This window comes from Taudactylus pleione, unplaced genomic scaffold (assembly GCF_031769625.1).
Source record: "Taudactylus pleione unplaced genomic scaffold, aTauple2 ptg000905l, whole genome shotgun sequence".
NCBI classification, from domain to species: Eukaryota; Metazoa; Chordata; class Amphibia; order Anura; family Myobatrachidae; genus Taudactylus; species Taudactylus pleione.
The window spans coordinates 599,348-743,264 of record NW_028285306.1 but is presented as its reverse complement, the minus strand read 5'-3'; the positions used below and the strand labels follow the sequence as shown (position 1 = coordinate 743,264).

General features: G+C 45.4%; 2 protein-coding genes across 2 annotated transcripts; both read right to left on the bottom strand.

Moving 5' to 3' along the window:
• Positions 1 to 74,285: 74,285 nt before the first annotated feature.
• Positions 74,286 to 91,933, bottom strand: ERP27 (endoplasmic reticulum protein 27). The gene is made up of 9 exons (XM_088459324.1): positions 91,804 to 91,933; positions 91,577 to 91,653; positions 89,250 to 89,331; positions 87,165 to 87,256; positions 82,485 to 82,622; positions 81,989 to 82,105; positions 81,052 to 81,177; positions 78,885 to 79,082; positions 74,286 to 74,324 (listed from the first exon to the last, which is right to left on the bottom strand). Exons 1-9 carry the CDS (start codon positions 91,931 to 91,933, stop codon positions 74,286 to 74,288), a joined length of 999 nt encoding a protein of 332 aa, XP_088315450.1.
• A 2,490-nt stretch (positions 91,934 to 94,423) lies between these two features.
• Positions 94,424 to 135,844, bottom strand: ARHGDIB (Rho GDP dissociation inhibitor beta). The gene is made up of 6 exons (XM_088459315.1): positions 135,726 to 135,844; positions 101,505 to 101,688; positions 98,889 to 98,972; positions 98,137 to 98,213; positions 96,341 to 96,404; positions 94,424 to 95,482 (listed from the first exon to the last, which is right to left on the bottom strand). The coding sequence occupies exons 2-6, from the start codon at positions 101,680 to 101,682 to the stop codon at positions 95,283 to 95,285; spliced, it is 603 nt and encodes a 200-aa protein (XP_088315441.1). The 5' UTR covers positions 101,683 to 101,688; positions 135,726 to 135,844; the 3' UTR covers positions 94,424 to 95,282.
• Between the last annotated feature and the right edge of the window lie 8,073 nt (positions 135,845 to 143,917).

Below are 143,917 nucleotides of genomic sequence, written 5' to 3'. Positions count from 1 at the left end.
AAGACCCAAGCATTAAAGACTTTGGGCCTGATTCAGAGCTGAACGCTCTGACCAGAGCGCTCGCTCTGAATCAGGGCCCTCCTCCATGAAAATGGAGCGGCCTCCCGGCCACTCGCATAGCTGTGGGTGACCACCCACAGCATATGCGAGCGGCCAAAAAGATGGTCGCGACCATAGGGTCTCCCTGCCACAAGCCCTGGAGTGATTTTGGCTCTATCAGAGCCAAAATCACTCCCACTGACATCACTAGTGATGTCAGTGGGGCCGGCTTCAGACGGTAGGCGTTCCCATGGGAACGCCTCCGTCTGGCAGGCACGCACCCGGCACGCCCACCAAAGGGGGCGTGCTGTCAATCAACATCGACAGCACGCCCCCTTTGGTGCGAGACCCGGAGCGATGGAAAGCCCGTCACTCCCCGGGTCTCGCACATGAGCACGACGGAGCTCCCTCCGTCGTGCGCATGCGCAGTGGGGAACATCGACCCGCTTGCGAGCGTACTGCGGCTCGCGAGCGGGTCTGAATGACCCCCTTTGAGGTTGATGTACACAACAAAAATAATTGCAGATGCACTATGCGATCATTACAGTTTAAATTTAATATATTTTGTGATTATATATAATTTTAGAGGTAGGTAGCATATCAGTGGCCAATGAGACGGGCCAGCCCACCAGCATCCAGGTCACCTCGTCGAGCAGGTGCCTAGCGAATGGTGTAATGGTAAGGGAGCTGTTTATTAAAAAAAAATAAAACATATCACATTCATATTCCCTATTTCTCCCCACAATCCAAAAACAGTCTTGTAGGTTAATTGGACAATGACAAAAATGAACCCTACTGTCTGTGGGCCTGATTCTGACCCGCTCACGAGTGCTGAGCGCTCGCAAGCGGGTCGATGGTGCACAAGTGCGCAAGCGCACGACGGAGGGAGCTCCGTCGTGCGCATGCGCGAGATCTGGCGATTCCCCGACGCTCGGGGTCTCGCACCAAAGGGGGAGTGCTGTCGATGGTGAGTGACAGCATGCCCCCTTTGGTGGGCGTGCCAGGGGTGTGGCTGCCAGACGGAGGCGTTCCCATGGGAACGCCTACCGTCTGGGTCTGGCCCCACTGACATCACTAGTGATGTCAGTGGGAGTGATTTTGGCTCTGATAGGGCCAAAATCACTCCTGGGCTCGCGGCAGCGAGACCCTACTGCAGGGTCTCGTCGCAAGCCCGATGGTTGCGATGGTCTTGACCATCGCGACCATCTTTTTGGCTGCTCGCATAAGCTGTGGGTGGTCACCCACAGCTATGCGAGCGGCCAGGAGGCCACTCCAAGTTTAGGTAGGAGGGCCCTGATTCAGAGCGAGCACTCTGGTCAGAGCGTCCGGCTCTGAATCAGGCCCTGTGTGCGTCCATTTGGTAGGGAATATAAATTGCAAACTTAATTAACATTGTAAGATTTAAATATACACAATAAAATTCTGCATAGTCTTTAGGCGATATATAAAAATCAGTTAATAACAAATAATATTATTATCCAGTTAATATTAGCCAGGCATCCTACAATTATTTCAATCATTTGTAAATACGAGCCTTCTGAATGTTTTGCGTTGTGCTCCACCGCCATAATACAGCCGAGGAGGTCTGGGAAGTTGGAAGGGGGACCCACTTGCTGGCATAAGGCAAGTATACTCGTGCTGCAGGGAGTGCATTGCTGGGCCCCCATGGACCCAGGGGCCCGTCTGCATGGCACACCCTGCACCTTTTATAAATATGCCTAGGGTTGTGCAATAATTTTGAGTGATAAATTGTTCAGACTAAGGCACTGTTGGGATCGATTAGTTGCCACGTTTTCTGCAAGAACACCAATTATGCAAAAATTGACCCCTCAACCAAGTTACCAGATGCCACATTTACACCTCTCAAATTAAAGTCTAAATGGACTGAAAGAGGCTGCAGCTCCTCCCAAGGTGCATTGTCACTCAGTGGAGGTTGGTATAAGAAAACTGGAAGGGGGGTGGGATGTTCTTGTGGTGGATGAACCAAAGCGCTATAATGGGTAGATGTGCTGCATTTTTTATACTGTGCCCCTGATCTCTGACTGTTCTCACTTTTGTGAGCCTGTGCTCGTGACTCTGAATATTGTCTTGTCTGACTGAGCTCCTGTTTTCTGATTTGGCAATACATTTCCACGCTCCTTCCGCAAATCCCAGCTAGCCTCATTAGGCCAGATAGATGGTCATGATCTGCAGGCTCCCAGGAGCCACAAAGCACTGTAGTGCTTTGTGGCAGCCCTGGTAAAGAATGGGTAGTTGGTTAGACTCTGTGCCTTGACTTTGCTAGAACGGACTTTAGCTGGTGACTGAATCATCCACATAAGCTTGAAGTGTGACAGAGAGTGAAGATGATGATGAGGGTGGGGAAGATTATCATGAGGGTGGTGATAATGATGATGATGAGAGTGGTGATGTTGATGGTGAAGATGGTACAAATGATGATGAGGGTGGTGATAATGTCGCTGAGGGTGGTGTGGTGATGATGGTGAAGAGTGTAATGAGGGTGATGATGGTAAAAATAATAATGAGGGTGAAGATTATGATGAGGGTGATGACAATGATAAAGGTGGTGATGATGATGAGTGTGATAATTTTGATGAGTAAGAGAGTGATGGTGATGATGATGAAGAGGGTGGTGATAATGAGGATAATGAGAGTGGGGATGTTGATGGTGAAGATGATGATTATGATGATGAGGGTGAAGAGGGTAATGATGAGGGTGGTAATAATGATGATGATAGTGGTGATGTTGATGGTGAAGATGGTAATATTGGTGATGATGGTGAAGAGTGTAATGAAGGTGATGATGGTAAAAATAATAATGAGGATGAAGTTTATGATGAGGGTGATGATGATAAAGGTGATGACGATGATGAGTGTGATAATGGTGATGATGATGATGATGATGATGACGTTGTTGATCAGTATGATGATGTAGGTGATGATGATGGTGAAGAGGGTGGTGAGCATGATGAGGGTGGTGATAATGATGATGAGAGTGGTGATGTTGATGGTGAAGATTGTAATATTGATATTGATGATGATGATGAGGGTGGTGATGATGATGATTTCTATGACTATGATGATGATGAGAATGGAGATGTTGATGGTGAAGATTGTAATATTGATGATGAGGGTGGTGATGATGATGATGATGATGATGATGATGATGATGATGATGATGATGATGATGACTATGACTATTATGATGATGATGAGAGTGGAGATGCTGATGGTGAAGATGGTAATATTGATGATGGTGAAGAGGGTGGTGATAATGATGATGATGATGATGATGAGAGTGTTTTACTTAATTTTTGTAATAAATCAACAGTAATATTCCGATCAAGCCACAGCTATTGCTGTAAATACTATAGGATAGAAATACAGCAGGACACAGAGCACTTTCCCTAAACATGACCAATACTATAGGGTTATATAATATGCCTTTCACCTTTGTTGCAGTTGCACCATGTTGGTAATCAATGGGAAGAACTAATATTTGCTAATAACTGTAACTGCTCCATGCGATGACATGGAGACAATGTAGACATAGAGATTGTAGACATCTGACCGGTAAGTGAGCAGAGAGACTGAGCACAGAGCTCAATGGATTGCACTTTGGAAGCAAAACTTATCAATTGGATTTCACAGCGATTTACAAAGTTCTTCACTTTTGTGAGTGTTCAATAATGAATCTAAGAAACTCAGAGACTAGAAAGTAAAGAGGGAAAGGAATTCATTGATTGTCTCTCAAATAAACAGGTAAAACAAAATAAAACTGATTGGCAGCTCACGTGGCTGAAAACTTGGCACTTTTCCTCACAATATTGTGCAACCGTCGGTCCTGTGCATTTTATTTCCTGATGTCGTGTCTCTCTGCTACATGGAAATAACCACATTAAAGGGATCACTGCTGGCATTTTGTTCCACTCTCTGAACGCTTGAGAGAAGGAATTTACTGTACTAATGTTCCATGAAGGAGCGATTGGGCAGAGGCCAAGATTAAGAATATGTTATGTTATAAAACCGGAGAATTAGTCCCAGGTTATTCCGCAGATCCTGATATGTTGTAAGCCGTTGTGCAATCACAGACATAACTAAATATTTTCCAATGACTTTACTTCCATTGTAGCAACTAATAATCAGGTTGTTTTCCACAGAGCTTGCCCACACTTGGACCATACCAAACTGAATCAGATATAAACAGGGGCATAACTAGACACTTGTGTGTTAAATAGCAAATAATTTAAGGGGCTCCCATCAGGAGCAAAACCTTACCTTGCAAAATTTGTAAGGGGTCTCAGGGATGCCAGCCAGTCATTGCCCCCACTCTGCTCTTCTTAGCATCGGTGGGGGATGTGCAGATAAACCCTGTGTTGGCATAACATCACCAGGCTCTTGCGCCATTGGCGTGCAGCGGCGGCATGACCCTACTAACCTCCGGGCTTTGTTGTCACAGCTCCTCCTGCAGTGGTGGTAGTTCTAATGGCCTCTGTGTAGATGAAGCAATTTCTCATCTCCTTCAGCTTGCTGAAGCTCCCTCAGGACATGACTGTGATTACAGTAACCAATATTAAGCAGACCACACTGTAAGCCAATCAGAGTCATGACCTGGCCACGAAAGGGAGCTTCAGTAAGTGACACAAACTTACAAATTGTCTGTAGTCCCCTTACTTCTGCATGAGAGGAACACAACCAGCTGTGGACCCAGGTAACATGGAAATTCTGCCCCAGGCTGTGAGTCTACCGGAGAGTAATTATGACTGGAAAGCTTCAGCTGTCTAGGTGCACAGCAAATAAATAAGGGACGATGGATGAAAGGCGCCTGTAACACTTTATGCACACATTTACGTTTGTCTTTTCTCTCCATGCAGACAGCGTACACGCCATGGGAGAGGGTAATACAATCCCTGCTGGCGGATTCGTACAGACAGCGATCACCATTATTCAGCTCTCAGCCTGCATGCAATGAGTATATCAGTCCTTCTGTCATCTGAATATAGTGTAATGTGCTGTATTACACATTATATATCTTGAAATATAGAACTTTATGGGCCTGACCCTGACTCATTCGCGGGCGCTTTTTGCGTCCGGCCATGCCAAACTAATTCCTAGTTTATGCTAATGTGAGTCTTGGCCCCTCAATGTCATAATCTGTGTGCCTACATGTGTGTGAGTCACTCCGCCCACTGTTTTTCCATTGTCATCATTAGTATTGGCACTTACACCTACCCCTGGGTGCAAAGGATCCGTCTGAAACAGGCACCGCACACCTTAAACAAGCACTGACTCGACCTATCCATCCACGTCACCCTATGACACTCCCACGAGGCTGCTATGACACTCCCACGAGGCTCCTATGAAGCTCCTATGACACTCCCACGAAACTCCAATGACACTCCTACGAGGCTGCTATGACACTCCCACAAGGCTCCTATGTCACTCCCATGAGGCTCCTATAGCACTCCACAAGGCTCCAATGACACTCCACAAGGCTCCTATGACACTCCTACGAGGCTCCTATGACACTCCACAAGGCTCCTATGACACTCCCATGAGGCTCCTACGGCACTCCACAAGGCTCCTATGACACTCCACAAGGCTCCTATGACACTCCCATGAGGCTCCTATGGCACTCCACATCACTCCTATGACACTCCCACGAGGCTGCTATGACACCCCCACGAGGCTCCTATGAAGCTCCTATGACACTCCCACAAAACTCCAATGACACTCCTACGAGGCTGCTATGACACTCCCACAAGGCTCCTATGTCACTCCCATGAGGCTCCTATAGCACTCCACAAGGCTCCAATGACACTCCACAAGGCTCCTATGACACTCCTACGAGGCTCCTATGACACTCCACAAGGCTCCTATGACACTCCCATGAGGCTCCTATGGCACTCCACAAGGCTCCTATGACACTCCACAAGGCTCCTATGACACTCCCATGAGGCTCCTATGTCACTCCCATGAGGCTCCTATAGCACTCCACAAGGCTCCAATGACACTCCACAAGGCTCCTATGACACTCCTACGAGGCTCCTATGACACTCCACAAGGCTCCTATGACACTCCCATGAGGCTCCTATGGCACTCCACAAGGCTCATATGGCACTCCACAAGGCTCCTATGACACTCCACAAGGCTCATATGGCACTCCACAAGGCTCCTATGACACTCCACAAGGCTCCTATGGCACTCCACAAGGCTCCTATGACACTCCTATGAGGCACAGCTGCTCCATTTATCCAAATGGTCGATGCCCAGTTGCTGTCAGAAAGGCTGCGTCTACACGAGAAACAGCCTGAAAGGAGTTACTTGCTACTGCTGATGGTGTATGGTGTGATGCTTGCACAGACCCATTTGCAGTTTTTGACGCATGTGCAGTCTACGGAAAATCAGGGCTCAGAGTCAGGTCCTATGTGTGGGTTCTACTGCTCCCCTGTACGTTCCATCGTTATATTATGCGTGGTTTCTTCGTGGACAGTTTTTTTTCCTGCTTGCTGCTGACTCTGGTACTCTATATACAGAATGGCATGACGCCATATGGCAGCGCATGTATTACAGAGCAATATAGAGGGGCAGTAATTGTATCATAGAACAATATATAATACCTGGGGTTACAGCTTCCGCTCAGTCTGGCCATCTTTGCAGCCCCATGTCTGCTACCTCCACATCCAGCCCAGACCTGTTGTGCTTATGCTTTTCTGTTAATACCAAAATAGCAATTTACTTAACGGCAGAGCGGACACAACTAATAAAAACGCCCTCATGACACCATCAGACATTGCGTTTTGCCCTTATTCTGCCAATGGTCCATCCTCTGCATTAACCAGCCCCTAAGGCACAAACCACTATTCTATGGTCAATGTCACTTGGGGGCCTATTTACTACTTATCTGTTTTTTCCCGATACTTATAATTTCTTTTCACCACTTATCAGGCAATATAAAATCATGTATCGCTGGGAAAGGGCCTCCGATACGGTCTGATGACTGTACGTGTGCGAGCGGGTAGGGATCCTGCGGAACCCACTACCAGTAATATTTGCGAACAGTAGTCCATAGGCTGAAAATGGCGTTAGCTCCAAGGGCCAAGCTAGTGGTTTTGGAATTGAAAGTGGACGATCTCTGCTGTGGTCCACCGTCCCCCATAGATACAGTACATTCAGTGGATTCTTAATACGACCGTTTTCGGGGGTTATCCCGCAAATATTCCTTGATAAATATGCCCCTTAGACTCACGGACTATTAGTGAAAATGTTAAACTTGATTGAAATTTGATTGCGTTTTACCCCTATAATAGCCATGAACATATTGGCGGCACAATCACCATAGATACAAATAAAAATTTTTGGTTCACAGTCAAAAAGCAAATTATTAAATTTTTTGTAAATATTCAACAAACCTGTTGGAGAACAGTAATCAAAATATTACAAAAATATGAATATATTTTAATGGATACACAAACGGCGAATCTCAAACGCCAACTGCGAGATGCAAATTTCTAACGGCAAAAATCAAATTGGGATTTATTAAGCATTGTTACAACAGTAATGAACCCTTACGCATGTGCTATGCGACTTAGACACGTGCACAGTTTACTGGTAATCGCTGGTGAAAGCTTCGATGGTGCAACCAATGGTGGTATATATGAACGCACCAATCATTATTACGGCGTCCACGGGCGCTAAAAGTGGGCGTCTCAGTCTTGCACATTGGCTGAATAGATGTACACAAGGGGAGGAGTTTGTACGGCATTTGCATATAGTGGCAGACGGACTCAGAATCAGGGCCTGTACGTGGAGAGAATGGGGGTGTTATGGAGATTGGGCCGCGCTTCTCCTGTCCCCCATGTGGACAATGAGCTCTTTGGGGTCTATGTACTAAGCAGCGATAAGAGACAGTGGGCCTGATTCAGACCCGGTCGCAAGCGCTGAGCGCTCGCAACCGGGTCGATGGTGGCCCACAGTGCATGCGCACGACGGAGCCGGCTCCGTCGTGCGCATGCACGAGACCCAGCTAGCTCCGGGTCTCGCACTAAAGGGGGCGAGCTGTCGATGTTGAGTGACAGCTCGCCCCTTTTGGTGGGCGGGCCAGGGGGGTGGCTGCCCAAACGGAGGCGTTCCCATGAGAACGCCTACCGTTTGGGGGCGGCCGCACTGACATCACAAGTGATGTCAGTGGGAGAGCTTCCGGCTCAATTTGCGCCAGAAGCTCTCTGGGGCTTGCGGCCACGAGACCCTACCACAAGGGTCTCGTCGCAAGCCGGACGGTCGCGATGGTCTTGTCCATCGCGACCATCATCGTGGCCGCTCGCTATAGAGGCCAAGAGGCCGTTCCAAAAAAAAATAAAAATCGTCCCTGATTCAGAGCGAGCGCTCTGTCAGAGCGAGCGGCTCTGAATCAGGCCCAGAGTGAAAAGTGATAAGGTGCCAGCCAGTCAGCTCCCAACTGTCATTATTCATACACAGCCTGTGAGATGACAGTTAGGAGCTGATTGGCTGGCACCTTATCACAGACTTATCACTTTTCACTCTGTCTCTTATCACTGCTTAGTACATAGACCCCTTTGTGTCTGTGTTATGCTGTCTGCATATTTATCTTTGCAGGTAACAATCTGATTTATGTGCACAGTTTGTATGTATAAGTTTCCTTTTCATGGAGCTGCACTATGTTCCTGATGTGTCTGAGCTCTTGGCTACACCCCGGGTGACCTCACGTTGTTTGTGGACTCGCAGTATAAGAGCCGCTCTTGTTTCTATTTCCAAATCAGTGTGTCAGTCTTCCTGACCAGAATAACACTCAGTTATGATATTAGAGGAACAAAGTGCTGGTAAATAGCACCACACCTTCTATACCCACCTAGTAAAAGCATGTGTGGGTTTTATTACACTGCCATGAAATATTATAGTATAGAATATAAATAGTACAAGATATTGGGGAAAGTTATGAACCAGATAATAGGCCCCGGAATACATTTGTTTATTACACATGGGATGACCCCTTCTGGGACTGCAGATGGAAATGAGCAGCAAAAAACAGCTCCTCAATGTACTGAATAGCCCTTATTTCCCCTCCTAACTCTGAACTTCAGCTTCAGTATGCATTCTCAAGAGCTTAGATTGCAGGACTCATGGTGGTCTCCTCTCCCTGTAATCGGTCAGCACCTGGCAGAGGAGACTCTCCCTATCATCTGTCAGTGCCCAGCAGAGGAGACTCTCCCTGTATTTTGTCAGCCACAGCAGAGGAGTCAGTCAGCGCCCAGCAGTTGTGACTCTCCCTGTCATTGGTCAGCGCCCGGCAGAGGAGACTCTCCCTGTCGTCTGTTAGTGCCTGGCAGAGGAGACTCTCCGTATCATCTGTCAGTGTTGGCGGAGGAGACTCTCCCTGTCATCTGTCAGTGCCTGGCAGAGGAGACTCTCCCTGTCATCTGTCAGTGCCCGGCAGAGGAGACTCTCCTTATCATCTGTCAGTGCCCGGCAGAGGAGACTCTCCTTATCATCTGTCAGTGTCTGGCAGAGGAGACTCTCCTTATCATCTGTCAGTGCCCGGCAGAGGAGACTCTCCTTATCATCTGTCAGTGTTTGGCAGAGGAGACTCCTTATCATCTGTCAGCGCCTGGCAGAGGAGACTCTCCTTATCATCTGTCAGTGTCTCGCAGAGGAGGAGACTCTCCTTATCATCTGTTAGTGCCTGGCAGAGGAGACTCTCCTTATCATCTGTCAGGGTTTGGCAGAGGAGACTCTCCTTATCATCTGTCAGTGTTGGCAGAGGAGACTCTCCCTGTCATCTGTCAGTGCCTGGCAGAGGAGACTCTCCTTATCATCTGTCAGTTCCCGGCAGAGGAGACTCTCCTTATCAACTGTCAGTGTTGGCAGAGGAGACTCTCCCTGTCATCTGTCAGTGCCTGGCAGAGGAGACTCTCCTTATCATCTGTCAGTGTCTGGCAGAGGAGACTCTCCTTATCATCTGTCAGTGCCCGGCAGAGGAGACTCTCCTTATCATCTGTCAGTGCCCGGCAGAGGAGACTCTCCTTATCATCTGTCAGTGTCTGGCAGAGGAGACTCTCCTTATCATCTGTCAGTGTCTGGCAGAGGAGACTCTCCTTATCATCTGTCAGTGCCCGGCAGAGGAGACTCTCCTTATCATCTGTCAGTGTCTAGCAGAGGAGACTCTCCTTATCATCTGTTAGTGCCTGGCAGAGGAGACTCTCCTTATCATCTGTCAGTGTTGGCAGAGGTGACTCTCCTTATCATCTGTCAGTGTTGGCAGAGGAGACTCTCCTTATCATCTGTTAGTGCCTGGCAGAGGAGACTCTCCCTGTCATCTGTCAGTGTCTAGCAGAGGAGACTCCTTATCATCTGTCAGCGCCTGGCAGAGGAGACTCTCCTTATCATCTGTCAGTGTCTGGCAGAGGAGGAGACTCTCCTTATCATTTGTTAGTGCCTGGCAGAGGAGACTCTCCTTATCATCTGTCAGTGTCTGGCAGAGGAGACTCCTTATCATCTGTCAGTGTCTAGCAGAGGAGACTCTCCCTGTCATCTGTTTGTGCCTGGCAGAGGAGACTCTCCCTGTCATCTGTCAGCCCCAGCAGAGGAGTCTTTCCCTGTCATTTGTCAGCGCCTGGCAGTGGTGACTCTCCCTATCATCTGTCAGCACCCGGCAGAGGAGACTCCCTGTCATCTGTTAGTGCCTGGCAGAGGAGACTCTCCTTATCATCTGTCAGTGTCTGGCAGAGGAGACTCCTTATCATCTGTCAGTGTCTAGCAGAGGAGACTCTCCCTGTCATCTGTTTGTGCCTGGCAGAGGAGACTCTCCCTGTCATCTGTCAGTGCCTGGCAGAGGAGACTCTCCCTGTCATCTGTTAGTGCCTGGCAGAGGAGACTCTCCCTGTCATCTGTCAGTGTCTGGCAGAGGAGACTCCTTATCATCTGTTAGTGCCTGGCAGAGGAGACTCTCCCTGTCATCTGTTTGTGCCTGGCAGAGGAGACTCTCCCTGTCATCTGTTAGTGCCTGGCAGAGGAGACTCTCCCTGTCATCTGTTAGTGCCGGGCAGAGGAGACTCTCCCTGTCATCTGTTAGTGCCTGGCAGAGGAGACTCTCCCTGTAATTTGTCAGCCCCAGCAGAGGAGTCTTTCCCTGTCATTTGTCAGCGCCTGGCAGTGGTGACTCTCCCTATCATCTGTCAGCACCCGGCAGAGGAGTCTTTCCCTGTCATCTGTCAGCACCCAGCAGAGGAGTCTTTCCCTGTCATCTGTCAGCACCCAGCAGAGGAGACTCTCCCTGTGTCAGTGCCTCCCTGTCATCTGTCAGTGCCTGGCAGTGGAGACTCTCCCTGTCATCTGTCAGTGCCTGGCAGAGGTGAGTCTCCCTCTCATTTGTCAGTGCCCAGCAGTGGAGACTCTCCCTGTCATCTGCCAGTGCCTGGCAGAGGACACTCTCCCTATCATTTGTTAGCAAGCAGCCACATCCGGCTTCGCAAAACAGAAAGTTGGCAATCTTGTGCTGAAGTGGCACCGTGTCCTTGATAGCTCTCTAAAGGTCTGTATTAATCACTCGGTGGCTGGATGGTGAACCCAAGTAAACTGTTTAATTTTTTGAAATGGTCACCCCCTGATCAGATGGCAAAGTTATCCTGGATATTTGTCAGGGGATATTGCATTGTGTGCAAAACTGGATTTATTGTCATCTGGAAATCTCCACAGATTCGTGATTTGCCCTTTTTTAGAACTTTTACTATGGGCTTCACCCACTCTCCAGTCTACCGGAGATATCACCCAGGTGTTTACTAACTTACGTAATTCTTCCTTTAACACTGGCTGGATGACATCTGGAACGGTGCGTGCCTTGCAGAATTTTGCATCGCTACAATGCGGGCTTTGATGTCTATTACAGCAGCTAAGTTCTTATCAAAGACAGGTTGGACACTTCCTAGCAACTGTTGTAACCTATTAACAGTGTTCATGTGCCCCTGGGAAGACTGTAGCTTGTGGATTGATTTAAATAGAATTTGATTTTCCTGAGCCACCCCCGACCCAATAATGCCGGCAGAGCCGTAACTAGACTTTTTGGTGCCCTGTGCCAGAAAGACCATTGGCGCCCCCCTCATTTTTCAAAGAGACATAATGCACCCGAAAAAGGGCCATGGCTTCATGGGGAAGAGCCAGGGAAGAGATAGGAGAGGCCAGGAGATGCTGGGGATAAATAGGGACATAATACAGTACACCTGAGAGAGGGCCATGGCCTCATGGGGAAGGGCCAGGGAAGAGATAGGGGAGGCCAGGAGATGCTGGGGATAAATAGGGACATAATATAGTGCACCTGAGAGAGGGCCATGGCCTCATGGGGAAGGGCCAGGGAAGAGATAGGAGAGGCCAGGGGATGCTGGGGATAAATAGGGACATAATATAGTGCACCTGAGAGAGGGCCATGGCCTCATGGGGAAGGGCCAGGGAAGAGATAGGGGAGGCCAGGAGATGCTGGGGATAAATAGGGGCATAATATAGTGCACCTGAGAGAGGGCCATGACCTCATGGGGAAGGGCCAGGGAAGAGATAGGAGAGGCCAGGAGATGCTGGGGATAAATAGGGACATAATATAGTGCACCTGAGAGAGGGCCATGGCCTCATGGGGAAGGGCCAGGGAAGAGATAGGGGAGGCTAGGAGATGCTGGGGATAAATAGGGACATAATATAGTGCACCTGAGAGAGGGCCATGGCCTCATGGGGAAGGGCCACGGAAGAGATAGGGGAGGCAAGGAGATGCTGGGGATAAACAGGGACATAATATAGTACACCTGAGAGAGGGCCATGGCCTCATGGGGAAGGGCCAGGGAAGAGATAGGGGAGGCCAGGAGATGCTGGGGATAAATAGGGACATAATATAGTGCACCTGAGAGAGGGCCATGGCCTCATGGGGAAGGGCCAGGGAAGAGATAGGGAAGGCCAGGAGATGCTGGGGATAAATAGGGACATAATATAGTGCACCTGAGAGAGGGCCATGGTCTCATGGGGAAGGGCCAGGGGAGAGATGGGGGAGGCCAGGAGATGCTAGGAATAAATAGGGACATAATATAGTGCACCTGAGAGAGGGCCATGGTCTCATGGGGAAGGGCCAGGGGAGAGATGGGGGAGGCCAGGAGATGCTGGGGATAAATAGGGACATAATATAGTGCACCTGAGAGAGGGCCATGGTCTCATGGGGAAGGGCCAAGGGAGAGATGGGGGAGGCCAGGAGATGCTGGGGATAAATAGGGACATAATATAGTGCACCTGAGAGAGGGCCATGGCCTCATGGGGAAGGGCCAGGGGAGAGATGGGGGAGGCCAGGAGATGCTGGGGATAAATAGGGACATAATATAGTGCACCTGAGAGAGGGCCATGGCTTCATGGGGAAGAGCCAGGGAAGAGATAGGAGAGGCCAGGAGATGCTGGGGATAAATATTGACATAATATAGTGCACCTGAGAGAGGGCCATGGCCTCATGGGGAAGGGCCAGGGGAGAGATGGGGGAGGCCAGGAGATGCTGGGGATAAATAGGGACATAATATAGTGCACCTGAGAGAGGGCCATGGCTTCATGGGGAAGGGCCAGGGAAGAGATAGGGGAGGCCAGGAGATGCTGGGGATAAATAGGGGCATAATATAGTGCACCTGAGAGAGGGCCATGACCTCATGGGGAAGGGCCAGGGAAGAGATAGGAGAGGCCAGGAGATGCTGGGGATAAATAGGGACATAATATAGTGCACCTGAGAGAGGGCCATGGCCTCATGGGGAAGGGCCAGGGAAGAGATAGGGGAGGCTAGGAGATGCTGGGGATAAATAGGGACATAATATAGTGCACCTGAGAGAGGGCCATGGCCTCATGGGGAAGGGCCACGGAAGAGATAGGGGAGGCAAGGAGATGCTGGGGATAAACAGGGACATAATATAGTACACCTGAGAGAGGGCCATGGCCTCATGGGGAAGGGCCAGGGAAGAGATAGGGGAGGCCAGGAGATGCTGGGGATAAATAGGGACATAATATAGTGCACCTGAGAGAGGGCCATGGCCTCATGGGGAAGGGCCAGGGAAGAGATAGGGAAGGCCAGGAGATGCTGGGGATAAATAGGGACATAATATAGTGCACCTGAGAGAGGGCCATGGTCTCATGGGGAAGGGCCAGGGGAGAGATGGGGGAGGCCAGGAGATGCTAGGAATAAATAGGGACATAATATAGTGCACCTGAGAGAGGGCCATGGTCTCATGGGGAAGGGCCAGGGGAGAGATGGGGGAGGCCAGGAGATGCTGGGGATAAATAGGGACATAATATAGTGCACCTGAGAGAGGGCCATGGTCTCATGGGGAAGGGCCAAGGGAGAGATGGGGGAGGCCAGGAGATGCTGGGGATAAATAGGGACATAATATAGTGCACCTGAGAGAGGGCCATGGCCTCATGGGGAAGGGCCAGGGGAGAGATGGGGGAGGCCAGGAGATGCTGGGGATAAATAGGGACATAATATAGTGCACCTGAGAGAGGGCCATGGCTTCATGGGGAAGAGCCAGGGAAGAGATAAGAGAGGCCAGGAGATGCTGGGGATAAATATTGACATAATATAGTGCACCTGAGAGAGGGCCATGGCCTCATGGGGAAGGGCCAGGGGAGAGATGGGGGAGGCCAGGAGATGCTGGGGATAAATAGGGACATAATATAGTGCACCTGAGAGAGGGCCATGGCTTCATGGGGAAGAGCCAGGGAAGAGATAGGAGAGGCCAGGAGATGCTGGGGATAAATATTGACATAATATAGTGCACCTGAGAGAGGGCCATGGCCTCATGGGGAAGGGCCAGGGAAGAGATAGGGGAGGCCAGGAGATGCTGGGGATAAATAGGGACATAATACAGTACACCTGAGAGAGGGCCATGGCCTCATGGGGAAGGGCCAGGGAAGAGATAGGGGAGGCCAGGAGATGCTGGGGATAAATAGGGACATAATACAGTACACCTGAGAAAGGGCCATGGTCTCATGGGGAAGGGCCAGGGAAGAGATAGGGGAGGCCAGGAGATGCTGGGGATAAATAGGGATTTAATATAGTGCACCTGAGAAAGGGCCATGGCCTCATGGGGAAGGGCCAGGGAAGAGATAGGGGAGGCCAGGAGATGCTGGGGATAAATAGGGACATAATATAGTGCACCTGAGAGAGGGCCATGGCCTCATGGGGAAGGGCCAGGGAAGAGATAGGGGAGGCCAGGAGATGCTGGGGATAAATAGGGACATAATATAGTGCACCTGAGAGAGGGCCATGGCCTCATGGGGAAGGGCCAGGGAAGAGATAGGGGAGGCCAGGAGATGCTGGGGATAAATAGGGACATAATATAGTGCACCTGAGAGAGGGCCACGGCCTCATGGGGAAGGGCCAGGGAAGGGATAGGGGAGGCCTGGAGATGCTGGGGATAAATAGGGACATAATATAATGCACCTGAGAGAGGGCCATGGCCTCATGGGGAAGGGCCAGGGAAGAGATAGGAGAGGCCAGGAGATGCTGGGGATGAAATAAGAGGAAGCTACAAGCAAGAATGATAATAAACAGAAATTTGACAGGCCCAAACAGCGCCCCCTGACCTGTGGTGCCCTGTGCGATGGCACCGGCCGCACTACCCTAGCTACGGCCCTGAATGCCGGGCACTGTTATTCTGCACATATACAAGTCTGTGTAGTTGTTTTTTATTTATTTAACATTCACTTTTATCTTCCCCCACTGGCAAAACAACTTCATCTGCATATGTGCAGAGGTCAACTGATGTTATTCCTAATTGGATATGCACGAACGACCGATCATAATCAGCTGTATTATATATGGACAATGCTAAACCAGTGCCTACCTGTATTTTCAGTTGCATTCCTCCACCTCAGGGGAAACCCAGATCATATCGTGGTCTTTGCTTTAATGCTATTCAGTCACAGACAACAATAGTCCTTTTCAGTGTCATACGTGATCAGTGGAGTCCATTTTGTTGTGGACCACATAGTGTACACCAGGCTTTATAAATCTGTCCCTGGTCAGTCTCCTTTTCCAACGTGACCCCTCTTCTAGGGTCTTAAACTGACCTGGTCACAGAACCAGCAATGACTTGGCATAGTGGTGGATTTACCACAGCAAAAACATCGTAAACATGGACGTCTCCAGCCAGAAATCATGTTATGTGTGATGCACTCTTGCTGTTTCGGCTGTTGTTCAGCTGTATCCCTTCCATAGATATAGCGTCGGGCCGGGGCCCCGTCTAGAGTTAGTTCAGGATTGGACAGTAGGCTTTTCTGAATGCTTTAGCTAATCATGCCACATACAGTACAAACTGGTCTCTAAGGGCGTCTGTAGGTGCTCCAAACTGGCAGTGCTCCGATAATTTCCTTTATTCAGCCACGTCTTCTGGTATAAATTGGCCCTGCTGCAAGTGTCTATGGAACCGGAATCTCTCAACAATCACTGATGGCTTTGGATTTAAGTGTCAAATATCCACAATATCCACAATATCCTTAACCAATGGAGCCAATATAGATTGCATAAAAACTATAAGTCAAAACTGGATCTAAATCCAATATATGGCACCATCTCTTTATTTTAACAAATGTTCTTGCTGATTAGAAGTTGCAGTACTGTAAGCCTCAAACCAGCGGCGGAACTAGCGGCGGTGCAGCCGGTAGCTTGCACCGAGGCTCGCTGTGGTGCAGGGGGCCATAGCCGCCAGCATCCAGCAGCGCAGTTGCCCCCGCCGCCAATGCCCCCCAGGCCCCACAGTATTTAAGTGTAGTGCAGACCACAGTGAGAGCGGTCCGCACTACACAGTAACAAACACACCGCCACCACCGGCGGCTGTGTGTTTGTTATATCAGCCAGTGAGAGTCAGACAGACTCTCATTGGCTGCCGAGTCCATGGAGGGAGCCGGCTGGAGCTCACTCATGAGCTCCGCCTTTCTGCTCCCCCCGGAGCAGGTGATGGGAGAGATGTCATGACGTCTCCCCCATAGTGCAGAAGAGCGGGCGGACGTCGGTGGTCGCGGCATGTAAGGGGCATGGGCACTGACACTGGCACTACATAGGGGGAGGGGCACTACTGGGGGCACTTCATAGGGGGGCCCAAAGCATATTGTTGCACCTGGGCCCACCACTCTCTAGTTCCGCTACTGCCTATAACCATCTTTTCCAAGGTCTATGTAATATACAGTAAGCTTCCCTTACTGACATCCATAGTTTCTGGAAGCAGATACAATAATGTATTTATCCATGAGGGGATGCTTGTCTATGTGACACCACTCAGATCACAGCTAGCATAGTATATAGCAACTATGTATCCATGAGGGGATGCTTGTCTATGTGACACCACTCAGATCACAGCTAGCATAGTATATAGCAACTATGTATCCATGAGGGGATGCTTGTCTATGTGACACCACTCAGATCACAGCTAGCATAGTATATAGCAACTATGTATCCATGAGGGGATGCTTGTATATGTGACACCACTCAGATCACAGCAAGCACAGCATATAGCAACTATGTATCTATGAGGGGATGCGTGTATATGTGACACCACTCAGATCACAGCAAGCACAGCATATAGCAACTATGTATCTATGAGGGGATGCTTGTATATGTGACACCACTCAGATCACAGCAAGCACAGTATATAGCAACTATGTATCTATGAGGGGATGCTTGTATATGTGACACCACTCAGATCACAGCAAGCACAGCATATAGCAACTATGTATCTATGAGGAGATGCTTGTATATGTGACACCACTCAGATCACAGCTAGCATAGTATATAGCAACTATGTATCTATGAGGGGATGCTTGTATATGTGACACCACTCAGATCACAGCAAGCATAGTATATAGCAACTATGTATCTATGGGGGGATGCTTGTATATGTGACACCTCTCAGATCACAGCAAGCACAGTATATAGCAACTATGTATCTATGAGGGGATGCTTGTATATGTGACACCACTCAGATCACAGCAAGCACAGCATATAGCAACTATGTATCTATGAGGGGATGCTTGTATATGTGACACCACTCAGATCACAGCAAGCACAGTATATAGCAACTATGTATCTATGAGGGGATGCTTGTATATGTGACACCACTCAGATCACAGCAAGCACAGCATATAGCAACTATGTATCCATGAGGGGATGCTTGTATATGTGACACCACTCAGATCACAGCTAGCATAGTATATAGCAACTATGTATCTATGAGGGGATGCTTGTATATGTGACACCACTCAGATCACAGCTAGCATAGTATATAGCAACTATGTATCTATGAGGGGATGCTTGTATATGTGACACCACTCAGATCACAGCTAGCATAGTATATAGCAACTATGTATCTATGAGGAGATGCTTGTATATGTGACACCACTCAGATCACAGCAATCATAGTATATAGCAACTATGTATCTATGAGGGGATGCTTGTATATGTGACACCACTCAGATCACAGCAAGCACAGCATATAGCAACTATGTATCTATGAGGGGATGCTTGTATATGTGACACCACTCAGATCACAGCAAGCACAGTATATAGCAACTATGTATCTATGAGGAGATGCTTGTATATGTGACACCACTCAGATCACAGCAATCATAGTATATAGCAACTATGTATCTATGAGGAGATGCTTGTATATGTGACACCACTCAGATCACAGCAAGCACAGCATATAGCAACTATGTATCTATGAGGGGATGCTTGTATATGTGACACCTCTCAGATCATAGCAAGCACAGTATATAGCAACTATGTATCTATGAGGAGATGCTTGTATATGTGACACCACTCAGATCACAGCAAGCACAGTATATAGCAACTATGTATCTATGAGGGGATGCTTGTATATGTGACACCACTCAGATAACAGCAAGCACAGCATATAGCAACTATGTATCTATGAGGGGATGCTTGTATATGTGACACCACTCAGATCACAGCAATCATAGTATATAGCAACTATGTATCTATGAGGGGATGCTTGTATATGTGACACCACTCAGATCACAGCAAGCACAGCATATAGCAACTATGTATCTATGAGGGGATGCTTGTATATGTGACACCACTCAGATCACAGCAAGCACAGTATATAGCAACTATGTATCTATGAGGAGATGCTTGTATATGTGACACCACTCAGATCACAGCAATCATAGTATATAGCAACTATGTATCTATGAGGAGATGCTTGTATATGTGACACCACTCAGATCACAGCAAGCACAGCATATAGCAACTATGTATCTATGAGGGGATGCTTGTATATGTGACACCTCTCAGATCATAGCTAGCACAGCATATAGCAACTATGTATCTATGAGGGGATGCTTGTCTATGTGACACCACTCAGATCACAGCTAGCACAGCCTATAGCAACTATGTATCTATGAGGGGATGCTTGTATATGTGACACCACTCAGATCACAGCTAGCATAGTATATAGCAACTATGTATCTATGAGGGGATGCTTGTATATGTGACACCACTCAGATCACAGCAAGCACAGTATATAGCAACTATGTATCTATGAGGGGATGCTTGTATATGTGACACCACTCAGATCACAGCAAGCACAGCATATAGCAACTATGTATCTATGAGGAGATGCTTGTATATGTGACACCACTCAGATCACAGCAAGCATAGTATATAGCAACTATGTATCTATGAGGGGATGCTTGTATATGTGACACCACTCAGATCACAGCAAGCACAGCATATAGCAACTATGTATCTATGAGGGGATGCTTGTATATGTGACACCACTCAGATCACAGCAAGCACAGCATATAGCAACTATGTATCTATGAGGGGATGCTTGTATATGTGACACCACTCAGATCACAGCTAGCACAGCAAATAGCAACTATGTATCTATGAGGGGATGCTTGTATATGTGACACCACTCAGATCACAGCTAGCACAGCAAATAGCAACTATGTATCTATGAGGGGATGCTTGTATATGTGACACCACTCAGATCACAGCTAGCATAGTATATAGCAACTATGTATCTATGAGGAGATGCTTGTATATGTGACACCACTCAGATCACAGCAAGCATAGTATATAGCAACTATGTATCTATGGGGGGATGCTTGTATATGTGACACCACTCAGATCACAGCTAGCTCAGCATATAGCAACTATGTATCTATGAGGGGATGCTTGTATATGTGACACCACTCAGATCACAGCAAGCATAGTATATAGCAACTATGTATCTATGGGGGGATGCTTGTATATGTGACACCACTCAGATCACAGCAAGCACAGCATATAGCAACTATGAATCTATGAGGGGATGCTTGTATATGTGACACCACTCAGATCACAGCAAGCACAGCATATAGCAACTATGTATCTATGGGGGGATGCTTGTATATGTGACACCACTCAGATCACAGCAAGCACAGCCTATAGCAACTATGTATCTATGAGGGGATGCTTGTATATGTGACACCACTCAGATCACAGCAAGCACAGTATATAGCAACTATGTATCTATGAGGGGATGCTTGTATATGTGACACCACTCAGATCACAGCAAGCACAGTATATAGCAACTATGTATCTATGAGGGGATGCTTGTCTATGTGACACCACTCAGATCACAGCTAGCACAGCATATAGCAACTATGTATCTATGATGGGATGCTTGTATATGTGACACCACTCAGATCACAGCAAGCACAGTATATAGCAACTATGTATCTATGAGGGGATGCTTGTATATGTGACACCACTCAGATCACAGCAAGCACAGTATATAGCAACTATGTATCTATGAGGGGATGCTTGTATATGTGACACCTCTCAGATCACAGCAAGCACAGCCTATAGCAACTATGTATCTATGAGGGGATGCTTGTATATGTGACACCACTCAGATCACAGCTAGCATAGTATATAGCAACTATGTATCTATGAGGGGATGCTTGTATATGTGACACCACTCAGATCACAGCAAGCACAGCCTATAGCAACTATGTATCTATGAGGGGATGCTTGTATATGTGACACCACTCAGATCACAGCTAGCATAGTATATAGCAACTATGTATCTATGAGGGGATGCTTGTATATGTGACACCACTCAGATCACAGCTAGCACAGCAAATAGCAACTATGTTTCTATGAGGAGATGCTTGTATATGTGACACCACTCAGATCACAGCAATCATAGTATATAGCAACTATGTATCTATGAGGGGATGCTTGTCTATGTGACACCACTCAGATCACAGCTAGCACAGCATATAGCAACTATGTATCTATGAGGGGATGCTTGTATATGTGACACCACTCAGATCACAGCTAGCACAGTATATAGCAACTATGTATCTATGAGGAGATGCTTGTATATGTGACACCACTCAGATCACAGCTAGCACAGTATATAGCAACTATGTATCTATGAGGGGATGCTTGTATATGTGACACCACTCAGATCACAGCAAGCACAGCATATAGCAACTATGTATCTATGAGGGGATGCTTGTATATGTGACACCACTCAGATCACAGCAAGCACAGTATATAGCAACTATGTATCTATGAGGAGATGCTTGTATATGTGACACCACTCAGATCACAGCAATCATAGTATATAGCAACTATGTATCTATGAGGAGATGCTTGTATATGTGACACCACTCAGATCACAGCAAGCACAGCATATAGCAACTATGTATCTATGAGGGGATGCTTGTATATGTGACACCTCTCAGATCATAGCTAGCACAGCATATAGCAACTATGTATCTATGAGGGGATGCTTGTATATGTGACACCACTCAGATCACAGCTAGCACAGCATATAGCAACTATGTATCTATGAGGGGATGCTTGTATATGTGACACCACTCAGATCACAGCTAGCACAGCCTATAGCAACTATGTATCTATGAGGGGATGCTTGTATATGTGACACCACTCAGATCACAGCAAGCACAGTATATAGCAACTATGTATCTATGAGGGGATGCTTGTATATGTGACACCACTCAGATCACAGCAAGCACAGCATATAGCAACTATGTATCTATGAGGAGATGCTTGTATATGTGACACCACTCAGATCACAGCTAGCATAGTATATAGCAACTATGTATCTATGAGGGGATGCTTGTATATGTGACACCACTCAGATCACAGCAAGCACAGTATATAGCAACTATGTATCTATGAGGGGATGCTTGTATATGTGACACCACTCAGATCACAGCAAGCACAGCATATAGCAACTATGTATCTATGAGGAGATGCTTGTATATGTGACACCACTCAGATCACAGCAAGCATAGTATATAGCAACTATGTATCTATGAGGGGATGCTTGTATATGTGACACCACTCAGATCACAGCAAGCATAGTATATAGCAACTATGTATCTATGAGGGGATGCTTGTATATGTGACACCACTCAGATCACAGCAAGCACAGCATATAGCAACTATGTATCTATGAGGGGATGCTTGTATATGTGACACCACTCAGATCACAGCAAGCACAGCATATAGCAACTATGTATCTATGAGGGGATGCTTGTATATGTGACACCACTCAGATCACAGCTAGCACAGCAAATAGCAACTATGTATCTATGAGGGGATGCTTGTATATGTGACACCACTCAGATCACAGCAAGCTCAGCATATAGCAACTATGTATCTATGAGGGGATGCTTGTATATGTGACACCACTCAGATCACAGCTAGCATAGTATATAGCAACTATGTATCTATGAGGAGATGCTTGTATATGTGACACCACTCAGATCACAGCAAGCATAGTATATAGCAACTATGTATCTATGGGGGGATGCTTGTATATGTGACACCACTCAGATCACAGCTAGCTCAGCCTATAGCAACTATGTATCTATGAGGGGATGCTTGTATATGTGACACCACTCAGATCACAGCAAGCACAGCATATAGCAACTATGAATCTATGAGGGGATGCTTGTATATGTGACACCACTCAGATCACAGCAAGCACAGCATATAGCAACTATGTATCTATGGGGGGATGCTTGTATATGTGACACCACTCAGATCACAGCAAGCACAGCCTATAGCAACTATGTATCTATGAGGGGATGCTTGTATATGTGACACCACTCAGATCACAGCAAGCACAGTATATAGCAACTATGTATCTATGAGGGGATGCTTGTCTATGTGACACCACTCAGATCACAGCTAGCACAGCATATAGCAACTATGTATCTATGAGGGGATGCTTGTATATGTGACACCACTCAGATCACAGCAAGCATAGTATATAGCAACTATGTATCTATGAGGAGATGCTTGTATATGTGACACCACTCAGATCACAGCTAGCACAGTATATAGCAACTATGTATCTATGAGGAGATGCTTGTATATGTGACACCACTCAGATCACAGCTAGCACAGTATATAGCAACTATGTATCTATGAGGAGATGCTTGTCTATGTGACACCACTCAGATCACAGCAAGCACAGTATATAGCAACTATGTATCTATGAGGGGATGCTTGTATATGTGACACCACTCAGATCACAGCAAGCACAGTATATAGCAACTATGTATCTATGAGGGGATGCTTGTATATGTGACACCACTCAGATCACAGCAAGCTCAGCATATAGCAACTATGTATCTATGAGGGGATGCTTGTATATGTGACACCACTCAGATCACAGCAAGCATAGTATATAGCAACTATGTATCTATGAGGGGATGCTTGTATATGTGACACCACTCAGATCACAGCAAGCATAGTATATAGCAACTATGTATCTATGAGGGGATGCTTGTATATGTGACACCTCTCAGATCACAGCAAGTATAGTATATAGCAACTATGTATCTATGAGGGGATGCTTGTATATGTGACACCACTCAGATCACAGCTAGCACAGCCTATAGCAACTATGTATCTATGAGGGGATGCTTGTATATATGACACCACTCAGATCACAGCTAGCACAGTATATAGCAACTATGTATCTATGAGGGGATGCTTGTATATGTGACACCACTCAGATCACAGCAAGCATAGTATATAGCAACTATGTATCTATGAGGGGATGCTTGTATATGTGACACCACTCAGATCACAGCAAGCACAGCATATAGCAACTATGTATCTATGAGGGGATGCTTGTCTATGTGACACCACTCAGATCACAGCAAGCATAGTATATAGCAACTATGTATCTATGAGGGGATGCTTGTATATGTGACACCACTCAGATCACAGCAAGCACAGCAAATAGCAACTATGTATCTATGAGGGGATGCTTGTATATGTGACACCACTCAGATCACAGCAAGCACAGCATATAGCAACTATGTATCTATGAGGGGATGCTTGTATATATGACACCACTCAGATCACAGCTAGCACAGCAAATAGCAACTATGTATCTATGAGGGGATGCTTGTATATGTGACACCACTCAGATCACAGCAAGCATAGTATATAGCAACTATGTATCTATGAGGGGATGCTTGTATATGTGACACCACTCAGATCACAGCAAGCACAGTATATAGCAACTATGTATCTATGAGGGGATGCTTGTCTATGTGACACCACTCAGATCACAGCTAGCACAGCATATAGCAACTATGTATCTATGAGGGGATGCTTGTATATGTGACACCACTCAGATCACAGCTAGCATAGTATATAGCAACTATGTATCTATGAGGGGATGCTTGTATATGTGACACCACTCAGATCACAGCAAGCATAGTATATAGCAACTATGTATCTATGAGGGGATGCTTGTATATGTGACACCACTCAGATCACAGCAAGCACAGTATATAGCAACTATGTATCTATGAGGGGATGCTTGTATATGTGACACCACTCAGATCACAGCTAGCACAACATACAGCAACTATGTATCCATGAGGGGATGCTTGTATATGTGACACCACTCAGATCACAGCAAGCACAGCATATAGCAACTATGTATCTATGAGGGGATGCTTGTATATGTGACACCACTCAGATCACAGCAAGCACAGCATATAGCAACTATGTATCTATGAGGGGATGCTTGTATATGTGACACCACTCAGATCACAGCTAGCACAGCCTATAGCAACTATGTATCTATGAGGGGATGCTTGTATATGTGACACCACTCAGATCACAGCAAGCACAGCATATAGCAACTATGTATCTATGAGGGGATGCTTGTATATGTGACACCACTCAGATCACAGCTAGCACAGCAAATAGCAACTATGTATCTATGAGGGGATGCTTGTATATGTGACACCACTCAGATCACAGCAATCATAGTATATAGCAACTATGTATCTATGAGGAGATGCTTGTATATGTGACACCACTCAGATCACAGCAAGCATAGTATATAGCAACTATGTATCCATGAGGGGATGCTTGTATATGTGACACCACTCAGATCACAGCTAGCACAGCATATAGCAACTATGTATCTATGAGGGGATGCTTGTATATGTGACACCACTCAGATCACAGCAAGCATAGTATATAGCAACTATGTATCTATGAGGAGATGCTTGTATATGTGACACCACTCAGATCACAGCAAGCATAGTATATAGCAACTATGTATCTATGATGGGATGCTTGTATATGTGACACCACTCAGATCACAGCAAGCACAGTATATAGCAACTATGTATCTATGAGGGGATGCTTGTATATGTGACACCACTCAGATCACAGCAAGCACAGCATATAGCAACTATGTATCTATGAGGGGATGCTCTTATATGTGACACCACTCAGATCACAGCAAGCACAGCATATAGCAACTATGTATCTATGAGGGGATGCTTGTATATGTGACACCACTCAGATCACAGCAAGCACAGTATATAGCAACTATGTATCTATGAGGGGATGCTTGTATATGTGACACCACTCAGATCACAGCAAGCACAGCATATAGCAACTATGTATCTATGAGGGGATGCTTGTATATGTGACACCACTCAGATCACAGCAAGCACAGTATATAGCAACTATGTATCTATGAGGGGATGCTTGTATATGTGACACCACTCAGATCACAGCAAGCATAGTATATAGCAACTATGTATCTATGAGGGGATGCTTGTATATGTGACACCACTCAGATCACAGCTAGCACAGCAAATAGCAACTATGTATCTATGAGGGGATGCGTGTATATGTGACACCACTCAGATCACAGCAAGCACAGCATATAGCAACTATGTATCTATGAGGGGATGCTTGTATATGTGACACCACTCAGATCACAGCAAGCACAGTATATAGCAACTATGTATCTATGAGGGGATGCTTGTATATGTGACACCACTCAGATCACAGCAAGCACAGCATATAGCAACTATGTATCTATGAGGGGATGCTTGTATATGTGACACCTCTCAGATCACAGCAAGCACAGCATATATCAACTATGTATCTATGAGGGGATGCTTGTATATGTGACACCACTCAGATCACAGCAAGCACAGCATATATCAACTATGTATCTATGAGGGGATGCTTGTATATGTGACACCACTCAGATCACAGCAAGCACAGCCTATAGCAACTATGTATCTATGAGGGGATGCTTGTATATGTGACACCACTCAGATCACAGCTAGCACAGCCTATAGCAACTATGTATCTATGAGGGGATGCTTGTATATGTGACACCACTCAGATCACAGCAAGCATAGTATATAGCAACTATGTATCTATGATGGGATGCTTGTATATGTGACACCACTCAGATCACAGCTAGCATAGTATATAGCAACTATGTATCTATGAGGGGATGCTTGTATATGTGACACCACTCAGATCACAGCTAGCACAGCATATAGCAACTATGTATCTATGAGGGGATGCTTGTATATGTGACACCACTCAGATCACAGCTAGCACAGCATATAGCAACTATGTATCTATGAGGGGATGCTTGTATATGTGACACCACTCAGATCACAGCTAGCACAGTATATAGCAACTATGTATCTATGAGGGGATGCTTGTATATGTGACACCACTCAGATCACAGCAAGTATAGTATATAGCAACTATGTATCTATGAGGGGATGCTTGTATATGTGACACCACTCAGATCACAGCAAGCATAGTATATAGCAACTATGTATCTATGATGGGATGCTTGTCTATGTGACACCACTCAGATCACAGCAAGCACAGTATATAGCAACTATGTATCTATGAGGGGATGCTTGTATATGTGACACCACTCAGATCACAGCAAGCACAGTATATAGCAACTATGTATCTATGAGGGGATGCTTGTATATGTGACACCACTCAGATCACAGCAAGCATAGTATATAGCAACTATGTATCTATGATGGGATGCTTGTCTATGTGACACCACTCAGATCACAGCAAGCACAGTATATAGCAACTATGTATCTATGAGGGGATGCTTGTATATGTGACACCACTCAGATCACAGCAAGCACAGTATATAGCAACTATGTATCTATGAGGGGATGCTTGTATATGTGACACCACTCAGATCACAGCTAGCACAGTATATAGCAACTATGTATCTATGAGGGGATGCTTGTATATGTGACACCACTCAGATCACAGCAAGCACAGCATATAGCAACTATGTATCTATGAGGAGATGCTTGTATATGTGACACCACTCAGATCACAGCAAGCACAGCATATAGCAACTATGTATCTATGAGGGGATGCTTGTATATGTGACACCACTCAGATCACAGCTAGCACAGCATATAGCAACTATGTATCTATGATGGGATGCTTGTATATGTGACACCACTCAGATCACAGCAAGCATAGTATATAGCAACTATGTATCTATGAGGGGATGCTTGTATATGTGACACCACTCAGATCACAGCTAGCACAGCCTATAGCAACTATGTATCTATGATGGGATGCTTGTATATGTGACACCACTCAGATCACAGCAAGCATAGTATATAGCAACTATGTATCTATGAGGGGATGCGTGTATATGTGACACCACTCAGATCACAGCAAGCATAGTATATAGCAACTATGTATCTATGAGGGGATGCTTGTATATGTGACACCACTCAGATCACAGCAAGCACAGTATATAGCAACTATGTATCTATGAGGAGATGCTTGTATATGTGACACCACTCAGATCACAGCAATCACAGTATATAGCAACTATGTATCTATGAGGAGATGCTTGTATATGTGACACCACTCAGATCACAGCTAGCACAGTATATAGCAACTATGTATCTATGAGGGGATGCTTGTATATGTGACACCACTCAGATCACAGCAAGCACAGCATATAGCAACTATGTATCTATGAGGAGATGCTTGTCTATGTGACACCACTCAGATCACAGCTAGCACAGCATATAGCAACTATGTATCCATGAGGGGATGCTTGTATATGTGACACCACTCAGATCACAGCAAGCACAGCATATAGCAACTATGTATCTATGATGGGATGCTTGTATATGTGACACCACTCAGATCACAGCAAGCACAGTATATAGCAACTATGTATCTATGAGGGGATGCTTGTATATATGACACCACTCAGATCACAGCAAGCATAGTATATAGCAACTATGTATCTATGAGGGGATGCTTGTATATGTGACACCACTCAGATCACAGCAAGCACAGTATATAGCAACTATGTATCTATGAGGGGATGCTTGTATATGTGACACCACTCAGATCACAGCTAGCACAGTATATAGCAACTATGTATCTATGAGGGGATGCTTGTATATGTGACACCACTCAGATCACAGCAATCATAGTATATAGCAACTATGTATCTATGAGGGGATGCTTGTATATGTGACACCACTCAGATCACAGCTAGCACAGTATATAGCAACTATGTATCTATGAGGGGATGCTTGTATATGTGACACCACTCAGATCACAGCAAGCATAGTATATAGCAACTATGTATCTATGAGGGGATGCTTGTATATGTGACACCACTCAGATCACAGCAAGCACAGTATATAGCAACTATGTATCTATGAGGGGATGCTTGTATATGTGACACCACTCAGATCACAGCTAGCACAGTATATAGCAACTATGTATCTATGAGGGGATGCTTGTATATGTGACACCTCTCAGATCACAGCAAGCACAGCATATAGCAACTATGTATCTATGAGGGGATGCTTGTATATGTGACACCACTCAGATCACAGCTAGCACAGTATATAGCAACTATGTATCTATGAGGGGATGCTTGTATATGTGACACCTCTCAGATCACAGCTAGCACAGTATATAGCAACTATGTATCTATGAGGGGATGCTTGTATATGTGACACCACTCAGATCACAGCAATCATAGTATATAGCAACTATGTATCTATGAGGAGATGCTTGTATATGTGACACCACTCAGATCACAGCAAGCACAGCATATAGCAACTATGTATCTATGAGGGGATGCTTGTATATGTGACACCTCTCAGATCATAGCAAGCACAGCATATAGCAACTATGTATCTATGAGGGGATGCTTGTATATGTGACACCTCTCAGATCACAGCAAGCACAGTATATAGCAACTATGTATCTATGAGGGGATGCTTGTATATGTGACACCTCTCAGATCACAGCAAGCACAGCCTATAGCAACTATGTATCTATGAGGGGATGCTTGTATATGTGACACCACTCAGATCACAGCAATCATAGTATATAGCAACTATGTATCTATGAGGGGATGCTTGTATATGTGACACCACTCAGATCACAGCAAGCACAGCATATAGCAACTATGTATCTATGAGGGGATGCTTGTATATGTGACACCACTCAGATCACAGCAAGCACAGCATATAGCAACTATGTATCTATGTGGGGATGCTTGTATATGTGACACCACTCAGATCACAGCAAGCACAGCATATAGCAACTATGTATCTATGAGGGGATGCTTGTATATGTGACACCACTCAGATCACAGCTAGCACAGCATATAGCAACTATGTATCTATGAGGGGATGCTTGTATATGTGACACCACTCAGATCACAGCTAGCACAGCCTATAGCAACTATGTATCTATGAGGGGATGCTTGTATATGTGACACCACTCAGATCACAGCAAGCACAGCATATAGCAACTATGTATCTATGAGGAGATGCTTGTCTATGTGACACCACTCAGATCACAGCAAGCTCAGCATATAGCAACTATGTATCTATGAGGGGATGCTTGTATATGTGACACCACTCAGATCACAGCAAGCACAGTATATAGCAACTATGTATCTATGGGGGGATGCTTGTATATGTGACACCACTCAGATCACAGCAAGCACAGTATATAGCAACTATGTATCTATGAGGGGATGCTTGTATATGTGACACCACTCAGATCACAGCAAGCACAGTATATAGCAACTATGTATCTATGAGGGGATGCTTGTATATGTGACACCACTCAGATCACAGCTAGCACAGTATATAGCAACTATGTATCTATGAGGGGATGCTTGTATATGTGACACCACTCAGATCACAGCAAGCACAGTATATAGCAACTATGTATCTATGATGGGATGCTTGTATATGTGACACCACTCAGATCACAGCAAGCACAGCATATAGCAACTATGTATCTATGAGGGGATGCTTGTATATGTGACACCACTCAGATCACAGCAAGCACAGTATATAGCAACTATGTATCTATGAGGGGATGCTTGTATATGTGACACCACTCAGATCACAGCAAGCACAGTATATAGCAACTATGTATCTATGAGGAGATGCTTGTATATGTGACACCACTCAGATCACAGCAAGCACAGCATATAGCAACTATGTATCTATGAGGAGATGCTTGTATATGTGACACCACTCAGATCACAGCAATCATAGTATATAGCAACTATGTATCTATGAGGAGATGCTTGTATATGTGACACCACTCAGATCACAGCTAGCACAGCCTATAGCAACTATGTATCTATGATGGGATGCTTGTATATGTGACACCACTCAGATCACAGCAAGCACAGCATATAGCAACTATGTATCTATGAGGGGATGCTTGTATATGTGACACCACTCAGATCACAGCTAGCACAGCAAATAGCAACTATGTATCTATGAGGGGATGCTTGTCTATGTGACACCACTCAGATCACAGCAAGCTCAGCATATAGCAACTATGTATCTATGAGGGGATGCTTGTATATGTGACACCACTCAGATCACAGCAAGCTCAGCATATAGCAACTATGTATCTATGAGGGGATGCTTGTATATGTGACACCACTCAGATCACAGCAAGTATAGTATATAGCAACTATGTATCTATGAGGGGATGCTTGTATATGTGACACCACTCAGATCACAGCTAGCATAGTATATAGCAACTATGTATCTATGAGGGGATGCTTGTATATGTGACACCACTCAGATCACAGCAAGTATAGTATATAGCAACTATGTATCTATGAGGGGATGCTTGTATATGTGACACCACTCAGATCACAGCAAGCTCAGCATATAGCAACTATGTATCTATGAGGGGATGCTTGTATATGTGACACCACTCAGATCACAGCAAGTATAGTATATAGCAACTATGTATCTATGAGGGGATGCTTGTATATGTGACACCACTCAGATCACAGCTAGCACAGTATATAGCAACTATGTATCTATGAGGGGATGCTTGTATATGTGACACCACTCAGATCACAGCAAGTATAGTATATAGCAACTATGTATCTATGAGGGGATGCTTGTATATGTGACACCACTCAGATCACAGCTAGCATAGTATATAGCAACTATGTATCTATGAGGGGATGCTTGTATATGTGACACCACTCAGATCACAGCAAGCATAGTATATAGCAACTATGTATCTATGATGGGATGCTTGTCTATGTGACACCACTCAGATCACAGCAAGCACAGTATATAGCAACTATGTATCTATGAGGGGATGCTTGTATATGTGACACCACTCAGATCACAGCAAGCACAGTATATAGCAACTATGTATCTATGAGGGGATGCTTGTATATGTGACACCACTCAGATCACAGCAAGCATAGTATATAGCAACTATGTATCTATGGGGGGATGCTTGTATATATGACACCACTCAGATCACAGCAAGCATAGTATATAGCAACTATGTATCTATGATGGGATGCTTGTATATGTGACACCACTCAGATCACAGCAAGCACAGCATATAGCAACTATGTATCTATGAGGGGATGCTCTTATATGTGACACCACTCAGATCACAGCAAGCACAGCATATAGCAACTATGTATCTATGAGGGGATGCTTGTATATGTGACACCACTCAGATCACAGCAAGCACAGTATATAGCAACTATGTATCTATGAGGGGATGCTTGTATATGTGACACCACTCAGATCACAGCAAGCACAGCATATAGCAACTATGTATCTATGAGGGGATGCTTGTATATGTGACACCACTCAGATCACAGCAAGCACAGTATATAGCAACTATGTATCTATGAGGGGATGCTTGTATATGTGACACCACTCAGATCACAGCAAGCATAGTATATAGCAACTATGTATCTATGAGGGGATGCTTGTATATGTGACACCACTCAGATCACAGCTAGCACAGCAAATAGCAACTATGTATCTATGAGGGGATGCGTGTATATGTGACACCACTCAGATCACAGCAAGCACAGCATATAGCAACTATGTATCTATGAGGGGATGCTTGTATATGTGACACCACTCAGATCACAGCAAGCACAGTATATAGCAACTATGTATCTATGAGGGGATGCTTGTATATGTGACACCACTCAGATCACAGCAAGCACAGCATATAGCAACTATGTATCTATGAGGGGATGCTTGTATATGTGACACCTCTCAGATCACAGCAAGCACAGCATATATCAACTATGTATCTATGAGGGGATGCTTGTATATGTGACACCACTCAGATCACAGCAAGCACAGCATATATCAACTATGTATCTATGAGGGGATGCTTGTATATGTGACACCACTCAGATCACAGCAAGCACAGCCTATAGCAACTATGTATCTATGAGGGGATGCTTGTATATGTGACACCACTCAGATCACAGCTAGCACAGCCTATAGCAACTATGTATCTATGAGGGGATGCTTGTATATGTGACACCACTCAGATCACAGCAAGCATAGTATATAGCAACTATGTATCTATGATGGGATGCTTGTATATGTGACACCACTCAGATCACAGCTAGCATAGTATATAGCAACTATGTATCTATGAGGGGATGCTTGTATATGTGACACCACTCAGATCACAGCAAGCACAGCATATAGCAACTATGTATCTATGAGGAGATGCTTGTATATGTGACACCACTCAGATCACAGCTAGCACAGCATATAGCAACTATGTATCTATGAGGGGATGCTTGTATATGTGACACCACTCAGATCACAGCTAGCACAGTATATAGCAACTATGTATCTATGAGGGGATGCTTGTATATGTGACACCACTCAGATCACAGCAAGTATAGTATATAGCAACTATGTATCTATGAGGGGATGCTTGTATATGTGACACCACTCAGATCACAGCTAGCATAGTATATAGCAACTATGTATCTATGAGGGGATGCTTGTATATGTGACACCACTCAGATCACAGCAAGCATAGTATATAGCAACTATGTATCTATGATGGGATGCTTGTCTATGTGACACCACTCAGATCACAGCAAGCACAGTATATAGCAACTATGTATCTATGAGGGGATGCTTGTATATGTGACACCACTCAGATCACAGCAAGCACAGTATATAGCAACTATGTATCTATGAGGGGATGCTTGTATATGTGACACCACTCAGATCACAGCAAGCATAGTATATAGCAACTATGTATCTATGATGGGATGCTTGTCTATGTGACACCACTCAGATCACAGCAAGCACAGTATATAGCAACTATGTATCTATGAGGGGATGCTTGTATATGTGACACCACTCAGATCACAGCAAGCACAGTATATAGCAACTATGTATCTATGAGGGGATGCTTGTATATGTGACACCACTCAGATCACAGCTAGCACAGTATATAGCAACTATGTATCTATGAGGGGATGCTTGTATATGTGACACCACTCAGATCACAGCTAGCACAGTATATAGCAACTATGTATCTATGAGGGGATGCTTGTATATGTGACACCTCTCAGATCACAGCAAGCACAGCCTATAGCAACTATGTATCTATGAGGGGATGCTTGTATATGTGACACCTCTCAGATCACAGCAAGCACAGTATATAGCAACTATGTATCTATGAGGGGATGCTTGTATATGTGACACCACTCAGATCACAGCAAGCACAGCATATAGCAACTATGTATCCATGAGGGGATGCTTGTATATGTGACACCACTCAGATCACAGCAAGCACAGTATATAGCAACTATGTATCTATGAGGGGATGCTTGTATATGTGACACCACTCAGATCACAGCAAGCACAGTATATAGCAACTATGTATCTATGAGGGGATGCTTGTATATGTGACACCACTCAGATCACAGCTAGCACAGTATATAGCAACTATGTATCTATGAGGGGATGCTTGTATATGTGACACCACTCAGATCACAGCAAGCATAGTATATAGCAACTATGTATCTATGAGGGGATGCTTGTCTATGTGACACCACTCAGATCACAGCAAGCACAGTATATAGCAACTATGTATCTATGAGGGGATGCTTGTATATGTGACACCTCTCAGATCACAGCTAGCACAGCATATAGCAACTATGTATCTATGAGGGGATGCTTGTATATGTGACACCACTCAGATCACAGCAATCACAGCATATAGCAACTATGTATCTATGAGGGGATGCTTGTATATGTGACACCTCTCAGATCACAGCAAGCACAGCCTATAGCAACTATGTATCTATGAGGGGATGCTTGTATATGTGACACCTCTCAGATCACAGCAAGCACAGCATATAGCAACTATGTATCTATGAGGGGATGCTTGTATATGTGACACCACTCAGATCACAGCAAGCACAGTATATAGCAACTATGTATCTATGAGGGGATGCTTGTATATGTGACACCACTCAGATCACAGCTAGCACAGTATATAGCAACTATGTATCTATGAGGGGATGCTTGTATATGTGACACCACTCAGATCACAGCAAGCATAGTATATAGCAACTATGTATCTATGAGGGGATGCTTGTCTATGTGACACCACTCAGATCACAGCAAGCACAGTATATAGCAACTATGTATCTATGAGGGGATGCTTGTATATGTGACACCTCTCAGATCACAGCTAGCACAGCATATAGCAACTATGTATCTATGAGGGGATGCTTGTATATGTGACACCACTCAGATCACAGCAAGCACAGCATATAGCAACTATGTATCTATGAGGAGATGCTTGTATATGTGACACCACTCAGATCACAGCAATCACAGCATATAGCAACTATGTATCTATGAGGGGATGCTTGTATATGTGACACCACTCAGATCACAGCAAGCACAGCATATAGCAACTATGTATCTATGAGGAGATGCTTGTATATGTGACACCACTCAGATCACAGCAAGCACAGTATATAGCAACTATGTATCTATGAGGGGATGCTTGTATATGTGACACCACTCAGATCACAGCAAGCACAGTATATAGCAACTATGTATCTATGAGGGGATGCTTGTATATGTGACACCACTCAGATCACAGCTAGCACAGTATATAGCAACTATGTATCTATGAGGGGATGCTTGTATATGTGACACCACTCAGATCACAGCAAGCACAGTATATAGCAACTATGTATCTATGAGGGGATGCTTGTATATGTGACACCACTCAGATCACAGCAAGCACAGCATATAGCAACTATGTATCTATGAGGGGATGCTTGTATATGTGACACCACTCAGATCACAGCAAGCACAGTATATAGCAACTATGTATCTATGAGGGGATGCTTGTATATGTGACACCACTCAGATCACAGCAAGCACAGTATATAGCAACTATGTATCTATGAGGAGATGCTTGTATATGTGACACCACTCAGATCACAGCAAGCACAGCATATAGCAACTATGTATCTATGAGGAGATGCTTGTATATGTGACACCACTCAGATCACAGCAATCATAGTATATAGCAACTATGTATCTATGAGGAGATGCTTGTATATGTGACACCACTCAGATCACAGCTAGCACAGCCTATAGCAACTATGTATCTATGATGGGATGCTTGTATATGTGACACCACTCAGATCACAGCAAGCACAGCATATAGCAACTATGTATCTATGAGGGGATGCTTGTATATGTGACACCACTCAGATCACAGCTAGCACAGCAAATAGCAACTATGTATCTATGAGGGGATGCTTGTCTATGTGACACCACTCAGATCACAGCAAGCTCAGCATATAGCAACTATGTATCTATGAGGGGATGCTTGTATATGTGACACCACTCAGATCACAGCAAGCTCAGCATATAGCAACTATGTATCTATGAGGGGATGCTTGTCTATGTGACACCACTCAGATCACAGCAAGCACAGCATATAGCAACTATGTATCTATGAGGGGATGCTTGTATATGTGACACCACTCAGATCACAGCAAGCACAGCATATAGCAACTATGTATCTATGAGGGGATGCTTGTATATGTGACACCACTCAGATCACAGCTAGCACAGCAAATAGCAACTATGTATCTATGAGGGGATGCTTGTATATGTGACACCACTCAGATCACAGCAAGCACAGCCTATAGCAACTATGTATCTATGAGGGGATGCTTCTATATGTGACACCACTCAGATAACAGCAAGCATAGTATATAGCAACTATGTATCTATGAGGGGATGCTTGTATATGTGACACCACTCAGATCACAGCAAGCACAGCATATAGCAACTATGTATCTATGAGGGGATGCTTGTATATGTGACACCACTCAGATCACAGCAAGCATAGTATATAGCAACTATGTATCTATGAGGGGATGCTTCTATATGTGACACCACTCAGATCACAGCAAGCATAGTATATAGCAACTATGTATCTATGAGGGGATGCTTGTATATGTGACACCACTCAGATCACAGCAAGCATAGTATATAGCAACTATGTATCTATGAGGGGATGCTTGTATATGTGACACCACTCAGATCACAGCTAGCACAGCATATAGCAACTATGTATCTATGAGGGGATGCTTGTATATGTGACACCACTCAGATCACAGCAAGCATAGTATATAGCAACTATGTATCTATGAGGGGATGCTTGTATATGTGACACCACTCAGATCACAGCTAGCTCAGCATATAGCAACTATGTATCTATGAGGGGATGCTTGTATATGTGACACCACTCAGATCACAGCAAGCACAGTATATAGCAACTATGTATCTATGAGGAGATGCTTGTATATGTGACACCACTCAGATCACAGCAAGCACAGTATATAGCAACTATGTATCTATGAGGGGATGCTTGTATATGTGACACCACTCAGATCACAGCAAGCACAGTATATAGCAACTATGTATCTATGAGGAGATGCTTGTATATGTGACACCACTCAGATCACAGCAAGCACAGTATATAGCAACTATGTATCTATGAGGAGATGCTTGTATATGTGACACCACTCAGATCACAGCTAGCTCAGCATATAGCAACTATGTATCTATGAGGGGATGCTTGTATATGTGACACCACTCAGATCACAGCAAGCACAGCATATAGCAACTATGTATCTATGAGGGGATGCTTGTATATGTGACACCACTCAGATCACAGCAAGCACAGTATATAGCAACTATGTATCTATGAGGAGATGCTTGTATATGTGACACCACTCAGATCACAGCTAGCTCAGCATATAGCAACTATGTATCTATGAGGGGATGCTTGTATATGTGACACCACTCAGATCACAGCAAGCACAGTATATAGCAACTATGTATCTATGAGGAGATGCTTGTATATGTGACACCTCTCAGATCACAGCAAGCACAGTATATAGCAACTATGTATCTATGAGGGGATGCTTGTATATGTGACACCACTCAGATCACAGCTAGCTCAGCATATAGCAACTATGTATCTATGAGGGGATGCTTGTATATGTGACACCACTCAGATCACAGCAAGCACAGTATATAGCAACTATGTATCTATGAGGAGATGCTTGTATATGTGACACCTCTCAGATCACAGCAAGCACAGTATATAGCAACTATGTATCTATGAGGGGATGCTTGTATATGTGACACCACTCAGATCACAGCTAGCTCAGCATATAGCAACTATGTATCTATGAGGGGATGCTTGTATATGTGACACCACTCAGATCACAGCAAGCACAGTATATAGCAACTATGTATCTATGAGGAGATGCTTGTATATGTGACACCTCTCAGATCACAGCAAGCACAGTATATAGCAACTATGTATCTATGAGGGGATGCTTGTATATGTGACACCACTCAGATCACAGCTAGCTCAGCATATAGCAACTATGTATCTATGAGGGGATGCTTGTATATGTGACACCTCTCAGATCATAGCTAGCACAGCATATAGCAACTATGTATCTATGAGGAGATGCTTGTATATGTGACACCACTCAGATCACAGCAAGCACAGTATATAGCAACTATGTATCTATGAGGGGATGCTTGTATATGTGACACCACTCAGATCACAGCAAGCATAGTATATAGCAACTATGTATCTATGAGGGGATGCTTGTATATGTGACACCACTCAGATCACAGCAAGCATAGCATATAGCAACTATGTATCTATGAGGGGATGCTTGTATATGTGACACCACTCAGATCACAGCAAGCACAGTATATAGCAACTATGTATCTATGAGGGGATGCTTGTATATGTGACACCACTCAGATCACAGCAAGCATAGTATATAGCAACTATGTATCTATGAGGAGATGCTTGTATATGTGACACCACTCAGATCACAGCAAGCACAGTATATAGCAACTATGTATCTATGAGGGGATGCTTGTATATGTGACACCTCTCAGATCACAGCAAGCACAGCATATAGCAACTATGTATCTATGAGGGGATGCTTGTATATGTGACACCACTCAGATCACAGCTAGCACAGTATATAGCAACTATGTATCTATGAGGGGATGCTTGTATATGTGACACCACTCAGATCACAGCAAGCACAGTATATAGCAACTATGTATCTATGAGGGGATGCTTGTATATGTGACACCACTCAGATCACAGCTAGCACAGCATATAGCAACTATGTATCTATGAGGGGATGCTTGTATATGTGACACCACTCAGATCACAGCAAGCACAGTATATAGCAACTATGTATCTATGAGGAGATGCTTGTATATGTGACACCACTCAGATCACAGCAAGCACAGTATATAGCAACTATGTATCCATGAGGGGATGCTTGTATATGTGACACCACTCAGATCACAGCTAGCTCAGCATATAGCAACTATGTATCTATGAGGGGATGCTTGTATATGTGACACCTCTCAGATCACAGCAAGCACAGCATATAGCAACTATGTATCTATGAGGAGATGCTTGTATATGTGACACCACTCAGATCACAGCAAGCACAGTATATAGCAACTATGTATCTATGAGGGGATGCTTGTATATGTGACACCACTCAGATCACAGCAAGCACAGCATATAGCAACTATGTATCTATGAGGGGATGCTTGTATATGTGACACCACTCAGATCACAGCAAGCACAGCATATATCAACTATGTATCTATGAGGGGATGCTTGTATATGTGACACCACTCAGATAACAGCTAGCATAGTATATAGCAACTATGTATCTATGAGGGGATGCGTGTATATGTAACACCACTCAGATCACAGCAATCATAGTATATAGCAACTATGTATCTATGAGGGGATGCGTGTATATGTGACACCACTCAGATCACAGCTAGCACAGCAAATAGCAACTATGTATCTATGAGGGGATGCTTGTATATATGACACCACTCAGATCACAGCAATCATAGTATATAGCAACTATGTATCTATGAGGAGATGCTTGTATATGTGACACCACTCAGATCACAGCAAGCATAGTATATAGCAACTATGTATCTATGAGGGGATGCTTGTATATGTGACACCACTCAGATCACAGCTAGCACAGCCTATAGCAACTATGTATCTATGAGGGGATGCTTGTATATGTGACACCACTCAGATCACAGCAAGCACAGCCTATAGCAACTATGTATCTATGAGGAGATGCTTGTATATGTGACACCACTCAGATCACAGCAAGCATAGTATATAGCAACTATGTATCTTGGAGGAGATGCTTCTATATGTGACACCACTCAGATCACAGCTAGCACAGTATATAGCAACTATGTATCTATGAGGGGATGCTTGTATATGTGACACCTCTCAGATCACAGCAAGCATAGTATATAGCAACTATGTATCTATGAGGTGATGCTTGTATATGTGACACCACTCAGATCACAGCTAGCACAGTATATAGCAACTATGTATCTATGAGGGGATGCTTGTATATGTGACACCTCTCAGATCACAGCAAGCACAGCATATAGCAACTATGTATCTATGAGGGGATGCTTGTATATGTGACACCACTCAGATCACAGCAAGCACAGCATATAGCAACTATGTATCTATGAGGGGATGCTTGTATATGTGACACCACTCAGATCACAGCTAGCATAGTATATAGCAACTATGTATCTATGAGGGGATGCTTGTATATGTGACACCACTCAGATCACAGCAAGCATAGTATATAGCAACTATGTATCTATGAGGGGATGCTTGTATATGTGACACCACTCAGATCACAGCTAGCATAGTATATAGCAACTATGTATCTATGAGGAGATGCTTGTATATGTGACACCACTCAGATCACAGCAAGCACAGCCTATAGCAACTATGTATCTATGAGGGGATGCTTGTATATGTGACACCACTCAGATCACAGCAAGCACAGCCTATAGCAACTATGTATCTATGAGGGGATGCTTGTATATGTGACACCACTCAGATCACAGCAAGCACAGCCTATAGCAACTATGTATCTATGAGGGGATGCTTGTATATGTGACACCTCTCAGATCACAGCAAGCACAGCCTATAGCAACTATGTATCTATGAGGGGATGCTTGTATATGTGACACCACTCAGATCACAGCAAGCACAGTATATAGCAACTATGTATCTATGAGGAGATGCTTGTATATGTGACACCACTCAGATCACAGCTAGCACAGCCTATAGCAACTATGTATCTATGAGGGGATGCTTGTATATGTGACACCACTCAGATCACAGCAAGCACAGTATATAGCAACTATGTATCTATGAGGGGATGCTTGTATATGTGACACCACTCAGATCACAGCTAGCACAGTATATAGCAACTATGTATCTATGAGGGGATGCTTGTCTATGTGACACCACTCAGATCACAGCAAGCACAGCCTATAGCAACTATGTATCTATGTGGGGATGCTTGTATATGTGACACCTCTCAGATCACAGCAAGCACAGTATATAGCAACTATGTATCTATGAGGGGATGCTTGTATATGTGACACCACTCAGATCACAGCAAGCACAGTATATAGCAACTATGTATCTATGAGGAGATGCTTGTATATGTGACACCACTCAGATCACAGCAAGCACAGCCTATAGCAACTATGTATCTATGAGGGGATGCTTGTATATGTGACACCACTCAGATCACAGCAAGCACAGTATATAGCAACTATGTATCTATGAGGAGATGCTTCTATATGTGACACCACTCAGATCACAGCTAGCACAGCCTATAGCAACTATGTATCTATGAGGGGATGCTTGTATATGTGACACCACTCAGATCACAGCTAGCACAGTATATAGCAACTATGTATCTATGAGGGGATGCTTGTCTATGTGACACCTCTCAGATCACAGCAAGCACAGTATATAGCAACTATGTATCTATGAGGGGATGCTTGTATATGTGACACCTCTCAGATCACAGCAAGCATAGTATATAGCAACTATGTATCTATGAGGAGATGCTTGTATATGTGACACCACTCAGATCACAGCAAGCACAGCCTATAGCAACTATGTATCTATGAGGGGATGCTTGTATATGTGACACCTCTCAGATCACAGCAAGCATAGTATATAGCAACTATGTATCTATGAGGGGATGCTTGTATATGTGACACCTCTCAGATCACAGCAAGCATAGTATATAGCAACTATGTATCTATGAGGGGATGCTTGTATATGTGACACCACTCAGATCACAGCAAGCACAGCCTATAGCAACTATGTATCTATGAGGGGATGCTTGTATATGTGACACCTCTCAGATCACAGCAAGCATAGTATATAGCAACTATGTATCTATGAGGGGATGCTTGTATATGTGACACCTCTCAGATCACAGCAAGCATAGTATATAGCAACTATGTATCTATGAGGGGATGCTTGTATATGTGACACCACTCAGATCACAGCAAGCACAGCATATAGCAACTATGTATCTATGAGGGGATGCTTGTATATGTGACACCACTCAGATCACAGCAAGCACAGTATATAGCAACTATGTATCTATGAGGAGATGCTTGTATATGTGACACCACTCAGATCACAGCTAGCTCAGCATATAGCAACTATGTATCTATGAGGGGATGCTTGTATATGTGACACCACTCAGATCACAGCAAGCACAGTATATAGCAACTATGTATCTATGAGGAGATGCTTGTATATGTGACACCTCTCAGATCACAGCAAGCACAGTATATAGCAACTATGTATCTATGAGGGGATGCTTGTATATGTGACACCACTCAGATCACAGCTAGCTCAGCATATAGCAACTATGTATCTATGAGGGGATGCTTGTATATGTGACACCACTCAGATCACAGCAAGCACAGTATATAGCAACTATGTATCTATGAGGAGATGCTTGTATATGTGACACCTCTCAGATCACAGCAAGCACAGTATATAGCAACTATGTATCTATGAGGGGATGCTTGTATATGTGACACCACTCAGATCACAGCTAGCTCAGCATATAGCAACTATGTATCTATGAGGGGATGCTTGTATATGTGACACCACTCAGATCACAGCAAGCACAGTATATAGCAACTATGTATCTATGAGGAGATGCTTGTATATGTGACACCTCTCAGATCACAGCAAGCACAGTATATAGCAACTATGTATCTATGAGGGGATGCTTGTATATGTGACACCACTCAGATCACAGCTAGCTCAGCATATAGCAACTATGTATCTATGAGGGGATGCTTGTATATGTGACACCTCTCAGATCATAGCTAGCACAGCATATAGCAACTATGTATCTATGAGGAGATGCTTGTATATGTGACACCACTCAGATCACAGCAAGCACAGTATATAGCAACTATGTATCTATGAGGGGATGCTTGTATATGTGACACCACTCAGATCACAGCAAGCATAGTATATAGCAACTATGTATCTATGAGGGGATGCTTGTATATGTGACACCACTCAGATCACAGCAAGCATAGCATATAGCAACTATGTATCTATGAGGGGATGCTTGTATATGTGACACCACTCAGATCACAGCAAGCACAGTATATAGCAACTATGTATCTATGAGGGGATGCTTGTATATGTGACACCACTCAGATCACAGCAAGCATAGTATATAGCAACTATGTATCTATGAGGAGATGCTTGTATATGTGACACCACTCAGATCACAGCAAGCACAGTATATAGCAACTATGTATCTATGAGGGGATGCTTGTATATGTGACACCTCTCAGATCACAGCAAGCACAGCATATAGCAACTATGTATCTATGAGGGGATGCTTGTATATGTGACACCACTCAGATCACAGCTAGCACAGTATATAGCAACTATGTATCTATGAGGGGATGCTTGTATATGTGACACCACTCAGATCACAGCTAGCTCAGCATATAGCAACTATGTATCTATGAGGGGATGCTTGTATATGTGACACCACTCAGATCACAGCTAGCTCAGTATATAGCAACTATGTATCTATGAGGGGATGCTTGTATATGTGACACCACTCAGATCACAGCTAGCATAGCATATAGCAACTATGTATCTATGAGGGGATGCTTGTATATGTGACACCTCTCAGATCACAGCAAGCACAGTATATAGCAACTATGTATCCATGAGGGGATGCTTGTATATGTGACACCACTCAGATCACAGCTAGCTCAGTATATAGCAACTATGTATCTATGAGGGGATGCTTGTATATGTGACACCACTCAGATCACAGCTAGCATAGCATATAGCAACTATGTATCTATGAGGGGATGCTTGTATATGTGACACCTCTCAGATCACAGCAAGCACAGCATATAGCAACTATGTATCTATGAGGAGATGCTTGTATATGTGACACCACTCAGATCACAGCAAGCACAGTATATAGCAACTATGTATCTATGAGGGGATGCTTGTATATGTGACACCACTCAGATCACAGCAAGCACAGCATATATCAACTATGTATCTATGAGGGGATGCTTGTATATGTGACACCACTCAGATAACAGCTAGCATAGTATATAGCAACTATGTATCTATGAGGGGATGCGTGTATATGTAACACCACTCAGATCACAGCAATCATAGTATATAGCAACTATGTATCTATGAGGGGATGCGTGTATATGTGACACCACTCAGATCACAGCTAGCACAGCAAATAGCAACTATGTATCTATGAGGGGATGCTTGTATATATGACACCACTCAGATCACAGCAATCATAGTATATAGCAACTATGTATCTATGAGGAGATGCTTGTATATGTGACACCACTCAGATCACAGCAAGCATAGTATATAGCAACTATGTATCTATGAGGGGATGCTTGTATATGTGACACCACTCAGATCACAGCTAGCACAGTATATAGCAACTATGTATCTATGAGGGGATGCTTGTATATGTGACACCACTCAGATCACAGCAAGCACAGCATATAGCAACTATGTATCTATGAGGGGATGCTTGTATATGTGACACCACTCAGATCACAGCAAGCACAGTATATAGCAACTATGTATCTATGAGGGGATGCTTGTATATGTGACACCACTCAGATCACAGCAAGCACAGCATATAGCAACTATGTATCTATGAGGGGATGCTTGTATATGTGACACCTCTCAGATCACAGCAAGCACAGCCTATAGCAACTATGTATCTATGAGGAGATGCTTGTATATGTGACACCACTCAGATCACAGCAAGCACAGCATATAGCAACTATGTATCTATGAGGGGATGCTTGTATATGTGACACCACTCAGATCACAGCAAGCATAGTATATAGCAACTATGTATCTATGAGGAGATGCTTGTATATGTGACACCACTCAGATCACAGCAAGCACAGTATATAGCAACTATGTATCTATGAGGGGATGCTTGTATATGTGACACCACTCAGATCACAGCTAGCACAGTATATAGCAACTATGTATCTATGAGGGGATGCTTGTATATGTGACACCACTCAGATCACAGCTAGCACAGTATATAGCAACTATGTATCTATGAGGGGATGCTTGTATATGTGACACCACTCAGATCACAGCTAGCACAGTATATAGCAACTATGTATCTATGAGGGGATGCTTGTATATGTGACACCACTCAGATCACAGCTAGCACAGCATATATCAACTATGTATCTATGAGGAGATGCTTGTATATGTGACACCACTCAGATCACAGCAATCATAGTATATAGCAACTATGTATCTATGATGGGATGCTTGTATATGTGACACCACTCAGATCACAGCAAGCACAGCATATAGCAACTATGTATCTATGAGGGGATGCTTGTATATGTGACACCACTCAGATCACAGCTAGCATAGTATATAGCAACTATGTATCTATGAGGGGATGCTTGTATATGTGACACCACTCAGATCACAGCTAGCTCAGCATATAGCAACTATGTATCTATGAGGGGATGCTTGTATATGTGACACCACTCAGATCACAGCTAGCACAGCCTATAGCAACTATGTATCTATGAGGGGATGCTTGTATATGTGACACCACTCAGATCACAGCAAGCACAGTATATAGCAACTATGTATCTATGAGGAGATGCTTGTATATGTGACACCACTCAGATCACAGCTAGCACAGTATATAGCAACTATGTATCTATGAGGGGATGCTTGTATATGTGACACCACTCAGATCACAGCTAGCACAGTATATAGCAACTATGTATCTATGAGGGGATGCTTGTCTATGTGACACCACTCAGATCACAGCAAGCACAGCCTATAGCAACTATGTATCTATGAGGGGATGCTTGTATATGTGACACCACTCAGATCACAGCAAGCACAGTATATAGCAACTATGTATCTATGAGGGGATGCTTGTATATGTGACACCACTCAGATCACAGCTAGCACAGCATATAGCAACTATGTATCTATGAGGGGATGCTTGTCTATGTGACACCACTCAGATCACAGCAAGCACAGCCTATAGCAACTATGTATCTATGTGGGGATGCTTGTATATGTGACACCACTCAGATCACAGCTAGCATAGTATATAGCAACTATGTATCTATGTGGGGATGCTTGTATATGTGACACCTCTCAGATCACAGCAAGCACAGTATATAGCAACTATGTATCTATGAGGGGATGCTTGTATATGTGACACCACTCAGATCACAGCAAGCACAGTATATAGCAACTATGTATCTATGAGGAGATGCTTGTATATGTGACACCACTCAGATCACAGCAAGCACAGCCTATAGCAACTATGTATCTATGAGGGGATGCTTGTATATGTGACACCACTCAGATCACAGCAAGCACAGTATATAGCAACTATGTATCTATGAGGAGATGCTTCTATATGTGACACCACTCAGATCACAGCTAGCACAGCCTATAGCAACTATGTATCTATGAGGGGATGCTTGTATATGTGACACCACTCAGATCACAGCTAGCACAGTATATAGCAACTATGTATCTATGAGGGGATGCTTGTCTATGTGACACCTCTCAGATCACAGCAAGCACAGTATATAGCAACTATGTATCTATGAGGAGATGCTTGTATATGTGACACCACTCAGATCACAGCAAGCACAGCCTATAGCAACTATGTATCTATGAGGGGATGCTTGTATATGTGACACCTCTCAGATCACAGCAAGCATAGTATATAGCAACTATGTATCTATGAGGGGATGCTTGTATATGTGACACCTCTCAGATCACAGCAAGCATAGTATATAGCAACTATGTATCTATGAGGAGATGCTTGTATATGTGACACCACTCAGATCACAGCAAGCACAGCCTATAGCAACTATGTATCTATGAGGGGATGCTTGTATATGTGACACCTCTCAGATCACAGCAAGCATAGTATATAGCAACTATGTATCTATGAGGGGATGCTTGTATATGTGACACCTCTCAGATCACAGCAAGCATAGTATATAGCAACTATGTATCTATGAGGAGATGCTTGTATATGTGACACCACTCAGATCACAGCAAGCACAGCCTATAGCAACTATGTATCTATGAGGGGATGCTTGTATATGTGACACCTCTCAGATCACAGCAAGCATAGTATATAGCAACTATGTATCTATGAGGGGATGCTTGTATATGTGACACCTCTCAGATCACAGCAAGCATAGTATATAGCAACTATGTATCTATGAGGAGATGCTTGTATATGTGACACCACTCAGATCACAGCAAGCACAGCCTATAGCAACTATGTATCTATGAGGGGATGCTTGTATATGTGACACCTCTCAGATCACAGCAAGCATAGTATATAGCAACTATGTATCTATGAGGGGATGCTTGTATATGTGACACCTCTCAGATCACAGCAAGCATAGTATATAGCAACTATGTATCTATGGGGGGATGCTTGTATATGTGACACCACTCAGATCACAGCAAGCACAGCCTATAGCAACTATGTATCTATGAGGGGATGCTTGTATATGTGACACCACTCAGATCACAGCAAGCATAGTATATAGCAACTATGTATCTATGAGGGGATGCTTGTATATGTGACACCACTCAGATCACAGCTAGCACAGTATATAGCAACTATGTATCCATGAGGGGATGCTTGTATATGTGACACCACTCAGATCACAGCTAGCACAGTATATAGCAACTATGTATCTATGAGGGGATGCTTGTATATGTGACACCACTCAGATCACAGCAAGCACAGCATATAGCAACTATGTATCTATGAGGAGATGCTTGTATATGTGACACCACTCAGATCACAGCAAGCACAGCATATAGCAACTATGTATCTATGAGGAGATGCTTGTATATGTGACACCACTCAGATCACAGCTAGCACAGCATATAGCAACTATGTATCTATGAGGAGATGCTTGTATATGTGACACCACTCAGATCACAGCAAGCACAGCATATAGCAACTATGTATCTATGAGGGGATGCTTGTATATGTGACACCACTCAGATCACAGCTAGCACAGTATATAGCAACTATGTATCTATGAGGGGATGCTTGTATATGTGACACCTCTCAGATCACAGCAAGCATAGTATATAGCAACTATGTATCTATGATGGGATGCTTGTATATGTGACACCACTCAGATCACAGCAAGCATAGTATATAGCAACTATGTATCTATGAGGGGATGCTTGTATATGTGACACCACTCAGATCACAGCAAGCACAGTATATAGCAACTATGTATCTATGAGGAGATGCTTGTATATGTGACACCACTCAGATCACAGCAAGCACAGCATATAGCAACTATGTATCTATGAGGAGATGCTTGTATATGTGACACCACTCAGATCACAGCAAGCACAGTATATAGCAACTATGTATCTATGAGGGGATGCTTCTATATGTGACACCACTCAGATCACAGCTAGCACAGCATATAGCAACTATGTATCTATGAGGGGATGCTTGTATATGTGACACCTCTCAGATCACAGCAAGCACAGCATATAGCAACTATGTATCTATGAGGGGATGCTTGTATATGTGACACCTCTCAGATCACAGCAAGCATAGTATATAGCAACTATGTATCTATGATGGGATGCTTGTATATGTGACACCACTCAGATCACAGCAAGCATAGTATATAGCAACTATGTATCTATGAGGGGATGCTTGTATATGTGACACCACTCAGATCACAGCAAGCACAGCATATAGCAACTATGTATCTATGAGGGGATGCTTGTATATGTGACACCTCTCAGATCACAGCTAGCACAGTATATAGCAACTATGTATCTATGATGGGATGCTTGTATATGTGACACCACTCAGATCACAGCAAGCATAGTATATAGCAACTATGTATCTATGAGGGGATGCTTGTATATGTGACACCTCTCAGATCACAGCAAGCATAGTATATAGCAACTATGTATCTATGAGGGGATGCTTGTATATGTGACACCACTCAGATCACAGCAAGCACAGTATATAGCAACTATGTATCTATGAGGGGATGCTTGTATATGTGACACCACTCAGATCACAGCTAGCTCAGCATATAGCAACTATGTATCTATGAGGAGATGCTTGTCTATGTGACACCACTCAGATCACAGCAAGCATAGTATATAGCAACTATGTATCTATGAGGGGATGCTTGTATATGTGACACCACTCAGATCACAGCAAGCACAGCATATAGCAACTATGTATCTATGAGGGGATGCTTGTATATGTGACACCACTCAGATCACAGCAAGCACAGCATATAGCAACTATGTATCTATGAGGAGATGCTTGTATATGTGACACCACTCAGATCACAGCAAGCACAGCATATAGCAACTATGTATCTATGAGGGGATGCTTGTATATGTGACACCACTCAGATCACAGCTAGCACAGCCTATAGCAACTATGTATCTATGAGGGGATGCTTGTATATGTGACACCACTCAGATCACAGCAAGCACAGCATATAGCAACTATGTATCTATGAGGGGATGCTTGTATATGTGACACCACTCAGATCACAGCTAGCACAGTATATAGCAACTATGTATCTATGAGGGGATGCTTGTATATGTGACACCTCTCAGATCACAGCAAGCACAGTATATAGCAACTATGTATCTATGAGGGGATGCTTGTATATGTGACACCTCTCAGATCACAGCAAGCACAGTATATAGCAACTATGTATCTATGAGGGGATGCTTGTATATGTGACACCACTCAGATCACAGCAAGCATAGTATATAGCAACTATGTATCTATGAGGGGATGCTTGTATATGTGACACCACTCAGATCACAGCAAGCACAGCATATAGCAACTATGTATCTATGAGGGGATGCTTGTATATGTGACACCTCTCAGATCACAGCAAGCACAGCATATAGCAACTATGTATCTATGAGGGGATGCTTGTATATGTGACACCACTCAGATCACAGCAAGCACAGTATATAGCAACTATGTATCTATGAGGGGATGCTTGTATATGTGACACCACTCAGATCACAGCAAGCACAGCCTATAGCAACTATGTATCTATGAGGGGATGCTTGTATATGTGACACCACTCAGATCACAGCAAGCACAGTATATAGCAACTATGTATCTATGAGGGGATGCTTGTATATGTGACACCACTCAGATCACAGCTAGCACAGCAAATAGCAACTATGTATCTATGAGGGGATGCTTGTATATGTGACACCACTCAGATCACAGCTAGCACAGCCTATAGCAACTATGTATCTATGAGGGGATGCTTGTATATGTGACACCACTCAGATCACAGCAAGCACAGCCTATAGCAACTATGTATCTATGAGGGGATGCTTGTATATGTGACACCACTCAGATCACAGCAAGCACAGTATATAGCAACTATGTATCTATGAGGGGATGCTTGTATATGTGACACCACTCAGATCACAGCTAGCACAGCAAATAGCAACTATGTATCTATGAGGGGATGCTTGTATATGTGACACCACTCAGATCACAGCTAGCACAGCAAATAGCAACTATGTATCTATGAGGGGATGCTTGTATATGTGACACCACTCAGATCACAGCAAGCATAGTATATAGCAACTATGTATCTATGATGGGATGCTTGTATATGTGACACCACTCAGATCACAGCAAGCACAGTATATAGCAACTATGTATCTATGAGGGGATGCTTGTATATGTGACACCTCTCAGATCACAGCAAGCTCAGCATATAGCAACTATGTATCTATGATGGGATGCTTGTATATGTGACACCACTCAGATCACAGCAAGCACAGTATATAGCAACTATGTATCCATGAGGGGATGCTTGTATATGTGACACCACTCAGATCACAGCAAGCACAGTATATAGCAACTATGTATCCATGAGGGGATGCTTGTATATGTGACACCACTCAGATCACAGCAAGCACAGTATATAGCAACTATGTATCTATGAGGGGATGCTTGTATATGTGACACCTCTCAGATCACAGCTAGCACAGCAAATAGCAACTATGTATCTATGAGGGGATGCTTGTATATGTGACACCACTCAGATCACAGCAAGCACAGTATATAGCAACTATGTATCTATGATGGGATGCTTGTATATGTGACACCACTCAGATCACAGCAAGCACAGTATATAGCAACTATGTATCCATGAGGGGATGCTTGTATATGTGACACCACTCAGATCACAGCAAGCACAGTATATAGCAACTATGTATCTATGAGGGGATGCTTGTATATGTGACACCTCTCAGATCACAGCTAGCACAGCAAATAGCAACTATGTATCTATGAGGGGATGCTTGTATATGTGACACCACTCAGATCACAGCAAGCACAGCCTATAGCAACTATGTATCTATGAGGGGATGCCTGTATATGTGACACCACTCAGATCACAGCAAGCACAGTATATAGCAACTATGTATCTATGAGGGGATGCTTGTATATGTGACACCACTCAGATCACAGCTAGCACAGCATATATCAACTATGTATCTATGAGGAGATGCTTGTATATGTGACACCACTCAGATCACAGCAATCATAGTATATAGCAACTATGTATCTATGAGGGGATGCTTGTATATGTGACACCTCTCAGATCACAGCTAGCACAGCAAATAGCAACTATGTATCTATGAGGGGATGCTTGTATATGTGACACCACTCAGATCACAGCAAGCACAGTATATAGCAACTATGTATCTATGAGGGGATGCTTGTATATGTGACACCACTCAGATCACAGCAAGCACAGTATATAGCAACTATGTATCTATGTGGGGATGCTTGTATATGTGACACCACTCAGATCACAGCAAGCACAGTATATAGCAACTATGTATCTATGAGGAGATGCTTGTATATGTGACACCACTCAGATCACAGCAAGCACAGCATATAGCAACTATGTATCTATGAGGGGATGCTTGTATATGTGACACCACTCAGATCACAGCAAGCACAGCATATAGCAACTATGTATCTATGAGGGGATGCTTGTATATGTGACACCACTCAGATCACAGCTAGCACAGCAAATAGCAACTATGTATCTATGAGGGGATGCTTGTATATGTGACACCACTCAGATCACAGCAAGCACAGCCTATAGCAACTATGTATCTATGAGGGGATGCTTGTATATGTGACACCACTCAGATCACAGCAAGCATAGTATATAGCAACTATGTATCTATGAGGGGATGCTTGTATATGTGACACCACTCAGATCACAGCTAGCACAGCAAATAGCAACTATGTATCTATGAGGGGATGCTTGTATATGTGACACCACTCAGATCACAGCAAGCACAGCCTATAGCAACTATGTATCTATGAGGGGATGCTTGTATATGTGACACCACTCAGATCACAGCAAGCATAGTATATAGCAACTATGTATCTATGAGGGGATGCTTGTATATGTGACACCACTCAGATCACAGCAAGCATAGTATATAGCAACTATGTATCTATGAGGGGATGCTTGTATATGTGACACCACTCAGATCACAGCTAGCACAGCAAATAGCAACTATGTATCTATGAGGGGATGCTTGTATATGTGACACCACTCAGATCACAGCAAGCACAGTATATAGCAACTATGTATCTATGAGGGGATGCTTGTATATGTGACACCACTCAGATCACAGCAAGCATAGTATATAGCAACTATGTATCTATGATGGGATGCTTGTATATGTGACACCACTCAGATCACAGCTAGCACAGCATATAGCAACTATGTATCCATGAGGGGATGCTTGTATATGTGACACCACTCAGATCACAGCAAGCACAGTATATAGCAACTATGTATCTATGAGGGGATGCGTGTATATGTGACACCTCTCAGATCACAGCAAGCACAGCATATAGCAACTATGTATCTATGAGGGGATGCTTGTATATGTGACACCACTCAGATCACAGCTAGCTCAGCATATAGCAACTATGTATCTATGAGGGGATGCTTGTATATGTGACACCACTCAGATCACAGCAAGCACAGCATATAGCTATAGTTACCACCCACAGCATATGCGAGCGTCCATGATGATGGTCGCGATGGTCAAAGACCATCGTGACCATCGGGCTTGCGACGAGACCCTGCGGTAGGATCTCGCTGCCGCAAGCCCAGGAGTGATTTTGGCTCTATCTGAGCCAAAATCACTCCCACTGACATCATTACTGATGTCAGTGGGGCCGGACTCAGATGGTAGGCGTTCCAATAGGAACGCCTCCGCCTGGCAGCCATGCCCCTGGCACGCCCACCAAAGGGGGCGTGCTGTCACTCACCATCGACAGCACGCCCCCTTTGGTGCGAGACCCCGAGTGACGTATTTCTCGTCGCTCGCCGGGTCTCGCGCATGCGCCAAACATCGACCCACTTGCGAGCGAACTTCCCTCGCGAGCGGGTCTGAATGACCCCCTTAGATGTAAGTTTTTTATGTGTGCTGTAATTAAAGAGAATTTTACTATACTGACTGTGGTGCGCACCGTTCTTCTCCTTCTTTGACCATATATATATATATATATATATAAAATTATCTATGAAATTATTAGGATCATAGAAGCTATTTTTCTGTAAGTAAATGAACCTTAATTTTAAGTTCTCTTTTTCTTTTTTTGAGGTTTCTGCTCACTTCAGCCCGTACAGCCACAGAGTTGGGTTATTTCAGTTCATGTAAATACTCTTTTCAGGTTTGCGGCCTGAAGTAGTGGGATACTCTCCATAAAATCTCAGGTGCTGTGAGCCCCCTGACTGGAAATAGGGGGGGCGGACAGATAGACCAATAATATGCAAACGTGGGAGGGGTTTATAACACAACAGGAAAGGGGAAACTTATTTTTAGCTTTTCCTATTTTCACCAACGCTTGTGGCCGGGTGAACTAATAATTGCCAAACTGGTTACAGATGTTAGAAAATAATGGCATTTATATACATTCCCAATATGTCCAAGGTCATGGTAAGAAAAGTCAGTGATCCCGTAGAATACACATAGCAGTGAGCAGAGGGCCTGATTCAGAGCCGGACGCTATTTGCGGACGGTCGTTCTGAAAAAGGGGCCGGATATTTAAATAGAGCGCTCGCTCTTTGCGATCTGTTGACGCCTCTATGTCTGAACGAGCGAATGAAACATGCGCTCGCTATTTTGTAAAGACGCCCCCTGGCCGCTCGCATCATACGTCATCTCTGCTATTTATTAGATTAATCGAGTACATCGAAAGGCGTATGAACTGCTCGCTATTCTTGTGGTAGCATTTTCCTACTGCAATCATGCGAGCAGTTCTGGCTAAAAGACAACCAAGTGACGTGGTCGATGACGCTGCTTTAGTAATTATGCACACCCTTAAAACGCCCGTTTTGACCGTTTGGCATGCCTGCGTTTCGGATCTCCACTCCCCGTTTTCAAGCACCTTCCCCTGTTACCATCCACAAATGTCTCATCCTGTCACTCAAATTAGCAGGCATTCGCTATTTTGCGAGCACACGATTTCCGACCGCAATGACTGGTTGGCGCATGCGCATTACAACCCAAACGCATGCGCAGATGTGCGAACATCACTCTGAGCGAACGGCCGCTTACGAGCGGCTCTGGATCAGGCCCAGAGTTCTATGTCACCATTTGTCTCTGTAGAGGGATGGGATTAGAGGACGTTACTGCCATGTATCACAGGGAGGAAGATGCTTTTACTGCTCAGAGATAATAGAACAGATTGTAGCAGAAATAGAATGTAACGCTCAGGTCTGGAGGAGGCGGCCGCATTGTTCTGTAATGTGCTCATGTGGGCAGATGAAACGCACATGTAGATTAGCTGCGGGGAATGAAATAGGACTCAGACTGTGAAGGAAAAAGTTCCTTAATAATTCTGGGCCTGATTCAGCATTGTGCGCAAGTGCACTGCTGAGTGCAGATTCACGATTATCGGGAATCTACAAGCGTGGAGGACCCATTCTACAAGTGTGCAGAATGGGTGCTGCGTAGTCGCACGCAGACCCTTCTATACCTCTGCCTGATTGACTGGCAGAGGCATTTAAGTTGTGGTGCAAGGACGGTGTTGGACCGTCGTTCCTAGAAACGGGGGTGTCCACCCCGATTTCCGGGAGTGGCAAGCTCAGGGACTGCGTTGACCGGTGCAGTGTCCTGGGCTTGCAAGCCGGCCAGCCTGAGTAAGCTGAGGATTACTCAGTTGGCTGGTGGCCTGGGGCTGTCCACCAAGCCGACCACCGATGGTGGCGATGGTGATCTCAGTCGCAGTGCTGGGATCGCAAATGCAGCAGGGGGTGTCATACACCTCCTCCTGCAATTGCATAATAGCAGGGATCGCAATTGCAGCGCTGCCTACGTGTATAAAGCAATAGCCTGGGTGCAGCTTTGCAATTACGATCCTCGCTGAATCACCCCATCAATACAAAAAAACAGTTTATCTTGAATATAATGTGCCATGGTACAAAAATTAGTTTTGGTCTGATAAACTTGATGCCTATTTCAGAGTTGTACACAAACCCAATGATTTGCGTCCCATGGTTTGCGCACAACTCCAATGTTAGAAGATCTGCGCATGGGCAGATCTCCTTCTGCGGGTTCGCTTGCAGTTATCAAATGCCGCAGCCTGATTGACAATCTGCGACCATTTTGGGGGAACGTCAGGCAGTGTATCAAAAATCGGGGGGCGTGATGGACCCGTTTTCTGTCCTTGTAACCAGAAGTTTTCTCAGATGACCGATGGTCACGCAGAGCGATCCGATGGCTGAGTCCTCGGATGCAGCAGCGGTTCACAGGAGCTGGCAGGAGATATCTATTTATATAAAACGCCTCCTGCGACTTTAGCGTATTATTGCACAGTAGCGCACAATTCCAAATTAGGCCTTTAATGAATACACTGATCGGTAGCTAAAGCCTAGAACGCGTTGCCTAAGGGTGTATGCTCACAGGCTTTTACAATTTTGCTACACACAGAACTTTAAAAAGTTATTATTGGATTCTAGGAGAGCCGCTCACACAGGGGGTCTACGGTGGTGTGTGACGCACAGCGCCTGCATTACACCTATTTTGTAGTGGTGTTTAGATGCATAACAGCCACTGAGTGGAAAACAGCTGCAGAGAGGCAATGTGGGGTATATAATATTCCTATGTGCGTGCGTTACTATATTACCTAATGTCACTGTTAGTATAGTAAGAACTCTCATGCTGTTATGTGTGTTGCTGTGCTAGGTATCATTAGGAGCTGCGTACATAGAGATACTGCCCCCCTGCAGCACTGAGCTCTCCCCCTTCATCAAAGCACTACTGGGACAGACTGTCAGATGCTGTGAGAGGCACCTAACGTAGCTCTGGTGTGCAGCACCCGTAACTTAAGTTTTTTTAAATTGGTACAATACTAAAAACAAAGGACCACCTGGGCCTGATGCTGAATTAGAACGCATTTGCGTCCACATTTAAAAGCATTAAGCGTCTGTATATCAGGCATACATCGGGTACACTCCATTTTATTAAACAATTAATTTGATAGAGAAATGCACATATTAGGATTAAATTGAATATATATAAAAAAATATTCTCTTATATAGAAGGTATAATTCTTCTCTTGTGCAATGAAAATATAGATCCTTGCTTTGTATTATGCTGGTGGCACCAGATTTCGGATGATACTTTCAGGTGGTGCCAAAGACTCTGGCACTGAGCATTGTGACATCGTCCCAAAAATATGACACCACCAGCACAAGGTATTGGGGGGGAAATAGAGTGCTGCACAGACTTGGTGCAAACCTCGGAAAACCCCCCTGCACACTTGGGACAGTCCCCCAAAGGTAAACTGCATCATAAAAAGTAAAAAAGAAATACTTTAGATCACCCCAAAAAAGTACTTTCATTTTTGGGGCGAAAAAGTCCAAAGTTGGGGGACAAACTTAAAAACTAGCAAAATAGACTCCAGTATTACCCAGGTATTTTTAAGATTGCAGGTGGTTGCGGCAGGTGGATTTTTTAAGTTTTCTAAAACTTCACTTTAGCAACTTTAAAATATGCTAGCCCCCATTTTCAGGTACCCCAAATTTGCTGGGAATAGTTATTTTCACAAAAAAAATGCTAAATGCTATTCTTCACCACTTATGCAAAGACGCTAATTAGCAGCGATTGAGATCATTTAAGTACCCCAAATACCTTCAGCAGGGCTATTCGGGGGTATCTATAGTGATCCCCAATGTCAGTGCATCTTTTGGGGGGTGTCAGGCTGATTTCCCCAAATCTGACAGGACTTTTCGCCTGTTAGAGTTTCGCCGGGTTCCGTTTTCGCTGATTTCTAATTGAATGCGGGAATAAGCTGGGTCACGTGCGATACTTTTTCAGACTGAAAACCAGCGATGTCGGCGAAAAGTCCGGCATGCGAAAAGTACGGGACTTTTTGCACCTAATTGAATATGCCCTAAGACTCACATTGGACTAATATTTGAGTAAAAAAGTTGTGTGGAAGAGCGATGGGTTTGCAGAATTTGAGATGGTGGCATTTGCGGGGTAGCACAATTTTGGAATGTCCAATGGCAGGAGCAGGGCGAGGTGAGAACATCTATTGCTAAGAGCAGGCACAGGGGGGCACCTAGTTTTGAGTAGTGAGAGTTCTCAGGTGATGTTGTGTACAGGGGGTTCCTCGTTGTTTGGAAGAAACAATTGCACTTTGTAGCAGCTCTGAGCTGGCAGATATCAGGATCATTGTATCATTTTATTGGGATAAATTTTGCCCCCTGCAGTTGCATTCTACTAGGCACAAGGTAAAACAAAGGTTCAAACACACAATAGTGTTTATTTTATTTATTACCAGTTACTTATACAGCACACACAGAGAATATCTGGCCATTCACATCATTCCCTGCCCCAGAGGAGCTTACAATCTATGGACCTCATTCAGAGCCGCTCCCTAGATGCGATCGTTCGCATCCAGCATATGCAAATTTGTCAAAGTGACGCCATGGGAAGCTTTGGCTGTGCGAGCGATCGCTCTGTGTATACAGACACCCACTAGCGTATGTAGAGACGCCCACCAGCAACACGTCATCTCCAGGAAGTGTATTAAAACATTGGTACATCGAGCGCCATCGGTTGCGATCGCAGCGCGTGTGGTTGCCTTACCCTGCCGCAAGAACTGCGAGGACTTCAGTGAAAATAACAGGCATGTGACGTGTACTATGACGCTGCCTGTTAATTATGCATGCCTTAAAAACGGCGTTGAAACACTCAGGCACGCCTGCGTTCGCACTTCCACACCCCTGTTATTAGTGTTCTGTCCCCGTTACCACCCACAAACGACCTCTCCTGTCACTCATTTCACTGGGCTGTCTTTGCTGGCGAGCGAACGGGCTGCAATCGCACAGAGTAGTTTGCGCACATGCAGAACAAAGCATGCGCATCTGTGTACGCAAACCATCGGGCCGCTTGCGAGCGCACAGCGCTTGTGAGCGGCTCTGAATGAGGTCCTATATTCCCTACCACATGCTCACACATGGGTAGGGAATCGATTGGGCCCTCAGTGCTGGGAGGCAGTGATACTAATCAGTACTCTATCCCTACAAATGTTTGTCCATCATCTTTAATCCCCTCTCTATGCCATAGCTAGCAGGCATGACATTATGTAGTGATGTTTGTGTGCCAGGCTCAGGTCAGGTGAGAACAGGGCACAGAGGGCATGAGAACATATGCAGAACATCGTTTCTCGGACGCGTCTTCAGTCAAACCTTCCCTCCGCGGTGACCACTCTGGTAAGTGCTGTATAATTATCAGGCATCTGAGCACACGGGGTCAGCGGGGAGAAATTACATTTCAGCCTCACTCTGTGGTCACCAAATTTCCTGTTTTGATAATAAATCTACTGACTTAACAGGGTGAACTGGGACAGGTAAGTTTTAACACAGATACTCCAGTGACTTTGGGATATTATTGAAAAATATTTATGATCTAGGTAACAAATATAGAATAATTGTTGGGTTATTAGAAGAGTTAAGAACCAGAATCACACAGAAGATGGCTGCCATCCAGCATAACTCACCTGACAAAGAAACAGGCCCATGTCAGCAAAATGAGGTATGTGGGCCCTTATATCACATGTGCAATGCCTTATAACATGGGGGACCATCAGTTTAGTATAGGATCTTGTGACACGCGAAGGTTAGGCGTCTATGTACATCATGCAAGGTATTGTCTACACTGAGCTTAAAGTAGCGATAAAATAGCATTTAATAAACTTTGTTATAATGAATTTTTTTACTTTCATTGTAATTTGATTAAATAAATAATCTCTTGTAAATGCCAGATACTAAGAATGGGATGTAGACATCAAGTCGAAAATAACAATGTTGACATTCAAACCACAATTGTTAAAATGCCGACAGGCAACATGTTGATATGATCAGAAGTCGACATGTGAAATGCCGACATTGTCAGAATGTCAACATTAGAGTTAGGCTGCGGGACAGGAGGATTAGGATTAGGTTACGTGGTAGGGTGCTAGGGTTAGGCACTAGGGGGAGGTTAGGGTTAGGCTACGTGGGAGGGGGTTAGAGGATGGTTTGGCAGACTGGGGAGATGTTATATTGGGCTACGGGGGAATAAGGTTAGGCACATGGGGGGTGTTAGGTTTAGGTACCAGGGGAATGGTTAGGTAGATTAGGGGGGTGGCGTTAGGGTTAGGTTATGGAGAAATTAGGGTTAAGTTATGGGGGGTGTGGGTTAGGCACCAAGAAACAGGTAGGGTTAGGCTATGTGGGTGGGGTTAGGGTTAGGCTACATGGGGGTGTTAGGTTTCGGCACCAGGGAAAGGTTAGATAATCTGGGGGGGGGGTTAGGGTTAGGCTAGGGAGAAATTAGGGTTAGGCTACGGGGGGTGTGGGTTAGGCACTAAAGAACAGTTAGGGTTGGGCTAGGGGGGGCCAGGTTATGGTTAGGCTACATGGGGGGTGTTAGGTTTAGGCACCAGGGGAATGGTTAGGTAGACTAGGGGGGATTAGGGTAAGGCACTAGGAGTAGGGTTAGGCAGAAGAGTGGGAGGTTAGGGTTAGGCTACATGGGGGTGTTAGAGTAAGGCACTAGGAGTAGGGTTAGGCAGACTAAGGAGATGTTATATTAGGGTATGGGGGATTAAGGTTATGCTACATGGGAGGTGTTAGGTTTAGGCACCAGGGGAATGGTTAGGTAGATTAGGGGGGTGAGGTTAGAGTTAGGTTATGGAGAAATTAGGGTTAAATTATGGTGGGTGTGGGTTAGGCACCAAGAAACAGTTAGAGTTAGGCTATGGGGGGTGGGTTTAGGGTTAGGCTACATGGGGGTGTTAGGTTTAGGCACCAGGGGAAAGGTTAGATAGACTAGGGGGGTTAGGGTTAGGCTACGGAGAAATTAGGGTTAGGCTACGGGGGGAGGGGGTTAGGCACTAAGGAACAGTTAGGGTTAGGCTACGGGGGATCAGGTTAGGGATGAGCTACATGGGGGGTGTTAGGTGTAGGCACCAGGGGAATGGTTAGGTAGACTAGGTGGGATTAGGGTGCACTAGGAGTAGGGTTAGGCAGTAGAGAGGGAGGTTAGGGTTAGGCTACATGGGGAGTGTTTGGTTTAGGCAACAGGGGAATGGTTAGGTAGGCCAGGGGGGGTTAGGGTTAGGCTACGTTGGGGGGTTAGGGTTAGGCACTAGGAGTAGGGTTAGGCAGAACAGCGGGAGGTTAGGGTTAGGCTACATGGGGGGTGTTAGGTTTAGGCACCAGAGGAATGGTTAGGTATACTAGGGGGGGTTATGGTTAGGCTACGTTGGGGGGTTAGGGTTAGGCATTAGGAATAGGGTTAGGCAGAAGAGGTTAGGTTTAGGCACCAGGAGAATGGTTAGGTAGACTGGGGGGGAGTTAGGTTTAGGCTACGGGAGGTGTGATTTAGGCACTAAGGAACATTTAGGGTGAGGCTATGGGGGTGGGATTAGGGTTAGACAATAGATGGATGGTAAGGGACAGGGCCAGTATTGTCCACAGAATGACAATTTTGGACCCGGAAGACTTTGCTGGAGACGCTGCAGCCGTGAGAGCAGGGAAGTCACCGCTGGGCAACCAGGGACAATACCGTATGTCAAGGTTCTATCATGTTGATATTTCATCAGTGTTTACATGATGAGCGTTGACATTATGACCATGTTGACACTTTCATGTCAACTTATTAATGTCGACATATCATATTTAACTCATAGGAGTTTGTATGTTCTCCCTGAGCTTGAGTGGGTTTCCTCCAGGTGCTCCAGTTTCCTCCCAAACGCCAAAAACTTTCTGTTGGGTTAATTGGCTTCTAACAAAAATTAACCCTAGTGTGTATGTCTGTGAGCATGTGATAGGGAATATAGATTGTAAGCTCCACTGGGGCAGGGACTGATGGGAATATTCTCTGTACAGTGCTGCAGAATATGGGCCTGATTCAGACCCGCTGACTCCCAGTGTATGCAAATTCAGCTAAGTGATGACAAGGCAGGCGCTAGGCCACTAGCGAACATCATCTCCAGGAAGTATATACAACCATCGGTACATCGGGTTCCATCAGATCTGACTGCAGCGCTTGCAGTTGACTGTACCCTACCGCACTATGAGCACTTCAGTGTATAATTCAACCAGGTGACGCTGCCTGTTAATTACACACGCCTCTGAAACAGCGTGAAAACACTCTGGCGTGCCTGCTTCCGCAACTCCACTCCCCCGTTACTACTGCCCTGCCCCTGTTACCACCCACAAATGGCCTCTCCTGTCACCCTTTCCACTGGGCTGTCTCTGCTGGGTGAGCAAGTGCTTCCCGATCACTCGGACAAGTTCACGCATGCGCAATTGCATAACATCGGCCAGGAATGAGCGAGCGGCTGCTTGCGAATGGGTCTGAATCAGGCCCTATGTTTGAACTGTATAAAAAAACTGGTAATATATAAATAAATATGATTGCCTTATTGATTTTCATAGACCTGCATAGCCAGGATCCAAGGTACCTGAGGAAGCTGCTGATTCCTTACTGCCCCGCTCGCTTACTGCCATCTTTAGATGAAGGACCATTACCAGTACCTACAATCTCCCTTCATATGGGGGGTGAGCCGTTAGCTTTGCGGCTCTGACTCTCTGGATATAGCTGCCTCGCACAATATGAGAGACTTTCACTCTAGTAACCTTCAAAAATAGGCGCAAGACTGGCCTGCTACTTCAAGTGTTTCACTAGTGCCACTTTAGTCTATCTAAATATAAAATAAAGTTCCTCATTTAGGGGGTCTGCCTGTTCATTCGGGCTAGTCTCTTGAACCACCAGATGGATTTTGATGGGGATTTTACTATTCTATACAGCTTTAGTCGAGGAACGTTTAGGTGTATGAACCATTCACCTGTGACAAAAGGGAGCCGAGCAGTGACGATTTTAGTGAAGCAAAGTCACAGAAAAAAAACTTGCACCAAGCTGCTGGCCGGGGTGCTGAATCAGCAAGAGGCAGTGAGAGCCAATCAGAGATAGCAATGTGCCTTGTTGCTTAGCAGTAGCCTAGAGAGGGGAGGGAGTATGGGCCTGAGCAGGGTCACGTCTGAGGCAGACAGAGAGTGAGAGACAGCCTCCAACAAACCCATGAAGATGCCATGATGCAGACACAGGAGCCAGGAAGAAGCCAGGGGAGGCATAGCTATCAGGAATTTAATAAAAACAAACAACCATCGGAACACCATCCAATGATTTCCATTTGAGGTGGCAAACATTGGACCTCCACCATAAAATGGTAAAAACACTACCATCAGATCACAAACATTGATGTTTAGTAACCATCGGCTTTCAATGTCCATCCCTACTCTGAACCTGCAGGTGGACTCCTGCCACATGCCCTCTGTGAATAGGAGGCACCTCCCATGAAAGTCAGCGCTGTTCTCAGACGGGCACCACGGCGAGGAAGCTCAACAGGAAGCCCAAGAAATACAGGGTACATTGTGCAAAGCAGTACACGTCCACTTTACCGCCATGCTCATAGGTGGTGCTTTCACAATCTCCCTGAAAAGCTTTTTAAAAAGTAGGCAAATGTGCTACTACTGTCTAGTGTAATGTGTATAAGGGACACTACTAAGACCACAACCGTTTTTGGCCCGTGTGCACCAGCGGTGAGCACTGTCCCTGTTTACACTATGGGGGGGGTACCAATGCTGTTCTGCCACAGGGCATTAAAATGTCTACTTACAGCTCTGGTCTGTAGTCTAGTAATACTTAAGTTGCGTTTTCCTGTACATATAGTGAATAATGAAAAATAGGCACATTTTCAGGGACAACATTTCCCGGAGACAAATCTTTAAACCTGCTGCTGTCCCTTTATATTAAGGACTGTTGTTGAGTATATAATTTTTGTACCCATTATTATTATATTACCCAGTGACTAGTCAGTTAGTAATTCCTACCAGGGATGTAACGTGGCCTGATGGCTGCCTATGTGCAATGACATGTTGGGTCTGAAGCTAGCAGTACAGTAATTGCAGAAGCTATCGCTACACTTTTATGCCTTCACCGTGACAGTATTGCCTCGGCTGTGGGTTCTTGGTAAATTGCCCCAAAGCCTCATCTCTCATTGCTGTGAATAGCTGTGATAACAAATGACCTCTAATGGGTCTAATATGCCTAAACTGATATAGATGTTCTTTAATCATATTTCGGCTCCAGTGCCCCATTCCAAGTGTGGCCAGCATCTAATGGTGTTTATTTTTATCGTACCACAAATATGACGGGTTACACAGCAACAACCATTTATTTCAAACATACAGATATCTCCTCCTCATACACTATTGCTCAAGTCGCGGCAAATAGCCCCTCTGGGTGCGCTAGGTCCCGTGCGACTCTGCTTCCACTGAGCGTCTCTGTTGCATCATTTTCAGCTAAAAATGCGTCTAAGTTGCAATGTGATGTGGCCAGGAGGATGCACCAGGAGACTGCGCCAGGGACGGATTGGCCATTATACTTACCGGAAAGATGTGCTGGTATCACAGGGCAGAGGGCAGAAAGAAGCAGAAGCATCTCTGAGTACACTACAAGGGGATAGGAGGGTCTGCCCTAATGAGGAGTCCAAGCTATAACCGGCCCACTGTGTACCCGGGTGTGAGGGCCACGTATATTAGGATCTCCTTATAGTGATCACTGATGAGACATCAGCCAGACTCAGGGCCTGATTCAGCAAGGAACGCACAGGAGAGAACGCACGCACTCAGCCGATGTTTTTGAACTGCGCACTCTAGGGGAAGGGTTAGGTTTAGGGTGCAGTGAGGGCAGGGTCTGGCTGGCAACTTTTAGCCTGGGGGCAAATGCATGCAGGTGACCCTGGCAGAGGAGTAGCGCGTGTGCCCGGAGCACGTGCGTGCTTAGGCGACCCCCCCTCAAGTGTTCCAGGGAGGAGGCGGCTCCATATGGAATTAATGTAAAGTAAAAATAAAAATATGGGGCATCCCCCTGTAGGGGCGGTACACCTGTCAAACCGTTACGCAGGTGTCCTAAGGCGAGCTCAGGGAGGACAGAAACCTCTCGTGGAGCAGAAGGGCAAACTCCGTCCGGTCAGCGCTACATGTGCGGTGCAGTCTGTGTCACAGTGACACAGACTGCCCACGGCCGGCATGGCGCTGCGGCCTGGGGGGCACATGGCATCCTGCCCCCCGGCCCAGCCCGCCACTGAGTGAGGGGGAGGTTAGGTTTAGGCACCAGGGAGGGAGGGTTAGTAGTAGGGAGAGATGCTGGTGTCTGGATTCTGACTGTAGGGATCCCGAGCGCCTGCAACCTGTACCCAGCCCATGTGTGGCACTGCACAACCCAGCATGCCTTTCCACAGATGTAGGTTGTTCTAGTAGGAAAACTGTTGTGTGGCATGCTGGGATGTGTAGTACCACTGCAGCTGGCGTGCCCGAAGTTGCCTCCAACTGTCCTATAACCCCATGATCTACACAATGCTGCAGTCTGTGCGTGGTCTGCCAAGTGTTTTTGCTGGTGCTATATGTCCTGTAATAGGGCGCGGTGCAAGTTTACTGCGTCGGTGGGATCCGAATGTGTCCCGGAATTTAATTTTTGAAATATAGCAAAAAAATGTACCCTGCCATTTTTGTACTGCTCTGTACTTGCAAAATGAGCTGCAGCGACCTGTACCAGGAATAGCACTCCCCCCATACTGCCCTTCCAGTCCTCCAGCATCTCATTGTACCATGCTCTTCTCCATGTCTCCCCCCATACTCACCTTCCAGTCCTCCAGCATCTCATTGTACCCCACTCTTCTCCATGTCTCCCCCCACACTCACCTTCCAGTGCTCCAGCATCTCATTGTACCCAGCTCTTCTCCCTGTCTCCCCCCATACTCACCTTCCAGTCCTCCAGCATCTCATTGTACCTCGCTCTTCTCCATGTCTCCCCAAACACTCACCTTCCAGTCCTCCAGGATCTCATTGTACCCCGCTCTTCTCCATGTCTCCCCCCACACTCACCTTCCAGTCCTCCAAGATCTCATTGTACCCCGCTCTTCTCCCTGTCCCCCCATACTCACCTTCCAGTCCTCCAGCATCTCATTGTACCTCGCTCTTCTCCCTGTCTCCCCCCATACTCACCTTCCAGTCCTGCAGCATCTCATTGTACCCCGCTCTTCTCCCTGTCTCTCCACATACACATCTTCCAGTCATCCAGCATCTCATTGTACCCCACTCTTCTCCCTGTCTCCCCCCATACTCACCTTCCAGTCCTCCAGCATCTCATTGTACCCCGCTTTTCTCCCTGTCTCCCCACATACTCACCTTCCAGTCCTCCAGCATCTCATTGCACCCCGATCTTCTCCCTGTCTCCCCCCATACTCACCTTCCAGTAATCCAGCATCTCATTGTACCCAGATCTTCTCCCTGTCTCGCCCCATACTCACCTTCCAGTCCTCCAGGATCTCATTGTACCCCACTCTTCTCCCTGTCTCCCCCCATACTCACCTTCCAGTGCTCCAGGATCTCATTGTAGCCCGCTCTTCTCCATGTCTCCCCATACTCACCTTCCTGTCCTCAGCATCTCATTGTACCCATCTCTTCTCCCTGTCTCCCCCCCATACTCACCTTCCAGTCCTCCAGCATCTCATTGTAACCTGCTCTTCTCCCTGTCTCCCCCCACACTCTACTTCCAGTCCTCCAGCATCTCATTGTACCCCGATCTTCTTCCTGTCTCCCCCCATACTCACCGTCCAGTCCTCCAGCATCTCATTGTACCCCGCTCTTCTCCCTGTCTCCCCCCATAGTCACCTTCCAGTCCTCCAGCATCTTATTGTACTCCGCTCTTCTCCATGTCTCCCCCCATACTCACCTTGCAGTCCTCCAACATCTCATTGTACCCTGCTCTTCTCCATGTCTCCCCCCACACTCACCTTCCAGTCCTCCAGCATGTCATTGTACCCCGCTCTTCTCCATGTCTCCCCCCACACTCACCTTCCAGTCCTCCAGCATGTCATTGTACCCCGCTCTTCTCCATGTCTCCCCCCACACTCACCTTCCAGTCCTCCAGCATCTCATTGTACCCCGCTCTTCTCCATGTCTCCCCCCACACTCACCTTCCAGTCCTCCAGCATCTCATTGTACCCTGCTCTTCTCCCTGTCTCCTCCCATGCTCACCTTCCAGTCCTCCAGCATCTCATTGTACCCCACTCTTCTCCATGTCTCCCCCCATACTCACCTTCCAGTCCTCCAGCATCTCATTGTACCCCACTCTTCTCCATGTCTCCCCCCACACTCACCTTCCAGTCCTCCAGCATCTCATTGTACCCCACTCTTCTCCATGTCTCCCCCCACACTCACCTTCCAGTCCTCCAGCATCTCATTGTACCCAGCTCTTCTCCCTGTCTCCCCCCATACTCACCTTCCAGTCCTCCAGCATCTCATTGTACCTCGCTCTTCTCCATGTCTCCCCAAACACTCACCTTCCAGTCCTCCAGGATCTCATTGTACCCCGCTCTTCTCCATGTCTCCCCCCACACTCACCTTCCAGTCCTCCAAGATCTCATTGTACCCCGCTCTTCTCCCTGTCCCCCCATACTCACCTTCCAGTCCTCCAGCATCTCATCGTACCCCTCTCTTCTCCCTGTCTCCCCCCACACTCACCTTCCAGTCCTCCAGCATCTCATTGTACCCTGCTCTTCCTTAATTGATCAATGACTTTATAGCCACTACATGGTGATATTGGCTTTATTCCTACATAAACAGGCGGCTCTGGACCATGTGATCTCCTGCATGAATAGTAAATACCGACTGAAGACGCTGCCTATCCAGGGAGGATCAATTTCTTCAGAGGATCCCTCATTGCAGAGAAATCAGATAGGTAAGAAAATACTCATTCACATGCTTGCTCTGTTTATTTACTGGAGAGAGGGCCTGGGGGCTTATTCATCAGCTCCCAGTGCGGTGGGCGTGAGCCAGCATGACGAAAATGGGGGGGGGGGAAATGGCTCGCAAGCATAGCATTTCACACAAGGCCACACCCCCCTTTTTGGATGCGTGCCATCGGCATATGGGGCCACTTTGGGGGAATTTTCCAGGGCCACTCTAAATTCCCAATCTGCCCCTGGACTGCGCTAATTAATCTGATATGTGACACTTGTTTAGCTGTGTGCGACTGAGTCTAAATCTATATAAGAAGTGCTACGATGCATCGGCCGCGGACTTTGTCCACTCCAAGCTCTGTTGTGCTTCATTTACAGACTCAGGGCCTGATTCAGACCCGCTCGCGAGCACATAGCGCTCGCAAGCGGGTTGATGGTCGGCCAGTGCACACGTGCGGCGTGCACAATGCGCGTGCGCGAGCCCCGGAGCGAGTGAGAACTTCACTCGCTCCGGGCTCGCTACAAAACGGGGCGGCTGTCGATGTTGATCGACAGCTCGCCCCGTTTTGTAGGCGGGGAGGGGGGTTGGCTGGACAAACGGAGACGCTCGAAGGAACGCCTGCTGTTTGTGGGCAGCCATAACTGACATAATTCGTGATGTCAGTAGTGAACTTCCTGCTCTATAGAGCAGGAAGTTCACTCGGGCTTGCGGGATCCGAGACCCTACCACAAGGGTCTCGTCGCAAGTCCGATGGTCACGATAATCGCGACCATCGTCAGGCTGCTCGCAAAAGCATGTGAGTGGCCTGGAGGTGGATTTTTTTTCTTTTTAAATCCGCCCTGATTCAGTGCGAGCGCTCACAAATAGCGAGCGCCTCTGAATCAGGCCCTCAGTCGCAGACAGATATATACAGTAAGTGTCACATATCACATTAATCAGCACAGTCTGCTGGTGCATTTAAGTTGCACATTTCCAGCTGAAAAAAACACTTGATGCAAGCAGAGTCACACGGATCCTGGCGGCTCACTCGCGTCAGGCATTTCGTGACGCATTGCATATTGAGGCTAGGTGTATGAGGATATATCTGTATTGTGCAATACAAGGAAATAACGGAATAATGGGCCTGATTCAGACCCACTCGCGAGCGGCTGTCCGCTCGCAAGTGGGTCGATGGTCTGCACTGAGCATGCGCACGACGGAGGGAGCTCCGTCGTGCGCATGCGCCAGACACGACGAGCGAAGGACTTTCCTTCGCTCGTTGTGTCCGATCAAAGGGGGCGTGCTGTCAATGTTGATTGACAGCACGCCCCCTTTGGTGGGCGTGCCGGGGGCGTGCCTCCCTGACGGGGGCGTTCCCACGGGAACGCCTCCCGTCAGAAGCCGGCCCACTGACATCACTAGTGATGTCAGTGGGAGTGATTTTGGCTCTGATAGAGCCAAAATCACTCCGGAGCTTGCGGTTGAAAACCTCAACCGCAGGCTCCGGCTCGCAATTTCGATGGTCGCGATGGTCACGACCATCGCGGCCATCAAAATGCACGCTCGTATAGCCTGTGGGTGGTGACCCACAGCTATACGAGCGTCCAGGAGGACGCTCCATGAAATGGAGCCCGGCCCTCATTCAGAGCGTGCGCTCTGCTCAGAGCGTACGGCTCTGAATGAGGGCCAATGTGTTGATCTAGGAAGTAAGATGGCTGGGAACCAGCCATACAGTGTGATAACTTTTATTGCAGAGACAGATATAGCCGTGTATTTTGCAGAGCTGGAGCTCCCTCTAGTGACTGTTTCCTGTAACCACAGAAAGCCGTGCAATTTCTATGTCATGGGTTTTTTAAGTAGAGATGAGCGGGTTGGGATTTCACAGATCCGAGCCCACCCGAATTGAGCAGATCCGAGTTGGATCCGAGCAGGCTCGATTTTTCCTGCCTGACTCGGATCTCAAAACGAGGCAAAACTATGGAGTCTGAAATCTCGCGGTCCACGAGCTTTCGTCTCTATGATCAATGTAGTATATAAGGGACCACGCGACGGACGCCATTTCACTCCGGCTGTGGAGACTGAACAGGGAGGGTGGGTAGTGTAGGGCTGGGAGAGGTGCTGGTGCTGTCTGCTGTGTCCTGGGCTGGTGCTCATCCATTCTGGCTGGGCTGGTGCTGTCACTGTGCTGTCTGCTATGTCCATCTGGGCTGTTGCTGATCCATCTGGGCTGTCTGCTGTGTCCTGGGCTGGTGCTGCTGATCCATTCTGGGCTGGTACTTTGCTGTCTGCTGTGTCCATCTGGGCTGGTGCAGAACTGCAGATACATCTGGGCTGGTGCTGTGTCCATATAGTCAATAAAAAAAAATCAATCAAAGTGTCTTTTATATTTTTCTGTGTGCGTGCGTGCGTGTTAGGCTTAACCGTAGTACCGCAGATCCAGCCAGCAACGCAAGTTGCAACCTAGTGCTGCCCGACTCCAGTCGTGATCAATCTGTGCTCTGGGCCCAAGTTCTGGAGCTGAAAAAAAATAAAAATAAATTGTCATTTTTTTTGTCAAATTTTTATTGTGTGCATGTCAGTCACACCTGTCATCGGGGTAGCTGCGCAGGGGTGCTGTGCTGCTGTCTGTCAAGGAGCTGCATGACTATTGCAATGAAAACTTTTATTTTTAAGCTATTGGGTTACAAAAAGTTGTTTTTTTTTATCTTAAACATAGCAGAAATGTTATCCTAACAGCTTATAAAGTTATATGCTCTAAAAAACTAAAGCCTATATTTATTTACAAACCTATATAGAGTAGACATCCTAAATTCTAAAACTGTTCTATTCAAAAACGTAAAAAAAAGTCAGGAGAGGCCTCAGAGAACATGAAAAAAGATGCTCTACGTGCTGAACTTCAATTGATTTCTCCATCATGTTCTGCAGTGTAGAAAGGTTTCATTCACATGTTTTCTATAAAGCAGTACAAAGTTACAGCCTTCACAGTGTCTGGCTATAACACCCACCTTTGCAAGGAATTACCAAAGATTATTACAAGCAAAGGATTCATATGTCCGGAATCTATCTGGGAATTCATGGATTGTATTTGGCCTGAATGCACTAAGACATCCAGTGATTCTGTCACTGTGTTCTGTAGCCGACTTTATTCCTACCTGAATCACAAACTGAAATACGGAATAGTAAGCGCAGACAACATGGAGGCCTTTGCTATTCTGCTACCTGCATGCCAACCAATACCTCCCAGGCTACACCCACTGGGGGGGACCAGGTCTTGATAATAATCATCCCCATCTGTTGCTAGGCCTTCTTCTTCCAAACCATCCATCCTGGACTTCCTGGTGAGCAGGGTACAGAAAGAGGAGCTAGATGTCCACGTTGACATTTTTTTTCATCTATAATAGATGATGTGGAGAGATAAGAGCTTCAGATGTTGGAACAGGGGCTCCCACCTATTTGGCTTCCCTACGGAGAACAGAGCTCTGTTCCTCAGGAAGTGTCTATGCCTTAGCTGATAGATAGGTAGTCTCTGTCTGTTGGTAAACACCCTTCAGGAGATGGCAACCCAAAATAACAACAACTATAATAATGTGTCCACTGATAAACCAGCCTGATCCCTTAACAGCAACATACCCCATATGGCCAACTCATAACATGACACCCAGTTTGCAGCTTCCTCTTCCATATGACACTAATCCAGTCGCCATGGTTGATCAATCAGCCATGTGTGGTCCACCCAATTTTTGGCCTTCTACATTCTAACATATACACATATCTAAGAAGTGGACAGTGGGAACAATGGCAATTTGAAGGCCACTAACTAACTCTGTTTTTTTAATGTCCCTGTACAGGTTGGGAAATTCCGTTACAGAACAGAAGGTTTGCAAAGGATTATATAAGTCAATTGTTTATTGATTGTTTATTTAATTTTGGAAAGCACGCTTCCTGGTCCCCTTCTGCGATGAAAAAAATCCACTCCCAGCAAGCAGGCATGGGGCTCAAGAAAGAATTCCCAAGAAAGACACAACATAAGATTTAAACCTTAAATCTGAAATGTTGCACTTGCTGCTCTGTTCCGCTTGTTCACATATCTCATATGGTTAAGTGGACAGTGGGAACAATGGCAGTTTGAAGGCCACTAACTATGTTTTTGTTTATGTCCCTGCACAGGTTGGGAAATGCCTTTATAGAAGATTTGCAAAGCATTATTTAAGTAAATTGTTTATTTTTTTTTGGAAAGCAATCTTCCTGGTCCCCTTCTGGGATGAGAAAATCAACTCCCAGCAGCAGCAGCCATGCTCAAGGATTCTTCTGTGGCAAGGACTGATGTAAATGTACTGTATCACATTGAATCAAAAACTAAATTAAATTTACTACCAATCAACTCTTCCTGTCCCTGCCCTACTTTAAACTACATACATACTCCAACTCCCTCAGGGTTCTCTTGAATAATAAAAGTGTTTCCTGATGTGCCATGTTTGAAGTTGAACTGCCATGTGTTTGTGCCGCCCACTGCTGCAGCTTAGCTTAGTCAGCCAGCTATCTTGGTGCAAATATTGGGCCTAAACTAGATGAACAAATCAATATTGTGAGCTGTGAGGTGGTCAAAATTGACTGGAAATGAGTGGAAATAAATGTTATTGAGGTTATTAATACTGTAGGAACAAAAAAAGGCCAATTTTATATGATTTTAGCAGTTTTTTTATTTTTTAAGAAAAAATCCAGATCTAAAACCAAAACACGAAAACAAAACGGAGGTGAGGTTTTGGTAAAACCAATCCAGATCCAAAACTAGGGGAGATCCAGATCCAAAACCAAAACACCGGGGTCAGCGCACATCTCTAGTTTTAAGGGAAGATTCACTCACCCTGATCCAGGCCACTTCCTTAGTGAAGGAAAATAATCTGTTATCATCATTAGCAGAAAATGTTCAATGGTAATTTATGGCGTGGGAGTCTGTCAGTTGGGACATTGGGGGATAGATGTACTAAGCCTTGGATTGAGATTAAGTGGATGGAGTTAAAGTACCAACCAATCAGCTCCTAACTGTCACTTTGCAGACTGTGTTGAACTATGACAGTTAGGAGCTGATTGGTTTGTACTTTATCTCTATCTGCTTTATCTCTCTCCAAGGCTCAGTGTATCTACAAATGGGGTCTGTCTGTATAACATGGGGCACTGTCGTGTTTTTCATGTTCCTTTTACCTTGTGGGAGGAGCACCCAGTAATTTCCTTTGTATCTGGAAGTCTCCAAATATGTCCAATTGGAATTACAGGGGCCAGGTTGCGACTGGTTTTTGGCATCTGTGCATTATCTATAGAAGTTCTTATTATGTAAAGGAATAAGTAGTAAACATGGGTGGTTTAAGAGAGGAGGGGGCTCGTGTGCGGTCTCTGTGGGGGCCCTCTCCTCTCTCGTGGCGCAGTTGCGAGTAGACTTTGGCACAAAGCCATGTTCACGGTGATTTGTCTATTGAGCATGTGCAGATCTAATGGAAAATGGTGAGTGCGCCATTTTCCGGGTGATTTCTGCGGAGTGGTAAATATAATGTTTGTGTGCATGGAGGGGCCCCCCAGGGACCCAGGGGCCCATGTGCACCACATACCCTGCACCCATTATATATACGCCCATGGCTGCAACACAGATACACTCCCTAAGGGTACATTCTGCCCCCCACCAGCTCGTCCGACAAAACGAAATAGAATTTTTCCACTGAAGTGCAAAACGAGCGCATTGGCGCTTCTACGCTGCACTTTACCAGGAATGACCTCAATACGCCGAACTCCTCCTATTGGCTAATGGAAATGCTTGTGACCCTTGCCTTTAAAATCCATATGTATATACCTATAGTAGGGCGTACGCCATCAGAAAGCCGCATTTACCTCTTTGCAGCGCCTATTACGTATCGTGTTATATTCTCAGTTTTGTTTTTATTGTGCTCCTATTAAATAACATATAAAGAGTCAGGATCAATATTTCAGTAAACAAAAACAATCTTTATTTTAAACTTGTAAAAATATGATACCACAATAAGGTCAGAACGAGATTTCCTGGAAGGTAACTAACGCCTTACGCCAAATTAACGTTATAATTCCGTCTTCACGTCACCGCTCTCTGATTCTTCCTGGAAAAGATAAAATAATAATGATTATTTCTTCTGTCACGTAAACAGGGAAGAAATATATATATATATATATATAAATATAAATATATATATATATATATATATATATAGACAGCTCACATGGATGCAGATGGAGCAGGATAGAATTAGCCAGGCATCCCCAGTATGGTGCTTGTTTCATCACACGGTGTAACTGGTAATCACCAAAAAATAATCAAGGAGGTAAAAATAAAATCAGTACAGAACAGTCCGATCTGCCCCTCTCCCATCACTAATCAGTCCGATCCTACGTACATAGCAGATTGTGCCCAGTACCTGGATCAGGGAGGTGGTTCTCAGTGCAGCTGACGTCCCTCTATCTATTCAGCATCCATAGAGGAACACTGGGGCTCTATCTATGACTGACCTGCAATGTGCTCCTTGTGCTGCAGGACAGACGATTACAAAAAGTAACAAGCAAGTTCTGGGATACAGGTAGATGGCATTACCCAATAGAAGACTATGAGCTTCTTTTCGTGACGTCCCCGAGAGGGATTCTCTCACACCTCCCCCCATGGCGCGTGTGTCATTCTGCGCATGTGCAGAATGGAAGTCTGGGTCATAGACCCAAAAGTCCCTTTATCGCACAGGACAGCTCTTACCGGGAGAACTGTCCTTTGCGATATTCGAGGTACATACCGGCGATATAATCGCTATGTACCCGATAAGTGGTGGAATGTACGGCATCGCGGATGGAATGCTTAGTAAGTACATCCCGCCCAGAGCATAGACACAACATTTGTGACTGTAACAGCGATGCTACATAGATTATAATAGGCGGGGGTAATACACAGCTTGCGTGCTGTGCTCCTATTTCTTATCTTGTGCGATATTCAGTTCCGACAAGCCTGGGGGTCACTCATCCAGTGTTTCTAATGCCCCAGAGGTGCCCCCATATGGGACACTGGCGGTGACATACGGAAGCTACCAGGGTCTTCAAGTTCTTACATGTGAATCTGCCGGTGGCTGTTCTTCCGTGTCAGTGTTACGCTGAGAGCGCGGTGCTGGACTATGATGTCACAGCCACTCCTGACTATGATGTCACAGCCACGCACAACAGGTATTAAGGTAATAATCAGTGGGGATGTGGGTGCAATGCTGGGGGGCTCTTCAGCTAGGGAAGGGCGGCCCTGATAACATCCCTCATGTACAGTGGTTGTCAGGTAGATTTCTGCATTGACCATTAATATCATCAAACACAATCACTATATCCTGTGTCTACCCCACGTATTCCTCCGGAACCCTCCCCAGCAATGGCCGCCGCGCATGCGCAGTAGTCCCATGAGAGGAGTGAAGAGACCGCTGATGTGGTCACTTCACTCGGAGCACATTGCAGGTACAAACTGCCCCTGTGGGTGCGATTTCATACATTCGGGCGCTATAATCGCACACGGCATTGCGATCATGGGCGCTAATATCGCACCTACTTCACATTGCAGCAGGGCCTGCTCAAGGCATGTTGGACCAGTGTGGTCGAACAGGGGCACCACCACATAGAGGGCGCACCCCTCCCAACATCCTGATTTCGGTGGGACAGTCCCACTTTTCGGGTACTGTCCCGCTGTTCCACCCATGGGCCGAAGTGTCCCGCGGGTGGTTCGGGACGGTTGGGCACCCCCACCGGCGCAGCTGTGCCATGGAGCCGGACCCTGGAGTAGCTGAAGGGATGTTGTGGGAGAGGGCTGGGGGAAGCCCAGCTAGTGACGGAGTGCGGGCACGCCCCAAATAACATCATTTAGGGGGCATGGCCTATGATAATTAGTTCATGCCCCCATTTTCAGTCGCACACGACTAGGGGGCGAATGATACCCAGTCTGCACAGGGCGCGGCATCCCCTGGAGCCGGCCCTGCATTGCAGTATGTGCTTATTTATAAATGGGCCCCTTAGGCTAAGGACACGGATGTTCCGAGTACAGACGGGACTCACTTTGTGGCAATTAAAAGGCTAAATATATGACGAAGATATAAACAAACGTCTAATTTAAATCCAAAAGCACCGATTATTGGGTCATTCATCTGCCATGTATTGATACATTCCACCTTTGTGTCTGCTATTTTATATCTCCATTTATGTCAAAGTTCTTTGGGGATGTGGATAAATATGTGTGTGTTGCTATCCGTTCATCTATCGCAGCCTCTCTGTGTTCCTCGGTTTGTTTATACCTAAGGCTAAATATACGGATAAAATACGTGTTGTTTTTCCTGCCATCCAGCCCCTTCCTCCTGCCCCTTCCTCCTGCCCCTTCCTCCAGCCCCTTCCTCCAGCCCCTTCCTCCTGCTCCTTCCTCCTGCCCCTTCCTCCAGCCCCTTCCTCCAGCCCCTACCTCCTGCCCCTTCCTCCAGCCCCTTCCTCCTGCCCCTTCCTCCAGCCCCTACCTCCTGCCCCTTCCTCCAGCCCCTTCCTCCAGCCCCTACCTCCTGCCCCTTCCTCCAGCCCCTTCCTCCTGTTCCTGGCTACAGATTACTGGACAAATCTTTTTAACATTTGTACCACAAGTGTTTAATACTGGGGTGGACATCTATGAGATCTCACCATCCCAAGCCCTCTGTCCGCCAGAGCAGCCCCCATCACTAGTAACGGCACATATATTTGCCCCGTGTTAGGGCAGAAGATGTGACTGAGAATGGTGAGCACAATTCATACCCACAACTGTCAGAATAGGTTATAACTCTGGCTACACATCCATGGGACGCTTCTCTTATGTTCTAACGTGTTGGGTATGAAATCCCAACGACTGAATAGCCGCCAGGTGAAATGCCGACACCGGGAGCCGAAACATGCAGAATCCTGATGGCTAAGGTAAGTACCCTATCCCTACGCCTCTCCACCCCCTAACCCTCCCTTCGTGGTGCTTAACCCTAAAACTCCCGTGGTGGTGCCTAACCCTAAGTCACCCTTCCCGCACTCAAAACCTAACCCTCCCTCCAGGGGTGCTTAAACCTAACACCTCCCCCCCTCGTGGCTAACGCTAACCCTGTCCCGGGAAGCCATCTGTTGGGATTCCATCGTCGGGCTAAACATAGGCGTCGGGATTTAGATGCCAATCTTTAGTCCTAAATCGGGATTTCTATGCCGGGATTCCGTCAGACAGCTTCCCGTGCGTCGGTATTCTGACGCCCAGTTCCCTCTGGGTGACACCCAGTAATACCCATTTGGGCATCAGAATCTGGGATGGGTACAACTCGCAGCTGAACAATGTAGCTGTTGAGTAACTGGGTGTTTACAGTAAGTAATAGTTTCCGACTTTCTGGCTGCCCCCCCCAGGATACTTCAGTGCTCTTCTGGATGAGCGGAGCTGCACCTGAGATTCGGGAGCCTCCCATTCAGTAACAGTCGCCAATACTCCAGCAGTGCTGGCTGATTTCTGGCGTCTAAAGGGACCACAAAGTAACGGACGCACTATCTGCCAGCTCAGCGTATCTCAGTTGGGTTCATCCCATTCCACTTTTTAAAAAATATTTTTGTCCAAATCTGATTGGACAGATAAGAGACAAAATGGCCGTCACAGCTGGAACACATTAACTAAGGGCCTGATTCAGCAGCGATCGCAAATGCATCTGCGCACGCAGATTGAGCGATTGTTAGCCATTGGGCATGCGTGCAAGCCGCATTGCGTGTGCGCTCCCATCACACTGCGATTATGCACGCACAGAGGAATCCAACGCAGAGTGAGTGACAGGCTGTGGGCGTTTGGGGGCGGTGACGGGGGAGTGGTCAGAGAAACACAGGCCTGCCTGCCCGTTCGAACGCCGTTGCTTGGGCGTGCATAAATTAGCCACTGCGTGCGAGGAGACTGCAGTGTCTGCGGCTGGTCAGACCTGGTGTAAATGTTGCGTGAGTGGCCAATGTACGTCTATGGCACCGATGTTTATTTTTACGCAGAAGAGCGAGGTTGTTCGGATGTGAGAAGGCAGCGGCGGGCATCTTTATGCCGGCTGAGCTTTGGCAGACATTAGCATATTTTCTCAGCTGCGTTTCGTGCAAAATCACAGCTACGATTAGGGATCGCTGCTGAATCCGGCTCTAAAAATCTGAATAATGAAACAGCCGGGTATCTGTACTGAGCTATAAACACAATAAATACTTATACTTAGCTAAATATGCTCACGGGTCTCTATTTAACTTGTTTTTGTTTCTTAGTATGTACTTCTTGCACTGATGTCAGGGGATGGTGTGAAGTTAATTTATAATTTAAAAATATTATCTACACATAATAATATTAGAGGTACAGGTGAAATACTGCCACCTGCTGGCCAACTGGTGGGAGCACAAGACCCAGGAGACATACTGCCACCTGCTGGCCAACTAGGAGGAGCACAATACCCAGGAGACTTACTGCCAGCCATACCGAATACAGCAGTGCGGGATTTTCATTGTTGGTGTAATATAATTTATGTGAGGCCTTGCAGATGCTGCAGAACTTTATGGCAAAGGTGCGCATTCTTCAGGAAGGTGGTGAAACTTTCCAGTTCTATAACAGTCCCCCACAGCCTGGCGTGTTATTAAGACTGACTACTTACCGTGTAATTGCCAGACAAGAAATTTAAGCAGAATGTTTTCACGCGCTCAGCTGTGATTTCCCCAGAGCGCATCTTCTGTTTTCTGTCAGCCTCTTTGTCGTAGATCGATATCAAAGGGAGGTCGGTTTTTTTGAGCTTGAAAAAGGCCATTATTTTCTGATTGTATTTCATCCCCAAGTCCATCTTAACGAACAAAACCTGAGTACAACAATGATAATTCTTTCACTGAATTATATTTCCGCTAAATCTAAAATACAAACTACTTTAAAGAATATACACACACTGGCAGTTATATGCGGGGCTGTACCAGTATCCAAGGTAATGCGGCATATAAACTAGTGTTATCATTAAACTGCTGTATTCACCTCATCGGGGCATGAGGCACAGTTCATGTTACAACACAGAGTTTAAAATGGCTGAAAACATGAGCTAGCAGCGGCTGATTGGGGTGTGGTATAACCAGTTGACAGGTCGACATTCCAAATGTTGTACATAGTGACTACATAACATTTAGTAGATACCAGGTCATACAGCTTACTCTCCGTCCTGGGGCTAGTGCTAGTGACAGGCAATAAGGTCTGGGCAGTTGGTTCCATGCATGTGATAAGTGCAAAGGGTATACAATCGGGAAGCCGGCTGCCTTAATACCGGCAGCTGGCTTCCCGACTGTCATATCCCGGCGAGGGTGAAATGCCGGGCGTCTAGATGTAGACGACTGACATTTCCCCGACGCCGGGAGACAGGCGCCCGGCATCCCAAACGAAGGGGTGCCGGGCACCGCGAGCAGACAGCCGTGCGGGGGGAGGGTTAGGTTTAGGGCACCCGGGGGGGACTTAGGGTTAGGCACCCACCCGGGAGGGTTAGGGTTAGGCTACGAGGAGGGAGGATTAGGGTTAGGCACCCCCCCCCCGGGGGATTTAGGGTTAGGCACTTAGAGGGAGGATTAGGGTTAGGCACTTGGGGGGAGGGAGGTTAGGGTTAGGCACCCCTAAGGAGGGTCAGGATTAGGGGGTCAGGTTAGGTTAGTTTATACTTACCTTAGCGACAATCGGGATTTCCAGCGCTGTCGGGCTTCCGCTGCCGGGAACTTTGCTTTGGTTGGCCAGGCGCTGCCGGGAATCGAACCGCCGGCCATGCGCCCGGCGGTATTTCATACCGATTCCGTGCAAAGTGTCTGGCAATGAGATTAGGGTGAGCTTACTATCAATGGGATTATTATAAGTGTATAACCAATGGGGTCTTAACAATTAGATCTGTACAAATTTGCTGGCAATGTAATCTGTGGTAAATCACATGCCATTGGATCAAGTACAAAGTGACCATTACAGTGCTGACATCAATGCAAGATGGATGACAATAGGGTCTGTGCAATAGGATCTGTACAGCGTGGATTACAAAGGTGACAGTGACAGATCCCTGGCAAGGAGCAATTGAATCAGTCGCTGAAAATATAATCAGCGTGAGATTGTAATCCGCGTGATCTGTACAAGATAGGTTTACTGTGCCAATGGATTCTAAGCAAGTGGCTGCAAGTAGGGTCTTGGCAATGTGCTCGGTGCAAAATGGCCGACAGCGGGATCAGCGAGAGATAACTGGTAATGGATAAGTACAGACTGGGATCCTTGTACAGAATCGATGTAATGGAGCGTGATCAAGGAATTACTGTAGGTTAGCTGGCAATGGCACCAGTGCAAGATGGCCGGCAATAGGGTCTGTGCACGCAAGGGCAGACATACGTCGCCCCGTATAGACTTTAACCCTTACATTTACAGCTGCACACTGGGTAATGTCTGAGCACATTGCTAGCTACAACTAAACTGTAACTTTTATTATACAAGGGACCCTAAATGCACAATAGCTCACAGGACATTGAATAGGCTGATGATGGCAACAAACTATCTGCACTGAATACAAGGGAAAAGCTTTTACACTTGCACACTGTTCTGTAACTAGCATGGTAGCTGGAGGCGTGAAAAGCGGGTGTATGGAGACAACGTGTTTCTTCAGAAATGGAGCCCACTTTTATACTACCTATGGGAAGGGCATGCCCTGGCACTGGGCTACTCTCCTGGGTGGTTGTTGAATCCCCGTGGGTGGGTGTATTCCTCTGCAATGTAAATGCACACCGTTGGTTTTGGTTCCTGTAGGGTGGACATGGATAACTAACCTTGCCACGTAAATCATTAGCTGCCTTCTGTAATTCCTTTGTGATCTCCTCCTGCTTCTCCACATCCTTGTCGGTGAAGAAGAGAAGATGGACTTGGACCTTGCATGCTATAATTCCAATGGATGTCTAGGTTTGGAGATAAAAAGTTAATGGAAATGAGAATGAGCCAGAAAACACTCAAATTATCTCTCTTGTATCCTGTGCACAAACATCGTGACCCCCTGTTTGGAGGTCTCCACATTTCTTCTATAAAAGTGGAGACCACATCAGGGGTCCATTGGCCACAGTACATGGGGTTTGCCTGCAATCCTCATTGCTAAACCACTGAACCCAAGGGTGAGCAAGTTTGATTCTGAGATGTGAGACACGTCATTTATAGACGCCAGCCCAGGTATTGTGGTGTAGGACTCTGACGACGAATGGGTTCATGACTCATATGGAGGTAATTGTAAATGTGAATATCTAGATTTATTTTGTCTGGATTGTTAATCATTGATTCATCATCAAACTCATTCAAAATGACTCATGTGACACCTGCTGCTTAAAGTGATCCTGTCATGATCCAAACCCAAAGGATGTAACTAGCTATCTAAAAGGGCTGTTTGAGGTTATGTACATGCTTTCTGTTACTTACTTGGTCCTCTAGGGCAGCCTGGAGCCTCCCCACAATATAGAGCAGTGGTTCTCAAACTCAGTCTTCAGGACCCCACACAGTTAACGATTTCTAGGTCACCCAGCAGGTGCACAGGTGTATGCATTACTCACTGATACTGTACATTTGGTGAAGCTAATTATTTCACTCGTAATACTAAGGAGACCTGGAAAGCATGAACTGTTTGAGGTCCTGAGGACAGAGTTTGAAAACCTGTGATATAGAGCATAAATGTATGTAAATAATTTTTAACCCATATAAGAAAAAAAAGTGAGGGCATCTTACCATTGGGTTATAGTCTGTGACGAGTCTTAACTCATTTATAAGGAGATATCGGTAGAGTTTTGCAGCAGTAAGTTCTGGGGTCTCATCGACTACTAAGTCATCACGGAAATTGTCGGCCTGTAATCAGTAAAGGAAAATGATCCATTATCTATTACTGGCAATCACATGACCGGTTACTACTCAGCCAGAATGTTCTGCATATTATTAGTATAAATTAAACATTTTATTTGGCTGTAGTTTTGTGATTATGAAGATACTTATAACTAAGTGGATAAAATAGGGTGCATCAGTAATGAACGTTTTCAGGTGTAATGCATTAAAACAAGCTTTAAGCTTCTCAGCCAATCATATGAAGTGTCTCATAGTGTTTTAGAGTAAATCAGATAGTTCATTCGCTGGCCTCGTGCGCTCAATCACTGGTCATTTCTCAAAATGTATTTTAAAAGTAGACATAATACTGTTCGCTCTAGCATTTCTGATGATTTATACAGCTTACCTTACGGAAAATGGTTATCGTGTTACTTTTGATTTTGAAGTGTTTTAAAACTTCTCTAGTGGTGCTGGTCCCATAATCGAACTCAGGATATTTCGTTACAAGTGAGTCAAAATATCCCACTTCTGGGGCCTCCAAATCCTGTCAATAAAAAAGAAAATCGTTAGAGGACAGGTAAGGACAGGTAAGGACAGGTAAGTTTACGTTTTTGAATCATGTAAAAAGTTGACAGTGTATTTCTGAATTTTGTCACCATTTAAATTTTTGCAAGACACATTATGCAATTCAGAAAATCTCTTTGACCATAAGGGGCATATTCAAGTAGCCGCGATAAGCCGTTCCGGCTAAAAGTTTTCGCCGGTGACGTCATTTCGCCAGGCGAAAACTTATCACCGTATTCAGGCCCTGATTCAGAGCCGGACGCTCTGAATCAGGGTCGTCCTTCTTGATTTTTAGAGCGGCCTCCTGGCCGCTCGTATAACTGTGGGTGACCACCCACAGCTATAGCGAGCGGCCAGGAAGATGGTCGTGATGGTCAAGACCATCGCGACCATCGGGCTTGCGACGAGACCCTTGTGGTAGGGTCTCGTTGCCGCAAGCCGTGGAGTGCTTTCGGCTCAAACAGAGCCGAAAGCATTCCCACTGACATCACTTGTGATGTCAGTGGGGCCATGGGAACGCCTCCGTCTGGGCAGCCACGCCCCCGGCACGCCCACCAAAGGGGGCGTGCTGTCACTCAACACCGACCGCACGCCCCCTTTGGTACGAGACCCGGAGCGATGGTTTGCTCGTCGCTATCCGGGTCTCGCGCATGCGCACAACGGAGCCGGCTCCGTTGTGCACATGCGCACTGGGCCACCATCGACCCCCTTGCGAGCGCTCAGCACTCGCGAGCGGGTCTGAATCAGGCCCTCAATTCCAAAGACTTTTCGCCAGGTGCGGAAAACCAATGCATTGGAATAGGCGAAAAAGATCCACCTATGAAAACAGGTGCAGTTTTGGGGTTTAGCCCCCCAAAGGTAAACTGTGTCAAAAAAAGTTTTAAAAAAACTTAAGAACACCCCAAAAAATGACTTTAAAAAAGGGGGCGAAAAAGTACAAAGTTGGAGGACAAACTTAAAAACTAGTGAAATAGACTCCAGAGAGGGTCCCCAAGTATGGGTGCAGGTGTTTTTAAGATTGCAGGTGCTTGCGGAAGGTGGATTTTTAATGTTTTTTAAAACGTCACATTAGCAACTTTAAAATATGCTAGCACCCATTTTCATGTTCCCCAAATTTGCTGGGAATAGTTATTTTCTCCCCCAAAAAACTACTAAATGCGATTCTTCACCACTTGTGCAAAGACGCTAATCAGCAGCTATTGAGAGCATTTAAGTACCCCAAATACCTTCAACAGGCCTATTCGGAGGTATCTATAGTGATCCCCAATGTTAGTGCATATTTGGGGGGTGTCAGGCTGTTTTCCCCAAAACTGACCACTTTTCGTCTGTTTGAGTTTCGCCAGGTCCCGTTTGAAATTGAATATGGGTATAAGCGGTAACGCGTGCAAAACTTTTCCGCTGTTAAAACCAGCGATGATGGCGAGAAGTCCGGCTTTTTGCGGCTAATTGAATATGCCCCTTAGTGATCTATACGGCAATTACAGATTTTCTTGTAGATTTTTCTGCCATTCCACCAGGTTTCTTGATTTTTCAAACTATAATGCAAAGAACTAATAAGGTTTGTGATTCCCAGGATCCTTATGTATCTATGCGCTCAATAAACTGGCTCCACCCACTGAAATCATTACATCACCCAGTTTGCAACTTTTCCTCGTTTCCGGTCTAAAGATTTACAGTAAAGGGTAGACAATGTCTTTATAGACACCAGATGTTAGACAGGCAATAGGTTGACAGGGACAAAAGGTCGACACACTAAAGGTCGACAAGTAAGAAGGTTGACAGGTTCAAATGGTCGACATGGACAAAAGGTCGATAGGGACAAAAGGTCGACACACTAAAGGTCGACAAGTAAGAAGGTTGACAGATACAAATGGTCGACAGGGTCAAAAGGTCGTCATGCAAATGGTCAACATGAAAATGGTTGACACATTATTTTTTTGTTTGTTAGGGTTAGGCACTTACCTCAACGGTTAGGGTTAGGCACTTATCGGAGGGTTAGGGTTAGGCACTAGAAGGGACAGTTAGGGTCAGGCACCAGGGGGGAGGGTTAGGATTAGGCACCAAGGGGAAGGTTAAGGTTAGGGTGAAGATTAGAGTTAGAAAACAAAACAATGTGTTGTCCATTTTCATGTCGCTCTTGGACTCTGTCGACCATTTGTACATGTCGACCATTAGTGTGTTGACATTTTGTCCCTGTCTACCTTTTGTTCCTGTCGACCTCTTGCCTGTCTAACATCTGGTGTCTATCTAGATATTGTCTACCTTTCTACTGTAGATCTTTCAATCCATAACCCTTTTCCTACGTACAAATTACAATTAAATGACAATCCTACATTTCTGTTAGAGATTTTCTTTAATTCCTACCACATCTATATAATAAAATCAAGTGGTGATAAAAATTATGTCATCGTGTTGGTGCATGTATATCAGAACTTATGTGCACAGTGCGCGACAGCTGCTATTAGTGTCCATTCGTGAAAAATACAAACCAGAGTTGTTGTACCTGGCGGGTCACAGTCTCTGCCTGTGCGGGTGCTTTGGCGCGGTCTTACCAGTGGGGGTGCTGGTGTCTGGAGGTTGGCGCGAGGTGCGCATGGATATCCGAAGGGTACAGGTCATGAGATGACAGGTGAGACTGGCAGCGCTGCCACATTGGGGTTTGCTGGGTGCCGCCATCTTTGTTTTGGGCATGTGACCTGAATGGGCAATCAGGTCGGAGCATCTTGTGTATACTCTCAGCAGCTTACCATGCACTTTCCCATGGTACTTAAGGGTGTTCAGCACGCCCTCTAGTTGCCAGTGCAATGTATACACAGCACAAGCTGTGGGAGAGTTCTCTGTGCTCCTTAGCTTGGTGTGATATTTGCAGTCCCAGCAGTGCTCCGTTTTATGGTCTGTCTCCATCACAGGCCATTCCCGGATACCCGCATCTACCCTGCTATACCCCGTTACTCACCCCACGGTTTGTGAACTCTCCAGCTCTCCGAACTCAGAACCCACTCCAGTACTTCAGACCTCTGTTCCTCAGTCACACCTCCATTGGACTTTGTTTTCTCTGCCTGACACCTGTTCCCAGCCTCACTAATTGGACTTTGTTTTTTTCTGCCTGACATTTATATTCAGCCACACATCACTTGAACTTGTTTATTTCTGCCAGTTTATATAGCTATCACCATTTCATGAATTATAATACTATTAAACCTGCTGCATTTCAATACTGCAGTGCAAACCCGTTCCTGTTTCTTCTCCTGCATCCACCCTGGGTTCAAAAAATAATCCAAACCTGACACTAGTGATAGGGTGGTCAAAGCCCCTATTTGGGGCCTTATCATTGCCAGCATGCCAGGGGTGGCATGTTCATGGAGCAGGTACATAAACAAGACGATGTATGGTTGAATGGGGTAGGAAGATGCAGGAAAACGAACTGCAGCACTGAACCATTGAAAGAAATGGGGAGCCACCAATCTGGGGTATCAACAGAGCACAGTTAAGTGAGATTTACGAGTATTGTATTTTGTTTTATTTTATTTCACCCAATTTTATATTTTTATTCCAATAAGCTTTTCAGTTGATAATGGTAAATGAAGCACTCGAGAAGGGGTTCTGGCACCGATGCAGCAAGTCCTGGGCCTGGGTCCATGACAGCCCACACATACTCGGCCAGGAAGTCTGGAGACCAAAGATCCAGCATGGGACACGTACAGGTCAAGGACCGTATGGTTAGGAGTCCCCTCAAAGGGTCTACCCACCTCCCCACCAAGTCATACCATCACCCATACCCAACAACAGGGGTCAGTCCTTAGTGAACTGGATAAGAAGGTATCTGTGGACAGACTCTTAACACCTATTATACCAACCTAGAGAAGCACTGTGTCTACTCGAATAAATAAGTTTGGTCCTGTGCATGAGCGTCTGCCTCTCATTTCACTTTATTTTTTCCACTCCAGCCTTTACAGATACCAGTCAGTCACTCAATATAACCTTCATTAATCGCACCCCACATCCACATACCACCCTAAGCAACCCTCGATATTGGGCATATATCCAGACCAGAGCTCATGTGATGCCTCATATCTCTATTGACCCATAGTAGGACCAGACAGCCCTGCTTCACAGTGCTGCACTTGTGGACAACCAAGCCCCTCTCCCCATCTCCTCCCTTTTCCCATCCCACCCCCCACCACATACCCACCCCTAACACACATCACCACACTTATAAAGCACAGTTAACAACAATTATTCCAAGAGAAATCAGAGACACAAAAGTATCTTCATTTATAGATGACAGAATATTCTGACTTCTCGGTAGTAATTATATAAAAGTGAAAGAAGCAGAAAATGGGGGTAAACTGTCCGTAATATGGTGGTAACTTTGGTTATAAACTGAAGGTGATGGTATTTTAATTATAGTACAGAATTAATGTACCACAATTTTACACGATTTACCTTCCTCCCACTTATTGTTCCACTGTAATAAATGCCACCCTTGACTTCAGCTGAGCAAAACTGTGCAGTCACTTACCACAAAAAACCCAACCACGGCAATTTCAGTGGAGTCAATGAAGGCTTTTGCAGAAGACACAACTCCAAAAACAGTCGCTTGTCTTGCAGGAGCTATCAGAAAAAGGACAATGGATATTTAATTGGCCAGGGAATGTCTGACCAGAAATATCTTTATGTGACTCACATGATAATCATCATTATCTCCTCAACATGATCATTCTCCAACTTATAAGCCGAGTTTCAGATATCTGGAAAGCCACTATCCATGCCAGATGAAACTGGTCTCTATGACATTACCAGATGAATGACAGAGTAACCATATAAGAGTATACTGTACTTACAAATAAAGATTCCTTAATTATTATTGGGTTATTAGCTCTACAAATAAAGTACATTCCATAAATGTACACTTTTGCTGCAAGAAAATCTGCATTTTAAAATAACTACCTACATTTTGGTGCCTTACCTCCCACATGTGTTACCTGACAAAGCAGCTCTATTCATGTAACTTTAGGACTAATTATTCATACACGGGAGCATAAATATAGTTGAATTGGCCATTAAGACCAGAAAATTTGTTTTCTCACAAACAAACCAGCAGGACATGAAATGTTGATGGATTCTGCTAGAAATAGCTGAGGAACGTTTCATAGACGGTATTAACGATGAGCACCTAGCACTCAGTAGGCCATTTAGTTCAACACTCATGTTTGGCTCTCAGAACCAGGAGTGAACTAAAGTTTTGTTAGCAACAAAAGCTCTATAACAAGGATTCTCAGGTGACTGCCTAAAATGAACTGTGAGTCACAGTCAATTGAAAGTCACACCATCCGCTTTATGGACCCTTGCCCACAGGGTCCATGCTGTTTTGCACACCTGCCTTCCCTTTCTATTAAGGCTTCAGCCCAGTGCTGACCAGGCTGGGGCTAGTTTTCACTATTACATTGGTTCCGCTGTTAGTTTCAAGCAAGCATTTTCTCATTCATTTTTTTATGCTTCCGTTTTTATGTTGAATAATGTTTTGTTAGACCATCAAAGTTTTAGACCCCTAAAAATGTACTTGAGAAATTTAATCCACTTGAATAATAACAATACAGGTTGAGTCTCCGATATCCAAAATGCTTGGGACCAGGGGAATTTTGGATATCGGGATATTCCGTATTTTGGAATATGTGCATACCATAATGAAATATCTTGGGAATGGGACCCAAATCTAAACACAGAATGAATTTATGTTTTATATACACCTTATACACACAGCCTGCAGGTAATTTTATACAATATTTTCAATAATTTTGTGTCTTAAACAAAGTTTGTGTACATTGAACTATCAAAAAGCAAAAGTTTCACTATCTCAGTCATGCTAAAAAAAAAAATCTGTATTTCAGAATTTTTGGATATGGGAGATTCAACCTGTATTATTATTATTATTATTATTATTATTATTATTATTATTAGTATTATTATTATTAGTATTAGTATTATTATTATTATTATTATTATTAGTATTATTATTATTATTATTATTATTATTATTTCTGTAAGTTAGATGACAAATCATTTTAATGCGGTAAAGCCAAAATGACATTGATAGTCAAAGCAGAGCCCGAGAGCCACAAATTAGGAGCCAAAATTCACGCAAGTGGCCCCACACACCGCAGTTTGAATATTATAATGATCGTGCATTTGAAAATAAAATGTTGTTTTGAGTTCTCCTTCCATTCATGTACATAGGTTTACATAAAATGTTCAAATACATTACAATAAAATATGTTAATATTTAACCCCATTTATTTTCACGGTCAGTAAAAAAGAAATATGTATAATAATATATATAAAATAATGAATATCTTTGACAGTAAAATCTTGTTTTTGCTGATGGAAAGTTTTACAATCTACATTCAATCAAACTGAAACTTTCTAGTGTTGTGGCCAGGCGACTCCGTGGAGACATTTCCTGTGCACGTAAATAAACGTATATACATATTTGTTACTCTAACACACTGTACTTAACAAGAGCAGGGGGAATTACAATTATGTCTCGGGAAGTCCCAGACTCGCTCTATTTTAATGAAAGGTGATTACACTCATTTACGTTTCTCACCTGGGAAATAAGGTGACAGATCTGTCCCGCTACACCTGGTGCCCTGACCTCCGAGATTAGACGTGTGAATGGTAACACCTGACTAATCTTACACAGCTAACAAACAGGGAGAGAGCAGAGACTTCATGTACTCTCATAGTCGGCCTGGGTAAACAACTAGCAATCGATTCTAAGAAGCAACTCAGCTAAGCTAAAGGCCCCCATACATCAGAGATTGATTGCAGCAATCGTGCAATTTGCAATCGATTGTGTATAAAAATCTTTGCCTTTGTCAATCGATTGCAGATTGCAGAATTGCCACAATCGATTGAAAAAGGGAAAGATTTTTATACACAATCAATTGCAAATTGCACGATTGCTGCAATCAATCTCTGATGTATGGGGGCCTTAACTGTTAGGGAGAATACACGTACACATTATATTAAAAGTAATACAGTGTCAAATAATTTTCTTGGTCCTATTACATTTTCCACATGTGATAGTTCCATATGGCATTTGGGCTTCAGCAAGGGACAGTCTTTTACAGGGAAGTAAAGGTTTCACTATAATTTCTCCCCCCCCACACTATATAGGCCAAATATTATGTCATCATATAGTCACCATAATATTTATACTTTAGTTGTCCATTGGTTCGGCCATCGGACAGATCCATTGATGGGTAAACCATAGATGGTTCAGGTCTGTGTCTGCCCAGATAAATGGAGATTGCGGGTGACATGCACGGTACTAATAAATCAATGGACTTTTACCATCGATCGTAAAACCATTGACCATTAGGAGGAAACCATCGATGGCCAACCCTAGTACAATCTCTTAGGAGAGCACTGAGTGCAGCCGGGCAATGTTACCACCCTAGGTCCAGCCTGTGTGACTTTTCCACGTATCCATACCAGGAATGATACACACCTGACTTTTTTTTCGACCCCCCCCTTCCAGTGCTCGGGACAGGCAAGCATTGGATACATTGATTAGTCATATTTGTCTAATGGTACGGGTTGGCGCAGATGCTCCTCCTGCGTCCTTCCCATCCCCCATTCTATCCCAGGCCCACCCCAATGGCCCTACACACCCTTCTTTTGCCTTGTAGTTGAATTCATTGCAATATGTTGTGAAGATGGTGATACTGCTATAGTTTACACACTGTGGTCTCTGATCTAATATTCTTATACACACTAAGTATTGTCTTCAATTAAAGCAGATAATAATAATATTAATAATAATAATAAAAGGAAGCATGGGGATTTATGTTTGGAATAAGTGGGTGTGTTAGGAATAAGGCATCTAGTGAAAACCTGTACAGTGAAACTGAGCAATAGTACATACCTAATTCAATTTTCAAATCAAACCAGTTTTCTATGAAATTGGTAACTTAATTCATATATATCTCCTGGGAGGGGAACACATGAAGTTATGTAGTATTGCACGAAAACTTCTGTGCAGCACAGATTGAGTGAAGAGGAAACACAGGGGGTTTTAATAAGGTTGTCTCTTAATTGTTTCCTATATTCTACTTTTAATGTCTCTTCAACATGTTTAAGCCATGAGCAGTAATGCTGTAGGCACAGGCCGACCGTCTAGCCTCAATAAACTAAACACTAAAGCTTACAGTATTGTATGAGTTCTTGGTTTGGGAATGATATTGAAATACCAACGGCTCTTTAGCCGCCGGTTCAAGTACCACCTCCGGAAGCCCGACAGCAGGAGGTCCCAACATGACTAGGTAAGAAATCTAACCCTACCCTGCCCCCCCCCCTTAACCCTAACCCACCCTTAGTGGTGCCTAACCCTAAACCCCCTTCCGGCACCCTAAACCTAAGTTTCCTTGGGGGGGTGCCTAACCCTAACCTCACCCCGGGGGTGCCCAACCCCCTCCCCTAATCCTAACCACCCCTATCCCTGGCTTACCTTTATACTTACCTGCCTTCTGGATGTTCGGGATTCCGGCGTTCGGGATGCCGACGCCGGTATCCTGATGTCCTTTGGGATATCGGCATTATGCCCGCACGGCGGGATTGCGGTGTCGGTATTTTGACTGCCCGCCGGCATAATAACTACATCCCCTTGGTTTGTAACTTTATCAAACATAACTCCAAAACGTGTCTGATGGGTCACATATTATACAAGGGGACAATACACTACACTAGAGAAATAAAAAAAAAAATCAAGAAATGAAACTTAGTCAGAAACCCCCCAAAGCTGTATAAGCCACAGTAAGAATGAGAGGTTTAGTTATTCCTAGAGACCTAACCCTGAATAAGAAGAAACTTCAAATAGAAATAAAAGGAGTGAGAAGGAAATACAGTAAGCCTAACATAAATAGGCCATACATTCCGCTTTGGGGTTGAATATGGGTTTGGAAGAGGCTCCTTGTATGGAGTAAGACTTTGTGGATGGGCTGAGAGGCCTGAGGATGTTGAAAGAAGGTTGAGGTTATAAAAGATGACTTGAAGATACTTGTACTGACATAGATAATCCCTTTTCCTAACATCATTAAGTCTCACAATACTTCCTATTGAAATACCACCATGAATTAATAATCATTGCTGGAACTTACTTTCAATGGAATCGTTGTTCTCAACATCAGTGCCGAGAGATGCCCTCACTAAGACCAGAAGAAAGAAATATATGGCAGGACACATGTGTCTGGCCTTGGTGTCCATTGGTGTCCGGACTCTGGGCTGCATGTCCTTCTCCTTCTCAGTGACAACTCATTCAATAGTAGAGTGATCAGGGGAGGCCCTAAGTCCTGAGAACTCAACACCTGCTCTCAGAGCCAATGCCTCCTGAGATAAGGGGCTACAGGTAGAGGAAGGAGAGAGCCTGGACGTATAATACCTGTCTCGCTGGGCTGGGGAACGTGTGAGATCATTTAGGAGGAATTGTTCTTATCTCAGGATTGGGAAGTAAGGTCAAACAATGTCTAATCAGTTGTAATACAGGGTGATCTATAGTTCTCCAAACATAAGGAAAATCCCATACATAGGAAATCTTAACACTTTTTAACAAAATTCAATATTCTTCTTATTGACAAAGGAGTCCCTAAAGGGTACCTGTGTTTTGTGATTAAAGTATTTTGTGAACACAGTAACATTGTGTTAGACAGTGTACATTTTCCCTATGCATGGGGTATAGTTTGTAATAAACCAATGAGTCCTTTATCTGTTGCATTTCTCTAGGTTTTTCGATACTGACCAATTAAAAGAGTTTCGATACTGGACACAATATACTGTAGATATAAAGTATTAAAAATAATTATATCAAATACTTTTTTTAAGGTTATATTTTAGGACTGTAGTTTTGTTTATTTTTAATTCATGAATGTAAATTTAGAATTTTATATACAGTATAGAGATGCCTATTCTATTATATCTACTGGGACAGGGAAAAGTTTATATGTCAATGTTGGGACTTGTCTTACATTTGGATCAGATAAGTAGAACACGTTGGCTTATACGCCCATTTTGGTTGCCACATGCATAAACCATTGCATCAGAAATCTACATTTTGTGAACAGAGGGCCTGATTCAGCAAGGAGCGCACACTAGCAAACGCACGCACCCAGCCGCTGCGAGAATATGCTAATCAATGCATACGCACGGAGACCTCAGCATAAGATGGAGACGCTCAGCCCCATATTAAGCCGCCCATCTCCCTTTACTCAAAGCCTGATCAGCACGCAAGATATCGTAAACATCGGTAACATCGAGAACCATCGTACTCATACGCACAATAGTGGTTGACCAGAAACCGCGAAGGATATTGGCAACTTCCTGTGTGCACAGAGTCTCATCACTGCGTCCGTTGCCTCACTGGCTTAATTGTGGATGCCCCTAAAATTGCGTCTCAACGCACAGGCACGCCTGCGTTCTCCCGACCACCCCCGTCACCACCCACAAATGGCACTTCCTGTCAATCAATGTTGGAAGGGGTCTGCGTGCACGCTGCGTATAGTCTGCATACGCTTACCCGATCATACTGGCTAGTTCGCGAACGCCCATTGTGATGCATACGCATGCGCAGTACGAAAACATCGGCCAAGTGCGTGCGTTCTCTCCTGTGCATTCCTTGCTGAATCAGGACCCTAGTGAGCAAAATATTTCCAAAGAAATAAATGTGTATTGAATGGTCATCATTGCAGCCTGACAGCACTGAGGTCTTCGGCTTGACTCCCACCTTTGCCCTAACTGTGTAGAGTTTGTACGTTCTCTCTGTGTGTGCATGGATTTCCTACAGGTACACCAGGTTCCTCTCACAGCCAATAAAATGCTGCTAGGCAGTGGCAGATTTTACCTAGGAGCTGCCCCAGCAAAATCCACCACCCGTAGGGACGGCCTGGCAGTGGCAATGACTTCCCATTGGAAGGCAGACAGGCAGTCCCAGGGGGAGGTGTTTTCTCCACCTGGGACTGCCAGCCCTGACTACAAAGAGCAGAAAGAGCTCTCCTGCTATAACAGCAGCCTTATCTGACTTCTAGAATCTGCAGCCGATACAGGGCCTGATTCAGAGCCGGACGCTCTGACAAGAGCGCTCGCTCTGAATCAGGGCTCTCCAACCTAAAATTGGAGCGGCCTCCTGGCCGCTCGCATAGCTGTGGGTGACCACCCACAGCTTATGTGAGTGGCCAAAAAGATGGTCGCGATGGTCAAGACCATCGCGACCATTGGGCTTGCGACGAGACCCTGCGGTAGGGTCTCGCTGCCGCAAGCCCAGGAGTGCCAAAGGGGGGCGTGCTGTCACTCACCATCAACAGCACGCCCTCTTTGGTGCGAGACCCATAGCGACGGCTGGCCGTCGCTATGTGGGTCTCGCGCATGCGCACGATGGAGCTCCCTCCGTCGTGTGCATGCGCACTAGGGCACCATCAACCCGCTTGTGATCCTGAGCCAACGCTGACCGCAACTGTATCCTCCTGAATCACTGCTACTAGGCTGCTGTCAAATATGAACTGTAATGGGAACTGAACTGAAGGGAACAGCGTAAATATCACCAGGGTTGCAAAGCCACAAACTTTTAACGATAAATGAATACATTTTGTTTTACGATGGCTTGTACTGTATAGCTGAGTATGAGACAGCTGTAAGTAAAGTATCGTCGCTGTCTGAAAGCAATTTGAGCAGTGTAGCAGATCCGATCGATCACTTGCATCACTCTGGGTGAATAAAAAGGTGTACACATTGCGCTTTATTTATATTTATTTATATAATGTTTTTGCACATAGAGGTCACGTTACCAATGAAGCTGCACAAATTGGGAGCTGCGTCAAGTTTCAGGCACATTCGGCACCCGGAATCCAAGAAAGGGTTAAGAAGACAGAACGGTTTACAGGAGACATTTAAGAAGCGACTGAGACATGCACAGGGTTAAATTTTTGCTGCATTTAGCACAAACATTCCTAACTCGGGGGATGGTTTTGAAAGCACCTGAGACAATTTGGCAGTCACTTTTTTTTTATAGGAATTTACAGGCCATGAATCAGGATAAAATGATCGGATACGGTGGATACGTCCAGCTGATTCGCATCATTTGGTGCAATTGACTGGGAGGTTCGGAAGCAAAAAGACTCCCTACGAGCTGGTGTGAGCTGATCTTTGCCCAGGTACTCTCTGGTGCGGTCCAACGTCCTGGCAGATTGTGCTACATAATTACTGTAGATTCGGCCAGGCGTATCCACCACTCTTAAACTAAACGCACACGGCCATGTCTGCTCATTTGGCCTTTACACTGAAGGGGAGAACAAGACTGCTTAGACCTGGTACATGGTGGTAGGGCTGAATGACAAAAAATCCAGATTGCTATTAGCAACTGATTGCACACAAGGCTATTAATCTGTCCGGCCAATCTGCTCTAACCTGACAGATATAACCCATGTGTGAGAAGCTCTAGAAAACTTTTGTCTCTTCAGCTGGTGACTGGCAGACAATGGTGGGGGGCTAGAGCTCAATACCAGTCCTTGCTGAAAGTTGTGGCAACAATGCAGATTGTGGACATTTGAAGGCGACATTCAATGCTCAATGCTTAGAAAAAAAAGAAATTTTATTCATTCCACTCCTTGCGAATGGACAGGTTCCAATCCCACGTTAGATGATTGTGATTGTCGTCGTCAGTGAAGAATGACTTGTTGTGATAGGTCCCTCTGGCCAACATTCCCTTGGGCGCTTCTTCCAAAGGCGTCAGGAACTCGTACTCTTCTGGCCGGGGACCATAGCTTCCCACCATAAAGGTAGCTTTAGCAACTGGGATGTGAGAAAAGAACAACTGATCATAAGTGCTAACGAATAAGATATGAGACACCTGTGCTAAATTAAAACTGTTTTTGGCTATATTACTTTTTGCCTCGGTTTAGATTTATTCCACAAATCAACAGTAAAGCATAAATGAGCATGAATGACAGTAGTATCCTTGCTGTTATTTTAAAGGCAAGCACAATTGGAATCTCCCGGTGGACCCCTTCCCCCCAGAGTAGTGGGATAGAATGGTTCTCACAACTGGGAACCAGTAATTCATCTCAGATATACTCAGAGTCACACTGGCTTAAAGTTGTACAGGGGAATCCCTGATGGGCCCCACTGCTTGAGGACTCCACCCACTTCCTCTAGGAGCGTAGTAGGATCGTAAATGAACTTGGGTGCTTGGTTTGAGTCTATGAAAACTCCACCAAGATTAGCCCTCTTGCCGATCAAAGTAGGTGGTCCTGACATACCCCTGTCACCTCCTTTATAAAAGGGCCCTGTTCTTTGCATGTCCTCTGTAATGGTTGGCCAAGTCCCTCTGTGATGGCTAGCTACACCCCTTCTGCTGGCTGACCACAATCCTTATCTTTCACCCCTACCACTGCATTCCCTGGTGGGCCTTTCCATGCCTCAGTCCGACACTGGATATACATGGCCATCCTCAGGGTTGTCATTAGACCCTTTTGTTTAGTCAAGTACAAGTTAAAGATTCTTGGCAGCAGGGGAACCTCACAAACTACTTGAGTAACAAGCATGGCCCCCTTCTCCTGGTAGACTAATACATGCTGGAAGGAGCTCAGTAGTGGAGTTTAGTAAGGTCTACTTTTAAAATGTTAACATCACCAAGTTAAAGATGTTTACCTTTTACACCTGTCCTGTATGTGTGCTGCACATACTTCAAACCAGAGACTATCTCCTTGTTTACCTGTAATAGATAAAAAATAATGGATGTCTTACTAACATATTGAACATAAAAAGTCGCTAAATCATGAGCGTTGATTCATATCAATCCAGTAGATCTTAATCGAGCTAGAACCTTAGTTTTATATTTGACCATGAAAGGTAATAGGGATCCACAACAACCAAGAAAGTCACACACAAAAATACATATATTTCCCAAAATAAGTACATTGACCTGGAGGTGCGTCCATTCATCTAATAATTAACATTGCTCTGATTGACAGAGATGACAGCACCGGAGAAGTTTTGGATGTGGGAGTGGGAGATGGTAACCAAAACCGAGACAAGCCGACAGTCAGTGAAAGAGAGAGAGCAAGAGAGAGTGTGGCTTGAAATGAGATCAGAGATGTAGGAAGCAGAGAAGCAATTAAGTAATTTGAAAGTTAGGGTGCTGAGTTTATACTGCATCTGTAAGGGAATGGGAGCCAGTGAGGTAGCTTAAGGAGAGGTCAAGTTGAGCTGAAGCATTGAGGATAGATGTAAGAGGAGAGAGTTGGAAGAGATGAAAACCAGAGATTGGGCAGTTACGATAGTCTAAGCAAGAGATGATAAGGGCATGAATTAGAGATTTAGAAGTCTGCAGGGCGAGGAAGTTATAAATTCTAGAGCTGTTGCAGAAGTGGAAGTGGCAAGATTGGGAGATTGCTCTCTTTTACCCCATAATTTGTGCTAAGAGTCAAGGAAGACCACTAGGCAGCAGAGTTGTGTGATAGGGGTAGGATAATGTTATTAACAGTAAGGTGAGAAGAAAGGGAGGCCCTGGACAAGGAGAAGGCATTAAGCTTAGTCTTTAGACATGTTGACTTTAAGAAAGTGCTGGGAAATCCTGATGTAGTCACCCAGGCAGAGAAGGGACCAAGGACAGAGGACAGAGTCTTAGGGAACACCAACAGTAAGAGGGAAAGAGGAGGAAGTAGAACTGGAAGTAGAGACAGTGAAGGAGTACTTAGATACAGTAGAAGGAAAGCCAAGCGAGGGGAGGGTCTGAAGCAGGAAACGGTGGTCAACTATGGTAAAGGCACTGATAGATCAAAGAGGATTAGAAAGGAAAAGTGACCCTTATATTTAGCTGTGAGAAGGTCATAACTGACCTTGGCAAATTACAGTTTTAGTGGAGCAAAGGGAGTGAAATCCAGATTGAAGTGGGCAAATGAGGTAGTCGAAGGAAAGGAAAGTGGATAGATGTTGGAAGAATAGACAAGACAATCCTTTATTATGTTGAGTGTCATCTCCACCTGGTCTAACAGACATCTACAGTCACTTCTCTGTTGACTGAGATGTGAAGTTTAGAGCCTCCTAGCATACTGTAGTAAATGGAAAATTACTCTGCATCGATTTTTTACTTTTATTTTGTGGAACTGAAAACACAGACTTTTACGTGCACAAACCGGCTATCCTCCGAGACTGTCCCCTGAGACAGGTTCCTGAGAGTGGCCCCTGAAAGTGGTCCCTGAGAGTGGCTAGTATCTCAGATGCACTTGAGTAGCACTATAGTATTTTATTGATAAATTGATGAGATAAACTTTTTTCTATGAGCACAATAAGCTTTGATAAAGAAAATAATATTTATCCTCACATATTGATAAATATACCCCTAAATATTTTCAGGAACACACTTTACAAAACCATATGAAAGTATAATAGTTTATAGTTTAATACAATAATTATTATTATTGCAAAATGAAATCCAAACTTACCTTAAAATGGATTTTTACTTTATATTCAACACCTTCTTTTAAGACAAAGGTTTCCTTCTTTAGTTTTGACAGATCTCCTGTGAAAGATAAAGTAATTGTATGGAGGCTTTACGTTGTTAGCTGGCTGTAGAGCACCTAAATTTACTTAATAAAACCAAAATATATTTATTTGCTATATTTTTTAAGCACATCACTGCATTTAAAAAGTATTATAATCCAACAAAAATAATGCAAAGTTATAACATAATAATAATATTAGTAGTAGTAGTAGTAATAATAATAATAATAAAACTAATAGTAATAAAAGTAGTAGTATTAGTAGTAGTAGTAATAATATTAATAATAATAGTAGTAATAAAAGTAGTAGTATTAGTAGTAGTAATAATATTAATAATAATAGTAGTAATAATAATAATAATAATAATAAATAATAAAAATAGTAGTACTAGTAGTAATAATAAAAATAATATTAATAATAGTAGTAGTAGTAATAATAAATAATAATAATAATAATAATAGTAGTAGTAATAATAATAATAATAATAGTAGTAATAGTAGAAGTAATAATACAAATAATAATAGTAGCAGTAGTAATAATAATAATAATAATGATAATAATAATAATAATAATTATTATTATTATTATAATTATAATAATACCAGTCATCTTCCTAAATCCTTCCTTCAGATTTGTGGCACACTGCAAGCCCTGAAGTGGTTTATCTGGTTGGCCTGGTAAAGATGCTACATACCTGTAAGATCCATTGTAATTGGTCCAGGCGCTGCCGCACACACCAATGTGAGGCGAGTTACTGTCACATTTGGGGCAGATGGATCTGAAAAATAATAGTTCAGTGCAAACTTCAATTCAGTTACAAAGTGTGTTTATACCAGTGACATCCAAACCATAGGACGCCAACCATATAACAATGATTCAACCAAAGAATAATCTAAAATATCTGGCCAATGATATCCCATATTTACCAGTACATGTTCTTGGTAATATTTGGAAAACACATCCAATGTGTTTATCAGTTACATGAAGAGCCAACTTGTTTATTCAACAGTCAAAATTTAATTGGCCCCAATAGAATTTTATTGGAAAAATCCCAAATGTACTCACATGATATTATAGACTTAACATGTTTTTCATTTGGTTCTTCTGTTTAACAAAATAATCCACTTGACGGTGCTTTTTGATAATTTACAATATATTTGCTTAATTTATTTACTTTGATTTTGTAATGAACCAACCCTCTGAAACTATAGAATGTTTACATATTAAATATTTGGTGATTGGTTCCCAGTTGACTGACTGTATCTCTTTTACCATTGTGCAAATTCCCTATTTGTTATGACATTTGCATATTTGTTGTGAAAATAAAGTCAGTTTTGATGGAATTATGCATGGGGCGGCATCTGTGGGGTTCAAAAGTGTACATTTGCTCATGAGGGAAGTGGGTAGTTTGAGGAATACCTTAGTACTTTTGCACCCTGCATATGCTGCCATCTTGTTCTGCAGATCCATAGGTTACACTAGGAGTATTTGCGCAAAAGTAGCCTTGTATGCCACCAAGGAGCATATGTTCTGTGGATTTGCACTTTTGTGTTTCATAAATGAGAGATAGAGCACAATTATCCCAAGAAATTCAAGCACCTGCAAATGCATATTAGGGCAATGATTCCACAGACTACCCGGGATGAGCAGTATTGGATGGTGGGTAGTTACATGCTGACAGGAAGGGCAGTACTGCTTGGCAGCATATAGGAGGTGCATTTACAGTCACAGAAATACATTACAGGGCATAATGGTGTTATATAGAGAATGAGGCGATGCGAGTCCAGCAGCTGCATTGAGACAATTCTTATGGCCACTGGTAGAAGCTCAAGGCCTTCCCATCATTAACCCCTCCCTAGACCACCAGGTTGTCTGAGCACTGTAAGTGACCCTGGGCAAGGGCTTAAAGTGGGCAGGAATGGGGTGGAACTGAGTTCCGTCACCTCTAATGGTGGGTGGAACTAGTTCCACCTCCACCATGTCCCTGCACAGAAGTCCCACAGACAGAGAGCCACTCTCTGTCTGCCTAGGGAGTCTCAATTTCTTTAGAGGTCCCTCATTTCAAAGAAACCAGCATATAGGTAAGGAAAGAATCAAGCGAAGGTGATACATAGGGGTTGCAAAAAAACATTGGACATCCAAGTGACACAGACTAGTTTGTGGGGACCCCATAAAAAAAACTCAGAGGCACAACAGAAACCTTTTTTTTTTTTAAGTGAAGTAACATTGTAGTCTCAGCTGATGGCAGAAGTGCTAAAAAAAGCATCTAAAATGTATTTCACACTGTCGTAGCCCCAAAAGCTTCTGGGGCCCAAGCAGCCCCCAGAACCACGCCTTTCACATTACCGTTTCCTATACAAAGTAGTGTGTGTGTGTAAAGAACAGTTTTCACACTTGTTTTGGCCTGCCAGACTAGCGTGGCAGCGGGGGGGATGGGGGGGAAGTAGATGGCGGGGGAGATGAGTTCCACCACCTCTCCAGGACCACTTTAAGCCCTGCCCTAGGTCACATAAATTGGGGGGGGGCATTGTTTTTCAATTTCCTCTGGGTTCCAAAACCCCTAGTTATGCCCCTGGTCCAAAGACACAAGATCGAATCAACATTGCAATGGTCACAATGTTTGCGATGCATATTGGTAGCTGCTCAATCACCTTAGTAATACCACTCAGGTACATGAAAGGGAGGGGTATGTCTATACAAGAAACAAAAACCTCCTGTATCAGAGAAGCCGTGACGCGGCGCGGAGGCTTACACATATCTTTGCATATATATGCAACTAAGATCTCTGATTTATCTACCACCATGTCGTTTTTCAAGTCTTATTACTGATATCATTCTGAGTGCTGGGGGATACCTTTTTTTGTTTCACAATGTTTGCGGCATCGGCCATCGGGGTAAACCTAAGCTTACTCAGAATGGCCACCTCCTGCCCGCTTGCGAGGCCAGTAAATCTGTGTTGGCAGATTCTGGCCTCGGTACTCCCAGAAAAGGGGTCCGACTTGCCCCTGTCTTCTGGAAACACAGGCAGCACCACCCATTCCCCGCCCCCAGATGTCAATCATGCAGTGGCATAGGGAGGAGGGCATTCGATGTCACAGTCAGTGATCGGCACATGGCAAGTACAGATACTGCGCAATGCGCCAATGATTAACCATCAGAGCTGAATCAGGCCCTTAATCCGCTCCTGCCTACACGGTGAATCAGAGGACACAAACATTTATTCATGCTAATATCTCTTTAATTTAATGTCTCAGAGAGAATTTGAATATAACATTTTGTCATCTATACGTATATAAGTTAAACACAATACCTGCGACTACCGATCCCTCTCCCAGTAACGATTTCTTGTACTTGGCTAAACTTTCGTCATCCTTGTCTAATTCCTGGATCTCTTGCAGTGACTTCTGCGGTGGAGGTTTGTAGTTCAGTTTCCCATCCAACTCGTCATCGTCCTCCAGGTCGTGGACGGCCGGATCGCTTTCCGTCATAATTATCTGCCAAGATTGCACAATTAGAATAACGTGTATAACATAATGAGAATTATAGCTGCTGCTGGATTTATCTGGGCTGTAATTACATGTTTATTAGAGAAATCATTTTCGGGAGCAGTTACTACAAACCATATTCTGATTGAACCACATACTAAAATATTTATGCGACTGAAAAGATGTTTGAAATTCTCTGTGTAAACTGTAAGACAAACCACAGTATCGATTTCATACCTCTACCCATCATTATCTATTCAATTGCCATGTTCCCCAACATTATACAGTATTTTATATATATATATATATATATATATATATATATATATATATATATATACAGACAGTGTGACAATGTATATTGTATTTGCTGCATGAAAGGGTGTTATCTGTTCACATATGTCCTTCATAATTTCATAATATATAAATAAAATGTTAGAAAATGTGAAAAAATTGCAAAAGTTTGGACTAAAAGCTCCAATGTCTGATGTCCAAACTATCGGCATCAAGCTCTAAAGAACTAAACTTGGAAAATTGTCCATTTCACGGCCTCCATAGAAAGCTACGGGCACTGCTTAGGCGACCGAAAATAGGGGGACTGCCGCAAATACCAGAGATCCCTTCATACTAAACAGCCACATACTTTAATAATGTACCAATCCTGCTAAAATGGCCACAAAAGTACAAAATGTCTTAACAATAGTTACTGAGAAATGTAAACATTTTTAAAGATACTATTCACTTTTATCCCTGAAGAGACATTTCTGTCAAATTGCCCAAGAGTTCCCCTTATTAAATTAATGGGAAACCCCCCAAATTTAGATAACTTAGTAAACGGGTAGAACTGTTGGCCCATAGTCTGTAGGTTCTCTAGGCAGTAATAACGTATAGCCGATCTAATGCTTCTCAGTGAGGACAAAGTGCAGGTAACTTCCCAATTCACACATTGGGGGCTACTTGGTAACAAACGGGTGAATGTTTCTTGATGTCACAAAATAGCGTTTTCATTATTCTTCTAGAAATTACATTTATCATTGCACAGGATTGTGGGATTAGAATTATCTGGTTGGTTGTAGGTTTGGGTACCACAATTATCCCTATTATTTGAATAAAATGCATCTTACACCTTTTGGCTGCTAGGCAAACTTCATGTAATGCAATAAAAAGGGTCACACATACAAATGTGCCACATGTAATAAGGTGCTGATGTAGTGACCCGATATTACACTATGGGTTACTAAAGTTTATCCTGCGGCTCCCACCATTGAGTACAATGGAGGGAGCCGTTCATTGACTGAGAGGCGGGGCCTGACCTCTCTCAGCCAATGAATGCACAGACACAGAGCTTCAAAGGATGAAGCCGCGTCTGTGCGCTTCATTCGGGAAGGAGTGATCCGTCTGGTTAGACTGATTACTCCTTAATGCGAGGGTCAGGTTATCGGTTTTTTATTTTAACCCATGGATGCCTACTGGAGAAGGGGACCAAAGGAGGTAAGATAGGTGAGTATTGTGTGAGTGTGTGTGTGTATGTATTAAAGTTATACTTTGTAAGGTGTGTGTGTGTTTCTTGGGACATTTCTTTACCGGTGAACTACAAGTCCCAGTAGGCCCTTAATGCCCCGCATGCTGGTACTTGTGGTTCTCCAAGTACCAGCATGCAGGGGAGGCTTGCTGGGACCTGCAGTTCTACTGGAAAGACAATGTTTATTGATATCTATTTTTACACCACACTGTCACAGTCAACCCGCCACCCACCGCCCAGGGGTGGCGGGGATAGCCCCTTGCTATCAGCCCAGGCTAAGGGTGCCCTGGAGAGGGAGACCCCTTTTTTTAAAGGGGGTTCCAACTTCCCAGGGATCCCTGGCCTGGGCTGATTAAAGGTCAGGGCTGATGCTGCGGCTGGGGGGCCCCGATGATAGGGCTCCCCTGGCTGTGGCATCAGTCCCCCATTAGAAAGGGTCCAGGGCTGGTTCTGGATCTTACAGGGAGACCCTACACACATTTTTCCCTGTAAATCCAGAACCAGCTCTGCTTCCCATAGCCCAGTGCTGGTTGTACTAAGTACAGGGAGACCCTACATAATTTTTTCCCTGTACTTAGTCAACCAAAACTGGGATAGCAAAGTCCGGGGCTGGTTCTGTTTTGGGGGGTGACCTCACGTTTTTTTTTTTTTACTTAATTTAACTCTTTAGACGATTTTTACAGTGAGATACATGCAGGCATCTCGCTGATCTCTGCATGTATCTGTGTCAATCTAACCTGCTCATGCTCACATCGAAAGCATGAAGCAGGTCTATTGTATTGGGGATTTGAAGAGTGATTTGAAGTCCGATTTTGAGGACGATTTCAAATCGAATGATAGTAAATAAGGGTTTTATGTGTTAGGCTATGTAAAAGTACCAATGTTTTTCCGATGGTCAATTTGAGGGTGATTTGAGTCCAAAGTCGATTTGAAGTTCGATTTTACATGCGATTTGGCTTTTAGTAAATACTCAAAACCAAAATCGAATCCAAATCGAATGAAAATCGCACCTCAAATCACTCAAAATGCAAAATCGACCTTTAGTAAATTTACCCCCATGTCTCTAGGTTTATAAGCTAAATACGTGATGGATAAAGCAAGGTGTTTTCTCCCATTACTTCCTGAATCTCCCTTTATCAGAGAGGTAAGTTCCCCTATAGAATGTAACTTTAATATAGTTTAATCACATCTAATAAATACACTTGTTTAAAATTATTTCAATTTTATTTTACAGGACCTAGGGCCTGATTCAGAGCCGTTCGCTATTTGCGGTCGTTCGTTCAAAAACAAGGGGTGGCTATGCAAATGATCCGTTCGCACATTGCAGTCTGTTCCCACCTCTAAGTCTGAACGAGCGAGCAAAACTTGCGGTCGTTTATTTGTTAAAAACGCCCCCTGGCCGCTCGCACCATACGTCATGTCCGCTATTTATTAGATTAATCGAGTACATCAAACAGCGTATGAACTGCTCGCTATTCTTGTGGTTGGTGTTTTCAACCGCTATTTTGCGAGCAGTTCTGAGTTAAAAAAAAACAAGTGACGTGGTCAATGACGCTGCTGTATTAATTATGCACTCCCTTAAAACGCCCGTTTTGACCTTTAAGCACGCCTGCGTTCTGATCTCCACTCCCCGTTTTCAAGCACCTTCCCCTGTTACCGCCCACATACGCCTCCTCCTGTCACTCAAAATAGCAGGCATTCGCTATATTGCGTACCAACGATTTTCGGCCGCACTGACTGGTTCGCGCATGCGTACTAAAAACCGTACGCATGCGCAGATGTGCGAACATCGCTCGGAACGAGCGTACTGCCGCTAGCGAGTGGCTCTGAATGAGGGCCCTAATCAGCAGATGTCTACACTGGCATCCTTTTCCACAATAAAAACAACTTAACAACAATACAATTATAAAATTCAATGTCAATAAAATACCTTTAGCACTAAATTAAATGTTGCGGTCTCTTCACAACCCTTTACACTAAGTAGGGTAATCTTGGTTTAACCAAAATGTCAGTTTGACCTAGATGATGAGCTCGGTGATGCACAGTGGGCCTGATTCAGACCCACTCGCGAGCAGCTGTCCGCTCGCAAGTGGGTCGATGTTATGGACTGAGCATGCGCACGACGGAGGGAGCTCCGTCGTGCGCATGCGCCAGACGCGACGAGCAAAGGAAAGTCCTTCGCTCGTTGTGTCCGATCAAAGGGGGCGTGCTGTCAATGTTGATTGACAGCACGCCCCCTTTGGTGGGCATGCCGGGGGCGTGCCTCCCTGACGGGGGCGTTCCCAAGGGAACGCCTCCCGTCAAAAGCCGGCCCACTGACATCACTAGTGATGTCAGTGGGAGTGATTTTGGCTCTGATAGAGCCAAAATCACTCCGGAGCTAGCGGTTGAAAACCTCAACCGCAGGCTCCGGCTCGCAATTTCGATGGTCGCGATGGTCACGACCATCGCGGCCATCACAATGCACGCTCGTATAGCCTGTGGGTGGTCACCCACAGCTATACGAGCGTCCAGGAGGACGCTCCATTTTCATGGAGCCCGGCCCTCATTCAGAGCGTGCGCTCTGCTCAGAGCGTACGGCTCTAAATGAGGGCCCGTATTTCTTAGCTTTCTCTTGTAATATACAGTGCACAGGGCAATGTGTGACTGCCGATTGTAACAATAGCTTCAATCACATTAGAAGAAACTGCTATTGCACGTCAGTGTAATGTCAAGCCGAATACACATTAAACGACCCTGCCATCTTGCTAATGGTCGGGGCGATTACCCTTTGCCCCTGACCATGTCATGAAGATTGCCGGTACGCACTCAAAGATTAAATGACAGATGAAACAAGCACTCTTTCCGTCCTTCATTAAAATGCACGGTACCGCATGCGTTATTGTGTGATTGGCTGTGCAGTACAGCCAATCATACAACATCGCTGATGACATACAGAGCACGCAATAGTGCATACACACTCTTGGATGTGGATGATTTGTCGTACAAATCATCTTAAACCGTCAATTTGTCTAATTTATCGTCTAGTGCAGTGGTTCCCAAACTTTCTTGAAGCATGGTACCCAAGAGTATCAATATTTATTTCACGGCACCTCTAAGCCAAAAGTTTATTATTGAGAAATTCAGAAAGAAATTGTACTTACCGGCCATTCTTAGATTCCGTTATGTGGTGGTGGACAGGGGCGCGCTTCTGTTTGTCCACATATTATTTGTTTTTGTCTCTTACATTGACCATAAATAGTTTGAATTAATGCTAAACCACCAATCTGAGGCACCCCTGAGAGTGTCCCGAGGCACCCCAGGGTGTCATGGCACCCAGTTTGGGAACCACTGGTCTAGTGTACTCAGCCTTAGGTAGGCTTTTTTAATTAAACAGTTGTTACTGTAGCAAAAGGTTTATATATGGAGAAGTTGCAAGTTACTTTCAAAGTTACTGAGGCAAAACATAACAGTGTGACTCTCTGAGTGCCTCTCTATCTCTGTGTTGAGTTAAGTTGACTGGGTAATGAACAGTGGGCCTGATTCAGACCCGGACGCTATGCTGCGCTCGCTCGCATTGAGTGATTTTTAGCAATCTGTGCATGCGTATGAGTCGCAATGCGCATGCGCGAACCAGTCATTGCGATGGGAAAGTGCTCGCCCGTAGCCCGCAGTCAGGCCGCTATTTTGAGTGACAGATAGTGCCGTTTGTGGGTGGTAACAGGGGAAGGTGCTTGAAAATGGGGGTGTGGATGTGCAAACGCAGGCGTGCCAGACCTTCAGAACGGCGTTTAATGGGTGTGCATAATTAGCAAAGTAGCGTCATTACACACGTGACTGGGTTGTATTTTAGCCTGAACTGCTCGTAATGTTGTGGTGGGAAAAGGCTGCCACAAGCGCTGCGAGCAGCTCCGATGGCTCTCGATGTTCCCGATTAATCCTACAACTGCCGTAGATGACGTGTGTTGCGAGTGGCAAAGGGGCGTCTTTATACAGGTGCGAGCGCATAGTGCGGCCGCTCGCTATTACTTAGTGGGCGGTTTTACGCGACGCAGTGCGAGCACATGATTTAAGTATCCAGACCCTTTTAGCCAGCGAGCGGACGCAAATAGCGTCCGGGTCTGAATCAGGCCCAGTGGCAATTGCAAGGTGAGGGCTGCAGTACATTCCAAAACTGCCAGAGGGGGTTTCTACTTGGCTCCAAACGCTGCTGCTTGTTGGGGATCAGCTTGTTCTCTGTGTGATTGAAAAGTGCGCCCCTAGACATCTGTGTCAGCTAGCTCTTATTGGCCAAAACTAGCCAATGGGAGCCAGCTGACACAGGAGTCTGAGGGCGGGCTAAACCAGCACACCTGTCAATCACACAGAGACCTAGCCGATCCTTCCCCGGTGAGTTTAATAAGCAGCGTTTAGAGCAGACTTAATTTTTATTGTTTAAACGCGCTCCCCCTGGCAGTATTGGTAAGGGCTGCTGCCCCCAGCCTCCTACCGTCACTGGTGATAAATCTCTTTTTTAGGGTCCTTTACTCTGGGCCTGATTCAGAGCCGCTCGCTAGCGGCAGTACGCTCGTTCCGAGCGATGTTCGCACATCTGCGCATGCGTACGGCTTTTAGTACTCATGCGCGAACCAGTCAGTGCGGCCAAAAATCGTTTGTACGCTATATAGCGAGTGCCTGCTATTTTGAGTGACAGGAGGAGGCGTATGTGGGTGGTAACTGGGGAAGGTGCTTGAAAACGGGGAGTGGAGATCCGTTCGCAGGCGTGCTTAAAGGTCAAAACGGGCGTTTTATGGGTGTGCTTAATTAATATAGCAGCGTCAATGACCACGTCACTTGGTTTTTTTTAACTCAGAACTGCTCGCAAAATAGCGGTTGAAAACACCAACCACAAAAATAGCGAGCAGTTCATATCCTGTTCGATGTACTCGATTAATCTAATAAATAGCGGACATGACGTATGGTGCGAGCGGCCAGGGGGCGTTTTTAAGAAATAAAAGAGCGTATGTTTTGCTCGCTCGTTCAGACTTAGAGGTGTGAACAGACTGCAATGTGCGAACGGATCATTTGCATAGCCACCCCTTGTTTTTGAACGAACGAACGCAAATAGCGAACGGCTCTGAATGAGGGCCTCTGTCTCCTAGAAACTCCTTCCTTCAGAGGATTACTGCAGGGGTTAGTCTAAGCAAAGCGTGCCTTCCTTTCCCTAGTTGTCAGTAATAATATTCATATGGACATAAAACATAGAAGAGGTCATATAAGAGCACAAATCTGGCTATAATTTAATGACAGTCAGCGTTAGGACAACTTTTCCTGATTCTTATTACCGAGCGGCCATCTTACTACTAAGTACAAGATGGGACCGGCTCTTGTCTCACTATTTTGAAATGCTGGTAATTTCCCTTGTCACTACTCTGCACATGGACCCCTGGGTCACAGGGGCCCATGTAGAGTTCTACTTATCCCTCCTCAGTCTCTGGAGCCCTCCATCGGCCGGCGGCCTGGAGCTGCAGAGCAGCAAAAATCACAGGGACAATGAGATGTCCTCTCCAACAGTTAAACCCAAGAAAACAACCGCTAAACTGTCCTCTCCAACAGGTAACCCCTTGAAAAAAACCGCTAAACTGCCCTCTCCAACAGGTAACCCCTTGAAAACAACCGCTAAACTGCCCTCTCCAACAGGTAACCCCTTGAAAACAACCGCTAAACTGCCCACTCCAACAGGTAACCCCTTGAAAACAACCGCTAAACTGCCCTCTCTAACAGGTAACCCCTTGAAAACAACCGCTAAACTGCCCTCTCCAACAGGTAACCCCTTGAAAACAACCGCTAAACTGCCCTCTCCAACAGGTTACCCCTTGAAAACAACCGCTAAACTGCCCTCTCCAAAAGGTAACCCCTTGAAAACAACCGCTAGACTGCCCTCTCCAACAGGTAACCCCTTGAAAATAACCGCTAGACTGCCCTCTCTAACAGGTTACCCCTTGAAAACAACCGCTAAACTGCCCTCTCCAACAGGTTACCCCTTGAAAACAACCGCTAAACTGCCCTCTCCAACAGGTAACCCCTTGAAAACAACCGCTAAACTGCCCTCTCCAACAGGTTACCCCATGAAAACAACCGCTAAACTGCCCTCTCCAACAGGTTACCCCTTGAAAACAACTGCTAAACTGCCCTCTCCAACAGGTAGCCCCTTGAAAACAACCGCTAAACTGCCCTCTCCAACAGGTAACCCCTTGAAAACAACCGCTAAACTGCCCTCTCCAACAGGTAACCCCTTGAAAACAACCGCTAAACTGCCGCTCTCCAACAGGTAACCCCTTGAAAACAACCGCTAAACTGCCCTCTCCGACAGGTTACCCCTTGAAAACAACCGCTAAACTGCCCTCTCCAACAGGTAACCCCTTGAAAACAACCGCTAAACTGCCGCTCTTCAACAGGTAACCCCTTGAAAACAACCGCTAAGCTGCCCTCTCCAACAGGTAACCCTTTGAAAACAACCGCTAAACTGCCCTCTCCAACAGGTAACCCCTTGAAAACAACCGCTAAACTGCCCTCTCCAACAGGAAAACCCCTTGAAAACAACCGCTAAACTGCCCTCTCCAACAGGTAACCCCTTGAAAACAACCGCTAAACTGCCCTCTCCAACAGGTAACCCCTTGAAAACAACCGCTAAACTGCCCTCTCCAACAGGTAACCTCTTGAAAACAACCGCTAAACTGCCCTCTCCAACAGGTAACCCCTTGAAAACAACCGCTAAACTGCCCTCTCCAACAGGTAACCCCTTGAAAACAACCGCTAAACTGCCCTCTCCAGCAGATAACCCCATGAAAACAACTGCTAAACTGCCCTCTCCAACAGTTAACCCCATGAAAACTACCGCTAAACTGCCCTCTCCAACAGGTAACCCCTTGAAAACAACTGCTAAACTGCCCTCTCCAACAGGTAACCCCTTGAAAACAACCGCTAAACTGCCCTCTCCAACAGGTTACCCCTTGAAAACAACCGCTAAACTGCCCTCTCCAACAGGTAACCCCTTGAAAACAACCGCTAAACTGCCCTCTCCAACAGGTAACCCCTTGAAAACAACCGCTAAACTGCCCTCTCCAACAGGTTACCCCTTGAAAACAACCGCTAAACTGTCCTCTCCAACAGTTAACCCCATGAAAACAACCACTAAACTGCCCTCTCCAACAGGTTACCCCGTGAAAACAACTGCTAAACTGCTCTCTCCAACAGGTAACCCCTTGAAAATAACGTTAAACTGCCCTCTCCAACAGGTTACCCCTTGAAAACAAATGCTAAACTGCCCTCTCCAACAGGTAGCCCCTTGAAAACAACCGCTAAACTGCCCTCTCCAACAGGTAACCCCTTGAAAACAACCGCAAAACTGCCCTCTCCAACAGGTAACCCCTTGAAAACAACCGCTAAGCTGCCCTCTACAACAGGTAACCCTTTGAAAACAACCGCTAAACTGCCCTCTCCAACAGGTAACCCCTTGAAAACAACCGCTAAACTGCCCTCTCCAACAGGTAACCCCTTGAAAACAACCGCTAAACTGCCCTCTCCAACAGGTAACCCCTTGAAAACAACCGCTAAACTGCCCTCTCCAACAGGTAACCCCTTGAAAACAACCGCTAAACTGCCCTCTCCAACAGGTAACCCCTTGAAAACAACCGCTAAACTGCCCTCTCCAACAGATAACCCCATGAAAACAACTGCTAAACTGCCCTCTCCAACAGTTAACCCCATGAAAACTACCGCTAAACTGCCCTCTCCAACAGGTAACCCCTTGAAAACAACTGCTAAACTGCCCTCTCCAACAGGTAACCCCTTGAAAACAACCGCTAAACTGCCCTCTCCAACAGGTAACCCCTTGAAAACAACCGCTAGACTGCCCTCTCCAACAGGTAACCCCTTGAAAACAACCGTTAAACTGCCCTCTCCAACAGGTTACCCCTTGAAAACAACCGCTAAACTGCCCTCTCCAACAGGTAACCCCTTGAAAACAACCGCTAAACTGCCCTCTCCAACAGATAACCCCATGAAAACAACTGCTAAACTGCCCTCTCCAACAGGTAACCCCTTGAAAACAACCGCTAAACTGCCCTCTCCAACAGGTAACCCCTTGAAAACAACCGCTAAACTGCCCTCTCCAACAGGTTACCCCTTGAAAACAACCGCTAAACTGCCCTCTCCAACAGGTAACCCCTTGAAAACAACCGCTAAACTGCCCTCTCCAACAGATAACCCCATGAAAACAACTGCTAAACTGCCCTCTCCAACAGTTAACCCCATGAAAACTACCGCTAAACTGCCCTCTCCAACAGGTAACCCCTTGAAAACAACTGCTAAACTGCCCTCTCCAACAGGTAACCCCTTGAAAACAACCGCTAAACTGCCCTCTCCAACAGGTAACCCCTTGAAAACAACCGCTAGACTGCCCTCTCCAACAGGTAACCCCTTGAAAACAACCGTTAAACTGCCCTCTCCAACAGGTTACCCCTTGAAAACAACCGCTAAACTGCCCTCTCCAACAGGTAACCCCTTGAAAACAACCGCTAGACTGCCCTCTCCAACAGGTAACCCCTTGAAAATAACCGCTAGACTGCCCTCTCTAACAGGTTACCCCTTGAAAACAACCGCTAAACTGCCCTCTCCAACAGGTTACCCCTTGAAAACAACCGCTAAACTGCCCTCTCCAACAGGTAACCCCTTGAAAACAACCGCTAAACTGCCCTCTCCAACAGGTTACCCCATGAAAACAACCGCTAAACTGCCCTCTCCAACAGGTAACCCCTTGAAAATAACCGCTAAACTGCCCTCTCCAACAGGTTACCCCTTGAAAACAACTGCTAAACTGCCCTCTCCAACAGGTAGCCCCTTGAAAACAACCGCTAAACTGCCCTCTCCAACAGGTAACCCCTTGAAAACAACCGCTAAACTGCCCTCTCCAACAGGTAACCCCTTGAAAACAAATGCTAAACTGCCCTCTCCAACAGGTAACCCCTTGAAAACAACCGCTAAGCTGCCCTCTCCGACAGGTTACCCCTTGAAAACAACCGCTAAACTGCCCTCTCCAACAGGTAACCCCTTGAAAACAACTGCTAAACTGCCGCTCTTCAACAGGTAACCCCTTGAAAACAACCGCTAAGCTGCCCTCTCCAACAGGTAACCCTTTGAAAACAACCGCTAAACTGCCCTCTCCAACAGGTAACCCCTTGAAAACAACCGCTAAACTGCCCTCTCCAACAGGTAACCCCTTGAAAACAACCGCTAAACTGCCCTCTCCAACAGATAACCCCATGAAAACAACTGCTAAACTGCCCTCTCCAACAGTTAACCCCATGAAAACTACCGCTAAACTGCCCTCTCCAACAGGTAACCCCTTGAAAACAACTGCTAAACTGCCCTCTCCAACAGGTAACCCCTTGAAAACAACCGCTAAACTGCCCTCTCCAACAGGTAACCCCTTGAAAACAACCGCTAGACTGCCCTCTCCAACAGGTAACCCCTTGAAAACAACCGCTAAACTGCCCTCTCCAACAGGTAACCCCTTGAAAACAACCGCTAAACTGCCCTCTCCAACAGGTTACCCCTTGAAAACAACCGCTAAACTGCCCTCTCCAACAGGTTACCCCATGAAAACAACCGCTAAACTGCCATCTCCAACAGGTTACCCCGTGAAAACAACCGCTAAACTGCTCTCTCCAACAGGTAACCCCTTGAAAATAACGTTAAACTGCCCTCTCCAACAGGTTACCCCTTGAAAACAAATGCTAAACTGCCCTCTCCAACAGGTAGCCCCTTGAAAACAACCGCTAAACTGCCCTCTCCAACAGGTAACCCCTTGAAAACAACCGCAAAACTGCCCTCTCCAACAGGTAACCCCTTGAAAACAACCGCTAAACTGCCGCTCTCCAACAGGTAACCCCTTGAAAACAACCACTAAACTGCCCTCTCCAACAGGTAACCCCTTGAAAACAACCGCTAAACTGCCCTCTCCAACAGGTAACCCCTTGAAAACAACCGCTAAACTGCCCTCTCCAACAGGTAACCCCTTGAAAACAACCGCTAAACTGCCCACTCCAACAGGTAACCCCTTGAAAGCAACCACTAAACTGCTCTCTCCAACAGGTAACCCCTTGAAAACAACCGCTAAACTGCCCTCTCCAACAGGTAACCCCTTGAAAACAACCGCTAAACTGCCGCTCTCCAACAGGTAACCCCTTGAAAACAAACGCTAAACTGCCGCTCTCCAACAGGTAACCCCTTGAAAGCAACCACTAAACTGCTCTCTCCAACAGGTAACCACTTGAAAACAACTGCTAAACTGCCCTCTCCAACAGGTAAACCCTTGAAAACAACTGCTAAACTGCCCTCTCCAACAGGTAACCCCTTGAAAGCAACCACTAAACTGCCCTCTCCAACAGGTAACCACTTGAAAGCAACCGCTAAACTGCCACTCTGGGTGCCTCTTTTTTTACTGCAGCGCATGCGGCACCCAACTGCCAGCCATGCATTGACAGTTCCAGTCAGAGATGCTGCAGTGCTTGCACAATAGTTTGAAAGGAGTATGAAATACAGCCATTAATAGTACGGAGCAGGGCAGCTCTCATAATTCATGTCCATATGAGCTCCTTTCTATCATAAGGGCGATACCACATTGTATATAAACACTGATACCTAGAAAAACATGAAAACTAAGTGCAATAAACATATTTTAATGAAGATTTTGTTTGCGCCAAGATCCATTTGGCGCTTTACATGTGCTCCCTGGACAACATTTGTCCCATTTAGCCTATTTTATGAGGATTGCGCTGGTATAAGTACTGGCGCTTCCCGTGTTTGGTTCTCCCCATCTCAGGATGCCGATACCAGAAGGAAATCAGAGAAAACTCTTTATTCTATGAATGACCCCAGAAGCTCCGGTACATTCTGTATTATGACAATTCCAATGCACACAGATCATGCACAGTAATTGTAGATAGAAAGAGAAAAGTACCCAGGCGCCAAAAGGGTTAATTTACACACCCTGAAGCAACACGGCTGAAAGGGATAGTCAGTCCCAGTAACAAAGATACAATCTATATTAAAAAACAGCCGGTGTGTCAGTAATAATATGTGACAAGGTTCGTATATTAAAATAAATGAATTTATTGACAATTAAAATCATTTATAAGCATATGACCCTGGATAATTTGATTAAAGAGACTGTACATTAAAACACATTAGCAATCTCACTGTAAGTTTACCAGTGTCCAGATTGAATAGCTGCGGGCCGCTGGCTGTAAAAAATTGTATCCAGGAACTGATGATACAAATAGAATCACTTGTCACCACTGTACTAGAAAGTGATTGAGGAAATTCCCTTTGAATAGCAGTAGAAATACTTCAAATAAGCCGATTTTGCCTTTTGTGAAATGAGCGGTCTGCAGTACGGTGTCACGATGGAAAGCTCGCACCTGTGTCTAGGGAGCTTGGACCTCCGTATGACAGCTCTGTTTGCAGTGGCAGCGATTCCCGTGTTGGAGAGACTCGATCCCCGCAAGCAGCTTTCAGCATAAAGCGCAGGAGGCACAGCTGGTGTTTGCTGACCTTCCCCTTGTGGTATTCGGCAGAGGGAACAGGCTGTACAGGCGCTGAGATGGCTTACAGCGACACAGCTCAACCCAGGTGTGGGGAACTGGAAGTGCCTGTGTGGCCTGAGTCAGTGGAGATCTCTGTGCTGTGTGGGAGCCAAGGTGGTTCAGGGCATGCGTGGAAATATCTGGCAGCGTTGATGGTAATTGCCATACAAGACGAGTATCAGAGTAACGCAGTGATAGTCCAGGGATAATTCGAACGCTGGCACCTACGCGTTTCGACACTCTTCAGGTGTCTTTGTCAAGGTGTGGGCAAACTGCCTATGTCTCAGATTTATAGCACTACAGGCTCACTAAACATAATTGATTAGTCAATTCTAAACACTTGATGAAAAAAACGAACCTTGTCAGTTACATGCATAGCCAGGTTGGGAGAAGCATATTATACAAATAAATATTTAGATTCCCAAAATGGAAATAAAACATAAAAACTCATTTACAAATGAATATACAAAACAAACTTTACATATATCACTAGAACTAGGAGATATTAGATCATTACAGAGATATAAATTAATTACCCAATACTAGATAGCAATATTAGAAATTAATCTAAAAAGCTAATCATGAGGGTATAAACAGTTGGTATTCAATAGATTAAAACTATTCTTCTTTTATTATTTATTATTTATAATCAATTTAGACACATGTGGCATGCAAATATCATTAGTCTTAGCATAGAAAACTAGAATATAAATGTAGATATAAGTAAAAATAGAAAAAATGCACTGAGGTATACTGCATATAATAGAACCACACAAAGTATACATATATATATATATATATATGTATATTGTTTTGGGTGGTTAGTCTACAATTGTATATATAACAAGCCCTAATGGTATGGAAAATAATAAAATAAGTGAAAGGGATTATGTATAACATGCAGATGAACTGAAAATTAGTTATATAGAGCATGATAGAAAGACAGAAGACTTGGGCCTATTCATCAACAGTAAAATTACGTTTTTAATAGGGGTGAGCGGGTTCGGATTTCTGAAATCCGAACCCCCCCGAGCCCCCCCGATCCGAGTCCGATCCGAGTCAGGCTCGACTTTTCCCGCCTGACTCGGATCTGAAATCGAGGCAAAACGTCATCATCCCGCCTTCCGAGTCTCGCGGGTTTTGGATCCTATATAAGGTACCCACGTCGGCGCCATTTTCTCACTCGGCTGTGGACAGTGAAGAGGGAGGGTGGGAGTTAGGGCTGTGTAGTGTAGTGTAGTGTAGTGCTGCTGTTGTCCACTACTTCAAAGTCCATAGGGGCTGGCTGTGTTGTGCTGTGCTGCTGTTGTTAATAGGGGCTGTGTCCACTACTTCAAAGTCCATAGGGGCTGGCTGGACTGTGTTGTGCATTCAGTTCTCCATAGGGGCTGTGTCCACTCCAAAGTCCTGTGCAGTGTCCCAGTCCTAAAGAGGTGCTGTAGTGTTGTCCAGGGGGTGCTCTGTCCATCAGGGGTGCTCCCCCCAAGTGCTAAAAAAATAATATATTTTCTGTGTTTGTGAATTGTGTGCGCAGTAGCCGCACGTGCATCAACAAAGTAGTGCCAAGCGTGCGCCTGTGTCATAAGTAAAGGGCCGGCTGGCTTGACCGTTAAAGGGTGCTGTAACCCCCAAAGTACACTCCAGTCCAAACAAAAAAAAAATTATTTTCTGTGTTTGTGAATTGTGTGCGCAGTAGCCGCACGTGCATCAACAAAGTAGTGCCAAGCGTGTGCCTGTGTCATAAGTAAAGGGCCGGCTGGCTTGACCGTTAAAGGGTGCTGTAACCCCCAAAGTACACTCCAGTCCAAACCAAAAAAAAAATTATTTTCTGTGTTTGTGAATTGTGTGCGCAGTAGCCGCACGTGCATCAACAAAGTAGTGCCAAGCGTGCGCCTGTGTCATAAGTAAAGAGCCGGCTGGCTTGACCGTTAAGGGTGCTGTAACCCCCGAAAGTACACTCCAGTCCAAACCAAAAAAAAAATTATTTTCTGTGTTTGTGAATTGTGTGCGCAGTAGCCGCACGTGCATCAACAAAGTAGTGCCAAGCGTGCGCCTGTGTCATAAGTAAAGGGCCGGCTGGCTTGACCGTTAAGGGTGCTGTAACCCCCGAAAGTACACTCCAGTCCAAACCAAAAAAAAATTTATTTTCTGTGTTTGTGAATTGTGTGCGCAGTAGCCGCACGTGCATCAACAAAGTAGTGCCAAGCGTGCGCCTGTGTCATAAGTAAAGGGCCGGCTGGCTTGACCGTTAAAGGGTGCTGTAACCCCCAAAGTACACTCCAGTCCAAACCAAAAAAAAAATTATTTTCTGTGTTTGTGAATTGTGTGCGCAGTAGCCGCACGTGCATCAACAAAGTAGTGCCAAGCGTGCGCCTGTGTCATAAGTAAAGAGCTGGCTGGCTTGACCGTTAAGGGTGCTGTAACCCCCGAAAGTACACTCCAGTCCAAACCAAAAAAAAAATTATTTTCTGTGTTTGTGAATTGTGTGCGCAGTAGCCGCACGTGCATCAACAAAGTAGTGCCAAGCGTGCGCCTGTGTCATAAGTAAAGGGCCGGCTGGCTTGACCGTTAAGGGTGCTGTAACCCCCGAAAGTACACTCCAGTCCAAACCAAAAAAAAAATTATTTTCTGTGTTTGTGAATTGTGTGCGCAGTAGCCGCACGTGCATCAACAAGTAGTGCCAAGCGTGCGCCTGTGTCATAAGTAAAGGGCCGGCTGGCTTGACCGTTAAGGGTGCTGTAACCCCCGAAAGTACACTCCAGTCCAAACCAAAAAAAAAATTATTTTCTGTGTTTGTGAATTGTGTGCGCAGTAGCCGCACGTGCATCAACAAAGTAGTGCCAAGCGTGCGCCTGTGTCATAAGTAAAGGGCCGGCTGGCTTGACCGTTAAAGGGTGCTGTAACCCCCAAAGTACACTCCAGTCCAAACCAAAAAAAAAATTATTTTCTGTGTTTGTGAATTGTGTGCGCAGTAGCCGCATGTGCATCAACAAAGTAGTGCCAAGCGTGCGCCTGTGTCATAAGTAAAGGGCCGGCTGGCTTGACCGTTAAGGGTGCTGTAACCCCCGAAAGTACACTCCAGTCCAAACCAAAAAAAAAATTATTTTCTGTGTTTGTGAATTGTGTGCGCAGTAGCCGCACGTGCATCAACAAAGTAGTGCCAAGTGTGCGCCTGTGTCATAAGTAAAGGGCCGGCTGGCTTGACCGTTAAAGGGTGCTGTAACCCCCGAAAGTACAGTCCAGTCCAAACCAAAAAAAAAATTATTTTCTGTGTTTGTGAATTGTGTGCGCAGTAGCCGCACGTGCATCAACAAAGTAGTGCCAAGCGTGCGCCTGTGTCATAAGTAAAGGGCCGGCTGGCTTGACCGTTAAGGGTGCTGTAACCCCCGAAAGTACACTCCAGTCCAAACCAAAAAAAAATTATTTTCTGTGTTTGTGAATTGTGTGCGCAGTAGCCGCACGTGCATCAACAAAGTAGTGCCAAGCGTGCGCCTGTGTCATAAGTAAAGGGCCGGCTGGCTTGACCGTTAATGGGTGCTGTAACCCCCAAAGTACACTCCAGTCCAAACCAAAAAAAAAAATATTTTCTGTGTTTGTGAATTGTGTGCGCAGTAGCCGCACGTGCATCAACAAAGTAGTGCCAAGTGTGCGCCTGTGTCATAAGTAAAGGGCCGGCTGGCTTGACCGTTAAAGGGTGCTGTAACCCCCGAAAGTACAGTCCAGTCCAAACCAAAAAAAAATTATTTTCTGTGTTTGTGAATTGTGTGCGCAGTAGCCGCACGTGCATCAACAAAGTAGTGCCAAGCGTGCGCCTGTGTCATAAGTAAAGGGCCGGCTGGCTTGACCGTTAAAGGGTGCTGTAACCCACAAAGTACACTCCAGTCCAAACCAAAAAAAAAATTATTTTCTGTGTTTAGCCGCACGTATATATCAAATCGATATAACATAAATGGAGGACCAAACTTTCTCCGATAAAAATAAAATAGAGAAAGATCAAGAACCACTTCCTCCTAGTGCTGAAGCTGCTGCCACTAGTCATGACATAGACGATAACATGCCATCAACGTCGTCTGCCAAGGCCGATGCCCAATGTCATAGTAGAGGGCACATACAATCCCAAATGGCAAAGTTCAGGAAAATGACCTTGAAAAAGACATTTAAATCAGCTGAAGAGAAACGTAAACTTGCCAATATGCCATTTACGACACGGAGTGGCAAGGAACGGCTAAGGTCGATCCCTAGTATGTTCATGACTAGTGGTTCAGCTTCACATGACGATGGAAGCCCTCCTCCCACTAAAAAAATCAAAAGAGTTAAGCTGGCAAAAGCACAGCGAAGAACTGTGCTTTCTAAGAAGATATCACAAATCCCCAAGGAGAGTCCAAGTGTGGTGGTGGTTGCGATGCCTGACCTTCCCAGCACTGGACGGGAAGAGTTGGATCTTTCCACCATTTGCACGCCCCCTGCAAGTGCTGAAAGGAGCACCCACAGTCCACTTGCTGATATGCAAATTGAAGATGTCACTGTTGAAGTACAACAGGATGAGGATACTGGTGTAGCTGGCGCTGAGGAGGAAGTTGGCGAGGAGGATTCTGATGGTGATGTGGTTTGTTTAAATCAGGCTCCGGGGGAGACAGTTGTTGTCCGTGGGATGAAAAAGCCCATCACGGTCATGCCTGGGCAGAAGACCAAACATTCCACCTCTTTGGTCTGGCAATATTTCTATCCAAATCCGGACAACAACTGTCTTGCCATATGTACCATATGTAAAGGTGAAATAAGTAGGGGTAGGGACGTCAACCACCTAGGAACATCCTCCCTTATACGGCACCTGCAGCGCGTTCATAAAAAGTTACTGTCAAGTTCAGAAACTTTGGCTAAGACCGTAAGCAGTCCAGGGACACCTAAATCCCGTTGTCCTGTTGTATCCAAGCGCCTGCAAACCACACCGTCAACTCCCTCCTCGTCAATTTCCTCCTTAGTCAGGATTGGAAGTAGTCCTGCAGGCCATGTCACTGGCATGACTGACTCTCCTATCCGGGATTCCTCTGGAGGATCCTGCATTGCTACGCCTACTGCTGCCGCTGCTGCTGTTGCTGCTGCTGGGAGTCGTTCATCATCCCAGAGAGGAAGTAGGAACACCACTACTTTTACTAAACAAATGACCCTCCAACAGTCCTTAGCGAGGAGGATGAAGTACGACAGCAGTCATCCTGAAGCAAAACGTATAACTGAGGCCTTGACTGCTATGTTGGTGTTAGACGTGCGTCCGGTATCCGCCATTAGTGCAGTGGGATTTAGACAATTGATGGAGGTAGTGTGTCCCCGGTTCCAAATCCCGTCTAGATTCCACTTCACTAGGCAGGCGATACCGAGACTGTACAGAAACGTCAGAAAAAGTGTCCTCAGTGTCCTGAAAAATGCCGTTGTACACAATGTCCACTTAACCACGGACATGTGGACAAGTGGAACAGGGCAGACTAAGGACTATATGACTGTGACAGCCCACTGGGTAGATGTATCACCTTACGCAGCAACAGCAGCAGCGTCACCAGTAGCAGCATCTCAGAAATGCCAGCTCGTTACAAGGCAGGCTACGCTGTGTATCACCGGTTTCAGTAAGAGGCACACCGCCGACAACCTCTTAGAGAAACTGAGGGAAATCATCGCCCAGTGGCTTACCCCACTTAGACTCTCCTGGGGATTTGTGATATCTGACAACGCCACCAATATTGTGCGGGCATTACATCTGGGCAAATTCCAGCACGTCCCATGTTTTGCTCACACAATAAACTTGGTGGTGCAGAATTTTCTGAAAAGCGACAGGGGCGTGCAGGAGACGCTTTGGGTGGCCCGAAAAATTTCTGGCCACTTTCGCCATTCAGCGACTGCGTGCCGAAGACTGGAGCGCCAGCAAACACTCTTGAACCTGCCCCGCCATCACCTGAAGCAAGAGGTTGTGACGCGGTGGAACTCAACCCTCTATATGCTTCAGAGGATGGAGGAGCAGCAAAAGGCCATACAAGCCTATACATCCACCTATGACATAGGCAAAGGAGGGGGTATGCACCTGACTCAAGCGCAGTGGAGAATGATTTCCGTGTTGTGCAAGGTTCTCCAGCCCTTCGAACTTGCCACACGTGAAGTCAGTTCAGACACTGCCAGCTTGAGTCAGGTCATTCCCCTCATCAGGCTTTTGCAGAAGCAGCTGGAGAAAGTGAAGGAGGAGCTAAGACGGAGCGATTCCGCTCGGCATGTGGGACTTGTGGATGAAGCCCTTCATTCGCTTTGCCAGGATTCCAGGGTGGTCAATCTGTTGAAGTCAGACCACTACGTTTTGGCCACCGTGCTCGATCCTAGGTTTAAAGCCTATGTGGTGTCTCTCTTTCCGGCCGACACAAGCCTGCAGAGGTGCAAAGACCTGCTGGTGAACACACTGTCAGCTGAAGCGGAACGTGACACGTCAACGGCTCCTTCTTCATTTTCTCCTGCAACTGGGGCTGCCAGGAAAAAACTTAGGTATCCTAAGCAACCCGCTGGCGGTGATGCAGGGCAGGCAGGACCAAGTTTGGACATCTGGTCCGGACTGAAGGACCTGGCAACAATTTCTGACATGTCTACTGTCACTGCATATGATACTGTCACCATTGACAGAATGGTGGAGGATTACATCGGTGACAGCATCCAAGTAGGCATGGCAGACAGTCCATACCTGTACTGGCAGGAAAAAGAGGCAATTTGGAGGCCCCTGTACAAACTGGCTCTATTTTACCTGAGTTGCCCCCCCTCCAGTGTGTACTCCGAAAGAGTGTTTAGTGCAGCCGGGAACCTTGTCAGCGAAAGGCGTAGGAGGTTGCTTCCACAGAATGTGGAGAAGATGATGTTCATCAAAATGAATTATCAGCGCTTCCAGGGAGACCAGCCTCCAGAAGGTACAGAGGGACCTGTGGTGGTGGATTCAAGTGGGGACGAGTTAATACTTTGTGAGGATGAGGATGTACACACTGAAGAGGGTGAGGAATCGGTGGATGAGGAGGATGAGGATGACATCTTGCCTCCATAGAGCCAGTTTGTGCAGGGACACATTAATTGCCAGCTTGTTTTGTGGGGGCCCAAACGAACCAATCATTTCAGCCACAGTTGTGTGGCAGACCCTGGCGCTGAAATGATTGGTTTGATAAAGTGTGCATGTCCTGTTTATACAACATAAGGGTGGGTGGGAGGGCCCAAGGACAATTCCATCTTGCACCTCTTTTTTTTCTTTGCATTATGTACAGTTTGGGGCCTAGTTTTTCAAACTGCCATCCTGTCTGCCACTGCAGTTTCACGCCTAGATGGGTCACGTGTTTGTGCCGCCCACTCGTGTCGCTTAGCATAGTCATCCAGCTACCTCGGTGCAACGTTTTGGACATAAAAACACTATTGTGAGGTGTGAGGTGTTCAGAATAGACTGGAAATGAGTGGAAATTAAGGTTATTGAGGTTAATAATAGCATAGGAGCAGAAAAACCTACAAATTCTGTGATTTTAGCTGTTTTTATGCTTTTTTAAAAAAAAATACAGATCCAAAACACAAAACCCAGAACCCAAAACACGGAAGGGTGGTTTTGGCAAAACCAATCCAGATCCAAAACACGAAGAAAGATCCAGATCCAAAACCAAAACACAAAACACGAAAAGTGGCCGGTGCACACCCCTAGTTTTTAAGGACATTTTCCTTAAATAACGTTATTTTGGTATTCATGAACAGACTTAGCACAGGAGATATCACAGATATCTCCTTGCTAAGTTCCCCTGCGTTAATTTCCACTCTCCCCATACATTAGTATGGGTACATTAGTACATTAGTACATTAGTATGGGTACATTAGTACATTAGTACATTAGTATTAGTACATTAGTACATTAATATGGGGATGTGGAAATTGTGGTATTCATCAAATTCCGAAAATTATCAATTTTCGGAAATTGATGCAGTTACTATTCGCCACTGTGAGGTGGCGAATAGCAGGTGAAACTTACCTGTATCCACGTGTGCAGGTCCCCCGACGTGTCCCTCCGGCGCTCTGCTCCGTCCTCAGGCTCCGGAGGCTGGCCGGACATGTGTGCTCCCCAGCAGAGCACAAGAAAGTTTAGAAAAAGAAATTTATTTTTTTTTCTAATCTGTCATGTGGTCTGCTGGGAAACCACATGACAGACCAGCAGGACGGAGCCGGAGGCTGCTGCACGGACACGTAAGTCGGGGGGGAGGTGAGCAGAGGGGGGTGGGGGGGGTCCGGCGGGGGTACGAAACTTAACGCATCTGTAGGCAGTGCTGTGCATGCGCTGGTTTTACAGATGTAACAGCGCATGCGCAGCACTGTTTCCAGATGCGATAAGGTAGTGTAGGCAGGAAAAGTATCTATTTCCCGAAAAGCTGTCATCGCAAAAATGACAGCTTTTCGGAATAGATACTTATGGAGAGGTGGAATGATGAATTCCACCTATAATTAGCTAGAACTCCATGCGAGTTCTAAAGCTAATTATCTCCAGAGAATTTTTATGCTTAATGAATAGGCCCCTCAGAACATAGAGTTTAATTCTATTTGTTCATTTAGCCCATCAGGGTATAGGCTATTCATTTGGAAGATCCAAAATAGCTCCTGACGACATAAAGATCTAAATCTATCGCCTTTTCTGATGGTTGGGGGGATATGTTCTAACCCCACAATCTTAAGTGAAGGATCATTTCTGCCATGTACATTAGCATTATGTCTTGAAACACTATGGAGCATATTTCCTTTTAGGATGTTTCTTCTATGTTCCAAAAAGCGTTCTTTTAGGTTTCTGGTGGTGCGTCCTACATATCCCATATTTTCACAGCTACATGATAACATATATATAACAAAACTAGCGTCACAGTTTATAAAATGTTTTATTGTTATGTTTTTTCCATTATAAGCTGTTGTGATTTCTTTCGTGTTATGTAGAATATATTTACATGTTGTACATCTGGTTCTTCTGCATTTAAAGCAGCCTTTTGGTTTTTCCAGTAACCAGGTCCTATGTTCTATCACATCAGGATCTTTAATGGATTTAAGGAGCAAGAATGTTCTTAAGGGATTTATTTTTTCTATAAATGAAGGTTGGTTTTTCGGGTAGAATATCTTTTAGGATTGTGTCATGTTTTAAAATGGAATAATTTCTCTCTATAGCACATTTTATTTGAAAAGATGATTTATTGTAAGTAGAAATGAAGGCACAATTATTTTTATATTTACTACACAACAATGTATCTCTCTCATTAGTTTGTACTGATGCTTGGACAACATTTGTCCCATTTAGCCTATTTTATGAGGATTGCGCTGGTATAAGTACTGGCGCTTCCCGTGTTTGGTTCTCCCCATCTCAGGATGCCGATAGCAGAAGGAAATCAGAGAAAACTCTTTATTCTATGAATGACCCCAGAAGCTCCGGTACATTCTGTATTATGACAATTCCAATGCACACAGATCACACACAGTAATTACCACGTGCTCATTAGAAATCTGTCGTTACTGTCTCTGTCGCTGTACAAACCTCTGCAGTAACAGACCACAATACCATAAAAGGAAATCCTCATTTAGAGACAGAGGGCCTGATGCCATTACAGCTGCGATGCCGAATTCAGCTACTAAGGCAAAATATTTGGGACCTTGGACCTGATGAATATGCTAATCAGTACATACGCATGGAGACCGCGGCACAAGAGGCAGACGCCCAGCCCCATACTAAGCCGCCCATCTCCCTTTACTCACAGCCTGATCAGCAATCAAGATAGCGTAAACATCGGCAACAACAGCACTTCCTGTCAATCAATATCGGAAGGATCTGCATACACACTTCGCGCAGTCTGCGTACCATAACCCCATCGCACTGGCTAGTTCGCGCACGCGCTGTGTGGTGCATACGCATACACAGTGTAAAAACATCGGCCAAGTGTGTGCGTTAACACACTTAAATAAACATATAACATAAATATAAACTTGCTGAATTTTATTATCTACCCCCTGGGATAGCAAAAAGTCATGTTAGAGTCGGGTGCGTGATTGCCGTCACCCTATCCTTGGACACGTAGTTCACCCTGAATCGCTGTGGCAGGTTCCTCTGCTCTCCCCCATTAGAGACGTTAACAGGGTTGGACTGGCCCACAGGGGAACAGGGGAAATCCCCGGTCGGCCCCACTGCCTGAGGGCCCACCTCCCTCCTTTAGGTGTCAGGTTCCAGACATCCAATCATACATTGTTACTCTAATAGATGGTCAGTTACCTGGTGGAAAAGTACCACTGATCAACATGGGTGCTTGGCGCCTTTCTATAGGAATTACAACAAGATTTTCCTATTGGTTAGCCAAGTGTCTGTGGTGGCTGGCCACACCTCTTAAGCATGGGCCCCTAACGCTGCATTCCCCCGGTGGGCCCTTCATGACCCAGTCCGACACTGGACGTTAACCCCTTTAGTAGGTTATTTTTGATGCCGAGGTGCAGTGCAAAACACCCATGGTGACGTCACAGATGTGGATCAATACTCAGGCACCTGGCGTTCTGCCATAGGGGGTCATTCAGACCTGCTCGCGAGCAAAGGACGCTCGCAAGCGGGTCGATGTTGCCCCACTGCGCATGCGCACGACGGAGGGAGCTCCGTCATGCGCATGCGCGAGACCCGGATAGCGACGGGCTCTCCGTCGCTCCGGGTCTCGCAACAAAGGGGGCCTGCTGTCGATGTTGATTGACAGCAGGCCCCCTTTGCTGGGCGTGCCAGGGGCGTGGCTGCCAGACGGAGGCGTTCCCATGTGAACGCCTACCGTCTGAAGCCGGCCCCACTGACATCAGTAATGATGTCAGTGGGAGTGATTTTGGCTCTAATAGAGCCAAAATCACTCCTGGGCTTGCGGCAGCGAGGCCCTACCGCAGGGTCTCGTCGCAAGCCTGATGGTCACGATGGTCAAAGACCATCGTGACCATCTTTTTGGCCGCTCGCATATGCTGTGGGTGGTCACCCACAGCTATGCGAGCGGCCAGGAGGCCACTCCATTTTCAGGTAGGAGGGCACTGATTCAGAGCGAGCGCTCTGGTCAGAGCGTCCGGCTCTGAATCAGGCCCATAGTGCACAGGTCTGTGTACAGAGGTCGGGAGGTCACAGCCCCTTACTCCTGCACCGCAGTCTCGCTGACCGATGTAAATATGAGACCATTACAATGACACAATGAGATATAGTATTATAGTATTACAGCTTGAGGAATCAGAGGTAATCACTGATTGGTCAGTGGCCCCTCAACAAATTTGCATATGAGATTTGGTCAAAAAATGCGGAAATAGAATTTCTGTGGTTTCATTCATTGCTACCACTGTGACCATTGCGGACCAGGCGCCCATACACAAAACGCTATCCCAAAACCGGACTGCCGCTAAATATTACATGCACCCTGCAGAATACAGAACATGCAGCTTAGATTCAAGATGGGGCTTCAATATATAATAATAACAATATTTTATCTAAGAGAATTGTCTGTGTTCCCCACACTAGAGCTGGACACACAACTGACAGATACGGGAAATGCTCCACCATTTTATTTTTATCTGAGATGAGAAGATTCTGAGGACATCCGCAAGGTCCAGCGTATACACTGCTCCGCTATCTGTTCCTGCCTGAATTATGTATTTCCTAAAGATCACCCAAGGTGACATTTTTAAATGGACTATTGATACAGATCATGTACATACAGGGGTGGTACAAGAGAGATGGGGGGCCATGTGCAGCCTCTGTGTGCCCCCTCCCCTCTTTCACTGGTATATGTTCTCTGTATACTCTGTCACTGCCAGAGTCTCCTGCGCATGAGCCGGCCTCTGAGAAAATGGCGCCTGCACCATGTTCCAAGTGAGATCTGCGGCGCGGACAGTAGAAGTATTATGAATGAGTGCAGGGTCTGCAGAGTGGGCCCCACTGGACCCAGGGGCCATTGTGCACCGCACACCCTGCACCCATTATAGATAGATACACTACGTGTGGACATTACAAAATGTGCAAGATAATTGCTCATCAGGACTGGCAAATGCAGCGCAGCACGGCGCCAGACCAGACGAGCAGATGTGACAGGATTTGTAACGATAACTAGTCCTGGATGCTGTGTACAACTACAAACTGTGTAATAACTGGTGCTGTCGATGGTGAGTGACAGCACGCCCCCTTTGGTGGGCGTGTCGGGGGCGTGGCTGCCCAGACGGAGGCGTCCCCATGGGAACGCCTACCGTCTGGGTCCGGCCCCACTGACATCACTAGTGATGTCAGTGGGAGTGACTTTGGCTCTGATAGAGCCAAAATCACTCCAGGGCTTGCGGCATCGAGACCCTACCGCAAGGGTCTCGTCCCAAGCCCGATGGTCGTGATGGTCTTGACCATCACGACCATCATCATGGACGCTCGCATAAGCTGTGGGTGGTAACCCACAGCTATGCAAGCGTCCAGGAGGACGCACACAAAAAAAAAAAGCCCTGACTCAGAGCGGGCGCTCGTTCAGAGTCTGAATCAGGCCCAGTATTCTCTACCCTCAGAGACTCGGACATGGGCCCGGCAGGCGCGCTGACATGTTCGGATAAATGATCCTTCTCAGACATTTAACAAACAGCTAAAAAACAAAACAAATGCATGTTCTAAAGATTATCGGCTACACGGGCTAATGCTGTATTGTCTTATGAACTTTTACTATACGGCCTCGTTCAGATCAACAAGCCTGCCCTGACCTAGAATTGCGTCCGCTCCCGAGTGTGTATTTTAGACGAGAATATTTATTTTGCTTCCCTATTGCATTGTTATTTGAATGTTCTTGGCGATGGCTGTTTCCCACATGCGGGGCTATTTATTATCAGTGTGAGGAAGGGAAGAGATGGCTATACACTCTTAGCATTTAGTACATTCTATAAACTGATGGGTGCACGTCACACTTCACACTGCTTGGTATATATCTCTCAGAGATAGAGAGAGAGATGGTGGAGGGTACAGTTGCTGCCTCGTGAGCGACATGAGATCCCCTCTGAGACCTGGCACGTAGCTCAGGCTGAGCCTATTAGTAGATCTGGAACATATGCGATTAGATGAGATTAGTTACCCGGCCTGGCCTGAACATCCACCGGCCACATCCTGCTGACTTTCAGTCAGAAGACAAACTCTAAGAGAAGCCTCCATCACAAGGCAGGGTGTGATTATCTCCAGCAGATAGTGAGTCCTAGGGATGGCCATCGACCATTGATGAATCAAAATCATCGATGGTTTATGGCCAATGTTGAATATTTTTACCATTGATGGCGCTTAGCCATCGATGAACGAGTGGGAGACGATGTTTTTTATTTTTTTTCATGGAGGGGACAGAGCTTAGCCCGCCCTTGGTGCCTCTAAGCCCTGTCCGTTTTTTGATTGGCCCTACATTCTCGCCCGCAACTGTGGCCATTGAGGGGTGAAAACCATCAAAGGTTCACCATAGATGGTTTGTGTGCCATTGATGGTAGCCACCAATGGACCCATCAATGGCAAACATCGATGGACACCCCACCGATAGCCATTCCTAGTGTGAGTGACGGGGCTCTCCTTCCCAGCGGCTACAGTTATGGTTACTACGGAAAGTTGTATTAATGTCGCCGATTATCACTTTAACAGGGAAATTTGGGCTGGATTAAGCGCCACATGGGCCCAGGAGCTGAGAAGGGGAGGAGCTGTGACCAGTGCTGTTTGGGTGTGGCCAGAGCCACGTGGGCGTGTACACTCCCTACAGTGTCAACCCCGCTGTCTCCCTAAATACACAAAAATATAAATATTGCATCATTTTGTGAGAAAACTAGAAAAACTATTTTAACACTTATGATTTATGCCGACTGTGTGGCCAGTTAGGCAGCTGGTCCCCATCATGTTTTCATGATTAGACAACTATAAATATATTGGCCAGCGCTCGCTCTGAATCAGGGCCCACCTCCATAATTATGGAGCGTCCTCCTGGACGCTCGTATAGCTGTGGGTCACCTCCCACAGCATATACGAGCGTGCAGGTTGATGGTCGCGATGGTCTTAACCATCGCGACCATTGCCACTGCGAGCCGAAGCCTGCGGTTGTTTCTCAACCGCAAGGCCCGGAGTGATTTTGGCTCTATCAGAGCCAAAATCACTCCCACTGACATCACTAGTGATGTCAGTGGGGCCGGCTTCTGACGGTAGGCGTTCCCTTGGGAACGCCCCCCTCTGGGAGGCACGCCCACCAAAGGGGGCATGCTGTCAATCAACATCGACAGCACGTCCCCTTTGATCAGACACAACGAGCGAAGGAAAGTCCTTCGCTCGTCGCGTCTCACGCATGCGCACGACGGAGCTCCCTCCGTCGTGTGCTCGACCCACTTGCGAGCGGACAGCCGCTCGCGAGTGGGTCTGAATCAGGCCCATAATTTGAATATGTATGATGATGGGCCTATTTTTATATGGAGGCCTGGAGCTGGAGCTCCATCCGCCCCATTGTGAATCTGGCCCTGAGGGAAATTGCTGGAAATCTGTCGTTTCCAGAACTATTTGTTTCCCAGGTGACTGACAAGTTTTTTGGGGGGAATTTTGCGCAGAGCTAACACACACTAAGCAAAGACCCAGCCATGGCTTCTGTGTGACTCCGAGCAGCCTCATATCTCCCACTAGAAATCATTAACCAGCAGCTGTTTATTTGCACATGATTCAGAATTATCCAGATTAATGGGAACATATTCCGATTATTGCTTTGTCACATATGACCCCCAAAGGGGGCCGGACATAGGGGCTTCAGCAAACACCAGGTGACTGGTTGCCAGCTATTTAAAATAATAATTTCAAGGGTCATTGCGCTAAAAAGCACATATACAATATACACGGGGAGCTGTACCAAGCCTCCTGAGGAGTGGAGAAGGTCCCTAAAGCAACCAATCAGCTTCTAGCTGTCATTTTATAGAATGTATTCTAGTATGCTAGCTAGGAGCTGATTGGTTGCTAGAGGCAACTTCTCCACTGGTAATTTTTTCCAGTCTTTAGAACAGGGGTATTCAACATGCAGCACACCAGCTGTTGTGGTACTACACATCCCAGCATGCCCTGCACACAGTTTTGCTATTAGGGCATGCTAAACCAGTGGCAAGGCATGCTGGGATGTATAGTTCCACAGCAGCTCAGCTGGTGAGCCCCATGTTGAATACCCCTGCTTTAGAAGGTTTGATACATTTCCCCCACAGCCTATTATTAGGCAAACCCTGCAACAGCCAGGCCTCAGCAGCCCCCACCTCAGCATTCTGCAATCCTCTGGGACTATGGTGCCACCGGCCTTATTGTCTCTTATTACAACCTCCCCTTAGAGTGTAAGCTCTTTGGGGGAAATTTGCTAAAGTGAGAGTTTTTTAGAAGTGGAGATGTTGCCCATAGCAACCAATCAGATTCTAGCTATTATCTTCTAGAAGGTGACACAGACTGCACCCCGCGTGTAGCGCTGACCGGACGGAGGGATACACAGCATACTTGCCAACCCTCCCTCATTGTCAGGGAGACTCCCTGAAATAGCAGCAATCTCCCTGACTCCCTGAAGAGTCTACCAATCTCCCTCATTTCACCTTATCCCCATTATGACTCTGTTCTATAAAAGAAAAAACAGAGATATATACATTCAAATGGGATAATTAGTATAATTTCCCTGCATTGGTTATAAGGCACAATGAGCCCTATGGTTACATGCAGTTTCTGAAAAGTATCAGTGTGATTTCATCAACAAGTAGATCTTACTAACTGCTTTGGGGCTCATTAACATGTGGATGTAAAAATCAATTTTATGGCACGCCTCTCAGATGTAGCAGGACACGCCCAGTTTAACGGACGCTTGTAGATGTTGCTTTCACAATCTCCCTGAAATGCTTTCTCAAAAGTAGGCAAGTATGATACACAGTTACAAACACACAGCCGCCGGCTCCGGCAGCTGTGTGTTTGTTTTGATCAGCAGCCAATGAGAGTCTGTCAGACTCTCATTAGCTGCTGCTGCTGCGCCCACTGCAGGAGCCGCTCCATCTTCCGGCTCCCGCAGTGGGCAATGGGAGAGGCATCATAACGTCATATGACGTCTCTCCCATAATGCAGAGCGGCCCGGCCTGGGAAAAACAGACGGAGGAGCGGATGGCGACGGCGGGAGCGGGGAATCAGGTAAGTGGTTTTTTTTTTTACTACGTGTGTCTACTGGGGGGGGGAGGCTGGCACTACAAGGGGGAGAACACTACTGGGGGCACTACAAGGAGGTGACCACTACTGGGGGCACCACAAGGGGGGAACCACTACTGGAGGCACTGCAAGGGGGGGACTACTACTAATGGGGGCAATACAAGGGGGGGGGACTACTGGTGGCACTACAAAGGGGGAACTACTGGGGGCACTACAAGGGGGTGACCACTACTGGGGGCACCACAAGGGGGTGACCACTACTGGGGGCACCACAAGGGGGTGACCACTACTGGGGGCACCACAAGGGGGAACCACTACTGGAGGCACTGCAAGGGGGGGACTACTACTAATGGGGGCAATACAAGGGGGGGACTACTACTAATGGGGGCACTACAAGGGGGGGTACTACTGGTGGCACTACAAAGGGAGAACCACTACTGGACTGGGGGCACTACAAGAGGGAGGAACTATTACTGGGGACACTACAAGAGGGAGACCTCTACTGGGGGTACTACAAGGGGGAGATCACTACTGGGAGCACTACAGGGGGGAGGGCACTACAAGGGGGGACCACTTTATAACTGGGGGCACTTCAAGGGGGGGGACTACTATTACAAGGGGGGACTACTACTACTAGGGGCACTACAAGGGGAGGGGACAACTACTAGGGGCAGTGCATAGGGGGGATCACTACTGGGGGTACTACTGGAGGCCTGCATAAGGGGGTCCTCTCCTGGGGCACAGGGGGGCACTGCATATGGGCACCACGATGGGGCTGATCCTAATCTTTATTTTTACTTTACATTAATCCCATATGGACCCGCCTCCTCCCTGGAACACTTGAGGGGGGGGAGCACCGTAGCACACACGTTCTTCGGGCACCCTGGCTACACGCTACCCCTCTGCCAGGGCCGCCTGTATGCATTTGCCCCCCAGGATAAAAGTTGCCAGCCAGCCCCTGATTGGGGATCACTATAGATACCCCCAAATAGCCCTGCTGAAGGTATATTGGGGTACTTAAATGCTCTCATACGTAGTCCCTGCAAATTTGGGGTACATGAAAATGGGTGCTAGCATATTTTAAAGTTGCTAAAGTGGTTTTAAAAAACGTGAAAAAAACACCTGCTGCAAGCACCTGCAAACTTAAAAACACCTGGCGCACACTTGGGGACCCCCTGGAGTCTATTTTGCTATAGTTTTAAGTTTGTCCCCCAACTTTGGTATTTTTCGCCCCCAAAATGAAAGTTCATTTTTGGGGTGTTCTTAAGTATTTTGTAAACTTTTTTTGACACAGTTTACCTTTGGGGGACTGTCCCAAGGGTGCTGGGTGGTTTCCTGATGTTTGCACCCCAAAACCCCAATTCTGCACTTTTTTTCGAACCTATTCGTAGGTGAAACTTTTTTTCGCCTGGACCATTGCATTGATTTTCCACACCGGCGAAAAGTCTTTGGAATTGGATACGGGGAAAAGTTTTCGCATGGCGAAATGACGTCATCGGCGATACTTTTCTGCAGAAACTGACTTTTCGCACCTAATTGAATACGGCCCAAGTCTGACACAGTGCAAGCAAAAACAAGCAGTTACTTTGCACCGTGGTAACACCATGCTACGCTGCAGGAGGGTTAGGTGTAAGACGTGCAGAGAGACTTAGCTCTGTGAATGGCATGTCCAAACTCGAATCGAAATTGCAGTTTAAAAATAAACTGTCAAGCCCGTGTGGGCTACATGCAAAAGCAGCCAGTATTTACCCTGCATGCAAAAATAAAAGTATTTGCCCCCCTTGCAGTGAGGCACGGTTTTCCCAGATGCACAGTGACTGTACTTTGCTATTTTTGCTTTACATCCAGCTCGAGAGCCCCGTTATGTCTATTCCTGCAAATCTTCGCTAATTCTCTGCACTCTTTTATGAGGTGCAATGAGGTGACCGTACCGGAGGCACATTGTAACCATCGCGAAAAGCATGGCCCAGTAAGTAGTGTGTTCTCCGCCCACCACAACCCCAGACTATGTTTCCGGACGCCGAGCACCTACTTCTGATGCCCGCCCACCCCAGATGTTCTGTAAAAGGATCTTCACATATTTTAATAATATATATAATAATAATCCTCACTAACAGTAGTTTTGCACATTTGTGTTATTCACAATTCTATATCGTTCTCGTTCCAGTATTGAAGTAACACAGCCTGGGAGACAATCAGCAAATCTGTTACCTGTTTTTCACACTTCCTAATAGTGTAACACATCTGAGTAACCATTAACCCATAGTTCTACAGAGAAAGTTATCATTACATGTCTGGTTTTCTAATAACAGGGTTCAAAATACCCAGCATTCATTGTAAGGGAGGTATGTACTAAGCATGGCATCCGCTACGCGGTACATCCTGCCTCTTATCGGGTATATACTGGGGGTGATTACCGCGCTATGTACCTAGAATAACGCAGAGGACAGCACTCCCGGTAAGAGCTGTCCCTTGCGATGACCCCAGAGAGAGAGACTTCCAGGTTTAACACTCGGCCCGGGGGGGGGGGGGGGTGATGGGAGGGATCCGCTTGGATCCCTCTCAAAGGGAACATCTCAAAAAGAAGCCCATAGGCTTCTATATGGTAACACCACCTGAAGATGTTGTTACCCATTGGGGGAAGCATTCCGGTGCTTAGTACATATGGGGTATGCGGTAAGATCCCCGAAACTGATTTTTTTCAGGGGTTGTACTGCATTTCCCCCTTTAGTACATCCCGCCTAAGTGTTTAATGTGTTCTTAAAGTCTATTTAACAAGCTTTGGGCTGATGTCCTAAAAAATAATAAAGTACACACACACTCACTGTAGAAGTATCAATGCTTGGTAAAAATGAAGTTCTGTGGGAACATAGGGGGAGATGTATCAGACCCTGGAGAGAGATAAAGTACCAACCAATCAGCTCCTAACTGTCATTTTTCAAACATAGCCTGTAACATGACAATTAGGAGCTGATGGCTTGGTACGATAACTCTCTCCACTTTATCTCTCTCCAAGCTTTGATAAATCTCCCCCATAGTATTCTATGTAGCTTCAGAGCTTTCAAATGAATGAATCAACGCTCTGCCACAGTACGAGTTGGGATCCGGGCTTTCAGAATCCCACCACCGGCATCCCAACAGGGTTAACATAACAACACTTGTTGTTCGGCACGCTAATCCTCCCACTCTCCTTAGTGCCTAAACCTCCCCCTAGTGCCTCTCCCTAACCCTAACTCTGACCCTCCCCCCCACCCCGCTACTTACCTGCGGTATCCCGGCGGTTGGGATGTGTGAGGCGTCGGGATTCCGGCGCCGGTAATATCAGCGCCGGCAACGCAGCTGCCGGGATATTGACTGTTTCCCAACTAGTGTTGTGTATAAATATAAACCCCCAATGTGTACACGCCCTAAAGCAGCGGAAATAAAATTAATTACCCATCTTCTTAATTACAATTGTAGGATAGGCATATAAATGGAAAAAGTGGATATCTATTTTCATTTACTATGAAATAAGGCTGGAATATACAGGATTAGAGCAATGGGCCTGATTCAGAGCCGGACGCAATTAGCGCTCGCTCGTCCAGAAAATAGGGGTGGCTATTCAAATGAACCGTTCGCTGTTTGCGGTCTGTTCACGCCTCTAGGTCTGAACGAGCGAACAAAACTTGCGGTCGTTTTTGGGAAACTACGCCCCCTGGCCGCTTGCATCCTACGTCATGTCCGCTATTTATTAGATTAATCGAGTACATCGACCAGGGTATGAGCTGCTCGATATTCTTGTGGTTGGTTTTTGCTACCACAATTTTGCGAGCAGTTCTGGCTATAAAATAACCCAGTGACGTGGTCAATGACGCTGCTGTTTTAATTATGCACACCCATAAAACGCCCGTTTTGACCTTTAAGCACGCCTGCGATCGGATCTCCACTCCCCGTTTTCAAGCACCTTCCCCTGTTACCACCCACATACGCCTCCTCCTGTCACTCAAATTATCAGGCATCGCTATTTTGCTAGCACATGAATTTCGACCGCACTGACTGGTTCGCGCATGCGTATAACGAAACGATACGTACTAATGCGCAGTTGGGCAAACATCGCTCGGAGCGAACGAGCGGCCGCTTACGAGCGGCTCTGAATCAGGCCAAATGTGTGCTATATGTGTATATGTGTAATATGGATTATTGAGGCCTGGAGATGGGAATCTATCAGTGCAGTAATGGGGACATCTGTGGGGAGTAATCACTGCGTCCGCTGAGGTTAGCAATTTCCGGAGTAAGGTCAGAGCTTGTGCACGTGTGCGTGAGGCTCCGATTGTACTCGATGCTACCGATGGTTTAGCAGTATTGCTAAGCATTACAGATGTGTGTAAGGTAAAGGGGGCGTCCTTAAGTTAGGCTGCAATGGCATAGCGATTGCAATCATTAGACTATCTTCGCAGTGAGACTGCGTGCGTAAGCGCTATTGTGATCGCAATAGTGATCCTTGCTGAATCAGGCCCATAGACAGAACTCAATAAAGAGTATAACTATAAATGGAAAAGAGGCTGGAAGGGTATGCTGGCACTTGTAGTTCCTTCACGACAGCTGGAGAGTCATAGGTTTCCCAGGCCTAAGTTAGACCCCTGAACATCATCTATGGATGTCTTTAATTAAGCCAACCCCCCAATTCCCATTATAATGGTGACAATATATAAATAAAGTGTCTTACCGAGCTGAGGCCTTGTGTCGGTGGGGATGAAATGTTCTATAATCTGCTCACTCTGTCTCTCAGTTGAAAAAAGGGAAGGAAGTTGGTTGAGCAAACACCCCTCCCCCCCTCTTACCAAACCACTTGGACAGGAAACCCTTCAGCACTTGTTACTCTCTTCTGTTTAACATTTACAAACTGTCACATCCCTTATGAATGCGCAATTACTGAGGTTGAGGTCTCGGCCTATATCAGATTAATTATCATTAAGAAATTATCATTTGTAACTTCTCATGGTCAGTGGAAGAGTGTTGATAAAGCCACAAAATGAAAACCGTTGCGTTAAACGGCTTTGTCAGAGACTGGTTCTAGTAGCAGAGTGGACAGACGCAATGAAGTGCACCGGAATGAAGCCGGTTTATATTTATCCACCCAGGCAGATTACCAAACCACCAGGGGCCCTGATTCCGCAGATGACGCTAATGCGACCTCAGCTGCGATTTTGACGGAACGCAGCTGCAAAAATATGCTAATAGATGCATAGCTTACCCGGGCATAGGCACGCCCACCGCTGCCTTCTCAGCTGCATCGTTGTCACGGACCTGCATTAACATCAGTGACATTGACGCAGAACGGACAGCCATGCAGCCATTGCGGCAGGTTTGACCTGTCACAAATACAGCGGCTCTCCTCGTACGCAGAGAGATCTCATGCTGTGAAAGCAATCGCAATGATTTATGCACGACCACAGAATGGCGTTTAAACGGTTAGACACGCCTGCGTTCTCCTAACCATCCCCATTACCTCCTCCAAACACTGTCCACATGACATTCATTTTATGAATGATTCCTACAGTATGCGTGTACGTAATCGCAAAGCAATCGCGATTTGTGAGCAGTGTGATGATTTACACCCATGCACAATGGCAAATAATCGTCCGATCTGCATAAAACGCAGAATTGCGTCCGCTGCAGAATGACCCCAGGAGGAGATACACTTGTACAGGGAATATGTGCGTTATGTGTTTGTGCACTTGTTTGGCGCTCTAGGCAGTCAGCCCACACGTGGTACAGCTAAGCCAGTTCTTAGGTTTATTGAACCAGGAAGAACAACAAGTAGCATAAGACACAGGGATGTAACAGGTGTAACAGTAGTATATACATATGGATGCAGTTTGGAGCCTAAGGGTATTGCTGGGTAGTGAGCCAAGTGTCTGAGTGGTAAATGCAGCGGCATATGTTACTATTATTGCCCCAAAGTGCCATGATGGTGGTGGCAAAGTTCAGCAGGAAGCTACATTGAACAGTTGGGTTCTGGAAACAGGTGTATCATATCCACACCAATGGTCCTTTTCAGGGGACAGTCCTGATTTTCTTTGGGCACATTGTGAGTGATTTAAAGATTGAGGCAACAAGATCCAAGGGAAAGAGAGCTATCACCCCCCCCTGGGTCTCGGTGTAGAGAATGCCGTACCGTGACCACTAGACCATCAGGGACCTCGGTGTTGGTGACAGGATGATATGTGTAGCAGAGAAGAGTGTGGCAGTAAGTAACCAGGCTGATTACTGGATAGATACTGTAGGTAGAAAAAATGACACGCTCCTTACTTGGTAACTGTAATTCGGAATGCTAGAGTTGCAGAACATTGGTATCATATCATGTCTTCAGAACAAGTGGACTATTCACCATCAGTATTAATATAATTTTCTTCATTTAGAAAGTCCATTGAGTCAACAGCATAAGGATGCTTGCCTGGGACAAAGAGGTTTGGTATGTGAAACATTGGCAATTCTTGGGAACATACATGGCTCGAAAAATAGTGTCAAGAAACATGGGACCATCAGGAAAGGGAGTAGCATCATGATCAGAATCATAATCAGAGTCCAAGTCCAAGGTGAGCTTTGGATCCTCTTTTCTGGAACCAGCAGAATCTAAATTAGATGGTGCATCCATAGGACTGGAATACCCAAAGGAATCAGAGGATGAACTGAGGGAAACATAGTCAACACTTAAGTCAACAGGCTGTTGTCTCTGAACTGTTTTTGAAATATTCCTATTCTTGTAATTCTTGAAATTCTTGATGTACTGATCTAACAAAGTTTGGTCTTGCTTGGAAAAGGATGGATATCTAGGGAGTTGAGTAGATGATGAATCCAGAAGATTAGGGCTTTGAGACTGTTGTAAGAAGGAGACAAGGAAGTGTACCCAATTCTCATGTCCATGGATGCAGAACATGTAGAATGCCTGGACGAAGGCATCGAACTACAAACTTTATCAGAGAAGATGTTTTTAAAAGAATTTGGCTTCAAAGTATTTGGACTAAAATTTAATTACAGCATCACTGAAGGAACGCTAATCTTGGAGCATAGTATCATTGGACTCAATATGCGAATTAGGACATTCTAAGGCTTCCCCTTTAAAAGCCAGAAGAATATATTTAACTATATTGGCAGGAGTAATTCCAGATGATAAATCAGACTTCATAATAGTAAGGTATTTAATAACTAATGCGTGATATTGTGCCAAATCTCCATCGGAATAAATAGATGATGAAGCATCAGATGACCTTTGGGAGATGGAAACATCTGATGAACATAGAGAAGCAGTAGTTGGGTCAACCAGAGACTCTTCTGACTGGAGAGAGGATGCCATCTCCGGAACTGACAGTCAGAAGTCCCCAACTAGGACTGGCAGAAAACTTGGAGCCCCCGTTGGTGTTAAGACATTTGTATCTTCTTCTGAGGTTATGTATTGAGAATCGGATTCCTTTTGGGGTGGCAGATTGAAATTTTCCTTTGAGGAAAATCTTTACTTAACTTCATTACAGAAGGCTTGAAGTACTGGATCCTTAGGGGTAAATTTACTAAAGTGAGAGTTTTTAGAAGTGAGCTTTAGAAGAGATGTTGCCCATAGCAACCAATCAGATTCTACTTAACATTTAACTAGCACCTTCTAGAAGATAATAGCTAGAATCTGATTGGTTGCTATGGGCAACATCTCTTCTAAAACTCACTTCTAAAAACTCTTACGTTAGTAAATTTACCCCTTACTCTCAATGAATTGATTAGTCCAATCTAAAGCTGTTCCCCTAAAGCCTGAGACTAAGGGCCGGATTCAATTAGAGGCGAAAAGTGCCATTTGGAGAAAAGTTTTTGCCGATTTGGACTTTCCGCCTGTTTTCAAAGTATCTCCATATTCAATTCCAGGACGATTTCGGCCAAAGGGGAAAGTCAATGCATTGTAATAGGCGGAAACGTATCTCCAATGAATAACAGGTGAAAAAAAGTGAAAAATCTTTATTTTGGGGTGTAAACATGGGGAAACAACTCAGAACCCTTGGGACAGCCCCCCAAGGGACAAAACAGCCAAAACATTATCTCAGAACACCCCAAAATAGACATGTAATTTTTGGGGCGAAAAAGTAAAAAGTGGGGGGACAAGTATAAAAACTAGCGAAATAGGGTTCTCGGGGTGTTGTAAGGAGGGGCCAAGTGTTTTGGGGATTGCAGGTGCATGTATGAGGGTGGTTTTTCATGTTTTTGAAAAGTTCACTTTAGAGACCTAAAAATATGCTAGCACCCATTTTCAAGTACCCCAAATTTGACTGGACTACTTATTTTCACAAAAAAAAAAAAACTGCTTTATGCCATTCTTCACCACTTTTCCATAGACGTTAATAGCAAGCAATTAACACCACTTAAGTACCCTAAATAGATCAATTAGGGCTTGTAGCACACATCCTTAATGATTTCCTATATCTTTTCCTGGGGTACAGAGTTATTCCCTCATTCCTCCTGCACTTTCCGCCTATTCTGCATTCGCCAATTCCCGTTTTCGCCTATTTCCGGATTGAATTAGGTGGAAAGTGGGGACGCGCACAGAGAGATTCCACCTCCGAAACAGACGAAGGAGGCGGCAAGTCGGACAGGCAAAACCTTTCCGACTTTCTGCGGCTAATTGAATACGAGCCTAAGTGTTTCACTGCCAAAGCTGAAATGATAGGAATTGGGGACTCGGTCAGAAAGTACGTATGACATTGGTGCGTCAAGGCATGAAAATGAGCAATATTTCTATCAAAGTACAGAGAAGACTGGTCATCAGCTGAAGACAGAATCGGATTGGGTCCGGAGGAACTTGAATCAGCTGGAACCGAAGGGGACTGAACCGGGCATATGGATGGAACTGGATTGAGCCCAGATGAACTTGAATCAGCTGGAACTGAAGGAAGCAGAATCTGACTAGAACCGGAACAGGCAGAATCCGAATATTTAGATGGCTCATCTAGGACCTGAACCATGCTGGTCGACATCAAGATGGCACCCTCAAGAAGTGACTGACAGGAGTCCATGACTGCCTCCTGGGCATTATGAATCCCACCTGGATTCTTGGCACTGAGGACTCCTGCTGGGGCTAGCAACATGGATACCCCTCCTGGGATTGGCAGATCAAACTTTCTTCCTGGAGCTAAAGGCTCGGATGCCTCTCCTGGAGCAGATGAAGGAGATACCCCTGCTGGGACTGAATGTTGGAAGCCCCCACTTGGGGCTGGAGGCTCGGAGCCCCCACTTGGGGCAACAGATTTCGAAGGGTGCAGTCTTTAATGAAATGTTTATCATTGCCACAGTACAAGCACAGATGGAACTTCTGATGAATAACATTACTCAGCAAGGGGGAAGGATTCTTGGTTCTGAAGGAGCCTAGCTTAGAAAAAAATTTGGCCACTGGGTATGACGAAGCAAGCTTAACTGAATCTGTAGTGTTCCTGAGGATTTCGGCTATCACAGAAAGAATACTGGTCAAAAGTCCTTGTAACTGTATGAACATTTGATGAAGAAGATTTAATTGGTCAGAATTCTGTATACTGGAAGTCCGAGAATTTCCAGAGAGGGAGTTTCCTGCGTACATTGGGCCAGCAGACGCTGTGTCGACTCCAGATCCCCCAGGATGTCCTACAAAATTGCTTAGGAAGTCTGACATTAGAGCATTACCTTCGGCCGGATCCATTGGGCCAGTGCAAATTGTCAGGCTTGTGTATATTTTGTGGAGCCGGGATCAGGGAAAAGTCTGTATAGGAGTCTGGAGGAATGTAGGTGAAGCTGGTATGAGATACAGATAGAGTCTGGTATGCTTCCCTGACCGGGAATCGAACCTGGGTCTCGGCGTAGAGAATGCTGGATCGTGACCACCTGACCATCAGGAACCTCGGTGTTGGTGACAGGATGATATGTGTAGCAGAGAAGAGTGAGGCAGTAGATAACCAGGCTGATTACTGGATTGATACTGTAGGTAGAAAATGACACTCTCCTTACTTGGTAACTGTAATCCGGAATGCTAGAGTTGCAGAACTTGGCAGAGTAATAACCAGGCTGACACTGGGTTGTCGCTGAAGTCCAGGATCTGGAAGCAGTTAGATGATAGCAGGACCGGATGCAGACTGAACACCGGAATGGATGGTAGCTGTGGGTAACCAGGAGCAGAACCAGCTATACGGGGTGTACTGGGTTGGGGGGCAGAACCAGCTATATGGGATGTGCTGGGTTGCGGAGAAGAACCAGATATTCAGGATGTGCTGTGCTGTGGAGCAGAAGCAGCTATTCAGGATGTGCTGGGTTGCGGAGCAGAACCAGCTATTCAGGATATGCTGAGTTGCTGAGCAGAACCAGCTATTCAGGATGTTACCAGACTGAGACAACCATAAATATAGCAAATAAACCTAGTGCCTGCTGAGTCTCCTGTATTGAATAAAATCTTATTCCAGCAGCCAACAAGCAACAAAACGTGGAGAATGCCGATCTCCCCATACAGAACATACAACAAAATGTGGAGAATGCCGATCTCCCCATACAGAACATACAACAAAACATGGAGAATGCCGATCTCCCCATACAGAACATACAACAAAACATGGAGAATGCCGATCTCCCCATACAGAACATACAACAAAACATGGAGAATGCCGATCTCCCCATACAGAACATACAACAAAACATGGAGAATGCCGATCTCCCCATACAGAACATACAACAAAACATGGAGAATGCCGATCTCCCCATACAGAACATACAACAAAACGTGGAGAATGCCGATCTCCCCATACAGAACATACAACAAAAAATGCTTGAAACAAACCGCACATTTGCTGCTACAACTATCTTTTACTATATAAATTGATACTTCCCATAGAGAGTCCTAAGAAACCGGACTGTTATATATACCAACTACTATATATTGTCATTTATTATGAAGGACTAATCAAAGGTCAAATATCTAAGCACACACGTTTGAATTGCTATTGGAGAACATTGTTGCGATTTTTGAGCTACACTTGCTACAATAATAAGAATATGTTGCATTTTATTACTGCTAAGAAAATATTGTTACATATTACATATTCAAGCGTGCTTTATATGCTTTTGAAGTATTGGTACTTTATCTCCTGGCTTAGTTTTAGATTAAGAATACTATGAATGTATTTTAATTGTTATACTTATATATATGCATACTCCTGGGAGTGACATTATTTGAAAAAATAGGTCCCTGTGATTGGGAAGCGTTCGCAGCCTTTACACAGATGCTCTACAAGCATGAGTGACAGGACGTGTTGTTTGTGGATGGTGACAGGGGGTGGTCAATGGTAACGGGGGTAATGGTGGTGCAAACGCAAGCGTCTCTGTGCATTGGAACGCCATTTCAGGGGCGTGCATAATTAAGACGCATCATTAGCGTACACGTCACATGGCTGAATTACACACTGAAGCACTCGCAGTACTTGCGGTAGGGTATGGTCAGCCACAAGTGCTGCGTCTGGGTCCGACGTTACTCGACGTTACCAATTGTTTAATACACTTCCTGGAGATGATGTATGTTACTAAGGGAAAGTGGGCGTCTTGTGTCTGGCTGGTGGGCGTCTAAATACATACAACAAAAGAGATAAATACATACCGCAATCACACAGCAAGACATAGTGAGCGTGCTTATGTGTTGCTAGAGATCGCGGGATTTGCATACTTTGGCTGCTCATGGCTGCGTGCGAACACAGCCTTGCGACCGTGTCTGAATCAGACTCTAAGACCAAACCAACAACCACAGCAGGGAGCACAGACACAAGCAGCTTCCAGGAGTAGTGACTTGTTGCACTGGCAACTTCTGAGTGCCAGAGGCTGAAGTATATACCCCTGGGTTAGATGGGATTGGCTGAGCAATATCAGGTGATGCAGGACAGATCATGCTGTCTACGATTGGCTGTGTTGTGGTCAGATGATCGAGACTTGTCACAGCAGTACTCCAGGTCAGGCTCTGATGTGGATTGAGGCCTAGTAGGCCCGGAATTATGAAACCTATACATCTTGGAGGTGAGAGAATATGTGGGCACTATGCCATGGAATCAGGTCGGCAGGCAGCAGAAGCGGTATGTGACCCTGTGGCAGGGGTAAAGGTGGCCACACACATGGCGATCAGCCGACGTGTACAATTTTTGTACGATTTCCCTTGAAACTCTCCCCAGCAGCTCTACACACGATCTGCATACAATTTGGTGTCCAATCTTCATACGATCTCTCCTGCAGTCACTGTTGCCAACTCTGAAATGAGAAACAAGCAACAAGCCCAAAACAAGCCCAACCCAATCCGATAAAGCCCAAAACATAAGCCCAACGTAATATGGTGGTACCGGGGTGGGGGTAATTCAATGAAAACCACAAACGTTATTGTTCATTTTATTAAAATACATATAAATATTTGCAAAACACGGCTTTTCCATGCTCTACGAATAGACTCCACTGTGCGAAGTAAAGCGCAGGGCACTCGGGGCCTGATTCGGCATAGGACTGAATTGCAAAGCCGCACACAAGCAGCTCTGTAATTCTGTCCTTCCTAAAATGCAAATGCAGCAGAAGGTGCCTGAAATCTCCTTGCTGCATCTGCGATCCCAGGCTGCGACCGAGGTTGCAGTCTGGGATCACCATTGCCACCATCGATCGCGATGGTTGCACCTTTGGTCAGGACGCGATAGCTGAAGCTGGCCGTGTTCTGTCATCATGCAAGGCCAGAAGGTCTGCGTCCATGGATGCAGATCCTAGCCTTGCCACTCCCGGAAAACTCGGGCTACATGCACTCGTTTCCGGGTATGCAGAAAACAGAGGCAACATGTCCCCGTTTCCAGGAACGCAGGCCGTCTCCGTCCCGCAAATTCCTCTGCCTGTCAATCAGGCAAA

Excerpts from the sequence above, each read along its gene's own strand:
- ERP27 (XM_088459324.1), bottom strand. The coding sequence starts at position 91,933 with ATGCAGCCCAGAGTCCGGACACCAATGGACACCAAGGCCAGACACATG. Across the intron at positions 82,623-87,164 it reads CCGTGGTTGGGTTTTTTGTG|GATTTGGAGGCCCCAGAAGT; the intron begins GTAAGTGACTGC and ends TTTTATTGACAG. Across the intron at positions 82,106-82,484 it reads CGATAACCATTTTCCGTAAG|GCCGACAATTTCCGTGATGA; the intron begins GTAAGCTGTATA and ends TACTGATTACAG.
- ARHGDIB (XM_088459315.1), bottom strand. The coding sequence starts at position 101,682 with ATGACGGAAAGCGATCCGGCCGTCCACGACCTGGAGGACGATGACGAG. Across the intron at positions 98,973-101,504 it reads AGAGGGATCGGTAGTCGCAG|ATCCATCTGCCCCAAATGTG; the intron begins GTATTGTGTTTA and ends ATTATTTTTCAG. Across the intron at positions 96,405-98,136 it reads AAGTAAAAATCCATTTTAAG|GTAAACAAGGAGATAGTCTC; the intron begins GTAAGTTTGGAT and ends TATCTATTACAG.